Source organism: Oryx dammah, unplaced genomic scaffold (genome assembly GCF_014754425.2).
Source record: "Oryx dammah isolate SB20612 unplaced genomic scaffold, SCBI_Odam_1.1 HiC_scaffold_28, whole genome shotgun sequence".
NCBI lineage: Eukaryota > Metazoa > Chordata > Mammalia > Artiodactyla > Bovidae > Oryx > Oryx dammah.
Genome location: NW_024070212.1, coordinates 40,606,181 through 40,750,359, shown reverse-complemented (window position 1 = coordinate 40,750,359; position 144,179 = coordinate 40,606,181). Strand labels below are relative to the sequence as shown.

The following is a 144,179-nucleotide window of genomic DNA, read 5'->3' as shown; positions in this document are numbered from 1 at the left end:
CACCATTTCTCTTCAATTTCTGTGTTCTCATTCCCTCTACTTTTCAAACGTTGGTGTTTGGGGGGGATTCTTTTCTTGGTCTTATTCATTCTTTCCTTGCTCTATAAACTCCAGTTTGATGCCTTATTCATTCCTATAATTCCAGAATCATTGTTAAAGTTATGACCCTCGTGTCTGTATTTTCACTTGCAATAACTTACCCGAACTGCCGTCTCACATGTTCAGCCATATGTCTGCTATACTTAGTTGTTTCACAGCATCTCAGTACGTACAGAACTGAAATCTACTCTTCCCACCATGGATGCTTTTCTTCCTGGATTCCATTTAGTGACAAGAAGCACCATCCAGGCCAAACCCTGATGTGTCCCTAAGTGCCAACCCCTTCAAAATCTAAAAAGTACATTCCCATTTTGCCTCCTTATATCACTTGTTTCTGACTCTATCTTTCCAATTCCAAAGCTTACTGTTTTTGTCTGGAATTACCTCATCACTTCTTAAGACTGATTCCAATCTCATCTGATATTTAATCTATTTATAACACTGTTCCAGTTTGGTTTTGGTTTTTTTGGGGGGGGCGGGTGGTTTCTTTTTTTTTTTTTCTGAAACACATCTTTTACTTTATTCTCCTGCTTGAAATCCTTCTGTGCTTCCCAACAACATTCAAGGTACACTCCCACTTCTTAGCATAGTGTCTGTAAGATATTTTATGTTCTGGGCCCAGTGTTTCTCTCTGGCTGCACCTCTTACCTCTCCTATGTGCAAGTCAACTTTTTATCAGGTCCCAGAGGGCACTCCATTCTTCACCTTCCACACTGTCCTCTTTCTCCTTCTTACCCTGCCCAGCTCTCCTACTTCTAATAGCATTTCTTCCAGGCCTCTGCTTTTCTTCTATTGCCATGTCTCCTATGTCATGTTTCTTTTATCACACTAATTCTGCTGTAATGGTTTATCTGAGTCTTTCCTAGACCAAAACTTCCTGGCAACAGGAATTGTGTATTATCTGTGTATCATGACATCTAGAATGTACCCATGGAATATCCTTAATAAAAGTTTGTTGGGAAAAAAGTCTCTGATGTCTGATTTACATCAGAAATTATCACTACTGTTACAATTGCAATTATATAATGTATAACAGGCTTATTCTTTAAAAATGGTCAAAATTCCTTTCTGAACCAAAGAACTTAGAGGTTAGAGAAAGTAGCTCAGGAATACAGGTGGCAGTAAATATGTAGAGCCTTTGCAATGCGATTCTGACTCTACCCATGGGCCAGACTTCATAGGTTAAGGGCACAGTCTTCCACAAGACTGCCCTCATTTCATTCACCAGCTACAAGCTTATGATTTCCCAGAGCTACCCTCACTTCTGACCAGCTACTTATAAATTTGGGAGGTTCCCTTGACCCGCTCAGGTTTGATTATTCACTAGAAGAATTCACAGAACTGAGGAAAGCACTAAATATAAATTATAGTTTTATTAAGGCACAGAAGATTAAAAGCAGAACCAGTCAAAAGAAGAGACATATAGGGTGATGTCTGGAAGGGCCCAATGTGTGAAGTTTCCGTTTCCTTTCCCCATGGAGTCAGCTACCCACCTCACATTGATGTGTGACAATAATTAGTGTATCACTAACCTAGATAGCATATTGAAAAGCAGAGACATTACTCTGCCAACAAAGGTCCGTCTAGTTAAGGCTATGGTTTTTCCAGTGGTCATGGATGTGAGAATTGGACTGTGAAGAAAGCTGAGCGCCGAAGAATTGATGCTTTTGAACTGTGGTGTTGGAGAAGACTTCTTGAGAGTCCCTTGGACTGCAAGGAGATCCAACCAGTCCATCCTAAAGGAGATCAATCCTGGGTGTTCATTGGAAGGACTGATGCTGAAGCTGAAACTCCAATACTTTGGTCACCTCATGCGAAGAGGTGACTGATTGGAAAAGACCCTGATGCTGGGAAAGATTGAAGATAGGAGGAGAAGGGGACAACAGAGGATGAGATAGCTGGATGGCATCACCGACTCAATGGACAAGAGTTTGGTTAAACTCTGGGAGTTGGTGATGGACAGGGAGGCCTGGTGTGTTACCATTCATGGGGTCGTGAAGTGTCGGACATGACTAAGCGACTGAACTGAACTGAACCAGAGAAGCGCATCTGAGCTTCAGTGTCCAGAGTTTTTATTGGTTCATTATGTAAGTATGACTGACAAATAACTGGGCATGCATGCATGCGAGCTTAGTTGCTCAGTCATGTCCAGCTCTTTGCAATCCTATGGACTGTAGCCTGCCAGATTCTTCCGTCCCTGGAATACTCCAGGCAAGAATACTGGAATGGGTAGCCATGCCCTCCTCCAGGGGGTCTTCCCCATCCAAGGATTGAACCCACATCTCCTGCACTGGAAGGAGGATTTTTTACCACTGAGCTACCTGGGAAACCCCAGAAATGATTGGCCATAGGTTGAACTCAGTCTCCATCCTCTCTCCCCTCCACACAGGTTGTACTGATATTGTATAGCTTAAGGTCCCTGTCTTATAATCTCATGATTGCTGTTTCTAGCATGTCTCTCCCCCATTCTGAATCTCACTAGTATAAACTCTAGAAGCCCACCGTGAATAATAGAGCCACTCCTAACTGGCAAAATCCCAAGGCTTTAGAGGCTACCTCACAGGAACTGCGGACAGAAACCAGCTATATTCTCTAGCCAGTAGTAGACCATCTACAATTAAAACAAGTCTGGCCACCAGAATTGAAACTTATGTAAAGCCTAAATTATATTGGTAGCCTAGAATTTGTCTTCATTTGTCTTTTTTAATCATACTAAAAAAGGACCATGGTCTAAAGGAAATGAAAACAATATCAAAGAGAGATTTGCACTTTTGTGTTTATTGTAACAGCGTTCATATTAGCCAAGATATGGAAGCAACCTAAGTGTCCATTAAGAAATGAAGAGATAAAGAAGATGCAGAGTGTATGTGTGTGTGTGTGTGTACATACCTATATATGCATGTATATATGTGCACATACACAGTGGAATATTCAGGCATGAGAAGGAAGGAAATCCTGCCATTTGCAACTACATGGATGGACCTTGAAGACATTAAACAAAGTGAAATAAGCCAAACACAAATTCTGCATGGTATCACTTATATGTATAATCTTTTAAAAAGATGTAAAAAAGTGGTTTCCAGGGTCTGGGGGTGGTGGGAAATATAGAGAAAGTTATAAAAGGTTACAAACATCCAGCTAGGAAACAATGAAGTCTGAGGATCTGATATATAACATGGTGACTATAGTTTATAACACTGTTTTGTGTAACTGAAGTTTGCTAAGACAGTGAACTTTAAATGTTCTTAAATGGGGTGGGGCAAAGAATTTGACATTCATGTACAGTTTAAAAATCTTAATGGCACTTAAAAAACTGAATTGATAGCATATATTTCCATTTGGCAAAGTCTGTTAGAGACTGTCCAGAGAAGAAAAATTTATCAGAATTAGAAACTACTTCTGAGTTAGGTTATACCAACTTCACGTAGAGAATGTGTTTCAGAAATTGTGCTAATGCAAACATTAAGAGCATATAAAGAGAATAAAACTTGGATGATCCTTCTTATAAAGCTGATGACCTAAGAAATCTTGTTAGGTCCTGCATTAAACAAATTAAATTGAATAGACAAAGTAATCTTCCCTAGAAAAGATTTATTTCCTCAGTTTGGTATTTCTTACTGATTTAATATTTTTACCATTTATAATACATCAAAATTTTATTTATAAACAGGAACTAAATCTTGATTAAGATTTCCATCTACATTAAAGTTACCTTAGGTAACCAGACAATGTTAAATCTATTTTGCCAGTATTGGCGGTCTTAAGAGCTGTTAGGCTGGACTGAAGTATAACTCATAGGAAGAAATCTGAAAATCTCTCTATGACTTTAACCTCCAAAACTCTGAAAAATTTACAGAGGATAAAACACCACATTGGTTTTAGATAGTGTGAATAAAAATGACTTGTGATTAGAGGATCTCTGTTTTTGCAGAATAATAAAATATTCTGACTTGCCCTCTTACTGATAACAGCAATAAATGATAGATAAAGGAACAACTGAATTGACAAATTTTAAAAATTCACAGGCCAAAAGCAAAATGAATACAGAAACCCAGGAAGCTAAATTAGCACACAAGTTGCCTTTTGCCCCAGAAATTTGTGTAAAAGCATTTGACCCTGAGGTTCCTCTGCACAAATCAGACTGCTGAGGGCAGAGACAGACTCTTTAGCCACTAAGGCAGTCTAATAAGAATCCTCTCTTGTCAACAAGAGCTGTCCTCAGAGGGCTATACCCTCAGTTTAAGAGTGAGCCTAAACGTAAGCTTATCGCACCAAAGAACAGCAAGGAATATTAATTTTAAAATGAATGTTTGTTTAGCTGGGGATTTCAAGCAGTAGATCTCAAGCCAAATATGCCTGCTGTCTGTTTTTGTATAGCCTGTGAGCAAAGCATTATTTCTACATTTTTAAATGGTTGAAACAAATCAAAAGAACCATATATCATGACATAAAAATTATATATGAAGTTCAAATTTCAGTGTCTATAAAGTTTTATTGAAACAGCCATGCTCATTCATGTATGTATTGTCTGTGGCTACTTTTTCACTGGAATAGCTGAGTTAAGCAATTACAGTAGATCCTATGCATGGCCTGCAAAGCCTAAAGTATTTACTATCTAGACCTTTACCAAAGAAATTTCTCAACCCTTAGTTTAGGATTTATAATGATTAGCAATCATTCATGCTTTTTTCAGATGCAGCTCATAACCCATGAGATACTACATAGTCCTTTATGTAAATAATAGACCCAAACAGTGATTTAAAGTCAAAGAAATAGAATTCAGTTCTGCCATTTTCTGTGACCACCTTGAGTTTATGAAACTGCAACCTATGAGGTATAATATCTTACTGAATTTTAATCTTTAAAATTGAAATGTAGTCTGATTTATTAATTTTTTAAACTAAAGAACAAATCAAGGAAATAGTTCCTTATAAAAGGCCCCAAAAGTGCTAACCCTAACCTAAAAGCAATTGATAAACTGAAAATTCAAAATTATTCTGCTCATCCAAAGACATCATTAAGAAAATAAAAAGTGATGCCACAGATTGAGGGAAGATATTCTCTCTCTATATATAGATATTTATCTATATATATCTGGATAAATAAATCCTACAAAGAGATAGAACTCTGTTTCTACTTCACTGTTACAATACTTCTTCTGACACCAGATGTAGGGGGTTTCCCACAGCACCAGCTCAGTGCTTACAATTTAATTCAATTCTGAAACTAACCAGAGTTAGTATACACTCCACAGGTTAAGGGCTCGGTCTCACAAGACTGCCCCTAACTTCAGAAGCCAATCACAAGTAGTAGATCCTCAGGTATAACTTGTGTTTTTTCCAACACCAAAAAATTCTCTATTTCTCGTACTTGGTCCCACAAATTTAACTCAGTTCTGGCTTTATCTACCTGGAGATAGTGTAAGATCCCATAGGTTAAGAGCTCAGTCCCACAAGACTGCCCCCACTTCAGGTGCCAGTCATAATTCCAGTGTTACATGTGGGGCTGACCAAGTGACTATAGGTTGGAGAATATCACCACCTTCTCTCTGGGCTTGATCAACTTGCTAGAGTAGCTCATAGAACTACCACATCACTGCTGCAGCTGCTGCTAAGTCACTTCAGTCGTGTCAGACTGTGTGATCCCATAGACGGCAGCCCACCAGGCTCCCCCGTCCCTGGGATTCTCCAGGCAAGAACACTGGAGTGGGTTGCCATTTCCTTCTCCAATGCACGAAAGTGAAAAGTGAAAGTGAAGTCGCTCAGTCGTGTCTGACTCTTAGCGACCCCGCGGACTGCAGCCTACCAGGCTCCTCTGTCCATGAGGTTTTCCAGGCAAGAGTACTGGGGTGAGGTGCCATTGGCTTCTCCGACCACATCACTGGCTTATTACAAAAATAACTCAGTAACAGCCAGATGGAAGAGATACAGAGGGCAAGACACATGGAAAGGGTACTGAGCTTCCATGTTCTCGGCTCACTATTCTCCCACCATTGCCACTTGTTCACAAACCCAGAGGCTCTCCAAGTCCCCTCCTTTTGCGTTTCTGTAGATGCTCCATTGGGCTTCCCTGGTGACCCAGCGGTAAAGAATCTGCCTGCAATGCTGGAGACCCGGATTCCATTCCTGGGTCAGGAAGATCCCCTGGAGGAATGCATGGCAACCCACTACAGTATTCTTGCCTGGTGAATCCCATGGACACAGGAGCCTGGTGGATAACAGTCTGTGGGGTTGCACAGAGTTGGACACTGCTGAAGTGACTAAGCAGCAGCAGCAGAGGCTCCATTAAAGAGGATGATTAATTAATTCATTGGCCATTGGTGATTGATCCAACCCCAAGCCCCTGTCCCCTCTCCAGCGCTCAGGTGGTAGGGCTGAAAGTTCCAATTGTTTAATCATGGTTAGTTTCCCTGAAAATTAGCCCCGACCCTTAGAAGATTTTCAAAAGTCATCTCATTAACATAAATTCAGGTATAGTTGAAAGGGGCTTGTGAATTACTAGGCACTCCTTTCACCTTTAGCTTCCCTGGTGGCTTAGAGGTTAAAGCATCTGCCTCCAATGCGGGAGACCCGGGTTCGATCCCTGGGTCTGGAAGATCCCCTGGAGAAGGAAATGGCAATCCACTCCAGTATTCTTGCCTGGAGAATCCCATGGACAGAGAAGCCTAGTAGGTTACAGTCCACGGGGTCGCAAAGAGTTGGACACGACTGAGCGACTTCACCTCACCTCGCCTTTCACCTTTATGGCTCTGGAGCTATTTCAGAAATCGATGACAGAAGGCCAAATATAGCAAAAGATGCCCCTACAGGTCTTATAAAGGGAATTGCAAGGTTCTACAAGCTATGTGCCAGGAACAGTGGACAGAGATCAATTAATGTATTTCTTACTGTAAAGCCCAGTATCACAGCATTTCCCACAACTTCTGTCTGGCTTGGCTGCAAACCAGATGTTCCCACGACCCCCTCCTTGCACTGGATCATCTGCTAAAACAACTGCAGGACACAGGGAACACATGTTTACCAGCTTATTGTACAATAAAGGATATGTTAAAGGATACACATGAATAGCCAGATGAAGTGATGCATAGAGCGTTGCCTGGCAGTGTCCCGAGCACAGGAGCTTCTGTCCCTGTGGAGCTGGGGTGAGCCACCCTCATGGCACAGAGATGTGTTCACTTACTCAGAAACTCTGAAGCTTATACCGTTGGGGTTTTTATGGAGGCTTCAACTTAAAGGAATGATTGATTATTAACTCCATTTTCAGAGCCTCTCCAAATCTCCATTTGGATATTTACAGAGGCTCTATATAGGCATGACTGATGATTACATTCAAGAGGAGGGAGTGGAGAGAAGCTGAAGGTTCCAAGATTATGACAATCTTTGGTGACCGGTCCCATCTGGAAGCCATCAAGAGTCATCTTGTTAGAACAAAAGACACTCCTATCACTCAGGAAATTACTAAGTTCTTAGCATCTCTGCATCAGGAACTCTGGTCAAAGACTAGTAGAAAAAAATTCTCCTAGCATCCCTATTTACAAGGATTTTAAGAGTTCTGTATCAAGAACTAGGAGCAGACACCAATATTTATGTATTTTCTTATTATTTCACACTAACATTCAAAGATAAGATTATCTAGTTTTTAAAAATGACCTGAATGACACTTCATCAGAGAAGATTTATTGATAGCTGGTATGCAGAGGGCATGTAGCTCAGAGGATAAAGCATCTGCCTACAATTCGGGAGACCCAGGTTTGATCCCTGGGTCAGGAAGATCCCCTGGAGAAGGAAATGGCAACCCACTCCAGTACTCTTGCCTAGAAATTCCCATGGACGGAGAAGTCTGGTAGGCTATAGTCCATGGGGTTGCAAAGAGTCAGACACGACTGAGCGACATCACATCACTATGCATAGGAAAAAGTACTCAGCATAATTAGTTTTTAGGGAAATGCATATTAACAATGAAACACTTTACACCCATTAGAATGGCTAAAACATTAAAAACTAACACCAAGAAATGTTTGCAAGGATCTGGAGCACTGTAATTCTCTAGTAGAATGTAAAACGGTGAAAGGACTTTGGAGACCTGTTTTTCAATTAAGCATGCAACTATTCTATGACATAACTCACTTAACTCCCAGTATTTATCCAAGGGAAATGAATACAAATGCTCACAAAAATGACTTGTACAAGTTTTTTTTAGCAGTTTTATTTGTATCTGCAACAAATTGGATACAACCCAAATGTCCATCAAAAGTCAAATGGATTTTTAAAAATTGTGATACAGTCATACAATGGAATACTATACTATAAGCAACTAAAAATGAACTACTGATCACACAGCAAGATGCGTGAATATCAGGAACATATTGATCAAAAGTAGTTAGACATAAAGGAATACATATTGCTGTCATTTAAGTGAAACTAAAAACTGGGCAAAACTCATCCATGGGGCTTATGGGGAGTGGCACTTGCCTAGAAAGGTGCTCTATACAACTTTCTGAGGTGATATTAACCAGTTGTTGGTTACATGAATTTATACATTTGTCAAGACCTTATTTTACATTTAAGATCATGTATTTCACTGTATATAAATGTACTAGGAAAAAAAAATATATATATAAGCACACATATAACTTGCAGTGAAAACATTTCTGAAGCCAATCCAAGCAAATCTCTTGCAACACTACTTACTAGTACCTCTGTAAACCATTGAACATACTACAGTATTTTTCAAAATGACATTTTATTTTGTAATATTTGATAAAATCTAAAATCATTTCTTTTCCAAATGGAAAGCCACATGTTGGTTCTTTCATGGTAAATTAAAAGCCTATCTTTAAGTTATAAAAAACAAAGAATACAGATCAGTATCAGACTTCAGACTAGGCAGCAGGAGCAGCAGCAGGATTTCTGGAAATGCTTTGTTCTCAGAGTGAAGCTTGGTCCCCTCTGTGAAATAATTCTGGATTTTAGTCCTAACTTGTCTTATCACTAGCTTTAGGTTTAGATCTAACTTGTCTGTTCACTTGCCTTAGATATTCTTTGGAGTTCCAGCAGTTTCATCTGCTAAATGAGAAATTTAGACTAGATGCTTAATAATAATCACTAACTTTTAAAAATATTCTGTCATAGGCTAGGTTTCATGCTGCTGCTGCTGCTAAGTCGCTTCAGTCATGTCCAACTCTGTGCGACCCCTTAGATGGCAGCCCACCAGGCTCCCCCATCCCTGATATTCTCCAGGCAAGAATACTGGAGTGGGTTGCCATTTCCTTCTCTAATGCATGAAAGTGAAAAGTGAAAGGGAAGTCACTCAGTCGTATCCGACTCCCAGCGACCCCATGGACTGCAGCCCATCAGGCTCCTCCTTCCATGGGATTTTCCAGGCAAGAGTACTGGAGTGGGGTGCCATTGCCTTCTCCAAGGTATCATGCTAGTTGCTTTGAAATCAGTTTTCTCTTTTAATTGGCACAACAGCCTTATGAGATTCATGTGATAGTCCCTGTTTTATAAATAAGGAAACTAAAAAAAGAGTGTTTAGGTCTTGAACCTTGACTCCATTTGGCCCGAAGATTTTAACCACTATGTTATCCAACCTGTCTGTGGTCCTTCAGCTTTAATCTGCCTTACTATATTCTATTCCTAGTCAGATCAATAAACAGATGCTGAGTTAGCTGTGAATCCTTGAAAACCAGAAGACTTGATTAGTCTCTTAGTTTTCTTTTTATCTCCAAGGCCAGCACATTTAAGACCTGACTGAATTCAAGCAAAGAAACAAATTAATAATCTTCTTAAGGAAAGGGATTATATTCTATTTTTTTCACTTTGCTGATCATGTCATCTCTTTTTGCTGTATTTAGCATAGTATTCTGCATGATAAATATTCCATAACTTTTGAGTCACTATGGGGAGAAAAGGCTCAACAATGATCAATTCTGCTTGGTTAAAAAAAAATAACAACAAAAAACCCCCTATACTCAAAGCTTTCATGTAACCCATCTGTTTAACATAGAGGAACTGATAATAATTAAAAGTCTGAAGTTAAGAGTGAACTTTCAGGGAATTCCCTGGGGGTTCAGTGGTTAGGACTCGGGGGTTTCACTGCTATGGGCCCTGGGGTTTGATCCCTGATTGGGGAACTATCCCTAGAAGCCACGTGCCGCAGCCGAAGGTAAAAAAAAAAATGAAGAGTGACCTTTCAGAGCCCGGGGCTCTGCAGCTGGTGCTGATGACAACAATGGATGGAGGAAGGATGCTGCCTACCAGGGCACCCGGCAAGCAGGGACAAGTACTGGGGAGCAGGAATAACAATTCACGTACAAGTCCTGCAAAGGCCAAGTCTTAGTTTCTCTGCTGGTGAAAACTTCAGAAACTTTTGTGTGTGATCTACAAACTCTTCCTGCATTATCCCTCCAACTTTCCACTTGATAAGGTGACATGTTGTTCTTTGTTACAGGGGCATTTGCCCTGCCTTGACCTGTGCTCCTAGATGGTGTTTGTTCTTGTTGCCTTAAAAAAAAAAATCTTTCTCTTCCTTTCTTAAAGTAGTTTTATTTCTTTTAATCTTGTATCTTTTACTTTTAAATGGGAAATAGGAATAAGGGACAGCTTATTTATGACAGTGTTTGTATATTTGGGGCTGGTAGAAATATTTATGGAATTAAATAAAATCATCCACAATAAAACCGTATATGTTATAATTAGCTTATAAATTAAGTGTAGGTCCTCTGTTGCAATATCAATGTTAAAAAATAAGTACTTTGCCAAATTTTGGCTTTAACTTACAAGTCCAAGGGTCTTTCTCCTGAATGCTGGGAGAAGCCCTTATGAGAGTAGTTTTAGTCTTGAGGAGGCCCAAATAATTTGTATTTATACTTTTAGTTAAGAAACACACATAAAATTATTATTTTATCAAGTAAATACAACAGACACATTTCTAACAATTGTGAAATTCCATTTTAGCTGACATTTTCATTCTAAGTAATACTTCTTGCTTCACAGAACAAACTAGAACTTATCTTGATAAACAACTATTGTAAGTTCTGTTTGCTGCTAAGTCTCGTCAGTCGTGTCCGACTCTGTGCGACCCCATAGACAGCAGCTCAACAGGCTCCTGTGTCCCTGGGATTCTCCAGGCAAGAACACTGGAGTGGGTTGCCATTTCCTTCTCCAATGCATGAAAGTGAAAAGTGAAAATGAACTCACTTAGTCGTGTCTGACTCTTAGCGACCCCATGGACTGCAGCCTACCAGGCTCCTCCATCCATGGGATTCTCCAGGCAAGAGTACTGGAGTGGGGTGCCATTGCCTTCTCCCTCTGTTTAGCTATCATAATGAAAAATTCTGTGTGCCCAGTTCTTATAAACACCCTCTTTATTAAGTGTGGTTTAGTCAACCAAACTTTGTATGGCCCCGGAACTAAACTGCACATGTAACAGACCTAGTCTTTTCTGATACCAGAAACGTTCTGAGGTTGGTTATCAATTATTTTTAAAGTAATATGTAGTAATGGATACAATTGCATTTCTTTGTACAAAAATTTAAATTTTTCTAGGAATTTGATTTCTTTATAACTCTTAAAAGTATTACTAGGATTTCCAATGAAATATTTACTTTGTCATCTGTGACATTAAAGTTAATTTCCATAATGCCTGGTGTCTAAACAGCCGTGTCTGCACCTGTTGCCAGGTGGCCCCTCGGAGAGGCTTTCGCCTTGGGGAAGACCCAAGTAATTTGGTAGTGGGGAGGCCCCAGTTGAAGGAAGGGAAAAACTTTTTTTTGCAACATTTCAATTATTTTTTCTACTAATATACTGCAGTCAGGCTTTTACTTCCTCAGATCCCTTTCACTTTGTAATCCACTGCCGTCTTACACCCTTCCCTAAATTCCACTGAAACAGATCTTACTGGGGTCACAATGAACTAATAAATGTCAAGTTCTGGGAACAGGTTTCAGCATATGACCCTCCTAGTGCTTGATAAGTTTGTTCATTTTCTTGATGATTTCTTCCTTTTTGGCATCTGTGATCCCTTCTACTTTTCTGATGGCTTGTTGGTATTTACAGCCCTATATTTTCCCATTGATTGTTGGGTACTGTCTTCCCTTCTGTGCTGGTTAGTTGTATGTAAACTTGGCTAGGCTATAGTATACCGTTATTTAATCAAGCACTAATCTAGATGCTGCTATCATGTGTTTTATAGATGTAGTCAACATCTGTAATCAGTTGACTTTAAGGAGATAAAGTGGTTGGGTTTCATCTAGTTAGTTAGAAAGCCTTAAGAGCAAAAACTGAGGTTTCCAGCAGGAAAAAAAAAAAAACGAAACAGAAATTCTGCCTTAAGCTTGTAGCATCTGAGTTTGTAGTCTCCCTGAGTTTCTGAGTTTCCAGCCTGCTGATCTGCCCACCCTAAATATTTCTGACTTCCCTGTCTTTCAGACTTCAGGATGCCAACCCCAACAATCACATGAGCCAGGCCTTGATATAAATCTGTTTAAAATACGGACACACACACACACACACACACTTCTCCTATTAGTTTTGTGTTTCTGGGGGATTCTGACTGATTACAAATCACTTTGTCATTTTGTTTGTCATGTTCCATATGATTCATCCATTTCACTTCTTCAACTATGTCCGTAATACATCTTTGACTCCAGAATATTTATCAGCCTCTTATCTGAACTCCTGTTTTTACTTCCATATAGTAAGCATTTCTGCACTGTTGCCTCAGTCCCATCTAAATCAAAGATGTTCAAATAGAATTTTTTTTTCTCTCCATTGCAACTCCCTTCTCTCCTTTTTCCATATCTCAATTTAACACCACCTCTACACCTAATCATCTTACTTAGGAATCACAGAATTGTTCTTGATTGCTCTTTTTCTCATCAGCCCCTAAACTTGGATAACTTTTTTCCTCCTTGGCAACCCTTGAATCCACTTCTTTATTATTTCTTCTACAGTCTTAGGTTAGAACCTCTAATCACCTCTTACATGTGTATTTTTTCCTAGTTAACATGATTTTTTTTTTCACTCTGTCTTGTTCACCACTGTTTTTCCCCTCTCTGTCATTATCCACAGATCCACAAAGGTCATTGTTCCTGTCATACCTATTGCATGATCTTGTAATTACTTGTTTACATGCTTTGTCCTCCCTTGTAGACTAGGTGTCATTTATTACATTTGTGTTGAGTGAATGAGCATGATGTGCACCATTTTCTTTACCAAAAAAGATCTACTTATCTGCTGCCTATAGCAGAAATTGTACTTTCCTAGAGAATCAAATTAATGAATCAAATTAGAGTATTGAATCTAGTTTTTTTTTTTAATTACTAGTGTTGTAGGGATTACGTTCTTTCCAATACAGGTGTTCTTAACTTGGGATCCACAAGTGGACTTCTAAGGGATGCATAAATTCACTAAAATTTTATAAGAAACTTTTTGCATATCTTTTTTGTGGCAAATGACCGTAGTTTTCATCAAATTCTCAAAGAGGTCTAAGTTGCCTAAATGCATAAGATTCATGGTGCTGAGTAAAAGTGTGTGAGTTTATGTCCCAGCTCCACCACATACTAGCTGAGGGACTTAAGACAAGTTATTTAACCACTCAGGGTCTTTCATAGCTTTCTCATCATTAAATTGGGATGCAATAATAGTAATGGCCTCATAAGGTTGTTGTGGATATTAGCAAGTTGAACCTGATGCTGGGAAAGATTGAGGGTGGGAGGAGAAGGGGACGACAGAGGATGAGATGGTTGGATGACATCACAGACTCAATGGACATGAGTTTGAGTGAACTGCGGGAGTTGGTGATAAACAGGTAGGCCTGGTGTGCTGCAGTCCATGGGATCTCAAAGAGTTGTACACGATTAAACAACTGAACTGAACTGATTGTATGTAAAGTGCTTGGCACATGTAAGTGGCCATGTGGCTTTTACTATGTGTGTGTGCGTGTGTGTTTGTGTGCATGTGCTAAGTCGCTTCAGTCATATCCAACTCTTTACAACCCTATGGACTGTAGCCCACTAGGCTCCTTCGTCCCATGGGATTCTCCAGGCAAGAATACTGGAGTGGGTTTCATGCCCTCCTCCAGGGGATCTTACTGACCCAGGGGTCAAAACAGAGTCTCCTGTGGCTTCTGCATTGCAGGCAGATTTTTTTTCTTTTACCACTGAGCCACCAGCGAAGCCCTGGCTCTTACTTAAAAAAAAAAAATTGCCCATAAAAATATAAGATTAAAAAAATACAGAATTTTAAAGCTATTTTTGTTGAAAATTTAAAATTTAAAGTTCAAAAGTTAGGCAAGAGTTGAAAATTTAGGTTTGGAAGTTACCCACTTAGAAGCAACCCACTGCAGTATTCTTGCCTGGAGAATCCCAGAGACAGAGGAGCCTGGTGGGCTGCCATCTATGGGGTCACACGGAGTCAGACACGACTGAAGTGACATAGCAGCAGCAGCAGCAGGACATAGAAGCAGGAGCTGAAATCACAAAGTAGGAGTGGTTCTATGGGAGAAAGAATGAAAAGAAGGGCAAAGAATTTTGAAGCAAACTCATAGTAAAGCAAGCCCATGGTAAGGTGAAAAAAGAGGGAAAAGAGCTCATGAAGATGTTAGTGGAGTGTTCAGATCTAATGAAGGAATTTTACTATGAAAGGTACAATTAATCCTTCCTTTAGTTGAGGAAAATGAGTTCCTACAAACTGGGTGGCTTAACACAATTGAAATTTATTCTATCATAGTTTTGGAAGACAGAAGCCTGAAATCAAGGTATCAGCAGGACCCTGCTACATCCAAAGCCTCTAGGGACAAATCCTTCATTGCTTCTTCTAGTTTCTGGTGATTACTGGCAGTCCTGCATGTTGCTGGCTTACCACTGCATTGTTATAATTTCTGACTCCTTTGTCACATAGCCACTTTCCCTCCGAGTGTCTGTGTCTCTTTGTTGAAATTCCCCTCTTCTTATTGGAACTTCAGTTTTTGGATTTAAGAGCTACTTAACGGCAACCCACTCCAGCATTCTTGCCTGGAGAATCCCGTGGACGGAGGAGCTTGGTGGGCTACAGTCCACAGGTCGCAAAGAGTTGGACACGACTGAGCGACTTCACTTTCACTAATCTAGTATGTTCTAATCTTAGCTTAATTATATCTGCAAAGACCCACCTTATTTCCAAATAAGGTCACATTCACAGGTTCTGGGTGGGCACAAAATATGGGGGGCGGGGAGGGCACACCATCTAAGTACAAAGAGCTCTGATTACTTCAAAGAGCTCTGTTTACTTCAGAGAAATGGCAAAGTAGCAGGCTATACTGCAAAGCATTCAGAACTAGGTTCAGTTCAGTTCCCTTCAGTCGCTCAGTCGTGTCCGACTCTTTGCGACCCCATGAATCGCAGCATGCCAGACCTCCCTGTCCATCACCAATACTCGGAGTTCACTCAGACTCATGTCCATCAAGTCAGTGATGCCATCCAGCCATCTCATCCTCTGTCGTCCCCTTCTCCTCCTGCCCCCAATCCCTCCCAGCATCAGAGTCTTTTCCAATGAGTCAACTCTTCACACGAGATGGCCAAAGTACTGGAGTTTCAGCTTTAGCATCATTCCTTCCAAAGAAATTCCAGGGCTCATCTCCTTCAGAATGGACTGGTTGGATCTCCTTGCAGTCCAAGGGACTCTCAAGAGTCTTCTCCAACACCACAGTTCAAAAGCATCAATTCTTCAGCGCTCAGCCTTCTTCACAGTCCAACTCTCACATCCATACATGACCACAGGAAAAACCATAGCCTTGACTAGACGGACCTTAGTCGGCAAAGTAATGTCTCTGCTTTTCAACATGCTATCTAGGTTGGTCATAACTTTTCTTCCAAGGAGTAAGCGTCTTTTAATTTCATGGCTGCAGTCACCATCTGCAGTGATTCTGGAGCCCCCCAAAATAAAGTCTGACACTGTTTCCACTGTTTCCCCATCTATTTCCCATGAAGTGATGGGACCAGAACTAGGTTGGTGAGTGCTTAAAGTAGAAATGACTTTTTTTCCCCCTGGAAATTTCTTGCTAAAAGAAAAATAGGATTGTAGTTTGAGGCAAGATCTACAGTGAGGAAGAGACATGGTGATAAATTATACAGAGATAGAATCAGAAATAGAGATATAGACACAGAAACAGATGTAGCTATAAAACTTAAGAATAGTTTTTAGGCGTAAGTGGGGGTGACAGAAGGGAAGGTTAACAAGTACAGTAGTGGGAGATTAGCTGGAAAGGAGACAGGACAACTGTTTTTCTGAGATAAGAGGACAGACTATTTTGCAGTTCCAGTAACAGCTTGTGAAACAAATGATTGTTATTAATCACACAGTCGAGTAGTATGTACTGTTTTTACACTGTCTATTTTCACATTGTAGATATCAGTAATATATTTCTCAAAAAGATTCCTTTTATTTTTTCAAAGCAAATCCTAAAAGAATCACCTGTAATTAAAATTGAATGTAACCAACATAAACATGTTTGACTTAATTTGTTTTATAGTTCTCTTACAGAGATATGTTTTCAAGTACATCAGGATTAGAACCTATAATTTCCTACTATATTAAGAGTAATTATATTTTAAAGTGATTCTTTTAGTAAAAGTACATACATTGTTGGATCCTAGCCAGTAGCACGATGTGTATGTTTATGATGTCATGTGTATTTCAAAACTTTGATGGTGGTAAAGTGCCATTTCAGGTTCTTCTTTTTTGTGGTTAAATTCAATATAATATCACTTTTGTGGGAATCTCCCTGAGATAGAGGAGAACTTAAATAAGTAAAGTTTCCTTATAATGATATATCTTTGTGGATTCTGATTTAGTTTTCTTCTTTCACGTGAATTGATAAAAATAAACATTTATGGAGACTAAATGTATTAAAATTATACATTTATTTATAAAAACTTCTAGCTTTTATTTTACAGATTTCTCAACTTTTTAAAATGATGAATATTTAATAAAACTGTTTCCAATTAGAGAGGATATTTTTATACTGTTTTACACTCTTGTTGGGCTTTATTAAATAACAGTAGATTTAAATAAAAGTCTAACAGAATGGAATAAGTTTCTTGAGAAACTTATTAGCAATAATATATGGTTTATATTTTATAATATTAAGGCTCATAAACATTAACATTTAGAGTAATAAAATAGCAGCCCAGTTGTGTTTTTTTTTTCTTTTAGAAGAGGCATTTTTCAGAGAAAGAGAAAAAATGTATACAGAACTGCAAAAGAGACTGAATAGCTGAAGCAATCTTGATAGAAAAGAATAAAGTTGGAGGCATCATGCTTCCTGATTCTATACTATATTACAGAGCTATAGTAATCAGAACAGTGTGGTGTTGGTGCAAAAGTGGACATATACTAGAAAGGAAAAGAATAGAGAGTCCAACTGCACGACAGTGGTCTTGGCAATTATTTGTTGGATTTGACATTAAAAACAAAAGCAATAAAAGCAAAAATAGACAAATGGGACGAAATCCCTAAAAAGCTTATTCACAGCAAAGGAGTCTATCAAAAAAATGAAAAGGCAACCTATTGAATGGGAGAAAATATTTGTAAGTGGTATATCCATAAGAGGTTAATATCCAAAATATACAAAGAACCCATACAACTCAACATCAAAAAAACCCAAAAACAAAACTGATTAAAAATTAGCCAGAAGACCTGCATAGACATTTTTGCAAAGACATACAGATAACTAACAGACACATGAAAATATGATCAGCATCACTAATAGTCAGGCAAATACAATTTAAAGTTATAGCCAGCTATCACCTCACACCTGTTAGAATGGCTGCCACCCAAAAGACAAGAAATAAGAAGTGTCAAGGACATGGAGAAATGGATATCTTTTTTTGTGGTTGGTAGGAATGTAAATTTGGAGAAGGCAATGGCACCCCACTCCAGTACTCTTGCCTTGAAAATCCTATGGACGGAGGAGCTTGGTAGGCTGCAGTCCATGGGGTCACTAAGAGTCGGATATGACTGAGCGACTTCCCTTTCACTTTTCACTTTCATGCACTGGAGAAGGAAATGGCAACCCACTCCAGTGTTCTTGCCTGGAGAATCCCAGGGATGGGGGAGCCTGGTGGGCTGCCATCTATGAGGTCACACAGAGTTGGACATGACTGAAGTGACTTAGCAGCAGCAGCAGCAGAAATGTAAATTGGTGCAAGTCACTATGGAAAGCAATATGGAAGTTCCTCAAATATATTTTTTAATAGAACTAGTATATCATCCAGCAATTCTACTTCTGTTTTTATCTGAAGAAAAAGAAATTACTTAGAATAATATATGCATCCTTATGGTGGATCAGCAGTAAAGAATCTGCTTGCCAAAGCAGGACACCTGGGTTTGATCCCTAGGTCAATGATCCCCTGGAGAAGAAAATGGCAACCTACTCCATTATTCTTGCATGGGAAATCCCATGGTGGGCTATAGTCCATGGGGTCATAAGGAGTCAGACACAATTTAGCAACTAAACAACAACAATGTTCATTGCAGCATTATTTACAAAGGCCCAGACCTGGAAATGACCTAAGTGTCCATTGAGAGATGAACTGATAAAGAAAATGTGGCATATATACATCCTGGAATATTATTCATCTATAAAAAAAGAAATCCTGCCATTTGTAACAACATACATAGATCCTGAGGACATTGTGCTAAGTGAAATAAATTAGATGAAGAAAGACAAATAATGTATGATCTCATTTATATGTGGAATCTATTTTCAGAAGAAAAAAAGAACTACCGGAGAACAGATTGGTAGTATTAGTGATTGCCAAAGGTGGGGAGTGGGAAGTGGGTGCAATGTTTAAAGGTGGTCAAAATGTACAAACATCCAGTAAAGATAAATAAGCACTAGGGATGGTGTGTACAGCGTAATGAGTGTATTTAACAATATTGTATATTTGAAACTTGTTAAGAGAGCCTGGCAGGCAACAATCCATGTGGTCACTAAGAGTTAGACACGACTGAGTGACTAAGCATAGCACAAGTACACCCTGGTTTGGTGCTTCCCCATTCAAAAAAAAAACAAAACTCTAAAGGTAAATATTTAAAGTTATCACAGAAAAAATTATAGTATGATGACTGATGTTGACTAAACTTATTGTGGTAATCATTTCACAATATATACAGTCCATCCTAAAGGAGATCAGTCCTGGGTATTCATTGGAAGGACTGATGTTGAAGCTGAAACTCCAATACTTTGGCCACCTGATTCGAAGAGCTGACTCATTTGAAAAGCCCCTGATGCTGGGAAAGATTGAGGGCAGGAGGAGAAGGGGACAACAGAGGCTGAGATGGTTGGATGGCATCACTGACTCGATGGACATGGATTTGGGTGGACTCCAGGAGTTGGTGATGGACAAGGAGGCCTGGCGTGTTACGGTTCATGGGGTCGCAAAGAGTTGGACATGACTGAGCAACTGAACTGACTGAACTGAAAATAAAATAAGAACTATTTCTTTACTATGGCCATTTGGGTCTCATGGACATCAGTTTAAATAGCTTTCAGAGCAATGTTTTTTGGGGGACACTTTCCTCAAGTGAAAATCTTAAAATTTCGAGCACTAGATGTTGGGGCCAAACCCTTCATTTTTCAGTGATGAGCTGGGAGTTATGAGATCCTTCCAGCTGTATGTCACTGTGTCAGGGATGTAGTTTGTGCAAGGGTGTTTCTCAGTCTCTCTTACCCATTTTTATGTGAATATTTTCTCATTTGCTCAGTATGTAGGAGCCATTCAGTAGATTTCTGAATTCAGTAGATTTCTAAGAGAGAACTGCTCTATCCGTGGCTGTAGATTTGGTGTGTCCATTGGAGGAGGTGAGTCCAAGAGTCTCCTATGTCACCCTGTTGCACTGAAACCACACTTATTGAATTCTTAAAAATCACCATTTTATTTCCTCTTTGATTTCTTCAATGATCCAATGGTTGCTGAGTAGCATATTTAGCCACCATATGTTTGTGTTTTGGGAATTTTTTTCTTGTAGTTTATTTCTAATTGCATAGCACTGTGATTAGAGAAGATACTTGATATAATTTCAATTCTCTTAAATTTACCAAGGCTCCCCTTGTGGCCCAGCATGTGGTCAATCCTGGATGATGTTCTGTGTACACTTAAGAGGAATGTGTAGTCTGCTGCTTTTGAGTGGAATGCTCTATAAATATCAATTAAGTCCAACTTGTCTAAAATGTCATTTAAGGCCTGTGTTTCTTTATTAATTTTCTGTCTAGATGATCTGCCCACTGGTGAAAGTGGGATATTAAAGTCTCCCACCATTATTGTGTTACTGTCAATTTCTCCCTTTATGTTTGTTAGTATCTGCATTACATATTAAGATATTCCTATGTTGAGAAAATCACCATTGTAGAGATGAGGAAATAGACATTCAGATGTTAGGAAATAGACATTCAAATAGACTTAGATTATACCCACCTAGCAGGTGACGGTACTGGGCTTTGAACCCAGATGGTCTGCTGTGAGTCAGTGCACTTGCTCTGCTCCCAGTTTCTGGAAAGGGCCGTTTTGAGACTTATAAACCAGCTTATTATATAGACATATAAACCCAGTGAGAAGAAAAGTTGTCATTTTCAAATTCCAATGAGATTAAGAAGAGAGAGAAAAAAGGAAGCTCTTTGATCTATGCTTAGGCTGGCACCATTTCAGGCATTTGCTCTAAATATGAGCTACAGGGAAGTCACTCTTACATTTTCTAACCAAAATGAGCTGCTTATGCTGTCAGCTGCTTTCACAGACACTAGAGGAATTTTTTGTACTGTCATCTCTTTGACTGGGTACACGTTCATTTAAATGAAGATCTGTTTTATGCCTGCGGCTTGTTTGTATATGGTATCATGTAGATTCTACTAACTTAGTTTTCCAGAAAACTATTCTTGAACTAATGATACTTAAATGCAATCCTTTTCAGATTACTAAATGATTATATAAATGAGGAAATTGGTGTCTTTTAGCAAAGTTAGTGATGTAGATCATCAGACAATAATAAGCTGTTGTCTGTGGACACTTGCTTTCCTGATGCAAGTCTTTTAATGACTATGGCATAAGTCAGAGACAAGAGAGGAACATCTTGAGTAAATGGCAATTAGTCCATTTCTGTTGGATTATAGAGTTTCTATATATCAGTAGTTCTTTTTCCAACTCCTGAGTTTATAGGTCTCGGGTGATGCCTGTGAAATTTCATTTCTAAAGAGTTTCTGGAGGCTGCTGCTGCTGGTCCAAGTACCATATTTTGAGAATGACTGTGACAGACAATGGGCTTCCCTGGTGGCTCAGATAGCAAAGAATCCACCTGCAATGCATGAGACCTGGGTTCGATCCCTGGGTGGGAAGATTCGCTGGAGAAGGGAATGCTACCCACTCCAGTATTCTTGCCCAGAGAATTGCATGGATAGAGGAGCCTGGTGAGCTACAGTCCTTGGAGTTGCAAAGAGACGGACATGACTGAACCACTAACACACACACACACACACACACACACACCAGGCAAGACAGAAGTAGTGGAAGTAAAGACTCTATGCACTAGCTCCAGATTGTGGAGGAGTCTCAGTACCAAAATAAACATGTGCACTCTATCCTGCACATAGTGCGAGGCCATGGGAAAGTTCAAAGGCATGGAGTCACAGTGAAAGCATATTTTAAGAAGGATAATAGTACTTAAAGATCTATATTTGGCTGCTATTAGATAACTCCATATGACTGTACAAACTACCTGTCTCTGCATATTCAAAACCAGGCTCTTTTCCCCTGATTTTTTTCTCTCCTATTATGTTCATTTCTATGTTAACGGCTCCACTATATTTCCACTTGGCCAAACCAGCGACCTGGGCATCATCTTTGACTTCTTTTACCCCTGAAATTCACAGTGCTTTGTTATCAAGCCCTGCTTTAAAAAAATATCTTTTGAATCTGATTCTCAGTTCCTTCTGCCTATATCATATTGCTTGGACCATTGTAGAAAGTGCCTGACTTGTCTCACATTTTCTAGTCTTTTTCCAGCTCTAATTTCTTTCCGTATTCTTCAGCTGTTCTTTTTTAAAATACATATTTGATCATGTCACTCTTTTTTTTTATGGTTTCCTATTACTTATAGAACAAAGTTTGAACTTGTCATCATACAAATTCTTGTGCCCTGGCTCTTTCCACCTATCTATCTTCATCTTCTGCCACAGTGCCTTAAAAAATAATACACTCCAGTCACACCATATCCACTATTCACCTTTCTTTGAGCATCATACCAGGCTTTTAATGTACTTGTATATTTAAATCATTCTCTTTGCCTGAGAATTACTTGTTATTTAAGATGCAGCTTAAACATAGCAACCTCTCTGAAGCCTTACATGTTCTCCTCTTCTAGAAAGGGTTCATGACATCTTCTGTGTTTATCTTATTAAACTTTACACATATCTACAGTGTCCTTGGGCTTCCCCGATTGCTCAGCAGTAAAGAATCTGCCTGCAATGCAGGAGACGTGGTTTAGATCCCTGGGTTGGGAAGATCCCCTGGTGGAGGAAATGGCAACCCATTCCAGTATTCTTGCTTGGAGAATCTAATGGACAGAGGAGCCTGGTGGGCTACAGTCTATGTCACAAAGAGTCAGATACAACTGAGCACACACACACACACACACACACACACACACACACACAGTGTACCTATTATCTGCACTGTACTCACTTATGTAATTGTCAGTCTCCTTCACTAGACTGACATAGGAACCATGTATCCTCAATGAAGAGTTCATTATTTGATGCATGTAGTTCAGTTTGGTTCAGTTGGTCAGTCGTGTCCGACTCTTTGCGACCCCATGAACTGTAGCATGCCAGGCCTCCCTGTCCATCACCAACCCCTGGAGCCTACTAAAACTCATGCCCATTGAGTCAGTGATGCCATCCAACCATCTCATCCTTTGTCATCCCCTTCTCCTCCTGCCCTCAATCTTTCCCAGCATCAGGGGCTTTTCAAATGAGTCAGCTCTTTGCATCAGGTGGCCAAAGTATTGGAGTTTCAGCTTCAACATCAGTCCTTCCAATGAACACCCAGGACTGATTTCCTTTAGGATGGATCTGCTTGCAATCCAAGGGACTCTCAAGAGTCTTCTCCAACACCACAGTTCAAAAGCATCAGTTCTTTGGTGCTCAGCTTTCTTTATAGTCCAACTCTCACATTCATACATGACTACTGGAAAAACCATAACCTTGACTAGATGGACCTTTGTTGACAAAGTAATGTCTCTCCTGTTTAATATGTTGTCTAGTTTGGTCATATCTTTCCTTCCAAGGAGTAAGTGTCTTTTAATTTCATGGCTGCAGTCACCATCTGCAGTGATTTTGGAGCGCCCCCAAATAAAATCAGCCACTGTTTTCACTGTTTCCCCATCTATTTGCCATGAAGTGATGGGACTGGATGCCATGATCTTAGTTTTCTGAATTTGATGCATGGAGAGTGCTATATAATACTTTTTGGGTAAATAAAATGAGCTAATTAATGCACAGAGGGATTTTAGGGTAATAGTCTAGAAGCAACAAGGCAAGTTAAAGGGGAGTGGTCCCTTCTTGATGGAGTAATAAAATCTAAAACTCAAGTGATTTTTATACAGGGAAAAACTGAACAGAAGAGAAAAACATTGTAGATTAGACCTAGTAATTGACTGCTATGAGCAAGAAAGAAATTGAACTGTAGTGACCTTGAACTGTAGTGACTGGAATAGTGAAATAGAGAAATCCAGAAATGTGTGTAAGGTCTGTAGTTGCATCTCTGTTTTTTTTTTCTGATTTTGGTGATGCATGTCTTTTTTTCTAATTTATTCCAATTTGAAGCTTATTGGTTTATCTTTTCAAAGCATGTGTTTTTATTGATTTTATTTTGTTTGTTCATTTTCTTTCATTTAAGCCATTATTTTATTTCCTTTCTTCTGTTTACTTTGAGTTTCATTTTTCCTTCTCTCCTTGATTTCTTCAGTTGTATCATTGATTTTTAGTGTTTCCTCTTTTTTAATATAACACTTAATGCTATAAATTTCCCTCTAAGTAGCACTTTAGCAATGTTTCAATTTTCATTCAGTACAAAATATATAAAGTTTTTTTCATGATTTATTCTATGGCCCATAATTTTTAGAGGTGTTTTAATTTCCAAATACCTAGAGATTTTTTCCCAGATATCCTCTGTTATAAATTTCTATTTTAATCAATGGATCAGCTTGCAGTTAGAGGAAAATACTCTATTTTATTTCATTCTTTTAAAATTCATTGAGACTTGTTTTCTGGACCAGAATATGTTCTTTCATGATGAATGTTCCATTGGCACTTGAAAAGATTAGATAATCCTCTGTTGTAGGTAGAGCGTTCTATATATGTCAGTTAGGTCAAGTTAATTAATAATGTTGTTTAGGTCTTTCTACACACTTAATGTTTTGTTTATTTGTTTGTTTCATTTGCTAGAATATCTAACTATAACTGAATTTGCATATTTCCCCTTCCATTTCTATTAATTTTAGCTTGATGTATTTTGAGTCATTAGATATAACCAAATATCTAACTATAACTAAATTTGTATATTTTTCCCTCCATTTCTATTAATTTTGGATTGATATATTTTGAAGCACTTAGATATATATACACATTAAGATTCTTATATCCTCCTAGACAGTTGACTCCTTTGTCATTATGAAATATATCTCTTTATCTCTGGTGTCTTCCTTGTTCTTAAATCTTATTTATTCTTACTTTAACTGAAAATATAGTCATCCACTTTTCTTTTTTGAAGAGCAACTAGTGCCACATTTAATTGTCTTTTTAATGTTATCTCCTATTCTTCAGATTCAATAAAGTCATTTTGGTTAAGGTGGACACAGTTTCTCCCTAACCGTCTAGAGCTGTTCAAGATGTAAGGCCTCAAGCCTCTCTCTCCCTCTCCCCCCAGGAATGACTCATTGGCTCTTTTCAGTGGTCATGCAGGACAAAGGAGAACATCAGGGGAGTATCCAGGGATAACTGCTAGAACCTCCAGACAGCAAAGAGATATCACCATATATCTAGTCTGTTTGAAAGACAAATTCCATTCAACTCAAGGCTAACAGTTTCCTTTGAAGTACCTTCAGACCCAAGGAAGATGGAGGTGAGAGGAGGAACAGGGGGCTCCTATAGCCTATGAATTTCACTAGTGCCTTAGAATAGATTCTAGGGTCAGGAAGATCCCCTGGAGAAGGGAATGGGAACCCACTCCAGTACTCTTGCCTGGAGAATTCTAAGGACAGAGGAGCCTGGCAGGCTACAGTCCATGGGATCAAAAAGAGCTGGACACTACTGTATAACTAACTTTTACTTTCATTTTAGAATAGATCACTACATCATCAAGGGCTTCCCTGGTGGTTTAGTGGTGAGGAATCCACCTGCCCATGCAGGAGATGGGTTCAGTCCTTGGGTTGGAAAGATCCCTGGAAAAGGAAATGGCTACTCACTCCAGTATTCTTGCCTGGGAAATCCCATGGACAAAGGAGCCTGGTAGGCTATAGTCCACTGTATTGTGAAAGAATCATTCATGACTTAGTGACTAAACAACAACAGCAAGGAAGTTAGGGAGTAATTGGGAGTGGAGGGTGTGGGCCTGCTGTTTCAGATACAATGTCAAGGAAAGGCTCACTGAAAAGGTGACATTTGAGCAGAGACCTGAAGGCAAGAGAGAGTCTGCCCTGAAAGTATCTGAGGAAGAAAGATCCCAGCAGGGTGGACAGGTACTAAGGTCCAAGGCAGAACTGCTTAGATATTCAAGGAATAGCAAGGAGGTTAGTCTGGTAGAAAGGGGAGAGAGGCAGGGGATGAGAGGTCAGAGAGATGGGGCAGGGTGGCAAATCTTATAGGGTTTTACAGACTATAGTAGGGGTTTAGGGCCTTTATTCCCAGTGAGATGCATTTGAAAGCAAGTTATCCATTTTTAATTCAAATATCCTCAAACCAAATGTCCACAAGACTTGTGTTACTTAATTAAGTATTAATAGATCAATTTCTATTTTGAATTATTTTTTGAAATTAAGTGGATCATGTGATAAGCTTATTAATTTAATGTTGAGAAAGACCTGCTTGGTATTTTGGTGGGGCCTCTAGTTGCCAAAGTTCTTAGAACAGCTCAGCCATTTTTAGATTTTTATCTTTCACAATGTTTGGCTGATTTTTTTAGCATATCAGGGCCAATACTTCTGTAAAACTATGATATGTTATGGATAGTTTTCAAATAGAAGAAAGCCTATTATAACATTCTAGCCTGTTAGCTAGAATATTTTAGTTTAATTCAATCATTTATTCAGCAAGCATTTAATTTGTACCCACTAAATTCCAGGAATTGTGTTAGTTGGGAATGCAAAGATATATAAAGGCTCTTTCCTTAAAGAGCTCGCAGTCAAATAGATGAAACAGGTTCACAAATAAATAATTGTACTATGATGTGGCAAGTGCCTAGTACTTAGTAGATGCTGTTAGATACTTGCTAGATTGATAATGTTCGCACCAAGATGGAAGTATTTATTTTTGTCTGAGGAAGTCAGGGACAGAGGAATAATTTACAATGAACCTTCAGTTTCATGAAGATAGGACATTGTCTGCCTTATTCACCCCGAGCATCTAGTACAGAATCAAGCAAATAATGGGTTCTTAGTAAAAGTGTATTGAACAAATGAATGATTGAATGAGGAGATGGTTGAACAGAGTCTGAAGAAGGAATAAGGTTTGTTTGGGAGGGAGGTGCACATTGTTGGCGAAGAGTACAATATATGTAAAAGATATGGAGACGTGGAAAAGCATAATTCCATCCCAGTAGTAATATTAGGTTTCCCATTTAAAGTACTCTGCCAAGTCCCACACTTGAGACATGATCGATACATATGCTTATTTATGGAGTGTTTCTTATGAATTTGCACACAACTAGAAACTTCCTAAAACATTCATTAATTAGTCTATACTTATGCAGTCCACGGGGTCACAAAGAGCTGGACTTGACTGAGCGATTGAACTGAACTAGCCAGTTGAAATATCTACATTTTTAGTACAAAAAACTTTGTTGCCCAATTTCTTTTTTAAAAAGTATATATTATATATACTGGCTTTCTAGGTGACTCAGGGGTAAAAAATTCACCTGCCAGTTCAGGAGACGTGGGTTTGATCCCTGGGTCAGGAAGATCCCCTGGAAGAGGGCATGGCAACCCATTCCACTATTCTTGCCTGGAGAATCCCATGGACAGAGGAATCTGGTGGGCTACAGCCTATAGGGTCACAAAGAGTCAGACACGACTGAAGCAACTGAGCACACTTGCATACATGCACATAGTTGTAGGAACAACTCTGAAATCAGAACAGAACAAATAATATTATCCTAACAATATAAAGATTGATTCTCTTGAGCAAACTTAGCGGGGAAAAAAATATCAGAATTTTCCATACAGTAAAATGTACTATTTTATTCATTAGTTGTGCGGTCAAACCTTCATCAAGGTATAACAAGCCCTGGGAGTGATTTCTATTGAATGACTAAAGAAGTAGAATAAAATTCATTTAAAACTGGCTCACAACAGCTCTCCTGCATGTGCTATAAACTGCTAAGATCAAGTCACAAAACATTATTTTGAGGAGAAAGGGTTTAGTGAACCCTAGAAATTGGGTTTGATTTATGCCAGAAAATCTGCCTTTTCACTGCTGAGATTTCTATGGAAGAAAGCCACAGTCTTTTACCAAACGGTTTCTAAGGAAACCCCTTATAGCACAGCATCTGAAAACAATTTGGTTGTTAATGAGAAATGGTTCTCACGATGGTGGGAAAGTGTTGACTGAAAGAAAAGGCTTCTAGATCTGGCAGTTAGTCTGTAAAAAGTGTCTGCTATTCTACAGTTACGTTCCTGAAATTTCTACATAGATTAAATATTTGTAGGTCTTATTTCATAGTTGTTCTTACTTGTGAATATATTCTTTTAGAATAGTTTTTGTGCTAACAATGTAGATATGTGAAATTGCAAATATATTCAAACAAGTTGTTTCTCAGAATCTGTGTACTCTTATGGATTTTTCCAATCTGTTTTGAAATTCCAGCATGCTGTAATTCATATATATTTGGCATTGAATTATAAGTATATAAAAATAATTTGCATAAAAGTCTGCTAAAAGTCTTAAAGTATAGTAAAATATTTATATATTCCTTAAATCCATTTAAAAAATACATTCTGAAATGCCCTAAAAGTTGTATTTGTTTTATTTAAGTTATTCCTCAAAAGAAAGTAATTACAATATTTTAATGATAATCTTATTATAAAAATTTCAAGATTAAATTTTAATATCTAAAAAAGCACTAAACCTCATAGCTAAAAAAAAAAAAAAAGCTAGGATATACACTCATTTCTTTAAATTGAATTGAATTTAGATTCCAAAATAACCATACCTATATTTCCTTGAAGACTTTTAAGTTATAAAACGAAAGAAGAAATACATATCATGATTTCAAATAGATATTCATCTGTGGCATGATTCAGAAACATGAATGAATATATGACAGATACCCAAAGAGTAACCACCAGAAGTTCAGAGAAAAGCATTTAGAAATACTTCTCACCCTGGGAGCATTAAGAGCTTGTGAGTCTGTGTAAAAATGTGATGTTCAGTTGTTGTCACTTGAAAGCCTATGGGTGCATCACTTTGCCCATGGCTGCCACCCGTCCATCTGTCCCCTGGTATGTTTTCTGTTTTAGACTTCTGTACCAGGCAGAGCTGCCAAGAGTCTTCTTATTGTCCTCAGTTGCTTTCCTCATTTGACCCCACCTCATTTCTCTTTCTTCCCTGGTCTTTGAACTTCTTCCACTTTGGGCAGCTGCTTTCATTTGCAGCTCTGCTTTGGGCAGGGAAAAAACTCTGCCAATGAAAACAGGAAAAATAAGAAAACAAGAGGGATGCAAGAGCTTTGCATGTGTTGCGGCTCCCTGGCAGCCCACTCTGGGGTCTTTCCACTCACTGGGTAGCGGACCGAGAAGGATCCGCTGTTGGAGACTAGCTCAAAGTGACCAGAGACCATCCCACAGGCCTTTTTTTCTCATCTAAGAAAACACAGAAATCGTGTGCGTTGAAAAAAGTTGGAAGGTGTTATATTTTGTGTTTACTCACCCAGTGCATACTCTGAGAGCATATACTCTCCATCCAGTTTGGTCAGACCTATACAATTATAAGTATTTCTTGGTTACAATAATAATTTATATATTATTTTTGATTGTGACATTTAGAAGGAAGGAAAATGACCCTTTTTTCTCTTCTCCCTTATTCCCTATAACATAGAAACTCAGAGGGCAGAAACTTCTTATCTAACTTTCTCACAGTGGTATATGATAGACAAACATATATATGAGAGTATTTTGTAAATATTAGTCTATGAAGAGAAAGATATACTGAATAGTGATACCTTTATTCAGGTAACAAACCTCTAAGGAATGCACTATTTTGTGATAAGGTGCTAGGCCCTTGGGGATAAAATGATGAATAAGACAAGGGACCCTGTCCTCCAGAAGATCTCACAGTCTAGAGGAGAAAAGAAATATGTAGAAGATAAATTATAATACAACTTTATGTAAATGAGCTAATAGTGTTCTTACTGGAACACTTAATTTCTGAAATTGATAGAACTTAACCAGTTACATGAAAACCCAGGGAAAGCACTTAGTATAGTCCTTGACAGATTGAAAGCACTCAAGAGATGTTAACTATATCCATGAACATCTTTACCTTTCCTATTTCCGTATTCTCATGCCAATAATGAGTGTGTATTTTTTAGGAGAAATGAAATGTCTGTGTTAGCATTCCATTGTAACTTATGTTCAACCACAGTTCCTAAATAACACATTTGATGATAAATACAAAGATATGTGAAAAATTGTCCATTAGCTAAGAGAACATGGAAGGCTTTTCATTTTACTTCCACATTTCATTTTACTTCCATTTTAGTAGCTTTTCCTTTTTTGAAAATGAGTACTCAACTGTATAATGATACATTTTTATCTTAACAAGGTAGGGTTTGGTGGATTTGGCTCTGGATGACCATCTAATGCTGTCGTTAATATTCAGTTAACTTCTGAATATTAGGGATTTCTTAACTTAGCAGTATTGACATTTTGGGCCAGACAGATTTCTGCTGGGTGGAGCTGACCTGGGCATTATGGGATGTTTGGCAGTATCCCAAGCTTTTACCTCCTCAATGACAGCACTCTTGTCAGTTGTGACACCCCAAAATGACTCCAGGTACTGTCAAATGTCCTGTGGCATATCACCCCTAATTGAGAACTGCTTTTGATCATCTGGCCATTGATTTTAAGCCAATGGGACAGTGTAAGTTGACCATGGTACAACTTTTCTTCCAGTAGGGTAGGTCTTCAGTCAGCCATGCTCCTTCATGCATTCAGAGCCTAATACATTCAGTAGCCTCAGAGAGATACTGGCAAAACCATGATAAGTGAGTTTGTTCTTGCCCTGAAGTAGCTCTTGTCTCAAAATTTGTAAATTAGGTTGATTCTTCAGGTTTTGTAAATGTACCAAGTGATTCTTAGTAACACTTTGAAGCAGTGTCCTGAACTTCTTAGTTAGCTGAAATAAACTTCTCAAATCAGGTATTATTATGTGGTATCAAAATACTTCCACAGCAGTGGACAAAGGTCTATAATTTTTCTTCAGACTATATATTAATGTTTTTTGTGCATGTAATAAATTGAAATTCATTGCTCTATTTTCCTACCAAGATATTTAATTATTTATTTTTTATGTTAAGTCTTTTTCTCTCAAATCTTTTATAAATGAACACTTGTGTTATGGATTTGCAGGGTAGTGACAGCACCTGTCTTGATACATAGAATTCTTATTGTTTGGACAGCTGTCTACACTGGACATTTGTACAGACACATTCAATTTTGAAAGAATAATTGTGTGATTAAAATATCTTATAATTGTGTCACTGAAGCTAAACTGAGTGTTCAGCTCATCATCAAGTCCATAAAAACCTTAAAAAGTATCTGCATTTAGTTTATGTTTTCCAATTTCTCCATCTCTTTTTTGTTGTTATTGTCATTGTTGTTCTTTCTCAAGCCTTTATCAAGTGTAGTATAAAGGCTTTTGAATACATATATATAAATAGTATGTATAATATAATATGCATATTTAAAAAATTTTATTAATTTTTGCCTAGCTAAAAAATTTCTGACCTTTTGATTTCACTTGTTTGACTTAGTATGAATAGAATGGTAGATTTCTAATTTATATTCTCTCAAAACTTTAATATATTTCCATATATTTTGGCATCTAGTATTACTGCTAAAATCTAGAAAATTTATTATCTTAGTGATTAAAAAATTTTGAATGAGGCTTGAAACTTATAATCCAATTCTGAGAATATGAAGAAATATTATGTTGTAAAAAAACAAACAGGAAATTAACATGTGATATACAATTATTAAAGTACAAATTTTGTTCAAATTTCACAAAACTTTATGCTATTATCCATTATCTGTTTTCATGTCTTACTCAAGACTCCACATTGAGCAGCTTCAGCTGCATATGCAACAAATTCTGGTAACTTTTCATTTTTATTCTGTTACAAATGTTTTCTTATTTTCCTTGTTACAGCTTCTTAGATACACCCATCATTTAAAGTGGACATTTAATTTCCAAATACATAAGATTTTTAAAACTATCTTTGATATTAGTTTCTCATTTTGATATTAATTCCTCATTTAAGTGCTTTCTTCTCTGCAATAACCCTCTGTATTTTTTCAGTCTTCTAACTTTATTGAGGCTTTTAATGGTTAAATAAAATATCTCTCTTGGTCAATGTCACATTGCACTTGAAAATATGTGTTATTTTCAAGTATCTTTTAATAATATTGATTTCTGATATAATCCCAAAGTAATAAGAGAACAGACTCTATATGATTTCAATACCTTTAGACCATGAAATTTTTGCACCTTGTTTTATGTCCCTAGATATGATCCAGTGTCTCCTAGTTTATGGTCTATGGGAACTTGAATTTATATCCTACTATTGTGTGAAAATTGTATGAATTTTAATTATGTTGGAAAAAAAAACAAATGATGCCAAGTACTATAATTAAGCATTATGATTAATTTAACATCAAGTATAGAGTGACATGCAACATAATACTTAGTATTGCATTTGAGCTGATAAGATGTTAGAATAATATAGTTAAATATAGTTAAAATAGTGAAACAATAATATAAAGAATTACTCTTTAGCATTTTAACATCTTTCTGGCATTTACCTAGCAATTTGTATATGCCTAAGTGACTCACCTCTAGTTCATAAATTTATATTAAGAATCTGAATTTTATGGTTCTCTATATGTAACTAGGAAGGGAAGGCACTGGCGACCCACTCCAGTACTCTTGCCTGGAAAATCCCATGGAGAGTGGAGCCTGGTGGGCTGCAGTCCATGGGGTCGCTAAGAGTCGGACATGACTGAGCGACTTCACTTTTGCTTTTAACTTTCATGCATAGGAGATGGAAATGGCAACCCACCCCAGTGTTCTTGCCTGGAGAATCCTAGGGACGGGAGAGCCTAGTCGGCTGCCGTCTATGGGGTCGCACAGAGTTGGACACCGCTGACCCGCGACTTAGCAGCAGCAGCAGAAGCAGCACGTTACTAGTAAAGAAACATCAAGGATGAATAGTTGTTTTTACTTTTAATATTTCTCTTATCACTGAAATCTTTTCTATGGAGATTTTTATTTTATAAATCTAGCATTATTTTCTCTTACCTTGGACATGGGGTATCTCTTCACAGCTGCTCCAGCAAAGCGCAGCTGCTGCTCTTTACCTTGAACGAGGGTTGTCTCCTCACTGGCCGCCCCTCCTGATCTTGGAGTAGCTCCTCTCTGCCCTCCTGCACCTGTGCAGCCACCACTTCTTGGACGTGGGACCCAAGTAAGATGGAAGCTGTTGCGAGAGGGCGTCAGAGGGCAGACACACTGAAACCATAATCACAGAAAACTAGTCAATCTAATCACACAGACCACAGCCTTGTGTAACTGGATGAAACTAAGCCATGCCCGTGGGGCCACCCAAGAGGGGCGAGTCATGGTGGAGAGGTCTGACAGAGTGTGGTCCACTGGAGAAGGGAATGGCAAACCACTTCAGTATTCTTGCCTTGAGAACCCCATGGACAGTATGAAAAGGCAAAATGATAAGATACTGAAAGAGGAACTCCCCAGGTCAGTAGGTGCCCAATATGCTACTGGAGATCAGTGGAGAAATAACTCCAGAAAGAATGAAGGGATGGAGCCAAAGCAAAAACAATACCCAGCTGTGGATGTGACTGGTGATAGAAGCAAGGTCCAATGCTGTAAAGAGCAATATTGCATAGGAACCTGGAATGTCAGGTCCATGAATCAAGGCAAATTGGAAGTGGTCAAACAGGAGATGGCAAGAGTGAATGTCGACATTCTAGGAATCAGCGAACTAAAATGGACTGGAATGGGTGAATTTAACTCAGATGACCATTATATCTACTACTGAGGACAGGAATCCCTTAGAAGAAATGGAGTAGCCATCAAGGTCAACAAAAGAGTCCGAAATGCAGTACTTGGATGCAATCCCAAAAACAACAGAATGATTTCTGTTCATTTCCAAGGCAAACCATTCAATATCACAGTAATCCAAGTCTCTGCTCTAACCATTAACACTGAAGAAGCTGAATTTGAATGGTTCTATGAAGACCTACAAGACCTTCTAGAACACCCAAAAAAGATGTCCTTTTCATTATAGGGGACTGAAAAGAAGGAAGTCAAGAAACACCTGGAGTAACAGGCAAATTTGGCCTTGGAATGTGGAATGAAGCAGGGCAAAGACTAATAGAGTTTTGCCAAGAGAACGTCCTGGTCATACCAAACACCCTCTTCCAACAACATAAGAGAAGACTCTACACATGGACATCACCAGATAGTCAACACCAAAATCAGACTGATTATATTCTTTGCAGCCAAAGATGGAGAAGCTCTATACAGTCAACAAAAACAAGACTGGGATCTGACTGTGGCTCAGATCATGAACTCCTTTATTACCAAATTCAGACTCAAATTGGAGAAAGTGGAAGAAGCCGCTAGACCATTCAGGTATGACCTAAATCAAATCCCTTATGATTATACAGTGGAAGTGAGAAATAGATTTAAGGGCCTAGATCTGATCGATAGAGTGCCTGATGAACTATGGATGGAGGTTCATGACATTGTAGAAGAGACAAGGATCAACCATCCCAAAGAAAAAGAAATGCAAAAAAGCAAAATGGCTGTCTCAGGAGGTCTTACAAATAGCTATGAAAAGAAGAGAAGCGAAAAGCAAAGGAGAAAAGGAAAGATATAAGCATCTGAATGTAGAGTTCCAAAGAGTAGGAAGGAGAGATAAGAAAGCCTTCCTCAGTGATCAATGCAAAGAAATAGAGAAAAACAATAGAATGGGAAAGACTAGAGATCTCTTCAAGAAAATTAGAGATACCAAGGGAACATTTCATGCAGTGATAGGCTCAATAAAGGACAGAAATGGTATGGACCTAACAGAAGCAGAAGATATTAAGAAGTGGCAAGAATACACAGAAGAACAGTCCAAAAAGATCTTCACGACCCAGATAATCACGATGGTGTGATTACTAGGCTAGAGCCAGACATCCTGGAATGTGAAGTCAAGTGGGCCTTAGAAAGCATCACTACGAACAAAGTTAGTGGAGCTGATGGAATTCCAGTTGAGCTATTTCAAATCCTGAAAGATGATGCTGTGAAAGTATTGCTCTCAATATGCCAGCAAATTTGGAAAACTCAGCAGTGGCCACAGGACTGGAAAAGGTCAGTTTTCATTGCAATTCCAAAGAAAGGCAATGCCAAAGAATGCTCAAACTACTGCACAATTGCACTCATCTCACAAGCTGGTAATGAAATGCTTAAAATTCTCCAAGCCAGCCTTCAGCAATATGTGCACTGTGAACTTCCAGATGTTTAAGTTGGTTTTAGAAAAGGCAGAGGAACCAGAGTTCAAATTGCCAACATCCACTAGATCTCTGAAAAAGCAAGTGAGTTCCAGAAAAACATCTGTTTCTGCTTTATTGACTATGCCAAAGCCTTTGACTGTGTGGATCACAATACACTGTGGAAAATTCTGAAAGAGATGGGAATCAGACCACCTGACCTGCCTCTTGAGAAATCTGTATGCAGGTCAGGAAGCAACAGTTTGAACTGATCAACAGACGGGTTCCAAATAAGAGAAGGAGTACATCAAGGCTGTATATTGTCACCCTGCTTATTTAACTTATATGCAGAGTACATCATGAGAAATGCTAGGCTGGATGAAACACAGGCTGGAATCAAGATTGCTGGGAGAAATATCACTAACCTCAGATATGCAGATGACACCACCCTTGTGGCAGAAAGTGAAGAAGAACTAAAGAGCCTTTTGATGAAAGTGAAAGAAGAGAGTGAACAAGTTGGCTTAAAGCTCAACATTCAGAAAACTAAAATCATGGCATCTGGTCCCATCACTTCATGGCAAATAAATGGGTAACAGTAGAAACAGTGGCTGATTTTATTTTAGGGGACTCCAAAATCACTGCAGATGGTGACTGTAGCCATGAAATTAAAAGACGCTTACACCTTGGGAGGAAAGTTTTGACCAACCTAGACAGCATATTAGAAAGTAATGTCTGTGCCAACAAAGGTGCGTCTAGTCAAGGCTATGGTTTTTCCAGTAGTCATGTATGGATGTGAGAGTTGGACTGTGAAGAAAGCTGAGCACAGAAGAATTGATGCTTTTGAACTGTGGTGTTGGAGAAGACTCTTGAGAGTCCCTTGGATTGCAAGGAGATCCCAACCAGTCCGTTCTGAAGGAGATCAGCCCTGGGTGTTCTTTGGAAGGAATGATATTGAGGCTGAAACTCCAATACTTTGGCCATCTGATGTGAAGAGATGACTCATGTGAAAAGACCCTGATGCTGGGAAAGATTGAGGGCAGGAGGAGAAGTGGACGACAGAGGATGAGATGGTTGGATAGCATCACCAGCTCAATGGACATGAGTTTGAGTGAACTCCGGAAGTTGGTGATGGACAAGGAGGCCTGGCATGCTGCGGTTCATTTGGTCGCAAAGTCGGACATGACTGAGCTACTGAACTGACTGACTGACTGAAAGCTTAAAGAGAGCTTCCCTGGTAGTTCAGGTGGTAATGAATCTGTCTCAAATGTGGGAGACCTGGATATCTTCGCCTGGAGAAGGGAATGGCTACCCATTCCAGTATTCTTGCCTGGAGAATTCCATGGACAGAGGAGCCTGGCAGGCTACAGGCCATGGGGTCACAAAGAGTTGGACACAACTAAGTGACTAACACTTAAACTAAATTTAACCTAACTCAATAAAGCTAGAAAATAAATGTGTTTGTTTTCAAAGCTATCTGCTGCTCTGAGATGACAACTTAAACATTTTGGTCTTTTCAATATAAATATACCATAGACTTTTGATTTGTTTGAAATAGATTCCAATGATCCATTCTAATGTATTATGGTAAGAAGAATAAAGGAAAATTTCTCCAATTTCATTTATTTGAAAGATATCCCTATTGTCTTAGCCTAGTTTCTCCCTAAATAGATAGAAAGACAAAATATGTGCAAGTGACATAATGTTATTTAAACAATAATACTATCACTGTTCTGAAGTCACCATACTTTAAGTGATTCAAGATACCTGGCTTTTGTTTTGTAAAAGTTATTTAAGCTACAAGGCTACATTAACTCTGACAGAAAATCTGAGAAGAGAGGTATTTTTAAAACAATGTATATTTGTAATGAAAACTATTGATATATTTCCTTGTTCACCATGTATAGCAATGATCTTTTGTTCCTTGATAAAATACAATTAACACACTTCAATGCTGAGCATGTATTATAACTTGTTTTTTTTGGAGATAAATTATGTAGCATATTTTTATGTGCGTTAAAAGAAAGGGCATGAGAAACTTGAATCAAAACCTTTGGCAATCTAATCAATAAATACTCAACCTTAACTAAATAGTTGTTTCAAGTCAGAAGTTCATTTAATTGAGAAACTTAAGAGAGGGTGGTGTCCTACTAATAAAAGTATTACTAGGACTTCTCTGGTAGTTCAGGGGTTAAGATTCTGCCCTTCCAACTGCAGAGGGCAGTGGTTCAGTTCCTGGTCAGGGAACTAAGATCCCACATGCTGCATGGCCAAAATAATAGTAATAACAGAACCATTATTATCATCATTTTACTGTTGAGGAAACTGAGACACAGGAGGTTTATTCAGTACTATCTCTCAGGCTCTTACCCTTTGAAAAAATTACTTCCTTTGAAATTTCACAAGTAGAGCAAAGTAGTACATTGCCACACAGGATATAACACATATATCCCAAAGTGGGTATAACCACTTTAGGCAAATTTTTGTTCTAGGCAACCCAGTTCAGATACTCCATTGCTTCTTGCCTGATATGCTCTAAATGTCTGAACATCTCTAAATGTCTGTTATAGGATGAATGAATATGAGCATTTTCTCTTGGATGCATACCTGATTTTTAGGCTATAAGTAGAAAATGCAATTTGCTTTAAAGAAATACATTTTAGGGACTTCTCTGTGGTCCAGTGGTTAAGAATTTGCCTTGCAATACAAGGGACACAGGTTCAATCCCTGGTCAGGGAACTCAGATCCCATGTGCTTCAGAGCAGCTAAGTCCACTAACCACAACTACTACCAAGCCCTAGTGCCACAGCTAGAGAATCCATACACCAGCCACTAAATATCCTGCATGGTCCAAAGAAGATCTCATGTGCCACAACTAAGGCCCAACGCAGCCAAATAAAGTTTTAAAAAGTAATAATTAAAAAATTATTTTAAAATACATTTTATAAATGACTTGTCCTTGACAATCATTTCAGTAATATTCTAAGAAGCAGCTATATATACACCAGAAACTAACACAACATTGTAAATCAACTATATTTCAATAAAATAGATTTTTGAAACTGAGGCCTGGTCAAGGGATCAGTACATTGTCAAAAGTAAATCAATTTTCACATCACAGGCCACAGCAAATGTGTTATTGTCACATCATGTCTGTCATACAGACACGGCCCTTAAATTATAAGTACATGTGAGCTGCTGAAACCTCAAGGCTTGGTGCCTTAGGAGCCCTGTTTTCTGAGAGCAGTAAGTATAGTGAAGACCATCTGCTTTGGAATCAGACTGACCTGAAGTTGAATCATAGCTTTATGGCTTTCTTTAGGTGCATGACCATGGAATTCCTCAGTTGTGATCAGAAGATGAGAATAATTACGCCCAGCTATAGGCTTGTTTTGTGGGTTAAAGAAAAAGTATATATACAGGCTAACATAAAACAGATTGTATTAACATTCTCAGTTGCAGGCATATCGGAAGCAAAGGAAAGAAGGAAGGGGAAAGGGAGGGAAGGAAAAGAAAACTGGCTAAAATTTTTAAAAATTAATTAATATTAAGGGTTCAAACAGTACTCTCAGATTTGATCATTTCTTCAACTGCTTTTCTTGATATTTGCTTTACTTTGGAAGAAGTTCTTAATGCTGACTCTTACCACCTCTATATTAACATCTTACTGATTTCCAATTTAGCAGGAAAAAAAGGGTCAGCTCCTCTCAGAAAAATCCACAAAAGTCTTGGCCTTACCTTGATTAAATTCATATTTGCATATTTCCAGCCCCCAAACATTGGAGAAGGCAATGGCACCCCACTCCAGTGTTCTTGCCTGGAAAATCCCATGGATGGAGGAGCCTGGTGGGCTTCAGTCCATGGGGTCGCTGGGAGTCAGACACGACTGAGCGACTTCACTTTCACTTTTCACTTTCATGCATTAGAGAAGGAAATGGCAACCCACTCCAGTGTTCTTGCCTGGAGAATCCCAGGGACGGGGGAGCCTGGTGGGCTGCCGTCTATGGGGTCGCATAGAGTCAGACACAACTGAAGCGACTTAGCAGCAGCAGCAGCAGAGAATTCCACGGACAGAGAGGAGCCTGGCAGGCTACAATCCATGGGGTCACAAAGAGTTGGATGTGACTGAGTGACTAAGCACATTGTCACTTAATTTAATGGCCGTTATTATTATTGTATGCATTTTTAGATCACTTATAAAATCCTATTAATCCCATTATATAAAAAAAATCATTCTATTTAACAACTTTACTCAGAAAATATATTCGTATTTCCAGTTTCGGATATTGTAATACACCCCTCTTCCCTTGCTTCAATGTGGGCATAGTGAGCAAGAATTCCATCACATACCTAAGTGGCACTCTCATCTGACTTTTTGTTTGTTTGTGTTTTGTTTTTGTTTTCTTGGTTTTGAATCCTTACTTCTTTATCTAACTTTTATGAACCTCAATTTTCTTGTCATTTTCTAGGGAGTGAGTAAAAGTCGCTCAGTCATGTCTGATTCTTTGTGGCTCCATGGACTATACAGTCCATGGAATTCTCTAGGCCAGAATACTGGAGTGGGTAGCCGTTCCCTTCTCCCTGGGATCATCCCAACCCAGAGATGGAGCCCAGGTCTCCCGCATTTCAAGCAGATTCTTTACCTTCTGAGCCACCAGGGAAGGGAGTGACCCAACTAAATTTCTTTACCTTTGACCAATGTATTGCTACTCCTTGTAGAATATAATCAATTATTATAACTTTGCTTCCTTCCTTTGTTCCAGAAGCCAGAACCTGTTACTTTCTTTTAGTAACTCTAAAAAAATATTTTTTATCTAAGTTATTTTTGGTTGTTGTTTAGCTGCTAACACCTATATAGAAAACCACTACTTCTGGTTTCTCCTTTTTCATTTTGACTCTAGAGGGAAAAAAAAGGGTACATATAGGTGTTCATTGTAGGCTCCACAGAAACTGAAATAAGGTGCATGGGCATCTTGGATGTTGTGCTGTGCAAGGAGTCAGCCTCAGTTCAGTTCACTTCAGTCCCTCAGTCGTGTCCGACTCTTTGCGACCCCATGAATCACAGCACGCCAGGCCTCCCTGTCCATCACCATCTCCCGGAGTTCACTCAGACTCACGTCCATTGAGTCCGTGATGCCATCCAGCCATCTCATCCTCTGTCATCCCCTTCTCCTCCTGCCCCCAATCCCTCCCAGCATCAGAGTCTTTTCCAATGAGTCAACTCTTCGCATGAGGTGCCCAAAGTACTGGAGCTTCAGCTTTAGCATCATTCTTTCCAAAGAAATCCTAGGGCTGATCTCCTTCAGAATGGACTGGTTGGATCTCCTTGCAGTCCAAGGGACTCTCAAGACTCTTCTCCAACACCAAAGTTCAAAAGGATCAATTCTTCGGCGCTCAGCCTTCTTCACAGTCCAACTCTCACATCCATACATGACCACAGGAAAAACCATAGCCTTGACTAGACGGACCTTAGTCGGCAAAGTAATGTCTCTGCTTTTGAATATACTATCTAGGTTGGTCATAACTTTTCTTCCAAGAAGTAAGTGTCTTTTAATTTCATGGCTGCAGTCACCATCTGCAGCGATTCTGGAGCCCCAAAAAATAAAGTCTGACACTGTTTCCACTGTTTCCCCATCTATTTCCCATGAAGTGATGTGACTGGATGCCATGATCTTCGTTTTCTGAATGTTGAGCTTTAAGCCAACTTTTTCGCTCTCCTCTTTCACTTTCATCAAGAGGCTTTTTAGCTCCTCTTCACTTTCTGCCATAAGGGTGGTGTCATCTGCATATCTGAGGTGATTGAGATTTCTCCCGGCAATCTTGATTCCAGCTTGTGTTTCTTCCAGTCCAGCATTTCTCATGATGTACTCTGCATATAAGTGAAATAAGCAGGATGACAATATACAGCCTTGACGTACTCCTTTTCCTATTTGGAACCAGTCTGTTGTTCCATGTCCAGTTCTAACTGTTGCTTCCTGACCTGCATACAGATTTCTCAAGAGGCAGGTTAGGTGGTCTGGTTTTCCCATCTCTTTCAGAATTTTCCACAGTTTCTTGTGATCCACACAGTCAAAGGCTTTGGCCTAGTCAATAAAGCAGAAATAGATGTTTTTCTGGAACTCTCTTGCTTTTTCCATGATCCAGCGGATGTTGGCAATTTGATCTCTGGTTCCTCTGCCTTTTCTAAAGCCTGCTTGACCATCAGGGAGTTCACGGTTCACGTACTGCTGAAGCGTGGTTTGGAGAATTTTGAGCATTACTTTACTAGCATGTGAGATGAGTGCAATTGTGCGGTAGTTTGAGCATTCTTTGGCATTGCCTTTCTTTGGAATTGGAATGAAAATTGACCTTTTCCAGTCCTGTGGCCACTGCTGAGTTTTCCAAATTTGCTGGCATATTGAGTGCAGCACTTTCACAGCATCATCTTTCAGGATTTGAAACAGCTCAACTGGAGTTCCATCACCTCCACTAGCTTTGTTTGTAGTGATGCTTTCTAAGGCCCACTTGACTTCACATTCCTAGATGTCTGGCTCTAGATTAGTGATCACATCATCATGATTATCTGGGTTGTGAAGATCTTTTTTTGTACAGTTCTTCCATGTATTCTTGCCACCTCTTCTTAATATCTTCTGCTTCTGTTAGGTCCATACCATTTCTGTCCTTTATCGAGCCCATCTTTGCATGAAATGTTCCCTTGGTATCTCTAAATTTGTTGAAGAGATCTCTAGTCTTTCCCATTCTGTTGTTTTCCTCTATTTCTTTGCATTGATCGCTGAAGAAGGCTTTCTTATCTCTTCTTGCTATTCTTTGGAACTCTGCATTCAGATGCTTATATCTTTCCTTTTCTCCTTTGCTTTTCACCTCTCTTCTTTTCACAGCTATTTGTAAGGCCTCCCCAGACAGCCATTTTTCTTTTTTGCCTTTCTTTTCCATGGGGATGGTCTTGATCTCTGTCTCCTGTCCATTGTTATGAACCTTAGTCCGTAGTTCATCAGGCACTCTATCAATCAAATCTAGGCCCTTAAATCTATTTCTCACTTCCACTGTATAATCATAAGGGATTTGATTTAGGTCATACCTGAATGGTCTAGCGGTTTTCCCTACTTTCTTCAATTTGAGTCTGAATTTGGTAATAAAGGAGTTCATGATCTGAGCCACAGTCAGCTCCTGGTCTTGTTTTTGTTGACTGTATAGAGCTTCTCCGCCTTTGGCTGCAAAGAATATGATCAATCTGATTTCGGTGTTGACCATCTGGTGATGTCCATGTGTAGAGTCTTCTCTTGTGTTGTTGGAGTGGAGTCAGCCTAGATCTTTGCAAATAAAGAGGGAGTGACAGAGTTAGGAAAGATTAAGGAGGCTATCTCTCAAATAGATGGGTACTAAGGAATTCCTTTTTTTAGACTTTATTTATTTGGACTGTGCTAGGTCTTCGTTGCTGTGTGTGGTCTTTCTCTAGCTGTCGTGACCTGGGCTGCTTTCTAGCTGCAGTGTGTGGGCTCTCATTGTGGTGTTTTCTCTTGCTGCAGAGCATGGGCTGTAGAGCTTGTGGGCTTCAGTAGTTGTGGTGTGTGGGCTTAGTTGTCCCGTAGCATGTGGAATATTCCTAGACCAAGGATTGAACCCATGGCCTCTGAGTTGGCAGGCAGATTCTTAACCACTGGGCCACCAGGGAAGTCCATGGAAATCTTACCACATGGGTAATTGTGCTGAAGAGCAGAGGGTCTGCAAATTGTTCACAACAACACAACCCTGAGGTGTAGATAGGTAGAATTATTGGTTCCATTTTATGCACAAGAAAACTCAGGAACAGAGAGATTAAGTCATGGAGCCAGGATTCAAATTTCCTAATTCATTGTCAAAGCCTAAATTCTCAAAATTGCAAATCTCTTCACTAACTTCAGGAATTAAGGCACCTACAATTCTCTTGCTTTCTTGCTTTAGATTTCTTGTGCTGCAGTCCATGGGGTCACAAATAGTCAGACACAACTGAGCAACTGAACAACAGCAACAAGAAGAAATCCAAGTCTTGGGGTGGTTTGAAGTCTTATAAATACCTCTGAATCAAAATTATATCCTTTTTTTCCAGATCTTACTCAAATCTCAGTTATTATTTAGCCTCTGGTATCTCAGTTAAAACGTATTTGTAGCTGGACAAAGAAATAAAGCTTTACATGAACAGCTCCTATTAGAGCAATAATTATAGTAGTGACCATATTGCAATCATGATGCAAGAGGAATATGGCTATGAGCACTTTATGCTTATTATCTCATCTCATCCTTTCCACAACCTGATGAGGTAGACTACCATTATTTCTACTGTAAGTATATAATATTGTTATGTAATAAAATTCTTAGAGTACATGTATGGTCATTACACCATATTTATATAATAAAACTACAACTCTGGATATGTGACAAGTTTAACAGATATTTACTTAAAGAAAACATGAAGGGGTTAATTAGCAATTATCCCGCTGCAGCTTTAGCCCTTCAAGAATTCTTAGGAAAAAAGGAGCTGTTCTCTATCGGTGCTCTGTCAGAGGTGGTTTCACTTGACTTAGATGGTTTTCTTTCTTTCTTTATTCTTCCAAAATGATTCAGTTTCAAAATTGTTCTTTAATCTTTAATATCTCCATTAAGAAGAGTTTCTATCAAGTGCTTCAAAAGTACACAGTTCGAGGGAGCACTGCTTGTCCCTGGCTGGCTAGTGAAGTGGAGGAGGCAGGCATCTCAGCCAGCCCCTGAATGCTCGCTCAGAAATGCAGGCTGATGGGCAAGCACATGCCAAGAACCCATCTTCTTTCTACCACATTACTCTCTTTTCACTGGGTTTCTGTGTGTCCTTTGTAGTCCAACCTGCAAGCTACTTTGAGACAAAGATAGATCCATCTCTGGCCAGTCTAGGAATAAATTAGTTCCCTTGCTTAAAAAAAAAAAATACGAGAGGACCTTTAAATATTGAACTCGTGGGTCAAAAATTTGAAATTCCTTTCCTCTCAGATTAAAATCCTTTGACTTTGTCTGAAGCCATTGCATTAGATGAAAGGTTTGTGTGTGTGTGTGTGTGTGTGTGTGTGTGGTTGTTGTTTAGTTGCTGTCATGTCTAACTCCTTTACTTCTCTGCTAATTTGCCAGCTGTGAACTTGGCACCTTTAGGAGACTGATATGTGGTTGAACAAGGGGTAAGAATGGTCCAAGATGACAAAATGGGTAAGTTTAACAAAAACATGGGACCTTCAGTTTGATACTACATTGTTGCTGACAGTTATTTGACTCTTCACAGTCCAGTTATTACGAGACAGTATACTACATAAGCAAAGACCACAGGAAGGATTGATGGTAAGTGTCAAGAGTGGGTGGAGGAAGTGGGTTACAACCTCTTTTCCCAACTTGTAGTGTCTTGTCTTGCCTTTTAAGAGTTCAGAGAAAAGTGCATGAAGCCCTGATGTATTCAGCATCAACAGTAACAACAAAAAAATTAGGTTTACTGAAAGATGCAACACTTTTTCACCTTTTCTCCATTTACAGGGACTTGCCCTCTCCACCAAGCTCTCTTTATTTTCTTCTCAAATGTTATTTCATGTCATTGTGTCAGGCTTAGGCTACTGGAAAAGCCTATGTCCTCTGTAATTAAAGTTTTAAATAACATGCAGTTTACCCTGTTATTAAAAAAAAATTCAGGACCTCCCTGGTGGTACAGTGCATAAGAATCCACCTGCCAATGCAGGGGACATAGGTTCAATCCCTGGTCCAGGAAGATTCCACATGCCTCTGGGAAACTAAGCCCATGTACCACAATTATTGAGCCTGCATGCTGAGAGCCCATGTTTCTCACAACAAGATATAACTAGAATAGCCCCTGCTTGCCACAACTAGAGAAAGCCCAGGTGAAACAATGAAGACCCAGCACAAACAAAAATTAAATGAATAAATAAAATTTTAACAATCAGTTGCTTTTTCTGTGGGGAAAGACTGTCGAGGATCCTTAATTTCTATCCTTCTATAGAAACTGTGATAAAAGGACAGATAAACTTAAGTAAATCCGGGGTGTAGAGCTCCTTTAAAATGTGAGGACCTTGCCAATGGGTTAAAAAAGAAAAGTTAGTTTTGTCCTAAATATCCTCTCTGGGGCCCATTATGCATAATAAGGGACCACAGCCCATTTGCAAGGCCTCTGAATGAACTCCATTCATTCTGTACTTGGAAATGTTTCTTCAGCCACAAAGAGAAACAATAGTTATAACCTAATTTCTTTGGCACCAATATCAGCAGAGGAAAAACCATTATGAAAACTCTAGTAACTTCTGTCGGTGATTATGTAATTCTGTATTCATTGATCATATTTGTGTATTCAAATGAGCACTTTTAAAAAAAGATTATAAAGCAGTTTGGTAATGCTATAATATCACGTTTCATGTATTGAGCAACATCTTAAAAATGGAGTGCTCCAGAGTAATTTGCTTATTATAGTTATTAAAGTTTATAAAAAAACAAAACAAAACACAGTAACATACACCCTAAGGCTTTCAGTGGAAAGCTTTTGTATTTTTAATTACTGTGTTTTAAAGTCCGATAAGAATTCAAATTACAATTTTGTCAAGTAAATCCATTCATCAGTTTCCACATTTACCTGTAAAAGTCAGTGGAAGATAATACATCTGGAAATAGCAGTCGTGGAGTGGTGCCTGTTAATACCATTTCCAAGTGACTCTAGAGTGAGCTATCTGAAGCGCAAGTCTGATCTAAGCATGTCATTCCTTGCTCAGTATCCTTTGTGGACTTCCCATTGCCCATGAAGGGAAGGCCCACATTTCACATGACTTTGCAGCTTCTGGCTTTTGCCTACCTGCCTTGTCAGCCTCTCTCATCATCCTTCCCTCAGTGAACTCTCTTTGGTGGGCCTGGCTCTTCCACATGATGTTGCTTCTGCCTGTTCTTGCCTGAAATGCTTCCCTCCCAACCCGGTTTCCTCACTTTAATCTGACTAACCTTTACTAACCTTTGAAGCCTAGAGCCCATGCTCTGCAGATTCCCAATCACTGGACCACCAGAGAAGTCCCTGGAACCAGATGGTGAAGGACTTTCTAAACTGTGCTTTCAAGAGTTTGAACAGGAAAATATATCAGCTTTATGTTTTAAAAGTTTGAAGGATGGTTAGAGCCTTCAAAGAAGGTTTAACATACCCATGTAAATTAATGGTCACTGAGCTGGGAAAGATTGAAGGCAGGAGGAGAAGGGGATGACAGAGGATGAGATGGTTGAGTGGCATCACTGACTCAATGGGCATGAGTTTGGGTAAACTCCAGGAGCTGGTGATGGACAGGGAGGCCTGGTGTGCTGCGGTTCATGGGGTCACAAAGAGTCAGACATGACTGAGCGACTGAACTGAACTGAAACTGAGCTAGGAAATAGCACACTAGTCCTTTTGATGATCCCATTTTCCATGTCGCCCAAGCCCTGTGAAAAATCACTTGCTCTGATTGCATTCTTGGAGACCCTGCTAATGCATACTGAAAAATTGGTAGCTGTCAGTATTTGGCATTATGTTGTCATTTACTTGGTGAGTGATGTTAAATGTTAAAACTCAAATACCATTGAATTATATAATAATATATAGGGAAGTAGTGTTCAGAGTGCACACTCTAGAGAGATTTGGTTTAAAATTCTTACTATGCCACTTACTAGCTGTAACAGATGTGAAAAACTATTTAGACAATTTACTTAGCAAAATAAACTCCAAATGAGGGATGGGAAGACTGGGGCAACATTGACAGACCATAAAGCAGTTTGCCAAGCATGATATTTCTTTGAATTTGAGAGAGTCATTTAAAAATCCAAGTGAATCTTGGGCTTCCCTGATGGCTCAGTGGTAAAGAATCTGCCTGCCAATGCAGGGAATATGGGTCTGATCCCTAGTCCTGGGATCCCCCAGGTCGCAGAGCAACTAAGCCTGTGTGCCACAACCTATTAAGCCTGTGTTCTAGAGCCCTGGAACCACAACTTCTGAGCCCACACACTGCAACTACTGAAACCTGAGCACCCTAGAGCCTGTGCCCTGCAACAGAGAAGCTACCACAATAAGTCCGTGCACCGCCACTGGAAGAGTAGGCCCCGCTTGCTACAACTAGAGAAACGCCTACGCAGCAATGACAATGCAGCACAGCCAAAAATGAACAAATAAAATTATTTTTTTAAAAAAATCCAAGTGATTCTTGCCTTCTCTTCTAACACGTTTCTGTTTGTTTTAAGGTAAAAAGTATTTTTAAGTTGGGCAAAGGGATTAAGTTGGTTGGTCGTTATTGCCTCAAATTTTCTGCACAGTTATTTCTCCAAAAAAGCACACTATGTTTATCTTATGGCTTGAAGCACCCCTCTGGTACAAAAGCATGTGAAAAACATACTAGGAATTATCAGAAATGTAATGATAAACTCATCAGAGCAGAAGTTCTACATTGATCTACAAGTTAGCCATTGATCTACAGTGTTCACGGTGAGTTTTAAAAAAAAAAATCCAGCTCAATATTGTTACATTTGTTACAGTTCAGTGTGTTACATCATTCCCCTCTTACACCATCTCTAAAACCAGATTATTCTGACTTTCCTGGCTTCACCATTGTCCCAGTTACTTTTACAGACATCTCAGGAAGCACACCAGCTTCTCTCTCTTTCTTGTCTCCCCCTAGATGTTTTAGCTAAACATTTCAGTCGTTCTCCACAGAGTCCACATTGAACATGTAATTATTTTTCTCACTGCCTTTTTTCCCCCATAAATGTTCTGCTGTCAGCTGTTCTGTTTTTATTATTATTAGTTGTTGCCTGGACCATCACTTGCTTTGTGGATAGGTTTCCTCCATGCATCCTCTTTCCCCTTTCATTTAGCCTATCTATACAATTCCTTCGTTTTTCTCATGATAAATATGAAATTAAATATTTTCAAGACAAGCCATTCCCACCATATTATGTTGACCTTCCTTTCCAACCTAATCTTTCCCTACTTTCTATACGGTCCATAGTCTATGGCCAAACTGAACTGTCCACTCCTTGCCGACCACCCTCAAGCTTTTTTTATCTCCTAAACTCATCATCAGCTATTCCCACTGTGTCTCACTTTTGCGTCCATTTTCAGAGCCTATCTGAAAGTCTTTCTCCACCACAAATCCTTAAATGATCATTTCAACTGAAGGTATAGGTTTTCTTTCTCCTTTTGTTTATTCATTCACGGAACAAATATTTATCAAATATCTAATATGTATCAAACAAGAAAGGTTCTGGGACTTTTAACAATGACCTGGGACAGAATTGGAACCTACCCTAGTGGTTTTTTTTTTTTTTTTTTTTTTAGTCGCTCAGTCGTGTCTGACTCTTTGCAACCCCATGGACTGTAGCCTACCAGGCTTCTCCATCTATGGGATTCTCCAAGCAAGAATACTGGAGTGGGTTACCATTTCCTTCTCCAGGGAATCTTCCCGACCCAGGGATCGAACCTGGGTCTCCCGCATTGGAGGCAGACGCTCTAACCTCTGAGCCACCAGGGAAGCCCAGTGGGGGTTTTAATCTAACATAAAAGAAAACTTAATAACTTTTTTCAAGTGTCATGGGTTTTACAAGACTGTGCAGCATGTTTAAAAGAGTATAACTTAAGCTGAGGGTCAGGTATGGCTTCTCTGAGGTGAGGTGCAGAAAGAGATCTGGAAAATGAAGATGTAGCTAGGCAGAGTGGGAGGGGATTGAAGAAATTTGGGGACGTGACAGTGTTCTAGGCAGAGCAAACAGCACTTGCAGAAGCCATGAAGTAGGAGTGAGCGTGGCATATTTGAAGAACTGAGAAAAGGCCAGTTTGAATAGCCAGATGGATGTAATATGAACCATGGGACAGGGGAAACTGAGACACTAGCTGATTCATATCTGTTCTTAAGTCTTCTTTTGTCTTTATGTCACTTTTTCATATTTCTACCTCAGTTAAGAGAGACTCATTCATGGAGCAATGGCTAAAGCTCTGCCTCTTTGCTCCTCCTAGTCATAGTCCAAGTATCATGTGACCTGCACCTTGGAGAGGTAACCTACCATGAACTGGAGTCTAGTCCTAAGTAGTACAGGTTAAGAATCTCAAGTTGACTCACTAACTAAATCTTGCTTATTAACCAAAGAAATATGGTTTATGCACTATAATAATGTGAATTTATCCAGTTATTATTTTTAATCAATAGAATGTATTCATATCAAAGAGATTTTACTGTACTGCTGCTGCTACTGCTAAGTCACTTCATCGTGTCCAACTCTGTGCGACCCCATAGACGGCAGCCTACCAGGCTCCCTTGTCCTTAGGATTCTCCAGGCAAGAACACTGGAGTGGGTTGCCATTTCCTTCTCCAATGCATGAAAGTGAAAAATGAAAGTGAAGTCGCTCAGTCGTGTCTGACTCTTAGCAACCCCATGGACTGCAGCCCACCAGCCTCCGCCGTCCATGGGGTTTTCCAGGCAAGAGTACTAGAGTGGGGTGCCATTGCCTTCTCTAGCATACTATATATAGTAATTGCCCTCTGCTCTTCCCCAAGAGCATATTGGACACCTTCCTACACGAGGGGCTCATCTTCCAGTGTCATAACTTTTTGCCTTTTCATACTGGTCATGAGATTCTGGTGGCAAAAATAATGGAGTTGTTTGCCGTTGCCTCTTCGAGTGGTTCACGTTTTGTCAGAACTCTCCACAATGACCTTTCCGTCTTGGCTGGCCCAGCACAGTATGGCTCATAGCTTCATTGATTTATGCAAGCCCCTTCACCAGGACAGGGCTGTGACCCATAAAGGGAACAGAACCAGAAGGTGCATCCATTCCTTTGTAGGGTATGATCCAGAATTTTCATGTATCACTTCTCCTCATGTACCTTTAGCCAGAGTTTAGTCAATTGGTCACATGTACCTGGAAAATATACTGGAGCATGTGGTCTGTAGCTGAAACTTGTAAGATTTTACTGCTAAAGGAATTGGACTTTTGAAGGACAACTAATAATCTTAGTCATTGTCCCCTATTATCAGGAAAGTAAATGTTCTCTGAGCACCTTCATTCCTCCTTTACCTCCCAGCAAATTTCTGTTTAGGCCGGAATTGGGTCATATGGTCCCCTCTAGAGACAAGGAAGCTGAAGAAACAGGAAACAGAATTTACACGATTGGCTTTGACCAAAGGCTCCCGAAGTTTCTTGGTTCACAGCTCCCTTGGGAGCTCAGTAAATATTTTCATGGTGCCAAGTGAAAGTCACTTAGTCATGTCTGACTCTTTACGACCCCATGGACTTTAGTCTGTGGAATTCTCCACACCAGAATACTGGAGTGGGTAGCCTTTCCCTTCTCTGGGGAATCTTCCCAACCCAGAGATCAAATCCAGGTATCCTGCATTGCAGGCAGATTCTTTACCAGCTGAGCCACCAGGGAAGCCCAGAATACTGGGGTGGGTAACCTACCCCTTTTCCAGCATATCTTCCCAACCCAGCAATTGAAAGAGGGTCTCTGCACTGCAGGCGGATTTTTTACCAACTGAGCTATCAGGGAAGCCCCAAGAAATACATAATAATTCTGTTTACAACTTAGTAGCCATTTGAATAAATTATGCACATAAATTGAAAGAACAATAATAGCCATTGTTATTAATGAGAATTCTGTATTGGGTACTCCATAACTTCTCAAACACTGGAATCACAGTGGACATTGCCATTTCTCATTCTACATGCATTTCATGCTATACTTTCTTTTTCAGTCAACAACCACTGAAAATCCAGTTTTGCAGTGATATGGCATAGTCTAAAGTTATGTGGTAATCTCGTGTGAAAACTGCACCTTAAGCTATTAGTGCATACTGTCCAACAGATACTGAGCTCCACTGTGTTTCCCTTGAAAATGAAAATATGCTATGGCCTCCAGTGAGTTTACTCCAGTGTCCTTGGAAACGGGGCATACACTTTGGGAATCACAGGTTTAAACTAATCATGACCCATTATGTGAAGCTGAACATATTGCTCCCCATGCAAGAATCAGTTTTCTTTTAGAGAAAAAGAAGGGATAATGGAAATTGTTTAGGAAACTAACAATTGCTTCCTCAGTCTGCCCCAGCCTGACTATGTACTTTTTTAGAAGAGAGGCCATGGCTGCTTTTAACTGCAGTTTTGTGTTTAGCATGGTTCTTGCTACTTAGAAGGAGCTCAATGCACATTTATTAAATGAATGGAGAAATGAAGACCATGTGGTTAACAGTATGGTTGATTCTATTAACCACAGAATGCCAGAGTTTAGGAAATTTGTTCCCTATACAATGAATCTCTATGTGAATTCAAGGGCATGGACTTTGGCTTCCTTATTTCTTAGAGCTCAGAATCCAATAATGATTTGGCCTATGTAGGTGAGAGAGTGTTGGTTGGATGAATGAGTACGTGTCTCAGTGAGAGCTGATTCTGTCTGCAAAACCATTATGAAGGCATTTCATTACACTGATAATGAAAATGCTTATTAGTGATCTCTCAATATAAATGCCCATGCTGACTGCCAAGAAAGAAAACCACTCCATCTTATCACTATGGATCTAAGGCTTTCTTTTATTACCACAGTTACCACCAGAAAAACTGACAAAAAAGAGAAAAGCAGAACTTTTTGAGATAGGAGAAGGACTTTTTCTGCAATGGTTTTACATTGTCAGCAGCTAAACTGTTTCACAATTAAGGATCATTATATAAAGACTAGAAAGTGACTTTTTACACAAAAGCCATCAAGCTTTATAAGTATGATAGCTATCTGAGCAAAATTTGTCTTTCTCCTCTTGTCTTCTCAGCTCAAATTTACTTTTCTGTATTTTCGTGTTTTTGCAACAGAGGAAGCCATTGATGCTTTTTGCCCTTGGTTTCCCTCATAATAAAGTATATAATTCTGTGACACTCTATAGAAGAATGTGCATGCACTGGCATGTTAGAGTTATGTTTACATCTAAAAATTGAATATGGTTATCTTACTTTTCTAGTAGTATATTTAGAAAGTTATTTATGTATCTGTCTCTATCACTAAATCAAAAGTGTTTTAAAGGCAGGGTCTATGCCCTTTTCATTTTCTATCTGGGGCTTCCCTGGTGGCTCAGACCATAAAGAATCCACCTGCAATGCAGGAGACCTGGGTTCAATCCCTGGGTTGGGAAGATCCCTTGGAGAAGGGAATGGCAACCCTTTTAATTGGAAGAATGTTGTGCTGCTATTTAGTCACTAAGTCAAGTCTGACTCTTGCGACTGCTTTGTCCATGGGAATTCCCAGGCAAGAATATTGCAGTGGGTTGCCATTTCAGGATCAAACCCACATCTCCTGCACTGGCAGGCGGTTTTTTTAAACACTGAGCCACCTGGGAAGACCTAATAGAAAAACATTAGCAAACAAACAGAATAAATAAGTAAAATATTCAGAGGAGCCTGGCGGACTATAGCCCATGGGGTCACAAAAGAGTCAGACATGACTTAGTGACTAAACAGCAGCACAGTATTCCCTTCTACAAGGGATCTTCCCAACCCAGGGATTGAACCCAGGTCTCCTGCGTTGCAGGTGGATTCTTCACCATCTGAGCCACCAGGGAAACCCATTTTAAAATATGTTAATTATTTCTTTCATAGTAAAAACTCAAGATTTGGTATCCAACATTAAAGATAATTATATTTTTCCGTTTACAAAGCAATGAAAGTAAGTTCTGATTTCCCTTAGTTTATAGGAATACTGAAGGAATTAAAGTAGAGATGATTTTGGCTCTCACAAAATAAACACACAGTGAGTACTTAACAAAACACTGCAAGGGAACACTTCATGCAAAGATGAGATCAAAGGACAGAAATAGTGTGGATCTAACAGAAGCAGAAGATATTAAGAAGAGATAGCAAGAATACACAGAAGAACTATATAAAAAGGATCTTCATGACCCAGATAATCACAATGGTATGATCATTCACCTAGAGCCAGACATCCTAGAATGCAAAGTCAAGTGGGCCTTAGGAAGCATCATTAGGAACAAAGCCAGTGGAGATGATGGAATTCCAGTTGAGCTATTTCAAATCCTAAAAGATGATGCTTTGAAAGTGGTGTAGTCAGTATGCTAGCAAATTTGGAAAACTCAGCAGTGGCCACAAGACTGGAAAAAGTCAGTTTTCATTCCAATCCCAAAGAAAGGCAATGCTTAAGAATGTTCAAACTACTACACAATTGCACTCATCTCACATGCTAGTAAAGTAATGCTTAAAATTCTCCAAACCAGGCTTCAGCAATACATAAACGGTCAACTTCCAGATGTTCAAGCTGGTTTTAGAAAAGACAGAGGAACCAGAGATCAAATTGCCAACATCTGTTGGATTATTGAAAAAGCAAGAGAGTTCCAGAAAAACATCTATTTCTGCTTTATTGACTAGGCCAAAGCCTTTGACTGTGTGGATCATCACAAACTGTGGATAATTCTTCAAGAGATGGGAATACCAGACCACCTGACCTGCCTCCTGAGAAATCTGTGTGCAGCTCAAGAAGCAACAGTTAGAACTGGACATGGAACAACAGACTGCTTCCAAATCAGGAAGGGAGTATGTCAAGGCTGTATATTGTCACCATGCTTATTTAACTTATATGCAGAATACATCATGAGAAACAGTGGGCTGAATAAAGCACAAACTGGAATCAAGATTGCTGGGAGAAATATCAATAACCTCGGATATACAGATGACACCACCCTTATGGCAGAAAGCAAAGAAGAACTAAAGAGCCTCGTGATGAAAGTAAAAGAGGAGGATGAAAAAGTTGGCTTAAAGCTCAACATTCAGAAAACTAAAATCATGGCATTGGGTCCCATTACTTCACGGCAAATAGATGGGAAAACAGGGGAAACAGTGGCAGACTTTATTTTTTGGGGCTCCAAAATCACTGCAGATGGTGACTGAAGCCATGAAATTAAAAGATGCTTGCTCCTTGGAAGAGAAGTTATGGCCAACCTAGACAACATATTAAAAAGCAGAAACATTACTTTGCCAACAAAGGTCCATATAGTCAAGGCTATGGTTTTTCCAGTAGTCATGTATGGATGTGAGAGTTGGACTATGAAGAAGGCTGAGCACCAAAGAACTGATGCTTTTGAACTGTGGTGTTGGAGAAGACTCTTGAGAGTCCCTTGGTCTGCAAGATCTAACCAGTCATCCTAAAGGAAATCAGTCCTGAATATTCATTGGAAGGACTGATGTTGAGGCTGAAACTCCAGTACTTTGGCCACCTGATGTGAAGAACTGACTCCTTTGAAAAGACTCTGATGTTGGGAAAGACTGAAGGCAGGGGAGAAGGGAATGACAGAGGATGAGATGGTTGGATGGCATCACCAACTCAATGGACATGAGTTTGAGTAAACTGGGAGTTGGTGATAGACAGGGAGGCCTGGTGTGCTGCAGTCCATGGAGTTGCAAAGAGTCAGACATGACTGAGCGAATGACCTGAACTGAACTGAACTGAAAATTTGCTAGATGTAGGTCAGTATCAAGGCATCAGACTCATGTTGCAGTTAATTTTATATTCCTAAACTTATATTTTAAATGTACTTAAAGAATTTTTTTCTGAGCACAAATGAAATACATGTGCTGGTTGCAAACAAATCCTTAGAAAAATATTTAACAAAAATATCAAAGATGAGTTCTGTTGATCAGTTCACTTCAGTCGCTCAGTTGTGTCCAACTGTCTGTGACCCAATGAATAGCAGCATGCCAGGCCTCCCTGTCCATCACCTTCTCCTGGAGTTCACTCAGACTCATATCCATCAAGTCGGTGATGCCATCCAGCCATCTCATCCTCTGTCATCCCCTTCTCCTACTGCCTCCAATCCCTCCCAGCATCAGAGTGAGTCAATTCTTTGCATGAGGTGGCCAAAGTACTGGAGCTTCAGCTTTAGCATCATTCCTTCCAAAGAAATCCCAGGGTTGATCCCCTTCAGAATGGACTGGTTGGATCTCCTTGCAGTCCAAGGGACTCTCAAGAGTCTTCTCCAACACCAAAGTTCAAAAGCATCAGTTCTTCGGCACTCAGCCTTCTTCACAGTCCAACTCTGACATCCATACATGACCACAGGAAAAACCATAGCCTTGACTAGGCAGACCTTAGTCGGCAAAGTAATGTCTCTGCTTTTGAATATGCTGTCTAGGTTGGTCATAACTTTTCTTCCAAGGAGTAAGTGTCTTTTAATTTCATGGCTGCAATCACCATCTGCAGTGATTCTGGAGCCCCCCAAAATAAAGTCTGACACTGTTTCCACTGTTTCCCCATCTATTTCCCATGAAGTGATGTGACTGGATGCCATGATCTTCGTTTTCTGAATGTTGAGCTTTAAGCCAACTTTTCTTTCTCCTCTTTCACTTTCATCAAGAGGCTTTTTAGCTCCTCTTCACTTTCTACCATAAGGGTGGTGTCATCTGCATATTTGAGGTTATTGAGATTTCTCCCGGCAATCTTGATTCCAGCTTGTGTGTCTTCCAGTCCAGCGTTTCTCATGATGTACTCTGCATATAAGTTAAATAAGCAGGGTGACAATATACAGCCTTGATGTACTCCTTTTCCTATTTGGAACCAGTCTGTTGTTCCATGTCCAGTTCTAACTGTTGCTTCCTGACCTGCATACAGATTTCTCAAGAGGCAGGTCAGGAGGTCTGGTATTCCCATCTCTTTCAGAATTTTCCACAGTTTATTGTGATCCACACAGTCAAAGGCTTTGGCATAGTCAATAAAGCAGAAATAGATGTTTTTCTGGAACTCTCTTGCTTTTTCCATGATCCAGTGGATGTTGGTAATTTGACCTCTGGATCCTCTGCCTTTTTTAAAACCAGCTTGAACATCAGGGAGTTCACGGGTCACGTATTGCTGAAGCCTGGCTTGGAGAATTTTGAGCGTCACTTTGCTAGCATGTGAGATGGGTGCAATTTTGCAGTAGTTTGAGCATTCTTTGGCATTGCCTTTCTTTGGAATTGGAATGAAAATTGACCTTTTCCAGTCCTGTGGCCACTGCTGAGTTTTCCAAATTTGCTGACATATTGAGTGCAGCACTTTCACAGCATCATCTTTCAGGATTTGAAACAGCTCAACTGGAGTTCCATCACCTCCACTAGCTTTGTTCATAGTGATGCTTTCTAAGGCCCACTTGACTTCACATTCTAAGATGTCTGGCTCTAGATTAGTGATCACATCATCATGATTATCTGGGTCATGAAGATCTTTTTTGTACAGTTCTTCCGTGTATTCTTGCCACCTCTTCTTAATATCTTCTGCTTCTGTTAGGTCCATACCATTTCTGTCCTTTATCGAGCCCATCTTTGCATGAAATGTTCCCTTGGTATCTCTAATTTTCTTGAAGAGATCTCTAGTCTTTCCCATTCTGTTGTTTTCCTCTATTTCTTTGCATTGATCGCTGAAGAAGGCTTTCTTATCTCTTCTTGCTATTCTTTGGAACTCTGCATTCAGATGTTTATCTTTCCTTTTCTCCTTTGCTTTTCACCTCTCTTCTTTTCACAGCTATTTGTAAGGCCTCCCCAGACAGCCATTTTGCTTTTTTGCATTTCTTTTCCATGGGGATGGTCTGTCTCCTGTACAATGTCACGAAACTCATTCCATAGTTCATCAGGCACTCTATCTATCAGATCTAGTCTCTTAAATCTATTTCTCACTTCCATTGTATAATCATACAGGATTTGATTTAGATCATACCTGAATGGTCTAGCGGCTTCTTCCACTTTCTCCAATTTGAGTCTGAATTTGGTAATAAAGGAGTTCATGATCTGAGCCACAGTCAGATCCCAGTCTTGTTTTTGTTGACTGTATAGAGCTTTTCCACATTTGGCTGCAAAGAATATAATCGATCTGATTTCGGTGTTGACCATCTGGTGATGTCCATGTGTAGAGTATTCTCTTGTGTTGTTGGAAGAGGGTGTTTACTATGACCAGTGCATTTTCTTGGCAAAACTCTATTAGTCTTTGCCCTGCTTCATTCCGCATTCCAAGGCCAAATCTGCCTATTACTCCAGGTGTTTCTTGACTTCCTACTTTTGCATTCCAGTCCCCTATAATGAAAAGGACATCTTTTTTGGGTGTTAGTTCTAAAAGGTCTTGTAGGTCTTCATAAAACCGTTCAACTTCAGTTTCTTCAGTGTTACTGGTTGGGGCATAGACTTGGATAACTGTGATATTGAACGGTTTGCCTTGGAGATGAACAGAGATCATTCTGTTGTTTTTGAGATTGCATCCAAGTACTGCATTTGGACTCTTTTGTTTACCATGATGGCTACTCCATTTCTTCTGAGGGATTCCTGCCCGCAGTAGTAGGTATAATGGTCATCTGAGTTAAATTCACCCATTCCAGTCCATTTTAGTTCACTGATTCCTAGAATGTCAACGTTCACCCTTGCCATCTCTTGTTTGACCACTTCCAATTTACCTTGAGTCATGGACCTGACATTCCAGATTCCTATGCAATATTGCTCTTTACAGCATCAGACCTTGCTTCTATCACCAGTCACATCCACAGCTGGGTATTGTTTTTGCTTTGGCTCCATCCCTTCATTCTTTTTGGAGTTATTTCTCCACTGATGTCCAGTAGTATATTGGGCACCTAATGACCTGGGGAGTTCCTCTTTTGCTATCCTATCATTTTGCCTTTTCATACTGTCCATGGGGTTCTCAAGGCAAGAATACTGAAGTGGCTTGCCATTCCCTTCTCCAGTGGACCACATTCTGTCAGACCTCTCCACCATGACCCGCCCGTCTTGGGTTGCCCCGCAGGCATGGCTTGGTTTCATTGAGTTAGACGAGGCTGTGGCCCTAGTGTGATTAGATTGACTAGTTTTCTCTGAATATGGTTTCAGTGTGTCTGCACTCTGATGCCCTCTTGCAACACCTACCATCTTACTTGGGTTTCTCTTACCTTGGGCGTAGGGTATCTCTTCTGGGCTGCTCCAGCAAAGCACAGACACTGCTCCTTACCTTGGACAAGGGGTATCTCCTTACCGCTGCCATTCATGACCTTCAACGTGGGATAGTTCCTCTAGGCCCTCTTGCGCCTGCGTAGCCACCGCTCCTCGGGTTGCTCCTCCTGGCGGTCGCCCCTGACCTCGGATGTGGGGTAGCTCCTCCTGGGTGCCACTGACCTCGGATGCAGGGTAGCTCCTCTTGGCCGCTGCCCCTGACCTTGGACGTGGGGTAGCTCCTCTCCGCCGCGCTCAGTGTGCCGGCTCACAGCCGCCTGTGCTCAGTACTTCAAAGTAATGCCTAAAATTTTTTCTGTGGATTTATACATATGCAGAGTACATCATGAGAAATGCTGGGCTGGAAGAAGCACAAGCTGGAATCAAGATTGCCGGGAGAAATATCAATAACCTCAGATATGCAGATGACACCACCCGTATGGTAGAAAGTGGAGAGGAACTAAAAAGCCTCTTGATGAAAGTGAAAGTGGAGAGAGAAAAAGTTGGCTTAAATCTCAACATTCAGAAAACGAAGATCATGGCATCCAGTCCCATCACTTCATGGGAAATAGATGGGGAAACAGTGGAAACAGTGTCAGACTTTATTTTTGGGGGCTCCAGAATCACTGCAGATGGTGATTGCAGCCATGAAATTAAAAGACACTTACTCCTTGGAAGAAAAATTATGACCAACCTAGATAGCATATTCAAAAGCAGAGACATTACTTTGCCGACTAAGGTCCGCCTAGTCAAGGCTGTGGTTTTTTCAGTGGTCATGTATGGATGTGAGAGCTGGACTGTGAAGAAAGCTGAGCGCTGAAGAACTGATGCTTTTGAACTGTGGTGTTGGAGAAGACTCTTGAGAGTCCCTTGGACTGTAAGGAAATCCAACCAGTCCATTCTGAAGGGGATCAACCCTGCGATTTCTTTGGAGGGAATGATGCGAAAGCTGAAACTCCAGTACTTTGGGCACCTCATGCGAAGAGTTGACTCATTGGAAAAGACTCTAATGCTGGGAGGGATTGGGGGCAGGAGGAAAAGGGGACGACAGAGGATGAGTTGGCTGGATGGCATCACTGTCTCAATGGACGTGAGTCTGAGTGAACTCCGGGAGTTGGTGGTGGACAAGGAGGCCTGGTGTGCTGCGATTCATGGGGTGGCAAAGAGTCGGACACAACTAAGCGACTGAACTGAACTGAACTGAATATTGTCACAAAAACAGTAATAATAATATTTTTACAATTTTGAGGGGCAACTGTTTAAATGAAATTGAATTATACTGTGCACCCTATTTTGAAATTTCTTTTTTTTTCATGTAATGTATCTAAACTTTCAAGTGGAAAAGATCTTTCAACTAGTAAATATAAATTTCCCTCATTCTGGGTAATTGCTAGATCTTGTGTTTAGATATTCATAGAACCCTGTACTCTTAGTTTGAATTACTTGTTGCAGTTGTAAGTTGAATTATTATTTATAAAATTGTAGGCTTTTTTCCTGACTCCCTAAGCAAGTTGTACATTCCATGCCTAACACACAGTATCTGAAACATTCACACGTAACGTCAATAGATGCTATGAATGAATGTATGAATGGTGAACGGTGAGCTTCCGTCCCAGGACTCTCTTTACAAAACCTGCACTCTTGCCACATTTCATGTTGCCCCCGCTTCGTGGTTCTTGTAAATGTTTTGAGAATTTTTCTTTTCTCATTATTTGTGCTTACATTAGTTTTAGCTTTGTTTAGTATGTTGTAGGTAAATGTGCAGACAGAGAAATAAGTATTTTAGATATTCAGAAGTATAGGAATAATAATTACACAATGATAAACCTAATCGGCATTTTAAACCACTAAAGTCATTGGAGGTTGTGTGTGTGTGCTAAGTCACTTCAGTCCTGTCCAACTCTTTGTGACCTATGGACTGTAGCCCGCCAGTCTCCTCTGTCCATGGGGTTCTCTAGGCAAGAATACCGGAGTAGGTTGCCATGCCCTCCTCCAGGGGATCTTCTGGACTGAGAGATCGAACCCGCCTCTCTTTACTCTCCTGCATTGCAAGTGGGTTCTTTGCCACTCGAGCCACCTGGGAAGCCCCCATTGGAGCTTACTACTTTTCAGAATTAAAAAGACAATAATAAACATTCACAAAGCAGCTTTATTTCACTTTTCTGCCATATTTCTTGGTCCAGTCTCTTTACTCTTTCAAGAAAAAAAAGTTTCTAAACTAAAATAATTATATAAATTAAATGATAAATGGCAGAGATTGATAGTTATCCCCCAATAGTTGTTCCCAGAGTTGTAGAAGGTCAGATTTGTGACCATTTGCAATGGACATTTTATTTCCAGCTTGCTACCAGGCATGGCCAGCAGCATACAAATGGAAATGTCTTTTGGCAGTTCTTTAATTGATTAATTAATTAATTATTGGCTGCACTGGGTCTTCGTTGCTGTACACAGGCTTTCTCTAGTTGCAGAGAGCAGATGTTAACTAACTCTCTAGTTGCAGTGCACAGGCTTCTCATTACAGTGACTTATTGCAGAGCAGTCTCTTAAGTGCATGGGCTTCAGGAGTTGCAGCATGCAGGCTCAATAGTTGTGGCTTTCTTGCTTTAGAGCGCAAGCCCAGCAGTTGGGGCACACAGGCTGCGGCATGTAGAATTTTCCTGGAGCAGGGATGGAACCCATGTCCCCTGGGTTGGCAGGCAGATTCTTTATCCACTGCATCACCAGGGTAGTTCCTCTTGTGGCAGTTTTCATGAACATTCTTCAGGAGAGAGCAAGATGTAGGCCCCTTTACTCTTGTCCCCTGAGCCTTTCCCTGTTTGCTCCACTGGAATGTGATGCTGCCATCTTAGACCATGAGGTTGAAGCCCTGCAGTTCAGAATATCAGGATGAATAACTCCTGAGTTCTTGGCAGTATGGGTCACAATGCCAGTGATGAACCACTTCCTGGAATTTTCTATGAGACAAAAACAAATTTCTCTTCTTATTAAGCTATTGTTTCTGTCATTTACTCCCAAAGCTAATCTAAGCTAATACAGATGTTGAATCTGGAATTTCAAAGAAAGTCCCAATTTTATGACTTGTTATTTGACATATATATAGAGCCCCTACCAAAAGCATTTCACCAAAGGAACTATATGTGGCATTACTCTTTATTTATTTAAAAAAAATAATAAGGGCTAAAAAAGTTTCAATTAAGATTCCAAGTCCATTGTGCTTCATAAGAGACTGCATTTATATGCTAATTGACAAATAATAAAATAGAACACAAGGTCAATAATAGCATGCCCTTGTATACAGCTCTGTTATTTGTTTCAAGATATTAATCTCATCTAATTCCTCAAAACCATTCGTAAAGTAGATGCACAGATGATAAAACTGAACCCCAGAAAGCATCACCTGTACAAGGCAACAGGACTAGAGAGTGGACTAGTTTCTGGGTTTTAGTTCTTTATGCTTTTTATCATATTGTTTATCAATCTTGTCAAGCCTCATCATAAAGTATATTATTTTGCATTTTATTAATCAAGTTTGATAAATAATCTTTTTCATTTTCATTGCAGACTATAGGATGTCCTTTTCACATCCATATCTGCACAACTGAGAGGAGAGCGTGAGCATCAGAAAAGATTTTTGTGTATTAGTAAGGTCGTTTCTCTCTCCCTTTGGGAAAGAGATATTGGAAGAAAGAGTAAATAAAGAATATATCTGATCTAAAACACTCTCTTGGTTCAAGAAAACAGTAGTACCAATTACCTATACTCTTGACCTAGCTAATGGGTAATGATGTATCATTTCCAATCTTCCAAAAAAATCAAGGAATCCTTTCATTGACCAAAGCAATATGAGTCTGATTGAAAAATCCACATGCATAAAAAAAACCCAGTTGCTGATTGCAGCTTCATAGTTAGGTCAAGCTGAATTTTTTAGTGTGTAGTTTGCATTTGGGTTCATGTCCCAGTTAACTTAAATTTCAGTATTAATCAGTTTCCTGACACAACCTTAGTGAACAATATTTTGCTCCACTTCCTATGTTATTGTTTAGGTAACTGCTCCATACTGCTTCTGCTGTAGCCTTAGCTTATCAGAAGGATAATCTATGTTTTAAAATAATATGACCTTGACCACTTCTCCAGTGCATTTTAAAAAGGAACTATTTTGGGGGGTCTCTAATAGTTTCTTTTTTAGTTTGTCTGATTTTCTTATTGCATAGTTTGCTCCTTTTTGCTTGTGTCGAATAGGGACTGAATGTTGATTACTGCGAGTTTGGATTCCTCCCAGGCATTAATTCTGGGACAAGTTCTCAGTCTGTTGGCACCAAAACCTGCCTCTTGTGCTGTCCTACCCTTTCCTACCCACAATATGACATAACACCCACTCTTTTCCCACCATGTAATAGCAAGGATGGGAGCTCTTTTAAGAATATCTGTAAATTTAAGCACTCACAAATTTCTGAGTAAATATAAATAAGGCCCAGGGAACTTCTTAAGGATAATAAAACTAGTTGCTGTGCTATTTTTTTTTTAAGGAAATATTTTAAACCACTTCCTGGCAGTTCCATCATTAAAGTTGCCTCTAACTGAATGTTCTTTAATAGCCAATTCTTATACAGCTTCCTTTTCCTCTTTTACAGCATGTAACATTCTACTTAAATGACTTTTCCTGGTATAAATTACATTTGCTTTTCAGAGGATTGAGAGATGTAACTTATTGTAGCCCCCCACTCTTTTGCTACATCACACTATTGATTTGAGAGTTCAGATTCCTAGTGTTTTCACTTTCATATTTCCAAACTATGATAACCTGAGTGTCGTAAAGCTTTGAAATGAAAGTTTGAAGTCCTGAATGTTACCAGATAACCTTTGGCCAATCAGTGGCCTCTACAGTTTTCATTAGTAAAATATATATGTAATAACTAGTAGCCAATTGGTCTATATGTTTGTTTGGGCTTGTCTAACTAAAATCAGAGAAACAGTAATTAAGTTCTAGTAATTAATGCTAAAAGAATTACAAAAGAAGGGATTTGCATCATTTAATTGACTTGGATTAAAAAAAACCCAGCAACCTTTTCACTATTATATTTTACCTCCAGAATTACAGTGATTTTTCAACAGTTCTAAGAAAGTAGGCAAAATAAAGTCATAATTATATTTAATTTGTTAAAAACCAAAAGTAAAATATCCTTTTTTATGAACTCTTGATTCTTTCCCTGCTTTGCAGACCCAACTTCATTAGGCATAAAACTCCTGCAATTATTTCATAATCCAGCAGTTTCTACCTTCTCTGAACTGTTATATACCTCATGTATCTTATGACATTCATTTTAATCCTTCCTTATATGCAATGTTGTAATTATTCTCTAGAATTCTTAAAAAAATGCTTGCCATCCTCTAAAGTGAATTTTAATTTGTTGGGAAAAAAAAACACTGTACAGTATCATTTACAAACTTTTATCTATTAACACAGAATAAATTTCAATATATAAACTATGGTTTAACAAGCTCTATAGTTTCTTGGCACTGGAATGTATAAACACAATTTTTGGGGCAATTCATATTAGTCTGTAAAGTAATTCATATTACTGTGAAGTAAATAAGAAAGTTATGATCAGTATCTCAAAATTATATACTATTTCCTTCAAAAACAAATTTTGTCTTGACAAGCGTAACATTCCATATAATCTACTATAGATCCAAAGCATAAGAATCTTTGAATTATGGAGAGGGAGATAATAACTAAAGCTTTACAATCTTAATATTTTGCATTTTATAATGTTCTATATTTTTCAGAATGTTTTCATGTATCTCATGGAGGTAGACACAAAACATACTTCAGTGCTACAATATATCATTTAATAATGAATATTAGGTTTTAGTTAAAATTCTTTAAGAGACAGTATAGAATGGTGGAAAATTAGAATCAAAATGCCTGAGTTTAAATACAAGTTCTGATACTTACAAGCTGTGTGACCTTTGTTAAATGATTTAACCTCTCTGTATCTCATCTATAAAATATATATAATTATAATAATTGGTTGTAATAATTGGATTAATATAAAAAACACTTAGAATCATGCTTAGAATGTAAATATAATTAAATAAGTATTTTCTTTTAATTACTATTTGGAAAAAATTTTTAATGTATTATAGGAAGGGGTGACAAAGGATGAGAAGGATGGCATCACCGATTCAATGGACATGAACTTGGGCAAACTCCAGGGGATGGTGAAGGACAGGGAAGCCTGGCATGTTATATTCCATGTGATCGCAAGAGTTGGACATGACTTGGCAATTGAACAAGAACAACATTTCTAAAACAGTTGAATTCAGATTCTTTGCTATAAATTTTATATAAAAATAGAGCAGCTGTAGTTGATAAAATGATTTCATTTCTCTAACTACAATGTGAGAAACATAGTTTTAATCACAGTGCCTTAAACTTTTCTATAAACTATTCTTTACTAAGCATATGGGAATATTTTTACTATATAGTTGACTTTCTATAGCTGTATAAATATTAACTGGAATGTATTCAAATTTGATCTCTTGTTTTACTTGCTAAACTGTCTTGAGCAAGATTTTATTTGTCAGTTGAAATCTATAGAAGTAAATATATACATATGTATGTGTATATATACATATCTATATGTACACATGTGTATATACCATATATATATATACCATCAAAATTATGTTTTAGAAAAGGTATGAAATCTCTTCAATGCCACACTGTTCCTACAAAAATTATCCTTATAATTCCATTCTCCAGAGGTTTGTTACATATTCTCCATGGTTTTTATATAAGCATGTGATATGTCAATATGGATGCATACATGATGCTTTTTTTCCCATAAAATAAGGATTATCCATTTGTAATAGGGTTTATGGTCTCATTTTTTTTTCTTAATATGCCACATACATCTTACTATATTAATCCGTATAGATTTATCTTCGTTTTTTACTTTTCATTTTTTGGTTAAAATTCAGAAGCATGTAAAGACATGTACAATTATGTATGTAAATAAATATATGCATAGTGAGCATCCAGACATCCACTACTCAGCTTGAGAGAAAGAACATTGCCAGTACATTTGAAATCCTATCAATGCCTTTTAAATGGTTGTGAGGGTTTTATGTCTCTGTGTGTGCACTCAGTTGTGTCAAGACTCTGTGACCCCATGGACTGTAGCCCACCAGGCTCCTCTGTCCATGGAATTCTCCAGGCAAGAATATTAGAGTGAGTTTTCATTCCCTGCTCCAGGCGATCTTCCCAACCCAGGGATCGAACCCAGGTCTCCTGCATTGCAGGCAGATTCTTACCATCTGAGCTACCAGAGAAGCCTGGTTTCAGGTCTACTCCTTCATTATCAGTAGGTACCCATTATCAGAATGTCTACCCATTCACTTCAGTAGGTATATAAGCTATTTTAAATTTCTGCTGTTACTAACATTGTTGAAATAACCACATTCTATTTTATTTTTACATTCTCATGAAATCATATCTATAGGTTGGATTCCTAGAAGTGGGATTACTAGGTAACAGGAAATGTACTTTTCAGATTTTAATAAGAAAAATTCATTTTTCAAAAATTTGCACAAATTTATATTTTCATCAAAACTTTACAGCGTATTTTACCATACCTCACACTTGTCCAACAGTTATTGATAGTCAACCTTTAAAATCTTTCTAATCTGATTAGAAAAATATCATATTTATTTTAATTTACATGTTTTAACTGGTGAAGTTCAGCATCCTTTTATATGTGTATTTTATTTTTGTACTTCTTTGGTGAAATACCTGTTTATACCCCAATCTTATCAGTCTATTGATTTGTATGTTTCCTTATTAATTTGTAAGAAATTTTAGTAAAGCAGATATAAATCATCTGTCTGAGTCAGAAGGATTATCTTTTGGGTGTGATTTAAAAGTTTTACATTTTTTTTTTTGTTCATCATTTGAATGCATGAAGGCATATGTGCCTTGAAGCTCAAGAATGAATATTTAATAAACCACCTTTTCACACTTCCATTTTCTCACAATATTTTAACATCTCACAGCAAAGATTATTTAAAGAACATGCACTACTGAATCTAAAATTGCATTTGCCACTTTGAGTTTCCATTCCTCAACACCCACCTGCATTTTAAGTCACGCATGTTTGCACTTAATTATACATCATGAGAAACGCTGGGCTGGAAGAAGCACAAGCAGGAATCAAGATTGCTGGGAGAAATATCAATCACCTCAGATATGCAGATGACATCACCCTCATGGTAAAAAGTGAAGAGGAACTAAACAGCCTCTTGATGAAAGTGAAAGTGGAGAGTGAAAAAGTTGGCTTACAGCTTAACACTCAGAAAACCAACATCATGGCATCTGGTCCCATCACTTCATGGGAAATAAAGGGGAAACAGTGGAAACAGTGTCAGACTTAATTTTTGGGGGCTCCAGAATCACTGCAGATGGTGACTGCAGCCATGAAATTAAAAGACGCTTACCCCTTGGAAGGAAAGTTATGAGCAACCTAGATAGCATATTCAAAAGCAGACATTACTTTGCCAACAAAGGCTATAGTTTTCCCATTGGTCATGTATGGATATGAGAGTTGGACTGTGAAGAAACCTGAGCGCTGAAGAATTGATGCTTTTGAACTATGGTGTTGGAGAAGACTCCTGAGAGTCCATTGGACTGCAAGGAGATCCAACCAGTCCATCCTAAAGATCAGTCCTGGGTATTCATTGGGAGGACTGATGCTGAAGCTGAAACTCCAATACTTTGGCCATGTCATGTGAAGAGTTGACTCATTGGAAAAGACTCTGATGCTGCAAAAGATTGAAGGCAGGAGGAGAAGGGGACGACAGAGGATGAGATGGCTGGATGGCATCACCGACTCGATGGACCTGAGTTTGGGTAAACTCCGGGAGATGGTGATGGACAGGGAGGCCTGGCGTGCTGTGATTCATGGGGTTGCAAAGAGTCAGACACGACTGAGCGACTGAACTGAACTGATTTTCATTTTCATAGACAGAAGGTTAAAATGCTAATTGTTCTTCAGCTTTAGCATCATTCCTTCCAAAGAAATCCCAGGGCTGATCTCCTTCAGAATGGACTGGTTGGATCTCCTTGCAGTCCAAGGGACTCTCAAGAGTCTTCTCCAACACCACAGTTCAAAAGCATCAATTCTTCAGCACTCAGCCTTCTTCACAGTCCAACTCTCACATCCATACATGACCACAGGAAAAACCATAGCCTTGACTAGACAGAACTTTGTTGGCAAAGTAATGTCTCTGCTTTTGAATATACTATCTAGGTTGGTCATAACTTTTCTTCCAAGGAGTAAGAGTCTTTTAATTTCATGGCTGCAGTCACCATCTGCAGTGATTCTGGAGCCCCCCAAAATAAAGTCTGACACTGTTTCCACTGTTTCCCCCTCTATTTCCCATGAAGTGATGGGACTGGATGCCATGATCTTAGCTTTCTGAATGTTGAGCTTTAAGCCAACTTTTTTCGCTCTCCTCTTTCACTTTCATCAAGAGGCTTTTTAGCTCCTCTTCACTTTCTGCCATAAGGGTGGTATCATCTGCATATCTGAGGTGACTGATATTTCTCCCGGCAATCTTGATTCCAGCTTGTGTTTCTTCCAGTCCAGCATTTCTCATGATGTACTCTGCATATAAGTGAAATAAGCAGGGTGACAATATACAGCCTTGATGCACTTCTTTTCCTATTTGGAACCAGTCTGTTCCATGTCCAGTTCTAACTGTTGCTTCCTGACCTGCATACAGATTTCTCAAGAGGCAGGTTAGGTGGTCTGGTATTCCCATCTCTTTCAGAATTTTCCACGGTTTGTTGTGATCCACACAGTCAAAGGCTTTGGCATAGTCAATAAAGCAGAAATAGATGTTTTTCTGGAACTCTCTTGCTTTTTCCATGATCCAGCTGATGTTGGCAATTTGATCTCTGGTTCCTCTGCCTTTTCTAAACCCAGCTGGCACATCAGGGAGTTCACGGTTCACATATTGCAGAAGCCTGGCTTGGAGAATTTGGAGCATTACTTCTCTAGCATGTGAGATGAGTGCAATTGTGCAGTAGTTTGAGCATTCCTTGGCATTGCCTTTCTTTGGGATTGGAATGAAAACTGACCTTTTCCAGTCCTGTGGCCACTGCTGAGTTTTCCAAACTTGCTGGCATATTGAGTGCAGCACTTTCACAGCATCATCTTTCAGGATTTGAAATAGCTCAACTGGAATTCCATCACCTCCACTAGCTTTGTTCGTATTTTTGGGAACCTTATAGTCTGAATTCTGAACTGCTGTGTATAACATAAATAAGCTACAAGGATATATTATACTACACAGGGCATATAGCCAATATTTTATAATAACTATAAATGGAGTACAACCTTTAAAAATTATTAATCATCATGTTGTACCACAGAAACTTATATCAACTGTACATAAACTAACCTAAAAAAAAATTGTAGTCTTTGAAGACCATCTTAGAGTTATGTATCTAGCTTTCCAAAGAGGCAATTTATTACTATACCAAATAAATCACTATATAGAAGCTACATTCCTAAAGGGGAAATTACATTAATTAAAAGTTAAGACTTCAAATCACCTTTCTTAAAAGTTCTTATGTACACCTCTAATGACCTCTGATATGTTATATTTCTGGGGTTCTTCCATTAAGATAGAAACTTTGGATGTGATGGAAAGGTGATAAATATCTTAGGAAAGCTAACAATATTTAAAAATTACTTAAATACTCTGTTTAGTTGTTCAGTTATGTTCTATTGTTTTGCAACTCCGTGGACTGTAGCTCTCTCTAGGCTCATCTGTCCATGGGATTTTCTGGGCAAGAATGCTGGAGTGGTTTGCCATTTTCTTATCCGTGGGATCTTCCTGACCCAAGGATCAAACCTTTGTCTCCTGCATTGCAGGTGGATTCTTTACCACTGGGCCTTTGGGGAAGCCCTTAAATAATCTATTGTTAATATAAACGAATATTGTTCATATAAATGCTCCTGTTGGAAAGGAAACTATGTTTGACTTTATTCTTACAAAAATTTTAAAAAAGGACACATACACTTTTGCAAAACGTATTAAATTAGAACCATAGATAACTTTCCCCTTTCCTTTCAAAACTTTTTTAAATTTTTTAATTGAAGTATAGTTGATTTATGATGTTGAGCCAATCTCTGATTACCATTTTACATTTTAAAATTATGCATTATATATCTTTGAGAAGCAAAAAAATCTCTCTTATTGGTAGCCTGTAGATAGAACAGATACTCTGTTATTTGAATTTTTAAAATTTTGAATGATTAAGATTTTATTTTGGCCTACTATCTATAGAAAGAAGAAAGTATAACATGTTGAGAAATAGAAAAAATGTGATTTATAGTTTCTTGAGGTTATAATATGCTTGAAGGTAATTAAAAGAATGTTTTAATATATTTAATGTTTTTAATATGTTAGAAAAGAAGTGTAGTCTCTATTTTTTTTACCCTCTGCTAATTGTATTCTGTTTGTTATTTAGTTCATATGCATGAAATAACTAAACCTTGGCAAGAGTTTTTAGCTGGGCTCAGCTTTTTGTAAGCCAAATGATTTTGAAAGAGGATGGGCATTCTTTAGCTCCAAAATGTTGACTCTGGATTCAGCAGCTACTAAGTAATAATAGACTACCCACTGACTTAAAGGTCAGAGTCATAGAATGATTAGAACATCATGATTATGTGAAGAAAAAACATTGCGTCATTTAGTGCTGAGTTTGAATTAGATTGTGCTCTGTGACCTACTTTTCTTAGATTCATTTGGTCTCTATGAATAAAACATGTACCAGTATTCTCTGGAAACTACTGGTCATTATTTAAAATTTGAAAGATTTAAAGAAATCATGTATTAATGAATCTTACCTTCCTGACAATACTAACGATGGTTAATTTGTCAAAAACTATATGATAAAAAGAATGGGAAGCCCCAGAAGAACATTATAGCGTATAAAAACTAAGACAAATAATTTTACTGGAAGCCTTGATATAGTCAAGTATTATAAACTTCACTAGTACTTATACAGGTTATACTGGTTATGTTATTTTGTGTGTATACATATACATATATATGCACACAAAATACAATACATATATATATATAATAAGTGAATATATAGTTCAAATGCATAAAATTTATCTTTTTAGGATACAATTCAGTGGTTTTTAGTATATTCACAGTTGTACATCCTCACTAGTATTTAATTTCAGAACACTTTCATCACCCCAGAAAGAAACCCTGTACCATTAACAGTCACTCCCCAAAGGTGATTCTCTGATATAAGCCTCTGAATAGAGTGACCAAGAAAGAGAGAAGACACAAATGCAGGTTTTAAAGGGATAGTAAGAGGATATCATTATCCTTATCATTATTATTATGAACAACTTTGTCAATAAATTTGAAAATTTAGATGGAATGGACAAGTGCCTAGGATAACATAATTTACTAAAAGTAAAGAAAGAGAAAAGATATGGAAATCTGAAGAATCTTATAACTGATACAGAAAATGAATCCCTCATTTCTGTCAGTGGTAATATCATTTATCTAATACCAAGCCAGAATTAAAGGATGAGACTGCTTCCAGCCTGTGTATTGCCTTTGTAGAAATCAGAAAAAGGCACTGTTTGCAAGAGTACATGCCAGGGGACAGGATTTTGTGAACTAAGTGTTGGATGTCAGCTCAGCACACTCAGGAAACATGCTGTACAGCTGTATGTGGCAGCCTGGCCCTGGCCTTCTCCCTTTTTTCTCCCTCCCCAACTTAGATTCAGTTAATTTACAAATACTGCCAAGTGCCTCTAAAGTATATCTTGGAACTGCTCTCTTCTTTTCCACTCCTTCCACCAAAGCCTGGCCACCATCATGTCGCACCTTGACTCCTTTCCCCCTCCAATCTATTCTCCATACTACAGTTGAAGGGATCATTTTAAAACGAATCAAATAACATCAATCTCCTGCTTAAATTCTTCAGTGGCTTCCCTTTTCACTAAGAAAGAAATCCAGACTCTTTACTATGAGCCACAGGCTCGGCCTGATCTGATCCAGTCTGTGTTTCTAGCCTCAACTTGGGCACTCACCTCTTTGCCTTCTCCGCTCTAGCCACATTAGTCTTTGTTGTTCAGTTGCTCAGTTGTGTTGACTCTTTACCACTCCATGAACTGCATCACGTCAGGCTTCCCTGTTCTCCACTATCTTCCAGAGTTTGCTCAAGTTCAGGTCCATTGAGTCATGATGCTATCTTATTTCACTAGTCTTATTTCAGTTTAATTAATCTGTAAAGATCTTTCTTGCCTCAGGTTTTTGCATATGCCAGCCCTTCTTTTTTGGGATAGTAGAAATAACTGGTATTTGTTTTGCACTTGCTACATACTAGAGACTGTTCTAGGTACCTTCTATATGCAGACATTTAATCCTCACAACAGCAGTATGGAATAGGTACTGTCATGTTCCATATTTTACTGATGAGGAAACAAAGACACAGAGAGGTTAAATAAAGTGCCCAAATCCCCACAGTTTGTAATTAATGACAACAGGATGAGCTTTTCCACTGTGTGTAATGGCAGCCCCTTCTTATCCTCTAGGTCTTGGCATATTGACCCTATCCTTGGGGAAGCTGTCTCTGGCTACCGTATATAAGGTAGGTCTCATTGTAGGTCACCATCTCAGCTGCTAGTCTGTGTACTTCACAGTACACACTATGACTTACTGTTATGGTTTTTATTGTTTTTCCCCTGTCTTTCTCATTAGAATATAAGCTACACAAGGACAGGAACTTACTATGGAAGCATTAATGTGCTCAATTCTTTAAAATATAAAATAATGAAAGAGAATGCTCTTTCAACATCTAGCACATTGCTTTGCCACAATAAACCCTCAGTACATGCTACCGAAGCAATAAGAATAATATAGCTTTCCTATTCAGATACTTACCTGCAGAAAATAATTAAATCTTTTACAATTTAAAACTAAGTGAAAAAAAAATACTACTGAAATTACTCCTCAGCCAATTTAGGTGTTTCCAGAAAAAATCCTGCCTATGTTCAACTTACTGTAAGGATAGCCAGACAGATAGTAAGGAATGTGTCTAAGCTGTCTTCTCATAAAAAGTCACTGTGAGGTTTTTTCTGATTCTGGACTAGATTCAATGGTGTTAGTAGTGATCGTTATTTCACTTAGTTAGGAAATATATCTAGTCTTTTGTTTTTGGTTGAGTGACTTAATTTAATCTGATGTTCAGTCAGATTTCTTATCCAAAGTGGCAGAAATTAACTGACTAGTTGAAGCAAAGGGGATTTATTGAAAGGACATCAGGCTCACAGGACGAATAGAAGACTAGAGAATGGGAAGCTTGTAAATAGAAACCAAAAGGCCACTAGAGTTGAAAAGCCAGGAGCAGACCCACAGTCACTGCTTTATCACGGGGTGGGCTGATCAGGGTGCCACCTCAATACTGCCCTTGACCCCGGTCCTTACATTGCTCATGAAATGCAGAATACCATGATAATGCATCGGATTAACCTTATTCATGTGCCAGGTTGCCCAAGTCTCAGTTCTGACTTTTAAACTGCACACAGTTAATTTCCCAGAAGGAAACTGGAGATGTAAATGCTGGGAAGACAAAACCAAGAATGTCTTTTATATTTGTGAAGGAAAAACCAAAATTGTGTGTTTTCATCTTTTCCTATTTTTGGATTGTAGAATTTTGTTAAAGACATGGACTTTATCCAAACACAGAGATTAGAACATTAGAAGGGACTTTATTCTTCCTCTAGCCAAACTCTCTTATTTTTTTTTCATAGGCATTAAACAAGAAGAAAAAAAAAAACCTGTGTACCCTCATTGAATAGCAAAATACATAATGAACATTTGTGAGTTACGTTGTGGGTGACATGAGCGTCTCAGAATATAAAGCCTGGAGTGCATCCTTGATCTTGGCAGAAGTAGAGAGACGTGTTTCATTCAGGTCATGATACAATTATATTTTCAACTACCAATGGCCTCTTCATATGGTTTTCCATATCCGTGAGTTTAGTTTTGGACATAATGAATTTGAACTCTTAACTCGACATGTCTAAAGCCAAACTCATCTCTTCCACACTTGCTACATCTCCTGTTTTCACAAACCAAAAACCCTGGACTCAAATATGACTATCCCATACTTCACCCCAGCATGTAGTCATGTTACCAAATTCTGTCCAGTCTTCCTCCAAACTCCTTTTCAAATCTAACGACCTCTTTATCCCCTCTTACTAGTGTCTTGGTTCAAATTCATGACATCTGCATTTCTCATTGCTGAATTTATCTTCCAGTTTTCATTAATTTTGCCAGGTCCCACAGGCTTTCTGGTTGAGGCCATGGTTACAGTTCCAGCCATGTATCCCATCACTCCTTCCCTTCTCACCTGAACAACCTGATCTCAGTATATCCTGATTTTTCATGTGCCTCAGATTTTTACGGTGCTGATTTTTAATTAGTTAATTTTTCTACCTACTTCTATTACTCCTGTTCTCTCAGTTTGACTGCTAAACTTCTACTCCAGCCTTCCAGACTTTGTTTCATTGAACTTTTCCTGAAGATCTTCCCATGTCACCCATCCCTATCCCTAACTAAACTCAAGCATTTCCTCTGAACTCTATAACACTTGTACATACTTCTCTGGACTGCTTGCTTACTCTCATTATTTGTTCACGAGTCTGTTTTTCCTTTCAGATTGGGAGCAGGGACCGTGGCTCAGTCACAGTTGTGTTTTCTCACCACATTCATTTAGTGCCTGGTATGCCATAGGCGGGGCTTCTCTGGTGGCTCAGACAGTAAAGCGTCTGCCTGCAATGCGGGTGACAAGGGTTCGATTCCTGGGTCGGGAAGATCCCCTGGAGAAGGAAATGGCAATCCACTCCAGCACTCTTGCGTGGAAAATCCCATGGACGGAGAAGCCTGATAGGCTACAGTCCACGGGATCGCAAAGAGTCGGACACGACTGAGCGACTTCACTTCACTCACTATACCATAGGCAGCAAAACATGTTTCTTTAACAAAGGAGTGAAGCATGCCTCACTGAATGAAACCCCTGGATGAAAATGAGGCCCGTAGGAAACTCTAGAAGTTGGTAAAGTACACATTCATCCTGACCCTATTATGCCTGTTACCCCAGTCATGTGGCTGTACCCATGAGGTACTTCCTCATAGGAGGGAGGAACTTCAGGAAAGCAGCCCTCAGCACACCTCAAGTACTGGGCCCTCTTCTTTCTTGCCCTCCATAATTCTTGTTACCTTATTGCATTTATCTAGAATGCAAACTGACTTTAGCTCCCATTTCTAGACTCCAGCTTGTCTCAAAGTCTTAGCAATGGTCTTGGTTCAGTTCCGAATCTCAGTGTTTGCCCTTACAGAACTTATTCTATCTTCTCCATGCTTTTCCAAGAGATTATACCACTGCATGACCCTTTGACCCCTGGACTATGCCTCAGTGCTGGCCCTCGTGGTCCCCATTGCTTTTGGGACTAAAGATAAGGACATTTTAGGCAATGCCAAAATGAGTATCAGTTTAATTTCAAGGGGAAAAAAAAAAAAAAGGGAGAGTCATGGGAGAGAGTCCAGAGTGCAACTTGGCCAGTTTTATCTAGAAGCACGTCTTTGTTTTAAAGCCACTTATCATAGTCTTATGTATAGATATCACTTGTATTCACACACTCACACATTCTTCTGTTCATTTATTCCTTTGAGGACTTACTGAACTCAATCACTATGTTAAGTTCTGGGATAAAATGATATGAGAACAAAGATATTTTCCCTGTTCTTCAGATTGCCCATAATCTGGGAGTAAGAAATAGTGCCATGAATGATAATTATAAATAATAAAATAAATGTGCCAATATAAACCCACTCCAATACTCTTGTCTGGAAAATCCCATGGACAGAGGAGCCTGGTAGGCTGCAGTCCATGGGGTTGCAAAGAGTCGGACATGACTGAGCGACTTCATTTTCCCTTTTCACTTTCATGCATTAGAGAAGGAAATGGCAACCCACTCCAGTGTTCTTGCCTGGAGAATCCCAGGGACGGCAGAGCCTGGTGGGCTGCTATCTATGGGGTCACACAGAGTTGGACACGACTGAAGCCACTTAGCAGCAGCAGCAGCAAATAATCACAGGGACTTCCCTGGTGGTCCAGTGGTTAAGACTTTGCCTTCCAATGCAGGGGGTACAGTTTCAATCCCTGGTAGGGGAACTAGGATTCCACATGCTTCATGGCCAAAAAATAAAAACATAAAAACAGAAGCAATATTGTAACAAATTCAATAAAGACTAAAAATATTCCACATCAAAAAATATCTTAAAAAAAAACAACTCTGTGCTTCCAAGGAAGGGGGCACAAGTTCAATCCCTGTTCCAGAAATGAAGATTCCATGTGTTGGTTGGCAAAGGCCAAACAAACAAACAAAAAACAGGTTCAGTAGCAACAGAGGAGAGGAGGTCTGCAGTCTTAAGCTTGGTAAGCAGTACCTGACTAAACCCTGAAATAATAAATATTTCATGCAATGCTTTCCAATTTCCAATTTTATTTCTTTATGCAATTATACACTCTACCCATATGTGAGACTACTATGGAAAATGTTCATCAGGAATTTTAGACAATTTTTATTTAGGGGAGGGTCATTTTCTCATAGTTAAATGTATACCAAATGCTGCTATGGCAGCAGATTGTACATTCTACAGTCTTGTAATCCAAGGTCATGAGGTACATGATTTTTTTAGGGAGGAAATTTGATAGGATACCTTTGTATTAAATATAGTCAACCTTCTACCAGCACTATGCATAATCCCAAATGGCAAATAATCTAAATTTTGTTTCACAGATAATTTAAAAATTGTGCATAGTTAGATTTAGAATGCATTTTTTGCTTTTCTACTTTACCATCTGTCATAGGAGGTATACCCTATAGGTTTCCCCTTTTTAAAGCTGTCAACATTTAAACTTTTAAATTAATGACAGTGTCGATAGGTTTCTGATGGATTATGAGGAAGGAAACTAAGAGCTAAAATTTGTCTTGCATGATCCCCACATGAATTACCAAATATATATATATGTATATATATGGCTGTTTTGATTGTTCTCATGTGTGTGTGTCTGGATATATGTAGTCAAGATGTGAACAACTTGCAGAAAAATAACCTCTTACCAAAGAAGTCTACAGTACATGCAATAGCAGTGTTCACAAGTGTGTCTTAGAACCGACCTTTGGGTGGAGTTATATCACTGCCAACGGTTCAGATGTTGTGGTTTATTCTAACACTTACTGTCACTTTGAACGATTAAAGTTGTTTGATCCAACATTAGAAGACCGCGTTTCACGAGAATCAAGACAACATATACTCTAGCAGTCTAGGCCAGCAGCACGCGTCAGACCACAGACAGATTGCCAGCCATTTCTTTCCGGTTCCTGTTTTTGTCTGAAAAATGGCAATGTTGGGAATTGAAAAAATAGTTGTGAAAGCCTTCAATGTGATTCTGTATAATCAAGGTAAAGAAAAGCATACTTTGTTCCGTCCTCAAATATGAAAGTGTATCCAGTATTACTTCCTTTCTAAAAGAAATGTAATTATACGTGATGAACTGGCACAGTCACTCCCTCCCCCTTCATGTTTTCAGCTTTTATCAGAACACTGCCTCTCCCGCTGTGGATGACGAGCATGCTCTAGTTTCCCTTTGCCTGAGATGCTCTCCCTGGTAACTCACTGCCCTGATACCTCTATGTCCTCGTTTTAATCTCATGCTCCGCCAAATGCAATCTGACCCTGCTCTCCAAACGCTGCTTAATCAAAACCTGCCAATCTCCCAACCCCATTTGCCACTTTCAGGTCATCATTCTACCCACGTTACTTTGAAGTCTTCACCATCACCTAGGTAAGCACTCTACCCTTGACTATTAAACCTCAGGTATCTTTCAGTCCTCTTTTCCCCCTTTCTCTCTGACTTTCAAACTATATCTGTGCTTAGAGCATTTCTCAAGTTCCTGCCTCTGACACTCTTCTTTCCTTCCTCTATATGATCACTTGACAATCTTATTTTTTTCCACAGCTTTTTTTTTTAAACCCTGAAAAGAACTTAGAAGTGATAAATGTGCATTATAACAATACAAAGAACGCAATGGACGATACAGTAGAATATTAGTTGTCTTCCCCCATACATTTTTTTCTGTATATTTATATCCGTCTATATGTGTGTATGTATGTTACTTTTCTGTCTATAATATATTCATACATATATGTATTTTCATGTCTATTTTGTTGTGGAAGTTGAATCATATTAAATAGTGTTATACAACTTGCATTTTTTCCTTTACGACAAATCATGAATATCTTTCCTAATTGATGCATCTGTGCTGTGCTTAGTTGCTCAGTCATGTCTGACTTTTTGCAACCCTATGGACTGTAGCCCACCAGGCTCCTCTGTCCATGAGGATTCTCCAGGCAAGAATACTGGAGTGGATTGCCATGACCTCCTCCAGGAGATCTTCCCAACTCAGGGATTGAACTCAGGTCTCCCACATTGCAAGCAGATTCTTTACCATCTGAGCTGCCAGGGAGCCCAACTGATACATATGGAGTTATCTAATCCTTTAAAAGGCTTCAAAGTATTTCACAGTATGGAAGTATCATACTTCCAAACTCCATAGGGACATATCCACATGGTTATTCCACCCGCTAATCAAATGCAACAACAGCAAAAATTATAATTGTTGTATTAATAATTACAAAAATTGTATTAACAATTACAATTGTTAATTGTGTATTTCTAAATTGTATTCCATACTTTGGCCAGTAGTGTCATCCTCCTTCCAAGTGTGTAACTTGAGCACTAGCCCTGATATTACCCCTAAATCACAGATATAAATTTCACTGTTTACAGAAACATTCCCCTGGGTATGCCAGAGATGCTTCAGATGCCGTGTACCCCAAATGGACTCTTCATTAAGTGGCACAACTCTACCTCAGAGTTGGTGGTTTCACATCCCATGTCACTGAATTTGTCCAATGGCATTACCTCAATATCTCTTTATTTCATTCTACCTACCCTTCTCTCATCACTATCTTAGTAGACTTCACAATCTTTCATCCAACCTGCTTTCATCCAATAGACTCTGCCATTACCGTTATCTCTTCACACCTACACACCTTCTTTCCCCTCCTGCCAATTCATTCACTAAGCTTTCATCAACATGCTTCCCATCTTCTCTTTTCTGATGGGTAGATCTACAAGCTGACACACAGTTTAATAGCTTAACTGACTCCCATCTACACACAGAATAAAGTTCATGCTCTTTGGCTTGCAATGCAGAGATTTTTATCCCCTGTCCACCTCTCCAATCTCATTTCCTGTTAGTTCCAAGTTCCCTGTTGCAATCTGTGCTTTTGCAAAATGCTCAAACACATATGTACACATACAAAGACACACATGGGGGGAGAAGTTTTTTGAGACCTCCACATAATTAAAAAGTTTAATTCCTCTGTGTGAGATAGGCTCTGAACCTCTTTACCTTGAAAACTCCTATTTATTCTTCAAAGTCCTGCTCAACCACCACCACCATTTGCTCAATGGAGTCTTCCCTCATTCTCCCCAGACACAATTACATTTCTTTGTAATTTGTAAACTTTGTTTACACATTATTTTGTAAAATAGTGCATATTATATTATTTGTATATATTATTTATCTATTCACTTTATGTCACCCCTAGTTTTTTTATAGTAGGGACAAGATATTAATTTACATTTATATATTTAATATCTATCACACTGGGGCACATAGTAAGTACTCAGTAAATTTTTATCAGGGTAAATTATGTAAGGATTTTATTTCTTTGTCTTCCTCAGCATCTACATCCAACCAGATAACATCTCTTTACAATGTCACCTCCTAGTTATACTGTGTCTGTTTCATCTCTGCTTTCCCACAGCAGTTTGCATACTACAGGAACCCATCCCCTTTCCCACATGCATTCAGCAGCACCTGTTAAGTAGGTGTGACCCAGGGAGTATGACATTATGGAAAACATGGTGCCTGGCCTGGAGATGCTTGTGACAACTCAGCAGACAGACAAATAAACCAATCACTGAAGTAACTTCACCACTGGTTTTGCCACCATATTCTTCCTTTAATCTTGTGTACCCTTCACAGTTCCATCAGAGTACTCCTCGTAACTCTGAATCATATTACTTTTGAGCTCAAAATCCGGTAGCTTTATATTTACCACAGAGTAAAGATTCACCATTTAGGTGAGCATTCAAGACTGTATGCTTTTTCCATCCTACTTCACGTCTTTCCTTTCCCCTCCACTTCCTGATTCTGCCTATTCATCAGAGATTAATTCAAATTATGTCTTTTCCTTAGAAAAAAAGCCTTTGACTATGTAGATCACAACAAACTGTGGAAAATTCTTCAAGAAATGGGAATACCAGACCATCGGACCTGCCTCCTGAGAAATCTGTATGCAGGTCAAAAAGCAACAGTTAGAACCGGACATGGAACAACAGACTGGTTCCGAATATGGAGAGGAGTATGTCAAGGCTGTATATTGTCATCCTGCTTATTTAACTTATATGCAAAGTATATCATGAGAAATGCCTGACTGGATGAAGCACAAGCTGGAATCAAGATTTCCAGGAGAAATATCAATAACCTCAGATATGCAGATGACACCACCCTTATGGCAGAAAGCAAAGAAGCACTAAAGAGCCTCTTGATGAAAGTGAAAGAGGAGAGTGAAAAAGTTGGCTTAAAACTCAGCATTCAGAAAACTAAGATCATGGCATCTGATCCCATCATTTCATGGCAAATAGATGAGGAAACAATGGAAACAGTGACAGACTTTATTTTGGGGGGCTCCAAAATCACAGCAGATGGTGACTGCAGCCATGAAATTAAAAGACATTTGTTCCTTGGAAGAAAGACTATGACCAACCTAGACAGAATATTAAAAAGCAGAGACTTTACTTTGGCAACAAAGGTCCATCTAGTTAGAGTTCTGGTTTTTCCAGTAGTCATGTATGGATGTGAGAGCTGGACTGTAATGAAAGCTGAGTGCCAAATAATTGATGCTTTTGAACTGTGGTGTTGGAGAAGACTCTCAAGAGTCTCTTAGACTGCAAGGAGATCCAACCAGTCCATCCTAAAGAAAATCAATCCTGAATATTCATTGGAAGGACTGATGCTGAAGCTGAAGCTCTAATACTTTGGCCACCTGATATGAAGAACTGACTCATTGGAAAAGACCCTGATGCTGGAAAAGATTGAAGGCAGGAAGAGAAGGGGACAATAGAGGATGAGATGGTTGGAGGGCATCACTGACTCAATGGACATGAGTCTGAACAAGCTTTGGGAGTTGGAAATGGACAGGGAAGCTGGGCGTGCTTGCATTCCATGGGGTCTCAAAGAGTCGATACAACGGAGTGACTGAACTGACTGATATCTTTTTCATGAAGTCTTCCAGGATCCTTCTAGGAATAATTAGCATGCCACTTCTTCTTTTGTGGCAACATTAATGTGAATCCTTCTTTGTGTTATAATTATTTATTATAAATCTATCCCCATTATTGAATGGGGCAGTAATAAGGTTTGGAAGGCTTTTTCCTTTCTTGCTTCACAAAATTAATACCAACAGAAATACAATGGGCTTTTGAATTTGAAGCTTATTTCTTATTCAATTTGAAGATTTTTTCACTCTCCTCGTTTACACAGTTTGCAGTGATATTTCTGCCTATGAACTTTACAGAATCAAATGCCATGAAGGCAAAATTTATATTTTATAAAGGATATGATTATTTTATAAAATAAAGTCACACCAAATTTAGCCAATGATCTAGAAAGGATATTATTGCCTAGAGCCACAGTGAAATCACAAAGCAGCAAACCTTCATTAATGAAGAAATCATTGTAGTGTGGCAATCTCAAATGCAAGATAGTATTACAATAGAGTATATGTATCACACTTGCCAAAATGAATTAATATTGCTTACTCTTTTGATTAAAAGATCAAAGATTTTTAATCATGTCTTTGCACATTTTGCATGTGATCCGCTGAATCCAGTAATAAGTGATAACAAGCCTCTCCTTTATGTAAATGTTCAGAAGCTTGGCAGTAAGGAAGCTAGGATTAGCTCATGGAGGAATGAAGAGTGCAAATATGTAATCTTTTCACATGCTTGCAGGGAAGGATAATTCTTTTTTTTTTTTTTCCAGTTGAGAGCCCTTTACTGATACAAAAGTGATTTTATGCTGCTTTTCCATCTTTATTTGATACATTGGCCTGCAGGCCAGATTACTGAAAAGAGTCACTTTGAAGCTTAAGTATAAACATTGAGAGCTATGGGTGAATTATATGATAGAGAAGAGTTTGCTATGCTTACTACAGTTAAAATTAAATGTTATTCATTAAGATACACTACATTTTTCACTATTAGAGATCAAATTTTCTTTCAAGATTTTTTTTTTAATTAATGTTTTCTTCTATTTCTATTTTATTTAGAGGCAATTCAGCTGTTGTGAGGAAAAGAACTTGGAGTCCAGTTAAACTTCATTGTTAATTCTGGCTCTGGCACTTACTAACACTGTGACTTTGGGCAAAATACTTACATTCTCTTGACCTGAGTTTCCTCACTTGTGAAGCCTGAAAGGATTGTGAGGATTAAATTAGGTAAAACATGTGAAGCGTCTGGCACAGCACTTGGCCTGTGATAGGCCGTTACAAGTGACAATCACTAGTATTACCATCAGCAGCAGCACTGGACTGTGTTCGCTAAACTTTATCTTTTTTGTTATTGTGACCTGGGGAATGGAAAAACCTAGGCTAAGAATCTGAATTTTTAGGTCTGGCTTTGCCTGTGTTACCAATCTTTTAGTGATTTATAGTTTGTTACTCTGTCTAGCACCTATGTCATATCGGGTTGTCATGATTATGTAGCTAACATTCCCAAGGTAATTTTAGTTATGTTTTAAGTTGTAAATATATTTTATGCACAGTGGAGTGTGGAAGTAATAAGTACCCTTTCCTGCTCTTCTGTAATCCCAGTGCTCAGAGAGGATCACTTCCATCTCTTCTCAAACCATATATGTTTTTGACCAAAATGAGATCATATATATGACATGTATTCACCATTATATCATACAGTACAGTTTCACTGACCTAAAAATGTTCTGTGCTCTGCCTGTTCATATCCCTCCCCCCAACCCCTGAAAACCATTAATAACCACTAATCTTTTCACTGTCTCTATATTTTTACTTTTTCCAGAATATCATACTATTGAAATAATATAATATGTAATCCTTATAGACTGACTTCTTTCACTTGGAAATATACATTTAAATTTCCTCCATAGCTTTTCAAGGCTTATTAGCTCATTTCCTTTTAGTGCTGAATAATATTCCATTGTTTGATGTACCACAGTTTCTTTATCCATCACCTCCTAAAGGACATCTTGGTTGTTTTCAGGTCTTAACAATTATGGGTAAAGCTGCCATAAACATCTGTGTCGAGGTTTATGTGTGGATATAATTTTTCAACTCCTTTGGGTAAATACCAAGGAGCTCAATTGCTGGATCATATGGTAAGAATCTATTTAGTTTTGTAAGAAACTGTCAAACTATCTTTCATCGTGAATATACTGTCTTGCACCAGCAATTTTCACCAGCAATAAATGAGAGTTTCTGTCATTCTGTATCCTCACCAGCATTTGGTGGTGTTGGTGCTGTGGATTTGGACTGTCGTAATAGGTACATAGTGGGCCACTAGAATGTTGATTGCAAGGTTTATCATCTAATTTGGGGTTAGTGCTCTGTTATTTAAATTTTCTTTTAAGTCTTTAATGGAGTTTTATAATTTTTGCATGTAAATCCTGTATATTTTTGTGAAATTTCTTTCTGTTTATTTATATATGTCTACTATCATCAATAACACAATTTCATTTGCATTTTTTAAGTTATCTTTTGTGTCTGACAGTTATTGTTTTTATATATTTCTTTTGTTCTGATTATCTTACTGATCTCCAATTACAGATGAAACGATATAATCAAAATAATAACGAAACCTCTTCCTATGGAAACTTATACTTCTTATCTGAGTGCATTCTTGAGAACTTCTGAGACTACAGACTCTTCTTTCATCCATCTGGCATGAATTCAGCTCCCTCCATTTTAGCTGCCATCCTCAAATCTATGGCTGCATTCCATGCTTCTCTCCAGAACTTGAGACTCATTTATTTATTCATTCAACAAATATTTATTAAGCGGCTATTGTGAACTAGACCCTGTTCCAGATATATCTCTGGGATAGTAAAACAACTAATTCCTAAGAAGGAATGTTCTGCTTAGAATAGCACTGCTGTTTTGTTATTATAATGTTTAAGTTTTGAAAGATAATGCATTTGATTACAAAGAACTTACAGTTTCTCAAATAGTTTATATTTGTAAAATCATGCCCAAACCACATTTAACCAGCATCTTAGAACGTGTTTTGAGGCCCTTACTACTCATTTGATCCTGGAAACATGTGACCCTTTTTCACATGTTTCAATTTCAAATTTGTGGTAAAGCACTCTAAAATGTAAATGCTGTTTTATCAAAAGGCTGTATGATGTTAACTGTCATGAAGATTTAATTCAGTGATCACAAATAAATGTGATAAATCTTTTATTTGCATGGTTAACCATGAGATTTTAAGTTGAAGATTAAATTCTATCTTTTATATTTTTCCACTGGGTTGCTTCGATGGTTCATCTATAGTCAGGTGATTAGCTCAACTTCATAACTCTAACAACATTATTTTAGAAATAGCATTACTAGTGGGAAAAAAAAGTCCCAAGAGTTTAGGAAGGAAGAGGTCATCTAAGAAGTTTCTAATAACAGAAAGACAAGTTGTTTATAAGCTACTTTGGTTATTCTGTAAAGAGAGAGAGTCAAAAGACAAAGGTTTAAATTTCAGATCTACAGGGAACATGACTTGGGGGAAAGTTACAGCTTTTCTCTTCAGCTATAAGATGAGAGGAAGTGTATTTGCTCTTCTACTTCAGAGGAATGTCAGGAAAATAAAGCATGAAAAACCTTATAATCTCCTTGTTATTGCAGAATGTTAGGAAAGGTCACCAGTTTCAACCTACTTTTCAGTGCAAGAGAGCCCATTTTCAGTTTTTCTAACAGGGAGACAGATATCTAGTCTCTGCTATGTATTACCAAAATCGAAAGTTATAAAGGAAGTACAGTATTAAGAAGGATAATTATTAATGTGTTTGTGCATGCTCAGTCATTTCTGACTCTTTGTGACCCCATGAACTGTAGCCCACCAGACTCCTCTATCTATGGGATTTTCCTGGAAAGAATATTGGAGTCAGTTGCCATTTCTTTCCCCGGGGGATCTTCCCAACCCAGGAACTGAACTGTCTCCTGTGTCTCTTGCATTGGCAGGCAGATTCTTTACTGCTGAGCCACCAGGGAAGCCCACTTTGACACACGCTAATGATAAATGCTGAAATGGAGGAAATCGTCTTATCAGTTATTTCTTTATAATAAGATACTTTAAGGGTTCATGGAATTTTCTAATGTCAAATCCTCTGGAGACAAAGCCAAGTGACATAGAAGATACAAATAATATATTTAAACTGAGTCCTAGTTATTGCATGCTTAGAAATATTTCTTTGCCAAATAAAGAGATTGATTTTTTGATGTTTAAAATAACTCTGTGTTACTTTAGCAAGTATAAAAATTTTCTATTCCAATGTAACTCAGAGAAAAAGTAAAAGGATTTTGAAAACAAAATATTTGCTGTCAGTGGAAGTATCAATACATCAGAGTTTTGCTTTATGTTCTCAAAATGAAAAGAAAAAAAAAAAAAAAACACACCAAACATTCAAAGTACTATCATGTAGAGAAAATGCTTAAAGTACTAAAAACATTAACCATGGCAAGGCTCACCTGTTACATATTGACTGAGTCTATCAGAGAAATGGGAGTATTGAAAGTGTAGTATTTCCATCATGGAAACTATTTAAAATGGGAGGCATGAGATGCACAGAAGAAAAAGTTTTTCTTGTTTCAACATCACTAATATCATTCTTCCTGCTGCTGCTGCTGCTAAGTCGCTTCAGTCGTGTCCGACTTTGTGCGACCCCATAGACGGCAGCCCACCAGGCTCCCCGGTCCCTGGGATTCTCCAGGCAAGAACACTGGAGTGGGTTGCCATTTCCTTCTCCAATGCATGAAAGTGAAAAGTGAAAGTGAAGTCACTGAGTCGTGTCCAAATCTCAGAGACCCCATGGACTGCAGCCTACGAGGCTCCTCTGTCCATGGGATTTTCCAGGCAAGAGTACTGGAGTGAGGTGCCATTGCCTTCTCCATCATTCTTCCTAGACATCAATAAATAAATAAAATACACAGCATGTTGAATGTAAATGAGTTTTTCATGGTATTTCTTCCACAACTGAATAAACAAACAAAAGGCTGTGTTCCAACTAGGTTGTCTCCTTAAAAACATTTATTTTATATTCCTTAAAATGCTTTGTGCGAGGAAGATTTGCTAATTTAGTAACTTGTTTCTACCTCTTGGCTCATATGAAGTGCCCCCCTAGTGCTTTCCTTCCTTTTGGTGACCAAAAGTTCTCAAATACCATCAGTTATTAGTGAATAGAGTCTAAAATATTGTATTTTCTTAAAAGTATGCACATTTTCTTTATAGCATTTACTAAAAACTATCCTGCATTCTTAGAAAAACAGTGATGAATCTTTATCAGTTCTTAAAATGGTTTCAGAGAAATAAACTGGAAATTTCTTAACTGCCTGTTTCTTTTCAAATGAAATACATCCTGTCTGAAACAGAATCAGCAACAAACTAAAAGCAAGAGCTTCAGGATGACTGAATTTAGAACTATTTTACATTGTTTAAAAAAGGTAGTTCTGAACATATCAGATGATGGGTGTCAGTATAATAATAGAAAACCCCCTCAAGGTGCAGTGGTAAGCCACAATAGCTTTTAAAATACCTGTTAAACAGAAAGCTGTGGCTGAGAGTAGTGGTCAGTGTCTGCGGAATTAGAAATTCTTAGAGTTTCAAACAATCAAATCATAGAATTGCTGAGAACCAGTGTTTCTATATGGCAACTCAGTTTGTAGAATTTTACAGCTGTATGGTGAAACAAAAATATTTTAATAGCTACTTTAAAGAAATTGTGACTCTATATACTTTGGCAGAAACAGTAGGGAACTTAAATTGCATGAGGTTTAGTTCCCTTGGTGCTAGTTCCCTAAGAATGAGACAATGCAGTGACCATCCTCATTAAGGAGGTCCAGAGCTGATCCCTGTGGGTTTGGGAGCAGTTGCTGTTCCCTCACTTCCTTCCAGGCTTCAAGTTGTCACTGACTTATTAGGGTAAAACTTCTTGCATCAGTGGAAGAAGTAGCAGCCTAGCAGAACTGAATTTTCTTCGGTATGAACCTATTATCAACCAACCAGTGACAGAGAAGTATTTTAACGACCACCACTGCAGAGAAAAATAGAGCACGGCAACCATAGGTGGAGAAAAGCTCTGTAGAAAAAAACAGGACAGAGTAGAATGGTGCCACCATTTGTTGGGCCCCCTGAGAAACCTGGGTGGGTGACAGTCATGCCTTACTGATACCTCACGACAGCCTTTCCTGATACCCCATATCCTGATTTTCACCAGATCCTGATACTGGATGTATCCACTTTTTTTCTTTCTGTGCTTTCCTGGCATCAATTCAGCCACCGTTATAGCTCACCTGGCATTTCACAACAGCTTCCTTCCTGGCTGCCACCACTTGATTTATCCAGTCCATTCTCCATAGGACAACTAAAATGACCTTTCTAATAATCTTTCAGTAATTTACCGTGGGTGTCAGCCTAAAGTCTGGATTCCTCATGTGGCTGTAAAACCCTTCCTGATCCAAACCTTTCTGCCAAAATATTTCTGCAGCTTCATCTCTTTATGAATTTCTGACATTCCGGTTCTCAGAACAAGTGGCGATCTTGCCTCAGGATCTTTGCACATTCGCTGCGTGATGTGCCCCCTGCTTGTCTTCCCAGGTCATCTCATACACTGTCACATCTCTCCACATGGGTCTTCAATGCACTGAGCATGTTTTGACTCACAGCTGCTTGTGTTTTCTCTAGTTTTAATACGCCTCCCTAGCTATCATGTGACTTCAACATGTTATACTCAATAGTGAGTCGCTCAGTTGTGTCCGACTCTTTGCGACCCCATGGACTATACAGTCCACGGAATTCTCCAGGCCAGAATACTGGAGTGGGTAGCTGTTCCCTTCTTCAAGGGATCTTCCCAACCCAGGGGTTGAACCCAGGTCTCCTGCATTGCAGGTGCTTTCTTTACCAGCTGAGCCACCAGGGAAACCCATTACACTCAATAGCTGTATGGAAAATCAAAATGAGAGAGTTTACACACATACTTTAAGCACATCTTGAAATATAGATTCAAAAGTTAAAAGCTCTGGGCTTCCCTGGTGGTCTAGTGGTTAAGAATCCACCTTGCAATGCAAGAGAAACTGGTTCAATCCCTGGTCCAGGAAGATCCACATGCTGTGGAGCTACTAAGCCCATGCACCACAGCTACTAAGCCAGTGCCTAAAGCCCATGCTCTGCAACAAGAGAAGTCACATCAGTAAGAAGCCCATGCACCACAGTGAAGAGTAGCCCTTGCTCACTGCAACTAAAGAAAGCCCGACTGCAGCAATAAAGACCCACTGCAACCAAATAGATAAATAAATAAATTTTCAAAAAAAGAAAGTTCTAAGAAGCCAGAGTGGAAAACGGATAGATAGATCACTGAAAGGGAAGCAATAGCAAGACTCTTCTTGAACTGCTTTTCCACAGCTAAGAGGCTGAGACAGAATCTAGAAAGGTTCTTCAGGTAGTGCTAATAGTTGTGAAAAATTTCCAGTTGACGAATTGCCTATACTGTAAGATGTTTAATGGTCCCTGAACTATGGATGCTTCTAGACCAGTGAGGGAAGCAGAGAAGTTCACTGCCACCTGGGAGGTCTGTTCAGTAGCAGCCACTGATCACTAAGTTTCTAGCCTGTATCGTGTTCCCCTGCATCATCACCAGACCTGTATTTCTAACCGCATATTGTAAATTACTACTTGGGGGTCCCATGGGTGTCTCAGAAGACTACCTCTCTAGAATAGAATTTGTTATCTTTCCCACAAAATCTGCTGCTTTTCCAACATTCTCTCTCCCAGTTAATGGCACCACCATCTGTTCAGATACCCAAATAAGAGATTCAAATATTCCTTTTTACCTTACACTGTCACCATCCACATGCAGCTTCTCACCCTCTCCTGTTGATACCACTTTCTTAATTTCTTATTAAGGCTCAAATCCATTTAATTCTCTTTCTCCTCACCACCTCTCCTTCAATGAAAGCTGCACTTATTTCTGAATTATAACAGATCCCTAACTGATTTCACTCATTCCAATCTTACCTTATGCTCATTCATTCTCTGTAAGACCCTATAGTGATTCTCCAGGGCACTCAGGCTAAATCAGGTGATGAACATTTACTGAATGAATTATCTTCTCTAATCTTCAAAATAAGGTTGGATTTATTTTTCATTGTGGTACAGTAAGGCTAAAGGGAGGGGCTCACCTCCTCATGAAATGACCAGGTTTGTCTGGCTCCTGAAGCTGTACTGTTTCTATGTCACATTGACTGTGCTTTCTATCTGAAGATGGCCTTTTCATGTGGACAGTGAAGACTCCTGGTTCCCGAATGGAATTTTCACCATCATACACAAGTAAACAATCGCCAGTTCCCATGACATTGTAGTGATTTCTTTACAGATTACCTTGTGCTACAGTAACAGTGTGAACCAGAACTTCAATTATGTAGGCTTTATTTTAAGAGTATGCAGAAGATAGACGTTGTAAACTTTTAGGCAAAGTCAACATATTACCAAAAACAAGCTAATACAAAATTTTAAGAGTACATTCCAAGGAATAAGTTGGAATCTCTGCACATCGAACCCTGTTATTTATACTTCTAGAGTATATATAAAGACCATCAAATAGAACTTTTGCCCAGAACAGTACCTGGCACATTGTTGATGTTCAGTAAATATTTGTCAAGTAAGTGAATTAATAAAGGGAAAAATTAAAACCCTCAGCATCCAATGATCCTGAATCATTTGCTTGTGTTTGTCATATTCTTTCTGGTAAAGGAAAATAGTAAACTTGTTTGTTTAAGCTAAGTTTTCCACTACAGAGATCAAAGCAAAAAAGTTTTCGTTTTCTCATTAAACTAGAAAACTCATTCAGTCAGAGCAATTTATTTCCTAAATATACTAGTAAAAAACACATGATTCAAGTTTTTAAAGTTTCTACCAAAACTTACTATATGTATTTCTGTTTATTTTTTTAACTATGAATTTAGCTTTATGAGAAAGAAGATTGACATAATTAGCTGAAATGAAAATTTTGGATTTATTTGCAGTCAAAATATCGGAGTTCTCTCAATCTACATTAATATTTCAGATTCCATTTTTGCTCATCTCTTCCCTAACTCCCTCCACACTTATACACTATTGAGTTACTGCATACATGATAATTTTAACCAAGGTTATCTTAAAATTATCACTGCAGATGGTAATTGCAGCCATGAAATTAAAAGATGCTTACTCCTTGGAAGAAAAGTTATGAGCAACCTAGATAGCATATTCAAAAGCAGAGACATTACTTTGCTGACTAAGGTCCGTCTAGTCAAGGCTATGGTTTTTCCTGTGGTCATGTATGGATGTGAGAGTTGGACTGTGAAGAAGGCTGAGCACTGAACAATTAATGCTTTTGAACTGTGGTGTTGGAGAAGACTCTTGAGAGTCCCTTGGACTGCAAGGAGATCCAACCAGTCCATTCTGAAGGAGATCAGCCCTGGGATTTCTTTGGCAGGAATGATGCTAAAGCTGAAACTCCAGTACTTTGGCCACCTCATGCGAAGAGTTGACTCATTGGAAAAGACTTTGATGCTGGGAGGGATTGGGGGCATGAGGAGAAGGGGACGACAGAGGATGAGATGGCTGGATGGCATCACTGACTGGATGGATGCAAGTCTGAGTGAACTCCGGGAGATGGTGATGGACAGGGAGGCCTGGCATGACGCGATTCATGGGATTGCAAAGAGTCAGACATGACTGAGCAACTGAACTGAACTGAACTGATCTTAAAATTATATTTGACATATCAAAATTTTGCAGGAAGGGGGACCCCTTCCCGGGCCCGAAACTGGGCTCTTGTCTAACACTCAGAAATGAATTGTCTGAGGAGACACATGTGCTGACAAAGCAAGAGATTTTATTGGGAAAGGGCACCTGGGTGGAGAGCGTAGGGGAAGGGAACCCAGGAGAACGGCTTTGCCACGTGGCTCGCAGTCTCGGGTTTTATGGTGATGGGATTAGTTTCCAGGTGGTCTTTGGCCAATCATTCTAATTCAGGGTTTTTCCTGGTGGCACACACATCGCTCAACCAAGATGGATGCTAGCGAGAGGGATTCTGGGAAGTGGACAGACACGCAGTGTCTCCTTTCAACCTTTCCCGAATTCTTCTGGTTGGTGGAGGTTTATTAGTTCCGTGTTCCTTATAAGGATCTCCTGTCATAAAACAACTCATACATATGGTTACTATGGTGCCTGGTCAGGGTGGGCGGTTTCAATCAGTGTGTTTCCCCTAACAAAAAGAAAAGGAAAATATATTGATTTTCTGAGTAAAATGTACAATAAATGATTCTTGATTAGTCAGGAAAAATATATCAGTCAATTTGCATGTCACATACTATAATTCTATGTCTTATTTTTATAATAAAAAGTACACTTATAATATTGTGTTCAATATTTTAATACATAAAGTTCTAATATGAATTTAAAGAGGTACAATTTAAAGAAATTAAATCATATCTGTTTAAAAAGAAATCAGATCTTTATTTATATTGTTATTGTTCAGGTGCTAAGTTGTATCCAACTCTTTGCAACCCCATGGATTGCCGCATGCCAGGCTTCCCTGTCCTTCACTATCTCCTGGAGTTTGCTCAAAGTCATGTCTATTGAGTTGCTGATAGCATCCAACCATCTTGTCCTCTCTTGTCTCCTTCTCCTCTTACCCTCAATCTTTTCCGGCATCAAGGTCTTTTCCAGTGAGTCAGCTCTTCACATCAGTTGGTCAAAGTACTGAAGCTTTAGCATCAGTCCTAATGAATAATCAGGGTTGATTTCCTTTAGGATTGACTGGTTTGATCTCCTTGCTGTCCAAGGGACTCACGAGAGTCTTCTCCAGCACCACAGTTCTGGTTATAATGTCAGATCTGTTTTCAGGTCATGCTATAAATAGGCCAGAAAATCAGGAAGAAGCTGAGCTTGAGTTCCCATTGTAGTGAACTTATGATTTGTATATGATACCTTGACAGTTTGTAGCATTACTAGTTATATACTCCCTGTTTAAAATGTATACCTAACATCTCACTGTTTCTGAGAGAATCTGTATAGGAAATTTATTTTATCATCAACACCTAGGGTTTTCAATGGAAATCAATCCCATTCTGGGGCCTGGTGAAAATTTTTTAGGACTGAGTTTGGATACTTTAACAAAAAAAGCATAATGTTGGCAAATTTGGAAAATCTGGGATTGAAGGTGATAATTAGATCAATATTAGATTTTTAAAGGCAATAGAATTTCCAGACCTTCTCTGACAGGACATGTGCTTCTGGGGACCATGATTATGTCTGGTCTGGACACTGACCTTGGCTGGGGGAAGCATACCATCATACTTTCTTCTGTTTGGAGAACTCTCTCTTCTTTGATTCTTCAGTCCCACAGTAGGCCAACCACAATGGGCCTGGCATAGAAACACTTCTTCCCAGCAGCTTTCACAAGAGGAGGAAGTGCTGTGTATCTATGCAAATTTGCTTCTCTGTGTGTGGCGGCACTCTGCAGGGAGTATCCATCTAGTGCTGCTCTCCCCTCTGGGTCTCTGAGGCACAGGCTTCCTTCCTGCAGTGAAGCGGAGTGGGAATCTCTCTGAAACCACTCTATTTTCCTGCCTGTTTTTTTTCAGTCCTAGTGAGACATGCAATAGATCAAACTCATTCTCTTGGTTGGCATGTTCTGCATCTGACTTCAGTGTGTTTTTTGTTGTCTTCAAGTGAATTATGCACAAAACTGACAGCAGCTGCCTGCAACAGATAACCCCGAAGGGCAGGGTAGTAGAGCCTTGTGGTCAGTCCTTCCTTTCCTGAGCTGCAGTCTTCTCCTTTGAAGGTCTCCTGAGTTCCTAACTGCCAGAGTTCAAGGGAATCTGACCATATTTTGATTTCAATAGGAAAAAAAAATTGATGTAAAATTCTAACTACCCATGTAGTTATTTATAGAAAAAAATATCTCTAAACATGTTTTAGAGAATAAAGAAGGAAAGAAGTAGGAAATCCCCTCAAGAGTTGCATTTAGAAAAAAAATATCACACCTATGCCACTTCCATGGTGCAAAGTAAAAATTATAATGCAAGAGAAGCTGGTGAAAGTATTTTAAGTAGATTGTTAATGTTCACAGTGTTAAGTACAAGAGCACTGGACATAACCTACTTACTTATACTTACTACTGCATGCTTAAATGACTTGCATACACCATACTGCTGCCTCTCAGGTGGCTTTGTGGTTACTGTGGATCATGAACCCCACCCTTTTAGATCAGATAAGGCTAAAATGTGATGACGAAGGGAGGGGGGAAAATAACCCTTATATTTATAAGCCAGTGCTTATAAAGATACATAAGATATCAAACATCTGAAATGAAAATCTATTTATCAGGCTATTTAATAAGCTTGAAACAATATTTTTAAACAATACTACTGCTTATCAATTTGCCTCTTATGGGGCTAAAATCTTCTGAAGGATCTAAGTTAAGAGAAGACTTAACTGATTTTTTTTTATCATGTTTACATTTGAGTTTTTAAGACAACATGAGCTTCAGGTATTTTTTTTTACCAATAAAACTTTACCTCTGTTGTTAAGTTCCTGCTGTAAGGGAAGTCTGAAGCTATTACTGGCACTAGGTCTTTTGGTTCTATCTTTAAAAGTCTCTGGAATACCCTCTTCTCTGTCCTTAGCAGTGCCATATGACCAGCCTTTATAGCCATTTCCCTATACTCATCTAGGAAAACTTCTAACTGATCTGATTGCCTCCTGCCTGCTCTCTACACTACTGCTATAGTTATCTTTTTAAACACAGCACTGATACTTTCGCTCTCTTGCTTAGAAACATCTCAACAGTTCATAGCTCACCAGAATGGGTTACCAATGTGACCAGATGTTGATCACAACAGCCTTTGGGGTACTAATGAACCTGAGTTCATTACCTCATTCAAGCAGCTTCTTCTGCTGACTCCAGTGTACTATTCAAATATTACCATTTTTCAGTTGAGCCTGTACTTAAAAGGTTTGGAAGCACTGCATTAAAACAAGTGTTCTGACTCTGAACACATGAGAACATGAGTCCAGGTTTACTAGATCTCTTACTTGTTTCTAGAGAAGCTGGAAACCCAGTTTTCGGTGCTGTGCTGAGAAGGAGCATGGTTCATGTCCTGTGTGGTATGCCTATAGAGGATAAAGCAAACTATCATGGGGACCTCCCTGGAAGTCCAGTGGTTATGACTTCATCTGCCAGTGCAGGGAGTGTGGGTTTGATCCCTGGTTAGAGAGCTAAGATCTCACATGCCTCATGGCCAAAAAATCAAAATATAAAAAATCAGCAACACTTTCCAGGTGGTGCTAGTGGTAAAGAACCTGCCTGTCAATACATAAAAGACATAGATTTGATTCTTGGGTCTGGAAGATCCCCTGAAGGAGGAACTGGCAACCCACTCCAGTATTCTTGCCTGGAAAATCTATGGACAGAGAGCTCCTGGTGGGCTACAGGCCAGGGGGTCGCAAAAGAGTCGGCATAGTCATACACACATACACAAAGTGAGAGAAAGTGTTTGCAAATCATATGTCTGATAAAGGATTAGTACACAGAAGACATAAAGGACATCTACAGCTCCTGCAGCCAACAGCAAGAACAACAAACAAGCCGATTTTAAAATGGGAAAAGGACTTGAATAGACATCTTCCCAAAGATAGCAACCGAACAACAATAACAAACAGAAACGGCCAATAAGCCCATGAAAAGATGCTCAACATCACTCGTCATTACTGAAACAAATTAACATCATATATATAAGATACCACTTCACACCCATTAGGATAGTTAGTATTAAAACAAACGAGTAGAAAATAATGGGTGTTGGCAAAAATGTAGAGAAATTGAAACCCTGTGCGTTGCTGGTGGAAATGCAATATGGTAAAACTATATGGTGGTTCCTCAAAAAATTCAACATAGAATTATCATGATTCATTAATTCCAAATTTTAGAGATATGTCCCCAAGAATTGAAAGTAAGCATTAGAACAAATATTTGTACACTTAGTTCTTAGCAACATTGTTCACAATAGCCTCTCTCTCTCTTTATATATATATATTTATATATATATACAGGATGGAGATAGATAATGGTGATGGATGCACAGTTAATGTGAATGTACTTGCTGCCACTAAACTGTGTATCTTAAAATGGTAAATTTTATGTTATGTATCATCATTGTCTGGTCCCTAAGTTGTGTCTAACTCTTTGTGACCCCATGGACTGTAGTTCCTCTATTAGTTCCTCTATTTTACCACAATTTTTTAAAAAGCAAATCATTCATTATTGCAATCTTTATTTCTGGTTTACATAGGCGTTTTGGTCAGGCTCCTTTTTGTCTTTACCCTAGTTTTTCTTAAACCAATTGTTCTATTCTGTATGTATATATACACACATAAGAAGGTGTGTGTGTGATGGAGAACGTGTTACAATGGATCGCTCAAAGATTGAAATGGGAAAGGCAAGTTAATATTGATATTCATATCTGCAATCTAAAAAAACTTGTCTTTAGAGAATCTTGTTGCTCCAAAGATGTTTTGTTCTAGCTCTAGATGTTATATATATATGCATATTTATATATATAAAATTATACTGAACATTTTTTCTAAAGTTTGTTGGCCAGTTGTATTTGTTCTTTTTTAAACCTTTGTTTTTATTGAGTTATAATCGACAGATAACATTGTATTAGTTTCAGGGTTACAGTATGATGATATATATTGAATGCATATGTTGTGCATATAATGCATATATTATGAAATGACCACAACAATAAGTATAGTTAATACCCATCACCATACACTGTTACAATTTTTAAAAAATCTTGTGATGAGGACTTTTGTGATCTACTGTCTTAGCAACTTTCAAATATGCAATACAGTCACCATACAACAATATAGTCACCATGCAGCACTTTATCCCCATGACTTATTTATTATGTAATTGGAAATTTATGCCTTTTGACACTCTTCACCCCTTTTGCCCACTGCTACCCATGCCCCTGGCAACCACTAATCACCTGTTGTTTGCATCTATGAGCTTGGTTTTTTTATTTGTTTGATTGGTTTGGCTTGGTCTACATGTAAGTGATATCAAATGGAATTTCCCTTTGATAGCTTATTTTACTTAGCATAATACACTCAAGGTCCATTTATGTTGTCACAAATGGCAGAATTTCCTTCCTTTAATAGCTGAATTATATTCTATTGTCTCTGTGTGTGTATACATTTTATCCCACATTTTCTTTATCCATTTATCCATTGATGGAAACTTAGATTATTATCTTATCTTGCCTATTTTAAATAATGCTGTAGTGAACACGGGGGTACATATATCTTTTTGACTTAATATTTTCACTTTGTTTTCTTCAGATAAAGACCCAGAACTGAAATTGCTGGATTATACGGTGGTTATGTTTTAAATTTTTTGAGGAAACTTCATACCGTTCATACCGTTTTCTGTAGTGGCTGCACCAATTTACTTTCCTACCAATAGTGTATAAGGGTTTCTTTTTCTCTACATCCTCTCCAACAGTTTTGACTTCTTATCTTTTTTGATAAGAGCCAGTCTAACAAGTGTAAGGTGATATATCTCACTGTGGTTTTGATTTGCATTTTCCTGCTGATTACTGGTATTGAGCATTTTTTTCAGGTACCTGTTGACTATCTGTGTCTGCTTTGGAACAATGTCTATTCAGATTGTCTGTCCATTTTTTTTAATGGGTTGTTTCTTTGCTATTGAATTGTATGCTTTATATATTTTGACTACTAACTCATTATCAGATATATACTTTGCATATATTTTCTCCCATTCAGTAGTCTTTTCATTTTGTTGATAGTTTTCTTTGCTGTTCAGAAGCTTCTTAGTTTGATATAATCCCACTTATTTAGTTTTGCTTTTGTTGCCTTGCTTTTGAGTCAGATTTTTAAAAAATTTATCACTAACGTTGATGTCAAGGATCTTATTGCTTTTATTTTAGATGTTTTAAAATATTGGTGTCATGTGGCAATTCTCCTGGTATGGACGTTGTCTATCAGAATTTTAATCAGATTTTCAGAATATGAGAAGAAAAAAGCCATGATGTCCACCTCTCTTTTCCAATCATATTGCCATCACCCTGCTTAAGTCCCATATAAACTCATATCTAAACTATTATGTTAGCTTCCTGTTTATACTTTTAACTCATTTTGTTCAGTGTATACCATATTGATTTTCTAAAATAGGACGTTTTCTCAGTAGGTGACTTTACTTCCTATTTCACAAAGACTATATCAAGCATGAATGCTCTTAGTTCCTGCCCTCCATCTCCCCACCTTCTACAAACACAACTGCATGGGCTATAACCTTGCCTCTTTTCTCTGTTACAAACCTTGATTCTAATCCAGCCACTTGTACTCTGGATCTCATTCTCTCCCCTCTCCTCTGGGACCTGGATCCATCTGCTGCCTCTTTTCTGTCCTGTACCTTTAACCTTTTCCTCTCCTTTAGCTCTTTACTTTTAACCTATAACCAGACTCAACTCTACCTCACCGTAAAAAAACAAAGTGTGTTTCTCAAGCTGCCGCCCTGCATTTCTCCTTCTCCTCACCCACAAGCTTCATGAGAGCCTGTGCTCTACTTGCTTTGTTCACTCCTTTCCCCAATGTATCTCTATGAAACTGCTCTATAAACATTACCTGTGGTTGCTTAGGTACTGAATCCAGTAGGCAGCTTTCATTATTCTTTTTTTTATCTTATCTGACCTAACAGAAGCAGAAGATATTAAGAAGAGGTGGCAAGAATACGTGGAAGAACTGTACATAAAAGATCTTCACGACCCAGATAATCATGATGATGTGATCACCAATCTAGAGCCAGACATCCTGGAATGTGAAGTCAAGCGGGCCTTAGAAAGCATCACTACAAACAAAGCTAGTGGAGGTGATGGAATTCCAGTTGAGCTGTTTCAAATCCTGAAAGATGATGCTGTGAAAGTGCTGCACTCAATATGCTAGCAAATTTGGAAAACTCAGCAGTGGCCACAGGACTGGAAAAGGTCAATTTTCATTCCAATCCCAAAGAAAGGCAATGCCAAAGAATGCTCAAACTACCACACAATTGCACTCATCTCACATGCTAGTAAAGTAATGCTCCAAATTCTCCAAGCCAGGCTTCAGCAATACGTGAACTGTGAACTCCCTGATGGTCAAGCAGGTTTTAGAAAAGGCAGAGGAACCAGAGATCAAATTGCCAACATCTGCTGGATCATGGAAAAAGCAAGAGAGTTCCAGAAAAACATCTATTTCTGCTTTATTGACTATGCCAAAGCCTTTGACTGTGTGGATCACAAGAAACTGTGGAAAATTCTGAGAGAGATGGGAATACCAGACCTGACCTGCCTCTTGAGAAATCTGTATGCAGGTCAGGAAGCAACAGTTAGAACTGGACATGGAACGACAGACTGGTTCCAAATAGGAAAAGGAGTACGTCAAGGCTGTATATTGTCACCCTGCTTATTTCACTTATATGCAGAGTACATCATGAGAAATGCTGGACTGGAAGAAACACAAGCTGGAATCAAGATTGCCGGGAGAAATCTCAATCACCTCAGATATGCAGATGACACCACCCTTATGGCAGAAAGTGAAGAGGAGCTAAAAAGCCTCTTGATGAAAGTGAAAGAGGAGAGTGAAAAAGTTGGCTTAAAGCTCAACATTCAGGAAATGAAGATCATGGCATCCGGTCCCATCACCTCATGGGAAATAGATGAGGAAACAGTGGAAACAGCATCAGACTTTATTTTTTTGGGCTCCAAAATCACTTTCAGCAGATGGTGACTGCAGCCATGAAATTAAAAGATGCTTACTCCTTGGAAGAAAAGTTATGAGCAACCTAGATAGTATATTCAAAAGCAGAGATATTACTTTGCCGACTAAGGTCCGTCCAGTCAAGGCTATGGTTTTTCCTGTGGTCATGTATGGATGTGAGAGTTGGACTGTGAAGAAGGCTGAGTGCCGAAAAATTGATGCTTTTGAGCTGTGGTGTTGGAGAAGAGTCTTGAGAGTCCCTTGGACTGCAAGGAGATCCAACCAGTCCATTCTGAAGGAGATCAACCCTGGGATTTCTTTGGAAGGAACGATGCTAAAGCTGAAGCTCCAGTCCTTTGGCCACCTCATGCGAAGAGTTGACTCATTGGAAAAGACTCTGATGCTGGGAGGGATTAGGGGCGGGAGGAGAAGGGGACGACCGAGGATGAGATGGCTGGATGGCATCACGAACTCGAAGGATGTGAGTCTGAATGAACTCTCGGGAGATGGTGATGGACAGGGAGGCCTGGTGTGCTGCAATTCATGGGGTCACAAAGAGTTGGACACGACTGAGCAACTGAACTATTACTACTACTATCTGTCTTCAGCTTTGTCTTCAGTTTGGGCTAAAATCTTTCTTTGTGTAATCATTCTTGTAACTCTGTATTCATTCCTTCTGACTCTTCCTCTGCCTACACTCAGCTACTGCTGTATCCCACTGATCAGTTCTTTGTGGTCCCTTCTCCGCCGCTGGTCTTCAGGCTGATGCCATCACCATAAGCTGAAAACTCCAAAATTGTCTTTTTCTCCGGTTTTTTCCTGTTTGCTGAATTCAGTTGCATATAACCCAGCACTGAACATGTCTACTTGGATATGCAGCATATTTTATTATGAGTGAGTGAAGTCACTCAGTCATGTCGACTCTTTGCGACCCTGTGGACTGTAACCTACCAGGCTTCTCTGTCCATGGGATTCTTCAGGCAAGAATACTGGAGTGGGTTACCATTTCTTTCTCCAGGGGATCTTCCCAACCCAGGGTTCGAACCCGGGTGTCGCTTGTTAGAGGCAGACGCTTTAATCTCTGAGCCACCAGGGAAGCCCATATTTTATTATAATACCCTATTTTCCATATCTTGGTAAATAGCACTGCCATCCATCAATTGTCCATATCAGAAACATGGAGAAGATTCTGTTCTTGCTGTTTCTAAATACCTAATCCAATTAGGCATGATGTCTTGTGCGTTTTACTAAAGTATGTCTATAAGCTTAGTTTTCTTATTCACCTTATTTAACTAATAGTTCTTTAGCTACTCACTAAAGTAAGATGACACCATATTGACAGTCAAATAAAAATATTATTTCTTGTTATTAAACTGTCATAGTGAGTTCCAAATCTCCTGTAAAAAACATCTAGAAATTTAGGCCAAAATTGTAGTTTATAAAAAATTAAAATATAACAATATGATCACACCCTTCACACAATAACGCTTGTTATTTTAGATAGTAGCTATCACCAAAAAAAGAAAATAAGTGTTGGCAAAGATGAAGAGAAACTGGAAACATTGTACAATATTGGTGGATACATGAAATACAACTATGGAAAACTTTATGGCAGTTCCTTAAAAAAAATTAGAGAATTACGTTCAGTTCAGTTCAGTCACTCAGTCACGTCCGACTCTTTGCAACCCCATGAATCACAGCATACCAGGCCTCCCTGTCCATCACCATCTCCCGGAGTTCACTCAGACTCACGTCCATCGAGTCCGTGATGCCATCCAGCCATCTCATCCTCGGTCGTCCCCTTCTCCTCCCGCCCCTAATCCCTCCCAGCATCAGAGTCTTTTCCAATGAGTCAACTCTTCGCATGAAGTGGCCAAAGTATTGGAGCTTCAGCTTTAGCATCATTCCTTCCAAGGAAATCCCAGGGCTGATCTTCAGAATGGACTGGTTGGATCTCCTTGCAGTCCAAGGGACTCTCAAGAGTCTCCTCCAACACCACAGCTCAAAAGCATCAATTCTTCGGCTCTCAGCTTTCTTCACAATCCAACTCTCACATCCATACATGACCACAGGAAAAACCATAGCCTTGACTGGACGGACCTTAGTTGGCAAAGTAATGACCCAGCAATTCCACTTCTAAGTACATATACAAAAGAACTGAAAGCAGGGACTAGAACAAATATTTGTAGACCCATGTTGATGGAGTATTATTCACAATAGCCAAAAAGTGGAAACAACCTAATGTCTATTGATAGAGGAACAGATGGAATATCACTCAGACTTAAAAGTGAGTGAAATTCTGACATACAGTACAGTGTTGAAGACATTATGATAAGTGAGATAAGCCAGACACAAAAGGACAAATTATATGATTCCACTTATATGAGGTATGTGGAATAGTCCAATTCAGACAGAGAGTAGAATGGTGCTTGTGGGCTGGAAAGCTATTTTTTAATGGGTATAGAGTTTCAATTTAAGATAATGAAAAAGCTTTGAAGATGTATAATGGTAATGGTTGCACAATAATATGAATGTACTTAATGCTGCTGAACCATACACTTAAAAACAGTTAAATGGTTAAATATTGTTGTACATATTCTACTACTGTTGTATTCAGCTCAGGCTGCTATAACAAAAATACCACAGGATGATTGATTTAGACAAAAGATATTTATTTCTCACAGTTCTGGAAACTAAGATGTTTAAGATTAAGGTGGCAGCAAATTCGGTATCTGCTGAAGTCCTACTTTCAGGCCTGTAGATGGTGGCATTCTTGCTGTATGGCCACATGGCTGAAACATCATCTCTTTCTCTTTTTATAAAAGACCCTAATCCCATTCACAAGGGCTCTAGCCTCATGACCTGATTACCTTCCCAAAGCCCCATCTCCAAATACTACCACAGTAGGAATTTAGGTTTCAACATACATGAATTTTATGAATTTGAGGGAACACAAACATTCAGTCCCATAGAAGCCATTTAAAATTAGAATATATTTTTCAGATTGTTTAAAACCATCCTTCTTGATACATCTTTCTTTAGATTTCCAGAAGTATAGACTTTTTCCTTAACAATACAGGGTGTGAGAACTAACTGAAGAGAGTGATCTCCTGCCAGAAGGGTATAAGGGAATGGTTCTGAGAGACAATCAGAGATGTCAAAGTGTTCTCTGAAACTCCTGGGTGCAAAGAAAATAGAAAACTGGTGGCTCTAGCGGTAAAGAACCCACCTGCCAGTGCAGAAGATGTAAGAGACACAGGTTTGATCCCTGGCTCGAGAAGATCCCCTCGAGGAGGCACGGCCACCCACTCCCTTGCCTGGAGAATCCCAAGGACAGATGAGCCTGGTGGGCTACCATCCATCGGGTCGCAAAGAGTCCGACAGGACTGAAGCGACTTAGCGCGTGCATGCACAGCTGTGAAGGACATCCTGCTGCTGGCTCTGTCCCCTCGGTGACTGCAAAGATGCCTGCCTCACTCCTCTACTTGCATCCCTCCAGAGTGTGTGTTTCCCAGCTTGAACAAGACCCTTGCTACTTCTGTTAAAGTAAACAACGCACTCCAAGACAAAATAGAACTATACTTAGCGAAAAAAGAAAAAGTTTAAAAATACACGGATTTTTGCAGTCATTATGAAGCAATCTAAAAGCTGAATAAAAGAGAAAAGCAACTCAAAATTAAAACAAAGACCTTGGGAGCTCTAACGTGAAAATATGTGTATCATTGTTAAGTGCCAAAGTAAATACAGCATGCAAACCCCAAACTGCTTATCTGTGTGGTTTCCATAGTGTCAATATATATGCAAAGTTGGTCTGGCTGCACTGAGAGCCTTTAAAGGTCATGGAAGTAAAAACAAAAGTCAGACTCTCTCTGAGAACATTTGGCAAGCAAGTGTCAAGTTTCCTCCACACTTTCTCAGTTCTAGAGAAATGAGCGAGAGGTGGAAGTAATGTTCTCTCCTTCCTCCCCTGCCCCCTTCCACTCTCCTCCAGTTTCAATCCCCCATGAATTACAGGAAATGAAATTCAAATTTACAGTGAAAGAGTACCCAAGGAAAGAGATGACCTGTTCCTTTTAATAAATATTTTCATATTTAATTACATCATAGTTAAAATGAGAAGTGCTTTAAAAACTGACCTGCTTTGGGGGAAAAAATAAGATATTCTTCAAAAGGCTCTCTCCTTGTCAAGTCAAAATAGCTTCAGGTAAGTGAATAACAGGAATACCTGCTATAGCAAAGTAGCATCAGGATGACAGGAATGAATAGCACATCACCCAGTTTTTACTGGTTGTGCTACAGTTTTTGAGCATAGATTAGGAGGCTCCTGAAATATTAAGCGGATGTGGTGACAAATTATATCAGTTATAAAAGCTACACTCAGTGGGATGGTTTTGCCTTATTATTTTAGAAGTTTAACAGCAGATATATACTGGGATGGTTTTTGGTTTTGTTTGTTCTTTTAGTGGAAAGGAATGGAAATTTAGTAGTGAGTTAATTCTACAAGCATTTATTGAATGATTACTATATGCTGGGCACTCTGCTGGGCACAGTTGTGAGTTGTTTGAAACTCACATCTGTTGAGTAACTCCCCTAAGGTCTCACTACTAATTGACAACAGAACAAGTCCATGCATTGAATTCCTATTCTGTTACTTCCCAATTACTTTTGTTAAAAGGGCAAGGTTCTGCATTGTATTTCCCTGTATCTTCTTACTCCTTCACATCTGATTCTCAGCCCCTGTGCCCTAGAACAGTGCCCATCTCATCAGTCCTCTCCTGTGGAACAAAACAGTCAATAGGTCTTAATGCGTGTGCGCTCAGTCACTTCAGTCGTGTCCGACTCTTTGTAACCCTATGGTCTGTAGCCTGCCAGGCTCCACTGTCCATGGGATTCTCAAGGCAAGAATACTGGAGTGGGTTGCCACTTCCTTCTCCAGGGGATCTTCCCAACCCAGGAATCAAACCCATTTCTCCTGCGTCTCCTGCACTGTGGGTGGATTCTTGACCCACAGAGCCATGTGGGAAGCCCATAGGCCTTAATGCTGCTGCTGCTGCTAAGTCGCTTCAGTCGTGTCCGACTCTGTGCGACCCCATAGACGGCCCCTCACCAGGCTCCCCCATCCCTGGGATTCTCCAGGCAAGAACACTGGAGTGGGTTGCCATTTCCTTCTCCAATGCATGAAAGTGAAAAGTGAAAGTGAAGTTGCTCAGTCATGTCTGACTCTTAGCAACCCCATGGACTGGAGCCCACCAGGTTCCTCCGTCCATGGGATTTTCCAGGCAAGAGTACTGGAGTGGGGTGCCATTGCCTTCTCAGCTGACTCCAATTCCATGTACGTGTTACTGCTGCTACAGGGACCACTACTGCTACAGTTAATAGTGCTGCTTCTATTACTGTGTTCTCTGTGTGTGCTCAGTTGCTCAATCATGTCCAACTCTTTGCAGCTCCACGGACTGTAGCCTGCTAGGCTCCTCTGTCTGTGGAATTTTCCAGTCAAGAATACTGGAACAAGTTGCCATTCCCTACTCTAGGGGATCTTCCTGACCCAGGGATTGAACCCACATCTCCTGTACCTCCTGCTTTGACAAGCGGGTTCTTTACTTCTGAGCCACCTTTGTTACTATGCTATTAACAATAGCAATGATAATTTATAATCTTCATTGACTCCTTACTATGTAACTGCAACTCTGCTAAGAGCGTTGTAAGCCTTCTTTCATTTAACACTTTCAATGGTGGTTGAATGTATATGCTCTTGAACAGGCTGTGTTAGTTAGATCCAACCCCCTGTTCATTAGCTGTGTGACCAAGGGCTAGTTATTTAATGTTCCTGATTCTTAATTTCCTTATCTATGAAACAGAAATAATAAAAGTATCTATCTAGGAGAGTTGTTGAGAAAATTAAGTAATATAATTTAGAGAAGTAGCTATGAGACAGTAAGTTCTGTTCCAAGATGGCAGAGTAGAAGGACATGCATTCATCTTCTCCTGCAAGAATATGTGATATGTATTGACTACAAATCATTATTATTAATACAAATGTAATTTCACCTATCTGTAAAATTCCTGCCATGTTCATACAGCCAGTTATGAGTCCTTTTTACTTTGGTCTCCCATATTTTTATTCCAGTTCCCTGCCTGGAACTGAAACCTGTTTTGCAACCAGTCCAGTTGGCTGGATCTCTGACAGCCTGGTCTCTATTCCTAGAAACTGGATCTTGTCTCCTATGTCATCAGCTTCTGGATGGGATGCTACACATCACTCCCTGCCAGGGGAGCGACTTGATTTTTAATATTCCCATTGCTATCGTATTCCAGGCAAATTAGGCCCCATTAACTTTGTCTTTGACTGAGCTCCAGTTCAACATGCTCCTTCATAAATGCCAATTTGAAGTGCTGAACGGTTTTCCAGCCTTGCTCAATCCTGCTTCTTTCCCTTCTTCTATGAGCTGACTTTGAAATCATAGTATACCTGGAGGCCAAACTCATCTAAGATATAGTTATAGCTATAAAGGACCCAAAGATGAAAATACATAGTCCTGCCCTAAATGAGCTTGTGCTGTGCTTAGTCACTCAGTCATGTCTGACTCTTTGGGACCCCATGGATTGTAGCCTGCCACGCTTCTCTGTCCATGGGGATTATCCAGGCGAAAATACTGGAGTGTGTTGCCATGCCCACCTCCAGGGGATCTTCCCAACCCAGGGATTGAACCCATGTCTCCTGCCTTGCAGGCAGATTCTTTACTGTCTAAGGCACCAGGGAAGTCCATGAATACTGGACTGAGTAGCCTATCCCTTCTCCAGGGGATCTTCTTGACCCAGAAATTGTACTGGAGTCTCCTACATTGCGGGTAGATTCTTTACCAGCTGAGCTACTAGGGAAAAATGAACTTACAATCTTTATAAAATAGAAAAAACACAAGACATAGCTTATATATCCCCTTGGATTCCATTGATCATGCCTGCCCTGTGTTCTAGACCTTCAGTTATTTCTCAAAACTTCTATAGTATATCTACTTTGTACCTCACATGGTTCTGCTGTCTGGAGTCAACTTATTGCATAACTAAGAATCCTGACCCTCCACTTTAGTTATCTATCACCTTGTAGCCAGGTAACCAGCCACATGCTCAGAGTCACTGGCTGCTTCTTCCATTTTTTGTGCTCTGATGAATTACCTCACCATACGCTTAAAAGATGGAGAAGGCAATGGCACCCCACTCCAGTACTCTTGCCTGGAAAATCCCATGGACAGAGAAGCCTGGCAGGCTGCAGTCCATGGGGCCGCTAAGAGTTGGACACGACTGAGCGACTTCACTTTCACTTTTCACTTTCATGCATTGGAGAAGGAAATGGCAACCCACTCCAGTGTTCTTGCCTGGAGAATCCTAGGGATGGGGGAGTCTGGTGGGCTTCTGTCTATGGGGTCACACAGTCGGACACGACTGAAGTGACTTAGCAGCAGCAAGCAGCAGGCTTAAAAGAAAATATGGGATAAGTAGAGATTTTCTTTCTGATCATATTTTTCTAGACAAACCTCTCTCACCACAACTTCATCCTCCCCTAACACATACAGCACCTTAATATGACGAAAATTGTTTTGCCTTCAGGGTTAGCATTTAATCTAGAATTTCCCTTCCACTAACTCGGAAAGAAAAACAAAATTTTAAAATGTTGATAAATCCTTTCATTCCACAGTTAGAGATAAGGAGCTTACACACAAATACCTGAATCAGTTTTAGCTATAAATGAGGATATCACACTCTTTTTTGTTTTGATGGAGGAGGATAGTTGGAGAGCAGAAAGACAACGTGGGTCTTCAGAAGGGGACAGAGCAGCCTGGAGGCAGGCAAGATGACTTTATCCAATTGTACAATTTATTCACAGTTCTGCAGTGTTCATCTTCATCTGATAACAAGCAAAGAAAAGCTGGGCATAGCAGTCCTGTGGGACCAGACACAGACAAATTATAATGGAAACTGTGATCAGATAATAAGCTTAAGCAAAGATCTAATCCATGATGGAATATTTATAAAAAGCCGAAAGAATTCCATATGGAATATCAACTGTATTAAACAAGGCAATTATAATCTGATGCTGGATAGTATGGAACTGAATGAATATTATAGTTCAGATTTTGTTACAGCAAATGTTGTTTCAAAAAAATCCTTTATAAAAAAAATCCTTTATAGAAGAAAATCTAAACCTGCTCTTGGAATGATAGGCCATTTAGTTAACCTTATATTTGTTACACTTTATTAGCATGGATAGTTATTACATGGATAGTGATAGAGCTGTTATTTGAATTCAAATTCAACATTTCTAACTACTAACCTGAACTATACCGAGCACCTTCTGTTAAGAATCACTATACTACAATGATCTATTTTGCTGAAAAATAAATATTATCACACCTCTACCTTTCAAAATTTTCAGGTAAAAAATTTAGCATAGCATTCCAAGCTCTTTATAATCCACTTTGAACCTCAATATTGACCCCAGTTATTTCATTTTAGTGTCCCATCACATTTGCTTACATTCAGTAGACATGCATTGAGCTAGTCCTGTATTAGGTAAAAATAATATAACGACCCTCCAGAGTAATGACAGAATAACTAGGAAGAAATTGCCACAGAAGAGGTTACATATGAGTTGAACCTTAAGTATGGGTAGTATTCCAGCGGGAGAATGAGGTAAGGACTCTTAAGGCAGACACAATATGGGTACCCTAGACATGCTTGGCACTTCCCTATTACATTGCCTTTTAAAACAAAAATGGAACCTTGGTACTTGCACAGCATGAGGTTGTAGAAAGAAACTAGACTGGAGAACAAGAGAGTAGAACTAACGATATTGGACTAGCCACTTCAAGGCTTTGCTTTCTGTCTTTTCATCTATAGATTAAGAGGGTTTACCTAATACCTATTAAAGCCTGCTTCAAGCTGTAATAAACATCATTCTGTGGTTGAGGAACAAGATCTATTCCATTATCTTATGTACAAATGCATGGAGGAAAAACTATTACAAGAGTCATGGTTAACAACTTGGGCTCTGCTGCTCACTTTTTTATGATCAAGAACAAGATTCTTGACTACTTGATGCTTTGATTTCCTTAGCTGGTCATGTAAGGTTGTTGGAAGGGTTGAGTCATAATGTAATACTTTATATTAATGAATATAAAATACATTGCCTGGCATATATCAAGAGTTCAGTGTTAACTATTCGATATAATTATACGTGCATTCATGTCTGTTTGTATGTACACACACATATATATATAATACCTGCACTTATATGGGTAGAAATTTCACATAGTATTCAAAATATGTGGACTTTGAAAATGTAATGAAACAATAAAAATCTGATTTGTATTCTTAAGTAAAAGCAATTATTTCTTTTTTCAAATGACTGTGGACTTTTAGTATAACTTTTACTTTAGTTTTAAAAAGTGAAGAAATTGCATCATTCAATCTGTTCTTTCACTTTCTTATAACTTGGAGAAGTTTATTTTATTTATAATAATTTACTTTCTAGATGGAAATACGTGTCCAACTATTTATATAACTCTGTGTACAAATGACTGATACATATTCATTCAACAGGATAAATATAAATAATAGCTGTCATGTGTAAAATTCCTGTGTGCCAGGCAATTTTAAGAGTTTTACTCAAATTGTCTCACGTATCCTCATGACAGTTCTAAGAAGGAGAAATCATTTTTCCTATTTTACAAATGAAGAAAACAAAATGGAGAGAATTAAAGACACTGCCCAGATTATATGACTAGTAAATGCAGAGCCAATTCCATCCTAAGCCTTGCCTTTCCAGCCATGCTTCTCTTCCTTCCTTGCTTTGTGAGAGCTTGAAACTGTCTTGAGATCAACTCTTGATCATTAGTTACCAAATATGGCTAGTGATTAAATCTTCTAGGGACCCAAATGTCCATAAACAAAATGTGGTATATCCATACAATGAAATACTGTTTGGCCATAAAAAGGAAGGAAGTACTAATACGTGCAACAATTTGATTGGACCTTGAAAACATTATGTTAAGGGAAAGAAACCAGTCATACAAGATCACAAATTGTATGATTCCATTTGTATGAAAGTCCAGAACAGGGAAATGTATAGAGTCAGAAATGGTGTGGATGGCAGGATGGTTGGAGAATAGCTAGAGAGTTTGCTTAGAAATGGTAAAAGTGGTCTAAGGTTGACAGTGATGATGGTCACATCTATCTGTGAATATGCTAAAAACCACTGAAATGCATTCTTTAAGTAGGTGAATTCTATGTTAGGTAAATTATATCTCAATGAAACTGCTTTTAGAAAAGGTCCTCTGGGGAACTTTTAAAACACTTCTCAGGTTCTGCCTCACCCTACCTCCAGAATCCCCACCTCTAAGATTCCAGTTTGATAAATTTAGATTGGTTCTCTGTTTTTGTAATGTCGTCACTAAGTCATGTCTGACTCTTTGTGACCACATGGACTGAAGCCCGCCAGGCTACTTTGTCCATGGGATTTTCCAGGCAGGAATATTGGAGTGGATTGGCATTTCCTTCTCCAGGTTCCGGTCAACTCTGTGTCTCCTGCACACATCTCCTGCATTGCAGGCAGATTCTTAACCACTGAGCCTTTTACGTTTTAATGATAGGCTAGTTAAATGACCAGAAAACACATTTAAGGAATGCACACTAAACTGAAAGGGATGAAATACAAGACCTTCTAAACAAGTTTAACCATATTTCATGATTACATATATGTAACTGCTTGCATTTCTTGGGGGATTTCTATTCAAATTGGACCTCTGAAAAGACTACATCTTATTATTCTAAAGTTACAAATGCATTTCAGTTTCTTGAGAATGTGTTAGGCTTTTGCTGACTAAGCAGCATTACCTCTTAGTAGAGGTCCAATGCTATAATTTGACCCCTCTGGCAAATTAAATACAATTATGCAAATTACCAGGATTTGGGCATAATCTAATTAGTACGATACATATGCACCAGATAATAATTTCCCTGGCTGAAAGCTAGATTGTCTTATTTCATGTTTGAAATATGTTTTAGAAAAACATTCTACTATGTAAGTAAGATTTCATTATCTTATATATACTATTTGCTCAGCTCCGTAATGGACATGTTTAGAAAAATAAAGCCAAAATTGGAATCTTCAAGTGATGATGTATTTTGTCAGAAATTCATAATTACCAAACAGGATATTCCATGAAACTAGAAAGAAAATTCAAGTGGAAATGATTGCTTTTCACTAATAAAGTATAACTGTAACACTGCTATAACTTTTCTCTTTATATAACTACAATCAGTGTCAAGTATGATTTAATGGAGATAATTCTGTTCATTTAAACGTAAAAGTTTAGGAGTTTAAAACTGACCTGAATTAAATTCATACCAATAAATTCCAGTCACACACTTTCTGAATGGTATTTATAATCATGAGATTGAGTGCACTCTTTTTTAAATATGTGAACCCTATTAGCATTAATCAGTATTACATGTATGCACTGAGCAGAAATCAGGAAAGATTTTTTTAGAGCTCCTTACTGAGGAAACTAAAGAAATTATCCCTCTTATGTAGAGAAAAAAGAAGCTTTCTTTTTCTTTCTTCCTACAAAAGTGAATTTCATATGTAAGAGAAGTACTGACTAATAGCATTGGATATTGGCCTTTTATATAAAGGAAATTAATGTCCGGGTGTACCAAGGCCTCCAATGTGCTATTGTCATTTCCAAGTGTGTGAACACAGCCTTCACTCATTTATTCTTAAGCTTTTCCAGGAGACTGCCAACAAGCACAGCCAGCTCTCAAGCTGTATTGCGCAAAGATTTGCAGCCCACAAAGATTGGGAGTTTTTTTCAAAGGTAACGTCAAGGTCATAAAAGCCCCTAAACAGCTGTTAGGGAGTAACAACGCTTAAGAAAACAGTGGCCTGTGTTAGCTCTTTGTTCTGTTAGCAGAGAAATGCTCAGTTTGGTGGATAAAGAGGAGAAAAAAGTCCTGTTAATTCTATCTTTCTTAATCTACTTATAAACTCGTAGTGACAAGTATATTCCTGAGAAATAAAGCTGCACAAGTAGTGTTTGTGTTGTGAGTATATGTGAAGGCATAATGAATAAGCATGTTTCTAAGTGATGTTACCAGCTATTTTCATTATGCCAGGAGCTTCCCCGCCATGGACCACAGAACCTTGTGATGGGGAGGGAGGCACAGAGTCAGGGCAAAGCCGCAGAAGTGGGGTGGGCAATAATCCAGATGGACCTGTAGATTTTCTTAATTGAGTATTATTAAAAATGCAAGAACTGAAATGTGACAGGAGAGGGCCCTCAAACATTTTACTCTAGAAACAAAAGTAAATCATCTCATAATTTGGATCTGCTTCAAAAATAATATGGGTGGAACAAGTAGGTGTGTTACAGATGAAACAAGATTGGTCATGAGTTGACCATTGTTGAAGCCACATGATGAATACATAGAGATTTAGTCTAGCCTTCTTTTTAACTTGGTGGCTTTTGAAATTTTCCCTTATGATAAGCTTAAATATTATTATATTCAAAAAGGCTAGGAACCACTATGTTATGTTAAATTGTCAAGTGAGCTTAAAAAATATTTCACTAGATACTCAAGCAGTCAAGCTGTTGAAAACAAACATTAAAATGGTTTTCTAAAGACTATATAAAAGATATTGTTAATCACTTGTTTACTATAGGGATGCCCAGATCTACTGTTTGTAAACTTAACCTAATCTTTATCTCTCAGCAAAAGTTAAATGGGGAAAACACAGCATGTATACTCCTATAATGAGTTATAGGATATATCAATTGAGAGAAATCTAAAAATTTTTTAAATGCATTTTTCACTGTTTGTTGTAAAGCCCTTTTTTCCTCTCTTCCTCTCTCTCTCTTTTTCTCTCTGTTTCACTCCGATGCAGCTATATTTACCCAAAATTTGAAGATAATGACCTATTTCAAAATTTAAGTGGCAACGCAAATTAGAACGCGTCCTTTTGGTCTGTACAATCCGTCTTCAGCAACTGTTCTACTTTTCTTTAGCCTTGGCAAGCTATTCAGAACAACATTTCCTTCTTTTCATTCTGATGCTGGGTGATTGTTTGGTGCTGATACGACATTGGCTTTTCCCATAATTTAGCTAAAAGTGTTTTACACTAGGGAGTTTCAGTGTGTTTAGATTGTAAAGCTTTTTCTGAACACTTTTCTAGCAGAACTCTATGTTCTAATAGCTCCAGCAAACTTGTTTTAACTACTTTTTCCCCTGGATTTTTGTTAAAAGTTAATTCCAATTTAACGGTTTACTGTCACTTTGCCCTGAAGATAAATTAAAAACTGCAAAGAGATGGTAGTTTCCTGTTTTATGCATTGTTGTTCCTGTGTACAATGTTGGCCCATTTTATTTAGGTATATGCTGTTCCATGAGGGTAAGCAACTTCCTGATTAGTCCTTAGGAGCAACTCCTGGAAAACTAATGTAATCCTACATGTCAGCCACATGTGTTATGCTGGATTGGGTCAAGGCTTATGTGATCCTGTGTATACATGTGCCTTTAATTATATTAGAGAATTATCACTTATCATAGTGTGGGTTAATATTATTATATTACAGCAGCTTCCCAAATTCTTATTTCTTCCCTGATATGCATGATGAGCTGGCAAATAGGTTTTAAGATGTAGTTCTAGAAGAACTAGGCAGCCAATAGTAGGAGGTGTTGGCTGAGACACAGATAGTTATTTCAGAAGATTATGTTTGCTTTAGTAATACATTGCTATGATGCTGTACTCTCAGGATATGATTTTCTGCCTTCTACAGAAGATTTTAGAAATAACTGCATTTCCAGTAAAAATATTAGACAAATGCTGTGTTCCTGTAGTATAATGGTCCTTAAACTTTCCTATTCACATGGAGCCTAATAGAATTTTTTTAACTTTTTATTTTGTATTGGAGTATAGATGATTTAACAATGTTGTGATAGTTTCAGGTGTACAACAAAGTGATTCAATTATATTTATATATGCATGTATCTATTTTTCAGATTCTTTTCCCATTTAGGCAGCCCAAAAGAATTTTGCAAAAGTATGTTTCCCTCTTGCACGTTGTTACAGCTGAAAATTTTTATCGTAAGTGCAAATAGTTACAGAAGATATAATTTCTCTCAGGGAAATATTTTACTTAAAAATTAAAATGTTGTATTCTTTTTTAATAGAAATTAATGTAATCTAAATACCATAGCAATTTAATATCCCTAGCATCCATTTAAAAAGTAAATATTTATGCTTTCAAGTATTTACATCATTTTTTCCCTTAAACTTCTGTTTCCATTCCAGCTCATCCATAAGATGTTATTCCAGTATATGTTTATGCTTAAATATCTTTTATTAATATTTTGACAAAAATATTTATATAAATTGAACTTTAAAATTTTAAAAATTTCCCATGAACATGAGGTCCAAACATCTCTAAGTCACCAATATAATTACTATTAGTATACAGTTGATTTTTAAAAGTTACATGATTTGACTTAACGTAAGTATAATTTTATTAGAAATGCATCTCAATGAGATAAGTGTGAGGTGAATTAGGCTTTAAAACCTTTTTAAAATTGTGCTTACTGTTGCTTTTGTTTGGGGGATTTTGTTTTGTTTTATAATTAGTTTGTGTATCTATTGATGAATGGTTATTGCTTTTTGCTGGAGTGAGATAGGTTCAGCATCAATAAACTTTCTAGATTTTATTTTTAGAGACATGTTTCCTAAGAAGCCTGAGGCATATACCTAAGTAGATAGCTCTGCAAAGAGGGCTTTTTGTTTTTTTAATTGAAAATTTATTTAACCTCTTTTCATTGCTTCTGAGTCATATGCCCTAAACTGCTCTGTATTTGTTGGAAAATAATTTGGAAATTTATCAGGGAAAAACTTAATGAAGATTCATACTTGACCATTATTTCCCATTATTTCTTCTAGGACCTCTTAAGTGAGAAACTGAGATCTCAAAAAGTTCACCAAGACCTCCAGGATCCATCCTCTTCCTCATCCTGAGTACAGCTCCTGTTACTGCTGCTTCTCTGACCAGCTAGTCAGGAGGTGGTCAGCAGACAACATACCCAAAGACTGGCTCCTCTAGTTGGAGAAATGACCTTACTTCTAGGTGACAGTGGAAGCCCATTAAAGTCTTATCTTCATCTGTAAATTGTGAATACTATTCATATCTACTTGATTCAAGGTTCAGTTGAAATGACACATGTGAAACGTCTTCCCAAGAACCATCTTAGCAAATGTATAAAATACTGCATAAATATTAGTTGTTCCATATGGAGGATATTTGAACCTCATCAGTCCCAACCCTCGGGTCTCTTTATCAAGTAAGCTGAGTCTGCTGACAGAGCATGAATATTAAGCAACATACAAAAATGCAGCCCACCCATTTGGACCTACTGCTGCATCTTGTTCTCTAACCACTGGGTTTCCTAGCAAAGATCTCGCTGATCCACTGAGACCCTTCTTTAATGGGCATTTGGACACTGACAGGTACTTACTTCTCTCAGCAGTCTCTCCTTAGATAGCCTTTAATGATTTCCCTCATATTCTGCACATTATATAGTGTTAGGCAAGAGGCACTCCTATCTTCTTCCTTCTTACAGGCTGGGCTGATCCCAGACAGCTGCTCAGTGAAAGGCTGATGGGACCAATATGTACCCTATCAGATATACAATGAAGAAGAGAATTTAAGTAAATAAACCTGTTTGGTAAATACAGAAGACAAGACTTCCCTGGTGGTACAGTGGATAGGAATCACTTGCCAGTGCAGGGGACTCAGGTTTGATCCCTGGGTCGGGAAGATCCCCTGGAGAAGGAAATGGCAACCTGCTCCAGCAGTCTTGCCTGGGAAATCCCATGGACAGAGGACCCTGGGGCACTACAGTCCATGGGGTTGCAAAAGAGTTAGACATGACATAGTGACTAAACAACAAAAACAGCTCCAAATTAACTGGTACAGTGCTAAGAATTTTATAGATGCTCAATTAATATTTGTTGATAAGACCACTAAACATCCTTGCTTTCCTCAAATCTTTGCACATTTGAGTTTGTCTGGGTTCTGAAGTTCATCTCAAAATATTTTCTCTGAATACAAGGAAGCACATTGTGAGGTCTTTTGAAACTGAGAACTTGTCAACTTTTTCTTTTTCTTACATCCATAGACTTCCTAGAACAACTTCTTCAAAAATCTATAGATAGCTTCTTTTATTTAAAAATTTTATTGTGACAAAATATACATCACATTAAATTTACCATTTTAACCATTTTAAGTGCACTATTCAGTGGCATTAATTACATTTGCAATGTTGTGTCACTTTTTTTGTCATCTGAATAGAATTCCTAATGTGTTTATGACAGAGACGGATGAAGTGTTAGCTAAGAAACAATTGTAGTGAGCTTAAAGAACATTTCATAATCACAAAATACTTATCAGAGGACACAAATATATACAACATATGAATTGAGTAGGTCCTGGGTCCCATCCCATGGAGTTAGGAAAGCCCCGTAACTGTTGTGCAACGTGCAGCATCAGATCTTCGTTGGAATAGGATTGTCTTATGTCAGGCCAACAAAAACTTGGCATTGATGCATAATTAATGAACTGGGAAATGGATTAATGAGATTTCTCTCTAATGAATGTTTCCCCAATATCTGGCATGAAAGCAAAGCTGCATTAATTAGTACAGTGGGTGTTTGTGTGTGTGTGTATGTGATTGTTTGTGGATGTTGTGTGTCTGTGGTTATAGTCTGACATATTTCATTTGCAGTGTTTTTCCTTCCTGACTCTTATTCTCCTTCCTCATTTGCGCACCCTCATCACTCCTTTTGTTTATCTCAGGACTGCCATTATGTTTTTGTATGTGGATAGGGGGAAGGAGTGACAGATTGAACAATTCCGTTTTTAGATGGATGTCAGCATACATGAATTCATCAATATTTCATAATCTAGGTGATGAAAGCCCCTCCTTTTCTTAGAGCAAAGAGGACATTATGCTCTGTGTGTGCAGCTTAACTACCATTAATGTTAATTAAATCATGCAGGCAAAGCCCCTTTCTTGAGTTGATAACATGCTGTAGTGTACATCACTGTCAATTGTAAGTCAACTCTTAATCATCTTGGGTAGCAGGAGAGATAAATCCTCCTGCTGAGCAAAAGCACCTCATGCAGGGATTATTGGCCAACATTAGGATCTGAACTTAAAATTGTAATTCTTTCTTTTCCTTTGAATTTCTACTATTGTTAGTTAAGTCAAAAATTCCCCCAGGAAATGAACAAATACAAGTGTGTGTGTATTTATAAGCAGTGTGTGCGGTGCAGGGAGAAAGCAGAGATAAAAGCACATTGACGGCTAAGAGGAAGAATATTTTTTTATTTATGTTTTAGGGCTCCAGCCAGTATTTAATTCATTTTTCAAAATCTTGTATTTGAATAACATGTCTTTGCAGATATAAAAGATCTTCCATGTGTTCTGATAGTATAATGAAATAGCTACTGCTGAAAAATTTACTCCTTACATTGGTAAATATTTCTTCACGCCAACAGATATTCATGAAATGTCTTATGTGCCAGGTTGTGACTTGCTACAGAGATAATTAAGACTAAGTTTTGCTTTCAAGGATCTCCCTGATTAGTGGGAGAGATTGACACATAAACAGATACTTAAAACATGTGAGCAAGCAGTTCAGTTCACTAGAGCTTAAATTCAAGCTAGAGAATGATGAAAGGCACGGCTAGAAAGCTAGGCAAAGGCCGAATAGAAAGCCTTGAATTCCACATTGTGCTAGTCAGGACAAGAACTGATGTCACTACAATGGTTTGAAATGCTGGAAGTGGTGTTCTCACTCTCAGATCAGTTTAGTGAAAGCCATGGCTCTATCCAGGGCACTGAGGCTTCCTTAAGTATCTGCCCCATCTGTGAACAGACTGGAGGAGAGTTAGGCCTGGGCCCACCTTGGGGTGACGCACTTCACTTCTCCCCATGGTGATTACATGCCCCAGTTTATGCCTGAATTCCTAGGACAGCAATTAATAGTGTCCTCTTGCACTCTCAATAGTGTCTTAATTTGGGGCAATACATTGTATAATCACCCTGTCTTCCACCTCCATAGGCCAGAATTCAATCACATCGTCACACCTAACCTCAAGGGAGGCTGGTAAATCTATGTCAACAAGGGAAAAAGGTAATGAATTTTGGTGAACGCAAAATGATGCAGATGTAAAAAGCACTAAAGAGAAAGAAAAACACCAATACAATATACTAACACATATATATGGAATTTAGAAAGATGGTAACGAGCAGCAAAAGAGACACAGATGTAAAGAACAGAATTTTGGACTCTGTGGGAGAGGGAGAGGGGGGGATGATTTGGGAAAATGGCCTTGAAACATGTATACCATCATGTAAGAAACGAATCGCTAGTCTAGGTTCGATACAGGATACAGGATGCTTGGGGCTGGTGCCCTGGGATGACCCAGAGAGATGATATGGGGAGAGAGGTGGGAGGGGGGTTCAGGATTGGGAATTCATGTACACCTGTGGTGGATTCATGTCAATGTATGGCAAAACCAATACAGTATTGTAAAGTAAAAAAATAAATAAATAAATAAATAAATATTTTCACGGACCACCCCCCCCAAAAAAAAGAGTTATCCTGTATATCCATTGCCTTTTAAACGTTTCCTCCTAAATACTGGTATGTCTTTGAAACCTTCTTACTTATCGTAAAAATTCACTTGAAGTTTGCATCCTGCTCCATAATAGATTTGTGTTTTTCCTTTTAATTAATTAATTAATTTTTGGCTGTGCTGGATCTTCATTGCTGCACTCTGGCTTGCTTTGGCTGCAAGCAGTGGGGGAGCCCCTCTATCGTGGTGCACAGGCTTCTCCTGTTGCAGAGCACAGGCTCCAGGGGCATGGGCTGCAGTAGCTGCAGCACTCTGACTCAGCAGTTGTGGCACATGGGCTCAGCTGGGCTGCCGCTTGTGGGATCTTCCCGGACCAGGAATCAAACGCATATCTCCTGCATTGACAGGTAGATTGTTATCCACTACACCACCGGGGAAGTCTCCCATGTTTCTCCTAAAATAAGATTAATGTGCTTTCTTTCTTCAAAAATCTTCACAGATAAATAATGCTCCAGGAATATTTGCCATAGGTAGTTGTTATTTTATTGACTCCTAGAAGAGCCATACACCACCGAGACACACACCACTGAACAGTGTTAGACAGAATGACCTGGACAGATTTTCATTTTAAAAAGAATGTTCTGAAAAACATTTGTGACACCTGAATGATATGAAAGATAAGAGGGTTGGTATTCCTAATATTCAAAGTGGTCTTATGACTCAGTAAGACAAAAAACTTGCTAATAGAAAAAATGGATGCAGCAATTTATCAAAGAATATAATTGCCCTACAAAATGTTAAAACTTCACTAACGATCAAAAAGTAGAAATAAAAAGACAAGAACTATTTTTCATTACCAGATTAGTAAAGAAATTCTCATAACAGTACATACATATGTGCAAGGTTGGGCTTCCCCAGTGGCTCAGTGGTAAAGAATTCGCCTGCAATGACGGAGACAAAGGAGGCACAGATTTGATCCCTGGGTGGAGAAGATCCCCTGGAGGAGGAAATGGCAACCCGCTCCAGTATTCTTGCCTGGAGAGTCTTGTGGACAGAGGAGCCTGATGGGCTGCAGTCCCTCGGGTGGCGAAAGATACAACTGAAGCAACTACAGATACACACATGTACAGGTATTAGTATCAGTGCTGTCCTAACTGTTAAAATTGAAAAAAAGCATTTCCTTCAATGAAAGATTCGTTAAATAAATGATGACATATTCCTATCAATGGAAATTATACAACCATTAAAATATGAAAAAAATATTGTATATGTCTATGTTTATTGAAATAGAAAGACTTCTGTGATCTGTTAAGTAAAAACAGAACGTTTCTCAACTCCTTGTATAACATGCCTCACTTTCTATAAAATTGTCTGTATGTGTGTTCAGGAATGTGCATGTGTGTATGTATAGATCTATCTATAAGGCTGTTCCACAAAATATTAAAACAGTGCTTATTTCTAGGTAGTAGGGTAGGAGATGATTTTTAGTTTTTTTCTCTTTTTAAATTTAAAAACAAATACTATCGTTTTATAAGTGAATAAAACTTTATTCTTTTTTGGGGGAAAAATAGCTGGTATTTTATCCCTTGTAGTAAAAAATGAGGATGGCTTGATAATGAGCTGCGTACAGAGAGGGAAGGAGAAGTCTTGGTGAAGGAGGACGTCCAGCTTTCTCATTCCTGTCATTCTCTGGCAGTGGGTGAAAGGCAACCTCCTCTTAGTTTCCTTTTTGCCCCATTGTCACTCCTTCTTCTGTGTAACTTCTCAACTCAGATTCTGCCCCTCCTAACTCTGTATGCAGGTCACATTGTTAATCCTTCTAAAGTCATTTGTTTTATTTTAGGATACTCTCTTCATCTACTTTCCATAACTGAGTAGCAGAAGACTAGAAATATCACTGGAAATGACTGGCCTAAATATTCTCACGTCTTCCCTGGTGGCTCAGATGGTAAAGAATCTTCTGGCAATGCAGGTGACCCAGTGTCAATCCCTGGGTCAGGAAGATCCCCTGGAGAAGGGAATGGCTACCCACTCTCGTAGTCTTGCCTGGAGAATTCCATGGATAGAAGAGTCTGGTGGGCTACAGTCCATGGGATCCCAGAGAGTCGGACACGATTGAATGAGCATGCAAATGCATAAAAAACAAAAAAATAAAAAATGTATTGAGGACTCCAGTTTGGCATCAGAGAAGATGGGTGTATGAATAATGAAGTTTAGTAGGGGCCCACTGCTGGGTGGCTCTGTTTCATGCTATTCCAAGTAGTGGTAAGACCTGTGAATAGGGTAACCCAGTGCATTGCAAAGTTTGGTAAGGAGCAGAAAAGAGTTCACTGTTGACTGGATTATTGCTAGAGCAGGAGGTTGAGTTGTGAAAACAATGGCCAATCTTGGTTAACAATTTAGGAGGAATTGCCAACTCATTCTTTTTCTGTATTGCAGTTTTCCCTTACAAACATATTTATTTAAAAGCCAAGTTATGCAGACACAAGCATAAATGCTGTCTCTGTAAATGTACACATTAAACATAGACACTCTTCATGGTCAAGAAACATCAAAGATTGAAGTCTAGATGGGTCAGCTTCTTGAATCTTATTCTCTAGGGCCACCACACCCCAGACAGTCTGTCTTTCTTGTTGTCACTGAGATCTTTGCCATTTGAGGCTGATTCATCCCAGCCTTCAAGGGCCAGGGCATTTCTTAGTATGCATTGAACTCAGGCCAATCTATTGTTTCACACTATTATTGTTTAAAAGACAACGTGTACTAGAAATGTGAAACAGGAAATGTCTATCTGAACTTATTACCGGAGAAGAAATTTTCCAGAGTCCATACACTGATGTAACTATTTTCACATTTTAGAAAACTGTTTAGTGGTCGCATCTTTGGAAGAATTAATTGTCTTTGCTATCCTGGTCACAGCATAAAGCTTATTGTTGTTCTTTAGTCACTAACTCGTGTCCGACTCTTTTGCAATCCCATGGACTGTAGCTTGCCAGGCTCCTCTGTCCATCGGATTTCTCAGGCAAGAATACTGGAGTGGGTTGCCGTTTCCTCCTCTAGGGGATCTTTCTGACCCAGGGATCAAACCCATGTCTCCTGCATTGCAGGCATATTATTATTATTATTATTATTATTATTATTATTATTATTATTTTACCACTGAGCCACCTGGGGAAGCCCATAGAGCTTATACCCTTTTAAAGGAATAGAACACTGTAACTTCCACAAGAAGCTTTCATATTAGTTTCAAATTAGTTTTTTTTTTTTTCTCAGTTTGTGTGTGTTTGTGAAGCAAATGTATTTGAATGTGTTAATTTTTATTTTCTTTGCAGGGTCCTTATACAGAAACTTTTTCTCCATCTTCAAAATCGATGACATGCCCCATCCCTTCTGTTCCAGGACTGTTTTGTACAATTTCCTGTAAACAGCAGTAGGCAACTTCAATTTATTCTGGCTGGTTGGTTCACTATTCTTGCAGTACTTACAATGGACATTTCTCAAGACAGCTAATCCTTTTTTATTTTGGTCCTATTCTCATCAGCACCAATCCAGTGCTTTGAAATGAACTGAAATGCTATACTCTTTGAAGGGATGATGATTAAGCCTTAAACTGGATCCAGGGGTGAGGTGAGGAGGAAAAAGCCCTCATAAATCTGGTATTTTTTTATCCTGAGAAGTGAAAAGCAATAAGCAGTACTCTATAAAAAAAGGAAATGATAATTACAAGCTTTTTCTCTGACCACTGTACTCTGTCCTTGGTTTAAAGAAAAGCAGAAGCCAACCAATTATTTAGTCCTCTTGTATATTTAAGGGTAGAATTTGCTTTGATATATATATATATGACATTAAGAAGTAGAGATCTTAATTCAAGTATGACCATGTCTTTTCTTCTCTTTATTATAAGTAGTTTCATATTGTTGTTTTATATCCGTTTGTATCCATGATCTTTTTTTCATCCTGTGTGTTATGCATCTGATAAACTCCATTTTGTCCCATTCCTTTCAGTTTTTTCTTCTATAGACAATTTTTCAGAATCCCAGAAATTTTTTTTCCAGCTAAAATGCTACCACCTGTAGCATTATTTCTAATATCGATTTGAACTTCCTTATCCTAGCATACACTGTGCAGGTTGAATTCTTAAGTGTAGCTATAGAAAATGAGTGATTGGTGTTCAGCCAAGCTCAGTCTATGTCTTTGCATGACCAAAAATAATTAGGTGAAAGTGAAAAATTCAGTTAGCTATTGTTTTGTCTGTCTAGTCCCCCAAAATTTACATGAATATTTTAGGAAATTTTCTTAAGTTGAATTCACTGAGTGTATATATTTTATGTATGTTGATGTCTAACTTTTTATTATGTAGCTATACAGTCAAACCTTTTCAGTGAAAAACAGTTTCAATTTTTAAAAAAACAGCCGTTTTGGAAACGAGGTCAATGGGTGTCTTGTTTTAGAGAGGGAGGGTTGGGAGAGCATTGGAATAAGAGGAAGTTCTATGTCAAAGGGCTCTTTGCACATTTTCCTGAACCACCTCAGCTGAGCGCAAATGTCATCTGTTATTTAACTGATTGTAGTAGCTGCCTTTTGCCTTTTCTCACATTACATCGTGAAATCAATAACTTATAAGTATGACAAATCTTTATATTCCACAGTTTCTTCTTCCTTCTCCCCAAGTCCTAACAGGTTCCTTTTCATCCTTTCTCAAGACCTCAAAAGCTACCAGATTGTTGTTAAAAAGCTAAACACATTTTGAAAGACTACTTACCATTAGCCAGAGGGGAGGTCCTGAGTCATCCACACGTTCCCTAGCTGGAAAAGAAGCATGAAAAAATTTTCTGCTCACCTCTGTATATATGCCGTAGCATCCAGGTAAATCAGGGAAACACATTAATGACACCCAGTGAGGAAATGAAAGGGTAACCAAATGCAATGTATTTCTGTGGCTTCATTTTCAAAGGATACAGGGACTTCATTTTTCTTCTCTTCTTCCAGCTTGTGTATTTCAGTTTTGTACTAAATCGTTCCTTGGATTCATAAAATATTAAAGGACTGTATAAAGAAAGACTTAGATATCAAAGGCAAGTCACACAACACAGCCTCTGTTAGGTGCATTCATAAAGCTGACTCTATCAAAGAACAGTGTTAAATTAATAAGCACTGGTTTCTCACCATGTTCTAATTTTATACTAAGTGCAGTGATTGCAAGAACACTGAAAAGGAAACATATAAGGATTTTGTCTGGGCAAATATTGACCTTAAAATTCTGATCTCTGACAATGTCAAGCATATTCTGTGGAAAATTATGAAGTAAAATTTTGAAAATAAAGGACAACTTAAGTGTTTAAATATTTATGAATTGTCTTAATATTTTTAGAAGAAAAAAGTCATGCTGTTTATTTTTCAGAATGGAATATGATTACCATACCAAAATCTACAGAATGTGAAAAAGTAAAGTATCAAGAAAAACTCAATTGTTTTTATTCCAAATATATAGGTAATAAATATGGATATATTCATAAAATATACACGGAAGGATATATAAGGAACTTGAAACTGGTTGCCTTTGAGGAAAAGAATTGAAGACCTAACAGTCAGGGAGACTTTGTACAACTTACACTATTATATTTTAATTTTTTTCTTTGTACAGGTATAGCTTTTTTAAAAAGAAGAATAAGGCTTTACAAATACAAATATTTTACTGTAAGTCTCTATTTCTATAAAATTAAAAGTAGGTGCCTGATCAGTAGATTTTGTTACTGAAACAAACTTGAATTTGCTTGCCTGTCACAAAGCAAAACCTATACTGACATCAAGTCCTGTTGAAGGAAAACACCGCATTTGTTTGCAAGGTGCTAAGCAAGAAGAGGACTTACCTGATGGCTCAGATGGCAAAGAATCTGCCCACAACGCAGGAGACCCAAGTTTGATCCCTGGGTCTGAAAGATCCCCTGGAGAAGGAAATGGCAACCCACTCCAGTATTCTTGCCTTGAGAGTTCCATGGACAGAGGAGCCTGGTGGGCTACAGTGCATGAGATTGCAGAGCTGGACATGACTGAATGACTAATACCAACTAACACTAAAGCTAGGAGAACAGGCAGTTCATGTTCAGAAGACATGACATCCCCGATGGCTTTCAGGGAAAAGTTTTTAAAGGCAACATTAGGGTGAGGATATATGACTTTCTTCTGATTGATTGGTGGAGAGGTACCAGGGTGATGTTTCAGGGATCATAACCAACTTCTTGGTTCCAGTCAGGCTGGGTTCTACATGCTTGTGGTCAGCATGTGGTCACTATCCTCTACCTGTGTTGGGAGGGTGAGGGTGTCTTAGTTTCTGCAGAAGTACTCAAAGATATGCATCAAATTCTTATGTATACTCCTTGAGGAGAAACTAGGATTCTGTTTTATTGCTGAACCATTATTCTTACTTTTCTTGCTTAACTGCTTTTCCTTCATTTCTGTCTCACCTCACTTCCTTTGTCGGTAACTGCTTGGGTCTGCTCTTTGGAACTCAAGGAAGGCCTAGAAGACTAAAGCCTTTTTCTACAAACAAGAAACGGGGGACACAGAGGGACTTTTGTATCCTGGAGGGCGCTTCTCAGTTTTGACCCTCCCTTGTGGTTCAGCTGGTAAAGAATCTGCCTGCAATGCAGGAGACCTGGGTTCGATCCCTGGGTTGGGAAGATCCCCTGGAGAAGGGAAAGGCTACCCACTCCAGTAATCCGGTCTGGAGAATTCAATGAACAGTATAGTCCATGGGGTCGCAAAGAGTCAAACACTACTGAGTGACTTTCACTTTCACTTTTCTTTGATAACTCCTCGGTCCTGAGGGGCATAGGCGTGGGACTAGAAAGGGTATGGTGTTTTAGATGGAGAGGTTAATCATAAACTCCGTAGAGGAACTTGGTTTTAAGGGGACTCAGTTTCAATTCTACCCGATACCCATAAAGAGATCAAATTGGTCAATCCTACAGTAAATAAACCCTAAATATATTCATTGGAAGGACTGATGCTGAAACTGAAGCTCCAATACTTTGGCCACCTGATGCAAAGAGTTGACTCAAGACGAAAGGAGAAGGGGACAACAGAAGATGAGATGGTTAAATAGCATCATGAACTCAATGGACATGAATTTGAGCAAACTGTAGGAGATAGGGAAGGACAGGGGAGCTTGGTGTGCTTTACGACTTTGTCAAACAAGTCAGACAAACTTATTGACTAAACAACAACATAACCATGCTATCCCTTGTTTTGTTTACCTGGTAACATTTGCTGGTTTGTAACTTTTTCAGAATTCCCCAAATATTTTCACTAGCTCTTCTGGTTTTCTTGCCTTATTTAATATGTGATTATCATACTAAACTGCAGTGTTTTTTTTCCTCCCTAATACCACACCCAAAAAATACAAAGTCAGCTGATACAAAGCTTTAGTAGTTCCTGCTGCTGCTAAGTCCCTTCCGTCGTGTCCGACTCTGTGTGACCCCATAGACGGCAGCCCACCAGGCTCCCCTCTCCTTGGGATTCTCCAGGCAAGAACACTGGAGTGGATTGTCATTTCCTTCTCCAATGCATGAAAGTGAAAAGTGAAAGTGAAGTTGCTCAGTCGTGTCCAACTCTCAGTGACCCCATGGACTGCAGCCTTCCAGGCTCCTCTGTCCATGGGATTTTCCTAAGGAAGATCTATTTGCTACTTTAACCCTTTTCTTTCCTTCATACTGGGCCAAGCTGTAACAGAATTATAAAGCTCGGGCTTTCAGAACAGAGACAATTCTGATACTCTTGTGTTTCTCTTGATAGCCATGCGGCGCTCCGTCCACATTCTGTTTGATGTTACCCTCCTCTTATCCCATGGGACCCAAGCCAGAAGGCTCAGTAGCTGAGTATGAGGATAAATTAAAGCACCGCTTGAAACTGAATGGAAGGAGTGGGCAGGTAGTGGGCCTACAGGGTATTAGGAGATTTGTCCGTCACACTTTACCACAAATCCTCCTATGCTACATTGGTGGCTCAGAAGGTAAAGAATCTGTCTTCAGTTCTGGAGACCCAGATTCAACCCCTGGATTGGGAAGATCCCCTGGAAAAGGAAATGACAAACCACTCTAGTATTTTTGCCTGGAGAATTCCATGGACAGAGAAGCCTGGTGGTCCACAGTCCATGTCACAAAGAGCCGGACATGATCGAACAACTAATACTTCACTTCACCTCTCCTCTGCTAAGGTGTATCACTGGTTTTCATGCAAAAAGACAACCAGATAAGAAAAACAAACAAACGAACAAACAAATTGCTCTCTTAGTATTTGGTGTATTGGACTTATAGACATACCCTGCTTCTCCTTTTTGTTAATTCTCACAGGGCTGAATTTTTCCCAATGGGAGTTATTTGAAATTAACAATATTTCTTCAAAATTGGTTCATTAAATCATTTTATATCAAAAAGGGCTTCATATATAGTGACCGGGTGGGAGTTGGCTGACAGCTGAAATGATGAACAACCCTATTCAGTTCTCCCTATTGTGCCTGCTAGAGAATAAGAAACCTTAATCAGCAAGGAGAGAGAGCAACTTCATTTACCTTTGTGAATTCTTCCTTCCAAGCTGGTATTTAACCTCAGGAGGGAATTACTTTTATGTAACTGTTTAATATTTAATTGACAATGTAACATGGCCTTGTCATATTTAAAGGCAATGTAACACAGTGGTTAAGAATGAAGACTTGGCTTGAAACATACCTAAATTCAAATTCTGGCTCTGCCATTTACCAGACATGCTGTGCTGGGAAAGTTACTTAACCTCTTCAATCATCACTTTGTTCATTTGTAAACTACATTTTGTTGCAAGGAGTTATGCTTTTTTAAATGTATTAAGTGCATACCACAAACCTATAATATCAAGGGAATTTAGTAAACAGTTATTGTTATAATTCCTAAAAGATTCTTTACGCTTAGCAACCACACAGAAATACCAAGGCAAGTGCGTAAGAAGTGACACCAGGCCATCTCCCACTCCTCTCCCCTGCCCCTCCCTCCTGAACCCATTCCTCTCAGGCAAACCAGCATTCCATGGACACTGCGCTTGATGAAACGACCAGTGACGTTCAGATTGCTAAATGCAGTGGGCAGTATTCAGTACTCATTTTAGGTAATCAAGATGCATTTGAAATAGTTAATCTTGCATTTCACTGACAGCTCTTTCTCATTTTTCTAATCTCTAAACTCTGGACTGCTCCGGAGTTCAGTCCTCTGATCTTTTCTCTGTCCATAATTGCTCCCCTAATAACTTCATCCAATCTTGCAGCTTGCATATGACATGTAAGCTACTGATCCCACATTTATATCTCCAGTCCAGGCCTTCTGCCTGAACTCCCGATTTGTAGGTATAAGTGACTGTTTGATCTCTACTTGGATGTCTTTAAATACTATCTCAAACTCAGCATTCTTAAAATGGAATTCCCCAGTCTTTTCACAATACGTTGTTCTTAAAGCCTTCCTCATTTCAGTGAATGACAACTCCTTCATTCAGTTGCTCAGCTACAAACTTTGGAATCACTCTTGACTCCTCTCCTTCTTTCTCACACTCATACCCAAACGGTCAAGAAATCCTCTTGACTTAACCTTCAAAATATCTCCAGAGCTAACCACATATCAGCACTTTCTCTTCTGTAACTCTGGCCTCTCCCACGTTTCACTGTGATTATTGTTGAAAATTTCTGAACCAGTCTTCTTTCTTCCACCATTGCATCTCCAGACTTGTGCTCTCTAAGAGCAACCAAAGTGATTCAACTATAATATAATTTACATCCTGTCAGTCTTCTGCTTGTGGACTTCCCTGGTGGCTCAGACAGTAAAGCATCTGCCTACAATGTGGGAGACCTGGCTTCAGTCCCTGGGTTGGGAAGATCTCCTGGAGAAGGAAATGGCAATCCACCTCCAGTATTCTTGCCTAGGAAATCCCATGGACAGAGGAGCTTGGTAGGCTACAGTCCATGGGGTCGCAAAGAGTCGGACATGACTGAGCAACTTCACTCAATCTTCTGCTCAGAATGCTCCACTGACTTCTAGCCTCACCTAGAATGAAAGGAAGACAAACCCTATACTATACACTACGTCCTCATTTCCTGTACTCTCTGCCTTGGCCCCTGCTCCTGCCACACTGCCCTCCTTGTTTTTCCTTGAATATGCTAGATACCCTCTCAGATGAGGGTTTCTGCATTTATGTCTCTTCCTAGAGTGGTCTTCTGTTGGATATTCACATGTCCAATGTCTCATGTCCTTTAAATCTCTGTTCAAATGTCTTTTCCAGTGTAGTTATTCTAACCAACTTATTTAAATTTCCAGTTTCTCTTTGCTTTGTGCCTTGGCTCCCTTCTTGCTTTATTTTTCTTCATGGTACTTCCACCATTAAAATTATTATATATTTTACTTATTTCTCTTGTTTATTTTCTGTCTTTTCCACCTAAATGTAGTCTGTAAAGTGAGGGATTATTTTATGACCTGTTTACTGCGACATCTCCTATGTAGTATCTGACATTCAATAGGTGCTACTAAATAAAACTAAATCACTACTTAATAAATATTTGTTTTAATGCACGAGGGAATAAACACATTTGAGAAAATGTATTTCCTACCATGTATGATATAAAAGCATACTGTGCAGGGATCTGAATTCTGGGTTTGACTGGGCGTTCTATGAACTGTGTCTCCACTGTGGACTAGTAGTTCCACCTCTGGGGCTTATTTTCCTAATCTTTAAAACCTATTTAAAAAATAAGATTATTTCAGGGAGTGCAGTCCCCTGTTTGCACAAAAATGAATTTAATTCCTTCTTATTCCCCACTTCCCCAATATACTCACAATCAAAGGTTTATGTCAATCTTACTTCAGGAAAATTAGATTCCTTATGGAACAGTTTTTTTCTTTTTAACTGTCACTGAAATAAATTGCCAGTTAAGTAAATACTGTATTTAGCGATGGGAGGCATTAAAGAGACCTTATCAGAATTAGGATCCCCCGTATTTTAGGATGTATGAAAAGGAAAGGGAAAGAGACATTAGATGCCTCTCTTTCTGTCCTTGCCCTCATATTACAGTTCAAGTTAAGGAACAAGAAATGGAAAGGATTTTGCATTTTTCATGTTTAGTCAGGCTCATGTGGTTTGCATAGTCATAATATAATGCAAATGACCATTTTTGAAGTTTTAATATTCAGTGCCCTTTGTCCCAGCTAGGCAAAATAAATAGCTGATGTTTTGTACTTTGTAAATACATTGCAGTGTGGAAACCAAGGAATGTCCTAAAGCTTTTAAATATTTTAAAGGTATATTTACTGAACTATTAGATAGGTTTCAAGGATTTTAAAAAATTTTTACATCCATTAGGATGATAAGGCAACATAGTAAAATCATATTGGTTCAAATTTCCCTGATTCTATTTTCTAATGACTAACTTTAAGGTTTATCTCCTGTGCTTACTTTTAATAGATTCCCAATGGATTCTTTTAATTTAGCTAATGTATAACTTGATCAGGTCCTGAATTGGCATTTACTTAAGAAAGGCTGCCTTGAAAAATAGTGTAAATAATCGGTGCAAGTTAGGCCTGGAAAAGCAGAATCTTAAAAATATTAAGCAAAAGAAACTTTAGAAGTGACTTGTCACATACAAATATTTCACTCATTGAGATATTTTAAAGCCCATGTTAAAGGGATTCTAGTTCCAGATCTGCTTTCCTTACATTTCAATCCAAAAAGCATCTTCTGTGTAAGCTCTTGACTGATCTGTCTCATGTTTTTTCATACATCTCTCCTGAGCTTGGCATTTATCCTTTTTGCCCGTTCTGTCCTTTACCATTAAGTTTGCCGTCCTCACAAAGCTTCCTTGTATTTGTGTTCCTACACAAGTTTGTTTGTAAGTTGATGACCCATTCCTGCCCTATACAATATATATTGAGAGAGAGAGAGCAATATAAAATCTCCCCACCACCTCCTAGTGGGGCACTCTAAAAGGTTTCCAGGCATGAGAGTGAGATAACCATTTCTGCAGGGTGGTGTAATATCTAGCCTGTCTGGGGCCAGAGAGAGCAAAATGAGAAAGTATAAAAACATGTATGGTAGCATAAATGTGCAAGAAATAGTTGAGTGTTTAAATGACATACTGCTATTTCACAGATTTGTAATATTTTTTATTCTGCTGCTGCTAAGTCGCTTCAGTCGTGTCCAACTCTGTGTGACCCCATAGACGGCAGCCCACCAGGCTCCCCCGTCCCTGGGATTCTCCAGGCAAGAACACTAGAGTGGGTTGCCATTTCCTTCTCCAGTGCATGAAAGTGAAAAGTGAAAGTGAAGTCACTCAGTTGAGTCCGACTCCTAGCCACCCCATGGACTGCAGCTTACCAGGCTCCTCTGTCCACGGGATTTGCCAGGCAAGAGTACTGGAGTGGGGTGCCATTGCCTTCTCCGATTTTTTTTTTTCCAGTAAGGAAATTGAATAGGCCAGGCATTAGTATTTTCATTGTTAACTTTGTAACACAGCAAAAAGAAGTATCTAACAGTTTGTAACGCTACAATAAAGTAAAAAAAAAAAAACAAAAGCAGTCTTTCAGAGCTCATCATCAGGTGATCAGCTCGTCCTCAACTTCTCTTGCATCTCCCTGGAACAATAATACAATAAAACATTTGCATTTCATTGGCATCTATATACCAACCTCTATTTTCTCTCCACTCATTTTCCTGAGCCTGTCAGTCTGGTCAGGTGCCATTCCCATTCATTCCCATAGTACTCCATTCTTTTTTTTTTAATTTTTACAAATTTATTTTATTGAAGGATAGTTGATTGACGATACTGTGTTAATTTCTACTGTACTCTCTCTCTTAGAATTTATGACACCATTTTCAAGTTTACAGTCCCTTATCTACAACTCCAAAATCCAAAAAGCTCTGAAAGCCAAAAGTTTATTTTAAAACTGGTGCCAAAACATATTAACAGCAAAATCTGAAGTGAACAGACATGAGGCTATTCGTAATGTTGTTCTATTAGGGAAATGTTGCTGTATTTGTTTATTGGGAGGCTGTCCCAGGCTCCAGCAGAAGCCATTTCTGGTTATATGTAAGTATTGTCTTACCTTCCTAAAAAATCCACAAATAGTGTTGTTTCTGAGGCACCTGTGGCCCAAATTCTTTGAATAAAGACACACGGAGCTGCATGTTGCCTGATTGCTAGTCTGTGTCCCCTACCAGAGAGTGAGGTCTCTGGTGTCAGCCCTGATTCCTTACACCTGCCTGGCATGTTAGTGGGTCTCAACAAATGTCGAACCAATGATTAAGCAAATATTCGATCTAGCATACTTAAACATATCAACTTTCTCTGTTATATTTTATTTATCTGGTTACATATTCATTCATCCATTCATTCATTCACAGAGGACAGAAAGCTTTATTCATTCACACTGCTCCAGAGAAAGGCAGGATCACTTTAATATGCAGTCCTCTTGGGTTTCTGCCAATTCTCTCTGAATGCGTTTCAGCTCACCCTGCTTCTCTTTCTCCTCAGCTGCTACCCTCTCCTCTCCTGCCCAGTGTTTCAGGTAATTGTAGACTTGGCTTCACAGGTCAAGCCCAGGAAGAAAGCAGAGTAGTGGCCCAGCTTGATGAGGGAGAGACCTGCATTGGCGGCACCGTCTTGTCTGTGCTCTGTTCTTATTTTTTTAAAGTTACTATTTTGAGAAAGAAGAGTGAGAACTAACAATCTTTTCTGAAAATTTCTTTTTTTAACTGAAAACAAATATTTGGTCAGATTCAAAAATCTGCAACAGAACCAAGAATAATATCATGTTTCCGAGTTTTTAAATTTGTGTTTTATTGCCTAGATAAGACTAATATTATGAATACCAGTGACGCAAAGGTCAAAGGAAACAACTTTCTTTAAAATGTTATGGCAATCTTATTAGTTAAAAAGTTGGAAAAATGATCATAATGTCTGCAAGGATATAATGAAACAGACATTTTCAAACAATGCTAGCAGGAGTATGGGTTGTTAGAGTCTGTCTGGAAAGCACTTTACAATAAAAATCAAGAAGGTTAAGTTTACATCAGGGCTTCCCTGGCGGTTCAATGATAACGAATCTGTCTGCCAGTGCAGGAGATCCGGGTTCGATCCCTGGTCCAGGAAGATCCCACATGCTGCAGAACAACTAAACCTGGGTGCCACAACTATTGAGCCTTGCTCTAGAGTCTGAGAGCCTTAATTATTGAGCCCATGTGCTACAATTACGGAAGCCTGCATGCTTAGAGACTGCTCCGCAACATGAGAAGGCATCTCAGTGAGGAGCCTGCACATCACAACAAAAAGTAGTCCTCGCTCGTCGCTGCAACTAGAGAAAACCCTGTGTGGCAAGGAAGACCCAGCGCAGCCAAAAAAGAAAGTTTACATCCACAGTAGAATGAAGGATAGTATTTAGCACATATTATTTAAGAAATTTTGTGTTCTTAAGGAGTGTGGGATTTGTTATTTCTTTAGGAGGTTTCAAAATGTGTGTTTTTTTTTTTTTCTGAAAGCAGCCAATATTGAGTTTTATAAGGCCTGCTGTATTAATATTTTTTATATGAAAAGCTTTTAAGACTTTGTTTTGTTTAAACATTCTTTTAGAAAGTTAACAGTTCCTATTCCATCTTGTCTTAATACATTGTGTAAGTATGTGATGGGATAGTTTATAAAGGTCTCATAGATAATATGCTTTGTTGATTTTGGCTAATAATTATATTAATACGGTACACAGTAATTTTTGAACAGCTTATCAAAACAGTGTGGACAATGCATAGTAAACTCCACATTATATTAAACAAAGTACATATAGAAAAACAGAAGGCACTCTATGAAGGGTTTTAATATGGAAATTAGAGGCGTCCACATCATTGGAAGGATTGCGAAAGATCAGGGAAATTGGTCCAGTTGGTGGTTGGCTTCGAGAAAACTTTCTTGGAAGATTTTGTGGCTCTCAAGAGTTTCTTGGAAGCTCCCACAAGCTAAGTAAGCTTGGAGCATCAAATCAAGTAATTCGCCAGCAAGCACCATTAGCTATCTCAGTTGTCTATGGGACCAAAGAAGGTAATTTGCAGGAACTCATCCAGGAGCTACTGTGAAGTTCATGTCCACTGTCAGCCCACACATCTATCTGTCATTGCCCTTGGAGAGTAATAGCTTCTGTTCCTTGTCATTCCAATGTCACATAAGTGCCGGTAGCTGGCAGACTCTAACCAGAGGTCTAGGAAGTGGAATTCTGGGAGCAATGCTTCTCAGTTTCTCCTCTGAGATTTACAGATCACAGGGGAAAGTATGATGCCAAATAGACAAGTCATGTTTAGTCATGTTTGTTTTGGTGTTGATGACAACTGCATGATTTTTTTTTTTTTTTACTAACTTTCTATGCTGTCAGTATTTGGTTCAATCAAATTCACTGTTACTACTTGACTGAGACCCAGAAATCTCTCAGCAAGCAAGTAAGCAAAAGTACAATTGAATTCATCCTTTACTGTTTGATTTTTTTTTTTCAGTATTCAAATGTTTTATTATAGTTGGTTTTTTAAAATCAATATCCCAACTATGACAATACAATTCATTTGATTAACATATCTCTTAGGTAGAGTAAGTATAAAATTTATTATTTAAATTAGGAAACTTTTAATACTGAAAGGAAATTTCCATTAACAATTACACTGGGACAACAAGCATAAACCTGGATTGTCAAGGACAAATGGAGAGATCTGGTCACTCTTTTTTTTTTTTTTTAATTGAGGTATAGTTTATTCACAATATTAGTTTCATGTGTACAAAATAATGATTCAAAATTTATATAGGTTATATTCTATTTAAAGTTGTTATAAAATATTGACTATATTCCCAATACAACATACAATTGAATTTATCTTTGACCCATCATGCTGCCTGTTCAGGATTATTACTACTTGATTCTTTGTTCCAAAAATCTGAGGCTCAAGAAGCTGAAACAACACATTTAATATTACCATTAATCTTCTTGTGTAAGATGAAATACAAATAAGAAAGCAAGATTTTCACTGATATATTTTCTAGAAGGAATTTGTCTATCCAGGATTTGTACTTAGAAAAGAATCTCAAATATACTTCATTGTCAACTGTAGAAAAGACAATTTTTGGCAAGGTTTTAATGTAAATTTGCAACCTCCATGTACTCAATCTCAAATTTAATAACAAAAAATTTTTTAATATATTTTGAATACTTAGTGTTTTTCTAATTCTTTCAACTTTATATATGTTTTATTTTGCCTCAAAGATAACATATTCATTGTCCATGAGTTTGTAGCTTTTTCTATATTTTGAGGAAATTTTGAAAGACTAAAATTCTGCTTTATAAAACAAACTCTCAAAATATGAATAATACCAAAGAGGGCCTTTCCATAAAATACTCATGGCCTAAACTGAATAAAATGATAAAACTTTTATTAAAATTGGAATGCCAGTGCACAAATACTATTAAAATGATTAGAATTATGATATAATAGGACACCTATAATTCTACTTTGCATTATAATTTGTAATGTTATAAATATTTTTGGCTCAAAAAAGATATAATATTGTTCTTTATATTATCTAAGTCACTCTCTCCTGATATTCAATTTATTGAATATGTTGTCATTTTATTTCACCTGATAAATTTTATCTGATGTCAGTCAAAAAGTTTAACTATTTTTATCCATTTACAAGTTATTAGTAATTGTGTATAAAAATAAATTTTCCCAATCATCATTAATTATTCCAGCATTTTACTCCTGAAACAATAAATATCCATTTGTATTTCAAATAACATTGAAGTAGATATTAACCAGCAAGGCAGCAAGCTGGAGTGAATAAAATGGACTAAAGAAATAGGCTTAAATAAAAGAGATATTGGCTATAACTCTATTGCCATTATTTAAACAAGAGTTAGTGAGATCCTCAACTAGGAAAGAGGCCAAAGAAACAGAAAGAAGTGACAATTGCAAAATGTAACAGGGAGGGTTATGGTTGGATGGCATCACTGACAGGATGGACTTGAGTTTGAGTAGGCACCGGGAGTTGGTGACGGACAGGGGAGCCTGGTGTGCTGTAGAATCGGACACGACTGAGTGACTGAACTGAACTGAACAGGGAGGGAGAATGGACGGGTTTTGGTAACTGGCTGAATATAAGGGCAAGAGAAATGATCATTTTATTTTTTAAGTTTTTTTTAAATGTAGACCTTTCTTTTTTTTAAGTTATTGGCTTATTTTAGTTGTGGCACACAGGATCTTTAGCCTCAGTGCACAGACTTGCTAGCTGTGGCACAGCTTAGTTGCTTCATTGCATATAAAAGGGATCTTAGTCCCTTATCATGGATTGAACCCATGTCCCCCGCATTGCAAGGCGAATTCTTAACCACTGGACCACCAGGGAAGTCCCAATATGGACCATTTTTAAAGTCTTTATTGAATATTGTTGCAATATTTCTTCTGTTTTATGCTTTCGTTTTTGGTCACTAGGCATGTGGAATCAACTCCCTGACCAGTGATTGAACCCATACCTCCTGCTTGGGGAGGTGAACTTTTAACCACTAGACCACCAGGGAAGTTTCAGATATTTTAGGTAGAAGATAATATGGGGTTCCCAGGTGGTGCTAGTGGTGAAGAATCTGCCTACCAATGCAGGAGACATAAGAGATATGAGTTTGATCCCTGGGTCAGGAAGATCCCCTGGAGGAGGAAATGGCAACCCACTCCAGGATTCTTGCCTGGAGAATCCCATGGACAGAGAAGCCTGGGGGCTACAGTCATTGGGTTGCAAAGAGTTGGACACAACTGAAACGACTTAGCATGCAATATTGCTGTGAGAGAAAGATGCTGGGCTGGTAATACGGAGTACAAAGACTTAAGACAACCATTTGAAGAATACCTACCCTCAAAGAGTGTGTAGGAAGGAATGAGCAGAGAAAAATTGAGGAGGAAAAAAATAGTCTCACAAAGCCGTAGGCAAGAGTTTAAGGAGATAGTGAGTAGCAATATTTATTATTGCAGAACAGGCTCTGGATTTTGTGACTGGGAAGTATTTTGTAACCTTTAAGAGTAAGGAGGTTCCCAGGTGGGGCTAGTGGTAAAAAAATCTGCCTGACAATTCAAGAGACATAAGAGATGTGGGTTTGATCCCTGGGTCAGGAAGATCCCCTAGAGAAAGCAATGGCAACCCACTCCAGTATTCTTGCCTGGAGAATCCCATGGACAGAGGAGCCTGGCAGGCTATAGTCCATAGGTTTGCAGAGACAGATACAGCTGAAATGACTTAGCATGCATACGTTTAAGAGCACAGGGTTCCATAGAGGAATAAGAATAGAAACTAAATTTAAAAGCATTAAAGAATGAATGAAAGATAAGAAAATAGAGTATTTTTTTCAAAAAGAATATATAACCAAGCCACTTAAAGACATGGAAGTCTCTTAAATGAATATTACTAAGTGACAGAAGCAATTTTGAGAAAGTTACATACTATATATAATTCCAACTATGTGACATTCTGGAAAAGGAAAAATTATGGAGATGCTAAAAAGATTTTATGCTTTTGAACTGTGGTGTTGGAGAAGACTCTTGAGAGTCCCTTGGACTGCAAGGAGATCCAACCAGTCCATTCTGAAGGAGATCAACCCTGGGATTTCTTTGGAAGGAATGATGCTAAAGCTGAAGCTCCAGTACTTTGGCCACCTCATACGAAGAGTTGACTCATTGGAAAAGACTCTGATGCTGGGAGGGATTGGGGGCAGGAGGAGAAGGGGATGTCAGAGGATGAGATAGCTGGATGGCATCACTGACTCGATGGACGTGAGTCTGAGTGAACTCTGGGAGTTGGTGATGGATAGGGAGGCCTGGTGTGCTGTGATTCATGGGGTCTCGAAGATTCGGACACGACAGCGACTGAACTGTATTGAACTGAAAAAGATTAGTTGTTTCCAATGGTCAGAGGGGAGACAGGAATGTATAGGTGTAGCACAAAGAATTTTTAGGGCAATGTATGATATGTATCTGGTATGATACTTTAATAATAAATATATGTCATTATATATTTGCCCAAACTCATAGAATGTAAGACATCGGGTGATTGCAATGTAAACTATGGATTTAAGTGATGATGATCTGTCCATGTAGGCTCATCCATTGTAACAGATGTACCACTGTGATGTGGGATGTGTGACTAGGGAAGAATTCTATGCATATGTGAGAGCAAGGGGCAGATGGGTATGCTCTGTATTTCCCACTCAGTTTTTCTGTGAACCTAAAACTGCTCTAAAATATAAAGTTTATTTTTTGAAATGAATATATAACCACTTTTCATTAATATAAGCTTCTGGGTTCTATTCATGTATATAACTCTTATTGTACTATTTTATAGTCCTTATAACTTTCAACAAAATATTGCAATTTATTTTTGTCCCCAATAAAGTAAGTGTTGGTCCTTCAGTTGTGTCCAGCTCTTTGAGAGCCTGTGGACTGTTGCCTGCCAGGCTCCTTTGTCCATGGAATTCTCCAGACAAGAATACTGGAGAACTTTCCAACCCAAGGCTCAAACCCAGGTCTTCAGCATTGTGGGCAGATTCTTTACCATCTGAGCCACCAGGGAAGCCAAATATATACTAGATACGTAGAATTTGTTACATTTCAGAATGACAGAGTGCTGCTGAATTTTATACTAAGTATTATAAATGCATAAAGAAGTATTAGACCTGTCTTTAAATGCTTATTACATGTTCCAGTTATCTTATTGCTGTGTTAATGAACCACCCCAAAACCTGGTAGGTTAAAACAATAATTATTATATTTCACTTTTCTGGTTGTTAACAGAGCTGGGCACTTCTCAGTTGGGATCCTTCAGACAGTTGCAGTCAGTTGACAGCTGAGGTTGGAATCCCGTGAAAGCTCCTTTACTCATGTCTCATTGCTTGGCTGAGATATCTACAACAGCTGGTGACTGGTGGATCCTCTCTCTCTGTCTTTTCCCCATGTGGCCACTCTCAAGTCTGGCTTGGGCTTCGCACCACATGACAATTTAAGGAGCAAGCATTCCAAGAGACCCAAGCAGAAGCTTCAAGTCCTGGGAGCTATGGGAAGACATGCAGTATTACTTTCACTATATTTTATTAGGCAAAGCTGTTATAAACCAGTCCAGATTCAATGGAGTAGATACAAAGAAGAAAGAAATTGATGGTTGCCAACTTGGAAACAAGCTACAGAAATTTCTTTGGGGGATGTTTATAAATACACACATATATGAAAAAAAGAATGATTATAATGAATGTTCAAGTATAAAATAATATGAAAAGATAAGACCTTAGCAATCAAGATGGGAAATAAGATTAATTCCTAGAGGTCTACCCAAAGACATTGCATTTTTTTAGCAAGGTTTCTCAAGAGACTGAGGACCTAATGCCTGCACGATGTTTGAGACGCTTAATCAAAATAGTGATGCAAAATTATGTGGCCTCCAGATAATTAGTCTAGAGCATCTCTGAACTCACATAGTTCACAATATAAGTTCCAGATTATTTTTGGCCAAGATATCCTCTGTCTTATATTCTCAAGGCTGCCTGTTTTTCTGACTTTCTCCTACTCCATTGGCTCACTGTTCTCTACACTTCCAGCAGCATAATGGCAAATCTGCTATTTAATTCTGAATCTGTAATTATCATTTCAGCAAGTTTGAAACCTTTTAACACTTAATGGCCAGGAAAAATCTTTTTTTTTTTTTTATTTCCTGTGTGGGTTAGACACTTAGTTGTGTTCAGCTCTTTGTGATCTCATGGACTGTAGCCCACCAGGCTCTTCTGTCCATGGAATTCTCCAGACAAGAATACTGGTGTGGGTTGCCATTTCCTTCTCCATTTATTTCCTTTATTTAGTTAATTTTCCTTTCATGTCTTTTCTTCTTTCATTACATTTTGGTAAGATTTCTTATGTCTTTTTTTTTTATTATTTCTCTTTTTTACTCTCCTTTGAAACGACATTTATAAGCAAGGTTAAATACATGTTATCACTTTAATTTGATAAAACATATAATCAACCTCTGCCTTAGAAAGTATTTTGAATGCCTTAGAAACTTTGCCTTTGCTGCACACACTGGCAGAATGGAGTGATATTTTAAGATTTCCTGTGACTAGAAAGGTATGGAAAGTTTGACTGATTTATATTGTGTTCTGACTTCCTGAGGCAGTTTTCCTAATGCTATTCTATTTAACTCATATCCTAAAACAAAGCTTGTTAGTTTTTTTTTAATCAAAATTTAATCTAGAACTGAGTGTTTCAGTTTTGTTCTTTGTCTCTTAAGCTTAATTTCCATGGAGTTTTATAGTAGTAGCAATTTTACAAAATTTCTCCCATTGGTGGGATGATTCTCAAAGCATTTGAGAAAAGGAATTCCCAGTTTAATTTTCAAAATTACTTTTAAAAATAAATAACTTGATTATTTAGCATATATTTGTTGTTCTGTAATTGCTTTTATTTCTGTACCACAAAACTTAAGATTTTATCTATTTTCTACTTTGCATGTGAGAATCACATTCTTTGCAATAACAACGTTTGTTCTTTGGGGCAGGAATTTTATAGTTTTACAGGTTTTTTTTTTTTTTCATATCTCTAAATCCTGTACCATAATGTTCAACTGTTTGTAGAGACTTCTTGATGTATCAGTGTTTGTTGTATTCTTTCAGTTTAATTCTATAACTGTCACTCTCCTTAATCACAATCTATAGAAACAAAATAGACTTTCCTAAGGCTTAATTTTGTCTTAAATAGCATTACTGGTTATTTGTACATAGGTCTTTCTAATTTGAATCTTTCCCCTAATAACTAAAACAGAAATAAGATCATTTAATCTTTCTGAAAAGATCTCTCTGTCATCTTTTTTCATGTCTCTTTGTTCCTACAGTAAGGAGGTTCTGACTCTGGAACCAGACTGCTTGGGTTCAAATCCTAGTTGTACCACTTACTAACTGTATATTCTTGGGGAAAACTTTCTGTGTCTGTTTCCTCAATTTCAAAAGGGGCTCACAATAGTAATAACCGCTTAATAGGGTTGTTGGACTTCCGCTGTGGCTCAGACTTAAAGAATCCGCCTTCAATGTGGGAGATTTGGGTTATATTTCTGGGTTGGGAAGATCCCATAGAGGAGGGCACAGCAACCCACTCCAGTATTCTTGACTGGAGAATCCCCAAGGACAGAGGAGCCTGAGGGGCTACAGTCCATGGAGTCGCAGAGTCGAACACGTGCGCGCGCGCACACACACACACACAAAATAGTTGTGTTGTGGGAATTAAATGAACTTGTTCGTGAAAACAATAAAGCAATTTTTAGAACATGGTAATTATGCAATAAATGTTCGCTGTTGGTATTGTTGCATTGTTTATTTAGATTTAATCGTTTTCGTGTGTGCTAAGTTGTTTCAGTCCTGTCTGATTCTTAGCGACGCTATGGACAATAGCCTGCCAGGCTCCTCTGTCCATGGGATACTCCAGACAAGAATACTGAAGTGGGTTGCCATGCCCTCTTCCAGGGGGTCTTCCCAACCCAGGGATCAAACCAGTGTCTCTCATGTCTACTGCACTGGCCAGCGGGTTTTTTACTACTGTCGCCAGCTGGGAAGCCCTTAATAGTTTTCATTCTTTGCTAATTGTATCCTCTTTAAAAAAAAAAAAACAAAACTAATTTATTTATTTTTAATTGAAAGATAATTGTTTTACATAATTTTGTTGTTTTCTGTCAAGCATCAACAAGAATCAGCCATAGGTATACATATGTCCCCTCCCTCTTGAACCTCCCTCCCATCTCCCTCCCCATCAGATCCCTATAGGTACAGAGTTCCTTGAGTCATACAGCAAATTCCCACTGGCTATCTATCTTACATATGGTATTGTAAAGTTTCCGTCCATCTCTCCTCCATCCATCTCATCCTCTCCCTCCCTCCCTCCTGCCGAGTCCATAAGTCTGTTCTCTATATTTATTTCTCCTTTGCTGCCCTGCAAATAAATTAATCAGTGCCATCTTTCTAGATTCCATATATATGTTGTTAAGTCACTTCAGTCGTGTCCGACTCTGTGCGACCCCATAGACAGCAGCCCACCAGGCTCCCCCGTCCCTGGGATTCTCTAGGCAAGAACACTGGAGTGGGTTGCCATTTCATTCTCCAATGCATGAAAGTGAAAAGTGAAAGTGAAGTCACTCAGTCGTATCTGATTCTTAGCGACCCCATGGACTGCAGCCTACCAGGCTCCTCCGTCCATAGGATTCTCCAGGCAAGAGTACTGGAGTGGGGTGCCATTGCCTTCTCCATATATATGTTAGTATATGATATTTCTCTTTCTCTTTCTGACTTACTTCACTCTGTATAATAGGCTCTAGGTTTGTTCACCTCATTAGAACTGACTTAAATGCTTCCCTTTATGGCTAAGTAATATTCCATTGTATATATGTATGTACCACAGCTTCTTTACCCATTCATCTGTTGATAGACATCTAGATTGCTTCCATGTTCTAGCTATTGTAAATAGTGCTGCAGTGAACATTGGGGTACATGTGTCTTTCAATTTTGGTTTCTTCTGAGTATATGCCTGGTAGTGAGATTGCTGGGTCATATGGTGGTTTTATTCCTATATTCTTAAGGAATTTCTATACCATCTTCTGTAGTGATTGTATCAATTTACATTCCCACCAGCAATGCAAGAGAGTTCCCATTTCTCCACACCCTCTCTAGCATTTATTGTTTGTAGACTTTTAAATGATGGCCGTTCTGACTGGTGTGAGGCAGTATCTCATTGTAGTTTTGATTTGCATTTCTCTAATAATGAGCCATGTTGAGCATCTTTTCATGTGTTTGTTAGCCATCTGTATGTCTTCTTTGGAGAAATGTCTGTTTAGATCTTAATGGTTTTACTAAATGCCTATTGAAGTAATCACATTTTGAAAATCACATAAGTAGGTAGCTTTCATCAATAAGCTTGTTTCTAAACTGATTTCTGGAGATAAAAAAGAAGCCAGTGGGGAAGGGGGGATGGGATGTGGTGGGAGGGGAGAACACCTAACCTGCCTCTTGAGAAATCTGTATGCAGGTCAGGAAGTAACAGTTAGAACTGGACATGGAACAACAGACTGGTTCCAAATAGGAAAAGGAGTACGTCAAGGCTGTATATCGTCACCCTGCTTATTTAACTTATATGCAGAGTACATCATGAGAAACGCTGGACTGGAAGAAACACAAGCTGGAATCAAGATTGCCGGGAGAAATATCAATAACCTCAGATATGCAGATGATACCACCCTTATGGCAGAAAGTGAAGAGGAACTCAAAAGCCTCTTGATGAAAGTGAAAGACGAGAGTGAAAAAGTTGGTTTAAAGCTCGACATTCAGAAAACGAAGATCATGGCATCCGGTCCCATCACTTCATGGGAAATAGATGGGAAAACAGTGGAAACAGTGTCAGACTTTATTTTTTTTGGACTCCAAAATCACTGCAGATGGTGATTGCAGCCATGAGATTAAAAGACGCTTACTCCTTGGAAGAAAAGTTATGACCAACCTAGATAGTATATTCAAAAGCAGAGACATTATTTTGCCAACAAAGGTCCATCTAGTCAAGGCTATGGTTTTCTCAGTGGTCATGTATGGATGTGAGAGTTGGACTGTGAAGAAAGCTAAGCACCGAAGAATTGATGCTTTTGAACTGTGGTGTTGGAGAAGACTCTTGAGAGTCCCTTGGACTGCAAGGAGATCCAACCAATCCATTCTGAAAGAGATCAGACCTGGGATTTCTTTGGAAGGAGTGATGCTAAAGGTGAAACTCCAGTACTTTGGCCATCTCATGCGAAGAGCTGACTCATTGGAAAAGACTGTGATGCTGGGAGGGATTGGGGGCAGGAGGAGAAGGGGACTACAGAGGATGAGATAGCTGGATGGCATCACTGACTTGATGGATGTGAGTCTGAGTGAACTCCAGGAGATGGTGATGGACAGGGAGGCCTGGCATGCTGGAATTCATGGGTCGCAAAGAGTCGGACACGACCGAGCGACTGAACTGAACTGAACTGAACCAGCATTTAATCATTTCACCTTTCTTCAATAAAACTGCTATGGACTAAATGTTTGTATTCTGTTATATGTTGAAGCCTAATCCCCTAGGCCCACTCCAGTATTCTTGCCTGGAGAATCCCCATGGACAGAGGAGCCTGGCAGGCTATAGTCCATGGGGTCGCAAAGAGTCAGACACAACTGAGCAACTAAGCACAGCACAGCACAATTCCTTAGGATATGAGGGTGGAGGCCACATGAATGGGATTAGTGATTTCATAAGAAGAGAGGACACATGCACAAGTGATAGGATAGAGCAATTTAGGAGCCCGGAAAAGTCAATGAAACCTCTGAGCAACTGAGTTGAGTTGAGTCTTGAAGGTTGAATTAAACTTACTAGACAAGAAAAATAGAAAAATCATTCTGTGGAAAAATAAGCACATGCAAAGGCCTAGAGTCATGGGATGGCCTGGAAGTCTGAGGAACTGTGAGAAGTCCAGGCCATCTGAGGCTTACAACACACCACAGGTAAAGAAGACTTAAGATTGTGGAGATACATTAGGAAGGATTTCTTTTTCCTTGTATGTCAAGTCAAAGAGTTTATATATTATTCTGTGAGAGCCAGAGTAAAAATTTTTCCAGTAGTGATTTTTTAAGAAAAAGATGACATGACCAGGAAGTGAGATGGTTAGAGTCAGAGGGTAGTAGTAATAATAGTCACTCAGTCGTGTCTGAATCTTTGCAACCCCATGGACTGTAGCCCACCAGGCTCCTCTGTCCATGGAATTCTCTAGGCAAGAATACTGGAGTGGGTAGCCCTTCCCTTCTCCAGGGGATCTTCCCAGTTCAGAGACTGAACCCTGGTCTTCTGCAGATTCTTTACCCTCTGAGACACCAGGATCAGAAAGAGGGAAGTTTAAATGTCAGCTCCAGTACTGTAATAGCCATGGTTCCTAAGATCAATGATTTAATCTCCCTTAATTTCCTCACTTAGAAATACTAAGGTAATACAATTCTGCTGCATGTTGTATTAGAGATAATATATTTTAGATGCTTGACGTTGTATTTGGTGTATAATTGTTTTGAAAAGGTTCTTCTCCCTTTGTTATGCAGAAAGGAACCTCTGAGGGCAGTGAGGAAAACATGCAATAGAACAGGCGTACTGAGACTGAGGGGGGGGGCAATGCCACTGACCTCCATGGTATAGCCTTTAGCACAGAATTGGGAGTGGTGAACAAAGGTGAGATTTTAAAGATCTTTCTCTTCCGAGGTAAACATTTTGTGGCTCTTGGAAGTAGCCCAGAGAGAGAAAGAGAAACTGACAATTAAGATGTTTAGTTTAGGAAGCCTGAGACATCATCCATATTTTAAGTACCGTTCTAGGTGCTGTGGATGAATAACATATATTTTCTTCTTTGAGGTGTTCCAAAATCTATCAGTGAGACAGATGAATAGACACAGTATAAAGATTTAGATTCTAGGTAGGATTTTTGTAACAGCATCATCTTTTATCTGTTTTCCAAGTGGGAAGAATAATTTATTTTGGACGCTTTACTGAACCAATTTTAAATTATGTGAGCGTTGTCAGGTCTCAGAATGTATTCGTACTAATTGTAGTCTCCATGTATTCTCAGCACTAAATTTCCCAGATCAGTTTTTCATCCCTTATGTATAATAGCTTAAACAATGCCAGTACAATTTTTTTTTTAAGTTCAGAATATAATTAGAGGCATCTCATTAAGATTTAAGATAAGCACTTTGAGTCCTTGCGTGCAAGGTCTTGTAATCGCAAATATCAATTCTTTAAATTACATGATTGTCAAGAACTGGAAAGAACCGTTAAGAAGAATAACAAAAATAAAAAAGCTAAAGTATAGTGACACATAAAGAAATGAGACATTTCCAGAAAAGCCGTTCATTGTTTTCATTATTAACTTTCTTCCTTCTAGACTGACTAACAAATAGCATTTTC

The 144,179-nt window shown here is 38.7% G+C and overlaps 3 long non-coding RNA genes and 1 other non-coding gene across 4 annotated transcripts; 3 read left to right on the top strand and 1 right to left on the bottom strand.

The window, feature by feature from the left end:
- Positions 1 to 43,312: 43,312 nt before the first annotated feature.
- LOC120856792 lies at positions 43,313 to 74,707 on the top strand. The gene is made up of 3 exons (XR_005719485.1): positions 43,313 to 44,453; positions 71,735 to 71,790; positions 72,953 to 74,707. It is a non-coding gene; the product is annotated as an uncharacterized LOC120856792 (long non-coding RNA).
- On the bottom strand, positions 48,578 to 48,649 carry TRNAW-CCA. The gene has a single exon. It is a non-coding gene; the product is annotated as a tRNA-Trp (tRNA).
- Positions 74,708 to 75,568: 861 nt separating the features above from the next.
- LOC120856785 lies at positions 75,569 to 85,034 on the top strand. The gene is made up of 2 exons (XR_005719482.1): positions 75,569 to 75,642; positions 81,675 to 85,034. It is a non-coding gene; the product is annotated as an uncharacterized LOC120856785 (long non-coding RNA).
- Positions 85,035 to 108,635: 23,601 nt separating this feature from the next.
- LOC120856784 lies at positions 108,636 to 114,769 on the top strand. Its single transcript, XR_005719481.1, has 2 exons — positions 108,636 to 110,321; positions 113,432 to 114,769. It is a non-coding gene; the product is annotated as an uncharacterized LOC120856784 (long non-coding RNA).
- Positions 114,770 to 144,179: the final 29,410 nt, after the last annotated feature.